The 139,823-nt window shown below is 41.3% G+C and overlaps 15 protein-coding genes and 1 pseudogene across 25 annotated transcripts in view; 8 read left to right on the top strand and 8 right to left on the bottom strand.

The window, feature by feature from the left end:
- Positions 1-10,770, top strand: part of rai1 (retinoic acid induced 1) — a 55,863-nt gene extending 45,093 nt beyond the window's left edge. The window contains exons 2-5 of one of the 2 annotated variants that reach the window (XM_078270332.1): positions 1-5,267; positions 5,471-5,564; positions 6,616-6,665; positions 9,130-10,770. The exon at positions 1-5,267 is cut by the window's left edge and continues 1,401 nt beyond it. In XM_078270332.1, the coding sequence (XP_078126458.1) occupies positions 1-5,267; positions 5,471-5,564; positions 6,616-6,665; positions 9,130-9,138 (5,420 nt within the window). In that variant the 3' untranslated portion in view covers positions 9,139-10,770. The remainder of the gene's footprint in view (positions 5,268-5,470; positions 5,565-6,615; positions 6,666-9,129) is intronic. The other variant, XM_078270333.1, reaches the window with a different exon arrangement.
- A 534-nt stretch (positions 10,771-11,304) lies between these two features.
- On the bottom strand, positions 11,305-25,300 carry srebf1 (sterol regulatory element binding transcription factor 1). 4 transcript variants are annotated; one of them, XM_078270335.1, is made up of 19 exons: positions 24,666-25,300; positions 22,239-22,853; positions 20,879-21,045; positions 20,625-20,756; positions 20,275-20,493; positions 20,038-20,152; positions 19,623-19,780; positions 19,258-19,474; positions 18,937-19,121; positions 18,463-18,724; positions 18,064-18,230; positions 17,612-17,780; positions 17,377-17,506; positions 17,068-17,177; positions 16,210-16,342; positions 15,908-16,073; positions 14,904-15,119; positions 13,700-13,811; positions 11,305-13,008 (listed from the first exon to the last, which is right to left on the bottom strand). In XM_078270335.1, exons 1-19 carry the CDS (start codon positions 24,769-24,771, stop codon positions 12,788-12,790), a joined length of 3,600 nt encoding a protein of 1,199 aa, XP_078126461.1. In that variant the 5' UTR covers positions 24,772-25,300; the 3' UTR covers positions 11,305-12,787. The 4 variants fall into 4 exon arrangements, with proteins under 4 accessions (XP_078126461.1, XP_078126460.1, XP_078126463.1 ...); XM_078270334.1 differs by having other exon boundaries at positions 19,258-19,477; positions 24,666-25,298; XM_078270337.1 differs by having other exon boundaries at positions 17,377-17,485; positions 24,666-25,292.
- A 1,072-nt stretch (positions 25,301-26,372) lies between these two features.
- tom1l2a (target of myb1 like 2 membrane trafficking protein a) lies at positions 26,373-51,352 on the bottom strand. Of its 6 annotated transcripts, XM_078269139.1 has the most exons (16): positions 51,269-51,352; positions 46,753-46,837; positions 45,228-45,306; positions 44,536-44,685; positions 43,393-43,527; positions 43,132-43,305; positions 42,662-42,778; positions 41,642-41,775; positions 41,024-41,066; positions 38,355-38,526; positions 37,087-37,201; positions 35,275-35,350; positions 32,637-32,711; positions 29,761-29,820; positions 29,148-29,184; positions 26,373-29,048 (listed from the first exon to the last, which is right to left on the bottom strand). In XM_078269139.1, exons 1-16 carry the CDS (start codon positions 51,318-51,320, stop codon positions 28,894-28,896), a joined length of 1,659 nt encoding a protein of 552 aa, XP_078125265.1. In that variant the 5' UTR covers positions 51,321-51,352; the 3' UTR covers positions 26,373-28,893. The 6 variants fall into 6 exon arrangements, with proteins under 6 accessions (XP_078125265.1, XP_078125259.1, XP_078125261.1 ...); XM_078269133.1 differs by lacking the exon at positions 32,637-32,711 and having other exon boundaries at positions 43,072-43,305; XM_078269135.1 differs by lacking the exon at positions 32,637-32,711.
- Positions 51,353-52,171: 819 nt separating this feature from the next.
- Positions 52,172-56,382, top strand: drc3 (dynein regulatory complex subunit 3). The gene is made up of 12 exons (XM_078269563.1): positions 52,172-52,374; positions 52,679-52,795; positions 52,944-53,110; positions 53,253-53,399; positions 53,586-53,705; positions 53,808-53,920; positions 54,256-54,430; positions 54,538-54,669; positions 55,003-55,075; positions 55,407-55,528; positions 55,898-56,029; positions 56,134-56,382. The coding sequence occupies exons 1-12, from the start codon at positions 52,209-52,211 to the stop codon at positions 56,239-56,241; spliced, it is 1,572 nt and encodes a 523-aa protein (XP_078125689.1). The 5' UTR covers positions 52,172-52,208; the 3' UTR covers positions 56,242-56,382.
- Positions 56,383-57,121: 739 nt separating this feature from the next.
- gid4 (GID complex subunit 4 homolog) lies at positions 57,122-61,915 on the top strand. The gene is made up of 6 exons (XM_078270094.1): positions 57,122-57,503; positions 57,978-58,037; positions 58,822-58,929; positions 59,352-59,453; positions 59,551-59,681; positions 59,783-61,915. The coding sequence occupies exons 1-6, from the start codon at positions 57,135-57,137 to the stop codon at positions 59,844-59,846; spliced, it is 834 nt and encodes a 277-aa protein (XP_078126220.1). The 5' UTR covers positions 57,122-57,134; the 3' UTR covers positions 59,847-61,915.
- A 1,875-nt stretch (positions 61,916-63,790) lies between these two features.
- On the top strand, positions 63,791-67,113 carry noxo1a (NADPH oxidase organizer 1a). The gene is made up of 8 exons (XM_078270093.1): positions 63,791-64,003; positions 64,087-64,167; positions 64,274-64,346; positions 64,445-64,628; positions 65,048-65,238; positions 65,333-65,446; positions 65,570-65,687; positions 65,830-67,113. Exons 1-8 carry the CDS (start codon positions 63,938-63,940, stop codon positions 66,596-66,598), a joined length of 1,596 nt encoding a protein of 531 aa, XP_078126219.1. The 5' UTR covers positions 63,791-63,937; the 3' UTR covers positions 66,599-67,113.
- tbl3 (transducin beta like 3) lies at positions 66,601-87,005 on the bottom strand. The gene is made up of 23 exons (XM_078270092.1): positions 86,832-87,005; positions 86,638-86,689; positions 86,317-86,412; positions 86,000-86,047; positions 85,707-85,848; positions 85,512-85,596; positions 84,570-84,740; positions 84,365-84,440; positions 84,118-84,214; positions 83,760-83,980; positions 83,458-83,599; positions 82,646-82,704; positions 82,332-82,438; positions 82,057-82,192; positions 79,706-79,945; positions 79,042-79,112; positions 77,730-77,886; positions 76,971-77,029; positions 75,402-75,505; positions 74,287-74,358; positions 73,941-74,099; positions 72,200-72,293; positions 66,601-68,345 (listed from the first exon to the last, which is right to left on the bottom strand). Exons 1-23 carry the CDS (start codon positions 86,861-86,863, stop codon positions 67,964-67,966), a joined length of 2,802 nt encoding a protein of 933 aa, XP_078126218.1. The 5' UTR covers positions 86,864-87,005; the 3' UTR covers positions 66,601-67,963.
- A 33-nt stretch (positions 87,006-87,038) lies between these two features.
- rnf151 (ring finger protein 151) lies at positions 87,039-89,922 on the top strand. The gene is made up of 4 exons (XM_078270095.1): positions 87,039-87,522; positions 88,054-88,223; positions 88,345-88,441; positions 89,259-89,922. The coding sequence occupies exons 1-4, from the start codon at positions 87,520-87,522 to the stop codon at positions 89,727-89,729; spliced, it is 741 nt and encodes a 246-aa protein (XP_078126221.1). The 5' UTR covers positions 87,039-87,519; the 3' UTR covers positions 89,730-89,922.
- Positions 89,923-90,444: 522 nt separating this feature from the next.
- On the top strand, positions 90,445-93,060 carry rps2 (ribosomal protein S2). The gene is made up of 6 exons (XM_078269202.1): positions 90,445-90,535; positions 90,847-90,984; positions 91,086-91,175; positions 92,035-92,142; positions 92,240-92,573; positions 92,844-93,060. The coding sequence occupies exons 2-6, from the start codon at positions 90,850-90,852 to the stop codon at positions 93,014-93,016; spliced, it is 840 nt and encodes a 279-aa protein (XP_078125328.1). The 5' UTR covers positions 90,445-90,535; positions 90,847-90,849; the 3' UTR covers positions 93,017-93,060.
- Positions 93,061-93,667: 607 nt separating this feature from the next.
- Positions 93,668-96,042, bottom strand: ndufb10 (NADH:ubiquinone oxidoreductase subunit B10). Of its 2 annotated transcripts, none has more exons than XM_078269203.1 (4): positions 95,813-96,042; positions 95,033-95,171; positions 94,348-94,487; positions 93,668-93,813 (listed from the first exon to the last, which is right to left on the bottom strand). In XM_078269203.1, the coding sequence occupies exons 1-4, from the start codon at positions 95,958-95,960 to the stop codon at positions 93,725-93,727; spliced, it is 516 nt and encodes a 171-aa protein (XP_078125329.1). In that variant the 5' UTR covers positions 95,961-96,042; the 3' UTR covers positions 93,668-93,724. The 2 variants fall into 2 exon arrangements, with proteins under 2 accessions (XP_078125329.1, XP_078125330.1); XM_078269204.1 differs by having other exon boundaries at positions 94,373-94,487.
- An 818-nt stretch (positions 96,043-96,860) lies between these two features.
- On the top strand, positions 96,861-101,842 carry LOC144530131 (large ribosomal subunit protein uL3-like). Its single transcript, XM_078269578.1, has 10 exons — positions 96,861-96,926; positions 97,538-97,730; positions 98,178-98,346; positions 98,426-98,561; positions 99,176-99,362; positions 99,454-99,614; positions 100,837-100,938; positions 101,273-101,368; positions 101,541-101,660; positions 101,783-101,842. The coding sequence occupies exons 1-10, from the start codon at positions 96,861-96,863 to the stop codon at positions 101,840-101,842; spliced, it is 1,290 nt and encodes a 429-aa protein (XP_078125704.1).
- A 161-nt stretch (positions 101,843-102,003) lies between these two features.
- On the bottom strand, positions 102,004-110,114 carry LOC144530178 (testis-expressed protein 2-like). The gene is made up of 11 exons (XM_078269652.1): positions 108,789-110,114; positions 107,840-108,040; positions 107,121-107,388; positions 106,745-106,932; positions 105,954-106,154; positions 105,208-105,307; positions 104,385-104,517; positions 104,107-104,244; positions 103,100-103,309; positions 102,882-103,002; positions 102,004-102,705 (listed from the first exon to the last, which is right to left on the bottom strand). Exons 1-11 carry the CDS (start codon positions 110,046-110,048, stop codon positions 102,565-102,567), a joined length of 2,961 nt encoding a protein of 986 aa, XP_078125778.1. The 5' UTR covers positions 110,049-110,114; the 3' UTR covers positions 102,004-102,564.
- An 11,719-nt stretch (positions 110,115-121,833) lies between these two features.
- Positions 121,834-122,882, bottom strand: LOC144530056 (uncharacterized; annotated as a pseudogene).
- Positions 122,883-125,649: 2,767 nt separating this feature from the next.
- LOC144529853 (uncharacterized) lies at positions 125,650-127,619 on the bottom strand. The gene is made up of 2 exons (XM_078269190.1): positions 127,327-127,619; positions 125,650-126,887 (listed from the first exon to the last, which is right to left on the bottom strand). Exons 1-2 carry the CDS (start codon positions 127,511-127,513, stop codon positions 125,707-125,709), a joined length of 1,368 nt encoding a protein of 455 aa, XP_078125316.1. The 5' UTR covers positions 127,514-127,619; the 3' UTR covers positions 125,650-125,706.
- A 799-nt stretch (positions 127,620-128,418) lies between these two features.
- On the bottom strand, positions 128,419-131,353 carry LOC144529979 (uncharacterized). Its single transcript, XM_078269370.1, has 3 exons — positions 130,909-131,353; positions 129,769-130,524; positions 128,419-129,596 (listed from the first exon to the last, which is right to left on the bottom strand). The coding sequence occupies exons 1-3, from the start codon at positions 131,093-131,095 to the stop codon at positions 129,235-129,237; spliced, it is 1,305 nt and encodes a 434-aa protein (XP_078125496.1). The 5' UTR covers positions 131,096-131,353; the 3' UTR covers positions 128,419-129,234.
- Positions 131,354-131,406: 53 nt separating this feature from the next.
- On the top strand, positions 131,407-135,568 carry msrb1a (methionine sulfoxide reductase B1a). Its single transcript, XM_078269371.1, has 4 exons — positions 131,407-131,555; positions 132,142-132,284; positions 132,541-132,655; positions 133,641-135,568. Exons 1-4 carry the CDS (start codon positions 131,501-131,503, stop codon positions 133,658-133,660), a joined length of 333 nt encoding a protein of 110 aa, XP_078125497.1. The 5' UTR covers positions 131,407-131,500; the 3' UTR covers positions 133,661-135,568.
- The last annotated feature ends 4,255 nt before the right edge of the window (positions 135,569-139,823 follow it).

Below are 139,823 nucleotides of genomic sequence, written 5' to 3'. Positions count from 1 at the left end.
AACGCTTCTCAGAGAAGCTGTTGTCAAACCCCAGCTTGTGGAGCCTGAATGCCCTTACTTCTCAGGTAGAGAACATCTCTAATAATGTCCAGCAGCTGCTGCTTTCAGAGGCCCTGGTGGCCAACAAGAAAGGCAGTAAGCGCAGCAGTGGAGGGAGCAACAGCAGTGCTGGAAGTGGAGCATCCACCAAAAAGGGTGAGGAGTACAAAGGTCCTCCATTTCCAGATGGTGGTGGTGGTAGTGTTGGTGGAGGCCCCATGCAGGACCCTTACTCTACTCCACAGCACCAGCCAATGCCCATGGAACTACATGAGGGAGGCTACTCCAGCAGTAGTGATGAACAACTAGAGAGGGGCTACTACTACTGTGGCCAGGGCAGAAGTCCAGCACAGGCCCCAAATAACACACAACTCAGCCTGGACACAGCCTCTTCATGCTCAATGACATCTCCAGATGATATGTCCACCAGGTCTGGAGACTCAGGTCTACACAACCTTACCCCTGACCCTACAAGATGTCAGTCAGGGCATGGAGGAGATGGCATGAGTACTCCAGTGAAGAGCATTGGTGACGAGAGGTCTCCTATCAGCATTACAATCCCAAGTCCAATGAAACAAGAAAGGGACTCCCCTTCAGACATACAGCATATCAATGAGCCTGTCAAAGAGAACTTTGAAGAATCAGCCTGGACAGAGAAATCAGCTGACAAAGAGGAGGTGTCAACAGATAACACTCCTGACCGTGAGAGAGATTCAGACACAACTAAATCTACAGAGAATCTGGAGAAATGGTCAGATGAAGAGAAATGCCCAGCTCTATACAATGAAGTTAACAAAGAGGTGACAGAAAAAAGCTATTGCTATAAAGAGACAGTGTACCAAGGGCTCCACAGTAAATATGACCCTGATGCAAGGGACTCAGTTGAACAGTCCCCAGCAGCTCTCTCTGACTCCAGCCACAAGGAACACTTTGGCCAAGAGATTAAATCAGAGGCGTTCAAATCTGAGTCTCCGACTGCATCTGAGAGCTCCGTGAAAACATTGCCTTTCATTTCTAGGGGTGACCTTGAACAGGATCAATATTCCATAGAGAAGGAGGACAGCTCAGAGAACACCTCTCCAACCCCTCAAGTTGAGGCATTGGACGAGAGCAACTCAGACAAGAGAGAGAGCAGAGATGAGGAGGATGAAGAGGAGGGGGAGGAGGACGGGGGTGGACAGGAGGAGGCAGACCAAGAAGAAGAAGAAGAAGAAGAAGAAGAAATAATAATACAGAAACAACAACAACTTTCTCTTTCCCCTGCTCTGTCTGCAGAGGTTAGGGAGGAACTGGGGGAGGGCGAGAAAGTGTCATTGACTGAGGAGCACATGAATAACAGAGATGGGCAAGAGAAGCTTCCTGGAGATCTCTGCAGCAGGACAGAGAGTCAGAGTACTGAGCTCCTTACTGACAACGAGCCTACAGGGGCACCTGCCCATCCAAATGCAGCAGCAGCAACAGCAGCAGCAGATGCTTCCACAAGGGAGTCTGCCATTGGTGACACTGCTCCTCAGCCTCAGTCTGCTATGCCAGTCTTCTCAGCTCTCAATGACAAGACAACACCTCCAGCACAGGCCAGGGATCATATTGATCACAGTGATGCTAAAGTGCTGGAGCCAGACTCTCCTCAGCTGCCAGGGAAGTCAATACCTCCCTCAGCCCCCTCCTGGGCAGACACTCCACCCTCCCCCAAAAAAGGTGATGAGGACATGGAGCCAGGCATCAGCTGTGCCAGTGCTGTGACCCCCTTGGCCAAGCCAGAACCTGTGGCCCCATCTGCTCAGCCGAGGGCATTTGGACGTAAGCATGCCAGGGGCAGAAGAAGAATCATACATTCAGGTGTGGGAATCAGGCGACAGCTGTGCTTGGAGATAGAGGGGGAAAAGGAACAGGAAGGGGCTCCCTCACCTACACAGAAACCCTGCATGCCTCCGAGCAAAACTGTGCTATTCTCAGATCAAATGGACCTAGCTCATCAGGAATCTATTGTGAGCCAGACTCCCAAAATGCTAACTGGCGGTTTTCGTTCGAGAATGTGCACTCGTTCATTCAACGCACCAGACTTGCCACCCAAAGTTGAGCCTCATGTGAAGAGAAAACCAGGCCCAAAACCAGGTTCAAAGCCTTGCCTCAAGCCAGGGCCAAAACCTGGACCAAAACCAGGACCCAAGCCAGGTCCAAAACCAGGGCATAAACCTGGCCTAAAGCCTGGACCAAAGCCTGGGCCAAAACCTGGGCCTAAACCAGGACCAAAACCAGGACCAAAACCTGTGTCAAATGAATCAGAGCAGCCACTGAAAACTGAAACTCCGGTAAAACGAAAACCAGGACCCAAACCAGGTTCAAAACCTGGGGCAAAGCCTGGGCCAAAACCTGGACCAAAGCCCGGTCCAAAACCAGCTCTAAAGCCAGGTCCAAAACCAGGACCTAAGCCTGGACCCAAGCCTGCAGATGTTTTGCCTCTGGACAACCCTGCACCCATCAAGGCCTCAGTGGGTCGCCCCAAAGGCTCAGTTTCTAAAGCAAAGCTGGTACAAGAAGAAACCAGTCAACCTTTGACAGGACTGCAAAGCAGGGTCAGGAAGAGTCCAAAAGCTACACTGTCACAAGTAAACCAGGATGTAAAACCAGTAAACCAGGAAGAAAAACAAGCAAACCATGAGGTTAAGGCACCAGAAAAGGTGGGTAAGAATATGGTCTTGAGATCCAGAAAGCCCTCGCAAGAAAAACTGTCAAAAGAAAAAGAAAAAATCATAGGGGAAGATATTCTGCCCCAGACACTAACAGAAATTAAAGCCAGTGTTGATTCTCTAAAAGTAGATGAGCCTGTTACTGTGGTACAAACTGCAGCTCCCATCCTTAATGGAGTCAAAAACACAGAAGTTCCAGCAGACCCACCTGCACCCCTTTCCCCACCGGTCCCAACTGAACAATCTGAAGAAAAGACATCACTTTCATTAAAACGGAAACTTAGCCCAGTGCTTTCTATAACACCAGTAAAGAAAAAGAGGGGTCCAAAGCCCAAACCAAAACCCTTTCCACCTCAGCCCCCTCTGCTGGAACAGGTTGTCTCTACACCTAAAGAGAAGAGTGTCCGGGGCCCCAAAAGAAAGCGTGGGCCACCCAAGAAAGCTTCTGTTGTCACTCCCCCACCAAAAGACACTCCTCACAACATCAGTGAAACTGACATCACTACTGATGTTCCTGTGGTGCCTCCACAATGCCCCACTAAAACAAAAGTTCTCCCGCCACGCAAAGGTAGAGGACAGAAATATGAGGCCATGGTGCAGAAAATAACATCTCCTAGCTCAAAGAAACACCTCCCAATTCTCCAGATAGACAGCAGTCTAACTGATGATGTGACAGCCAAGGCTTTGCCTCAACATATCTCAAAGGAAGGTGAGACATCTATGATCATAAATAGCACTGAGCTAATAGAGGGAGAAGTGAAAAGCATAGAGTCTAGACAAGAAGGAGTGAAACAACACGAAGGTGCAGCGAGAAAAAAGGAGATGACACAAGAAAGAGAAAAGCATGAGGTGAGTCAAGAGACATCAACATCAGAGGAGGGGAGACAAGGGGTGGAAGAAGAGGTTGTAAATAAGCAAGAGACGAGGCGAGAAACCATTAAACAAGGGACACAGCAGGTTGTCGGAACTGACAAGGTTTGGAGCTCAATAGAGGCCCCAGTAGATGTCAAGGCTCCAGGAGAGTGGACACAACAGCCCTCAGAAGGGGTATCTTCTGCTGCCACTAAGTCCGCCAGAACTAAAAGGAAGAGATGGGCCATGGTGGAAAGCACAGATGCCTCAGTAGTAGCATTGGAAGCAGGGAGCCTAATAGTTACAACACCAAGGCTAGCCAAGCAGAGGGCCATTAAAAACAACCATGAGATGCACCTAAAACAGAGGAGAAAGAAGAGGAAAGGCCAAGCCCCTCTAGAACAAACAGAGACAGTCACGGAGACAACTATTGAAACAGCAGAACAACAACAGGAGAGGGTAGAAGAGAAAGTAACCCCCACAGAGTCTACAGTACCTCTGCCAATCAGCCCAGATGAGATCACAGAAGCCCCCCATGTTACCAGCACAGAACTCATTCAAAAACCTAGGAGAGGCAGAAAACCATCCACAAATCCAACTAAGAGGAAACGAGGCAAAGCCTCATCAGAGCAGATTCCTGGCAAGCTGATGAAAATCCACAAAAAGCCTGGGCCAAAACCTGGGATGAAAGACGCCATGGAGGTTATTGAGGCAGTAATAAGGGCTGCAGGATGTGAACGGGCCAAAAAAGAGGAGAGAGAAAAAGAAGAACTGGAAAGAAGGGAAAGAGAAAAGAAGGAAAACCCAGAGACATGTATTGTTGGTCCTGTAGTAACGGTATCAGAAAAACAGACAGAGATCATTTCTGTGAAAAGAATTAGGCGCAAACCAGTCCATCAAAATTCTAAACTGTCTTTCTGTCCTTATGTACGGATTAACAACTCCAGAGACTTTTCCTCTTGGTGTGCCATAGTCAACAAGCCTGAGGATGCAGTAATATTTCAGAGACGTAGAAAAAAGGGCATACTCAGAATGAGGAATCCTTTCACAGTTGCAAAGGTAGTGCCACACACTGCTGCCATGTTACAGGGACCCTTGGTAAACAGAAATCTAATTGACAGGTGTCTAACATGTTGCCTGTGTGGAAAGCCAGCAAATTACAGAGATCTGGGTGATTTGTGCGGACCCTACTACACAGAGGATGGCGTTCCACGGAAAATGTTGACGATCGGGCACACAGAATCCCTCAGGGAAGAGTCACAGAAAACCAATGACAACAACAGTAGCAGCAGCGAAGAACCAAGCAACTCCTCAAAGAACGAGGGCGAGGGCAGCACAGAAAAGGAGAGCAATACAGAGGCATCCACTCAAGAGGGCAGTAGTAGCAGGCACCATCATTGGCGCTACCGGCGGGCAGAAAGAACAGAGAGAATGGGTCAGGACAGTGGTCCACGAAGATTAACTCTCCGAGAGAGGTTCAGGAGGATGAAGCAACTCCAGGCCATCAGCATAGGGGCCTCAAGTGACCAAGAGGGTGGTGACAGCATGTTCCAAAGGCTACAAGTGGAGGCAGAGGCTAAGGAGCACTGGGCCCATGAAAACTGTGCCATATGGACCAAAGGGGTAATTATGGTAGCTGGGAGACTATACGGACTGAGGGAGGCTGCCAGCAACTCAGCCCAAACGGTACGATAACAATTATCAACACTGAGTCGATTCTGCAATGTGTGCATTCTTATGGATGTTAAGAGAGATACTATTCAGTTGTGCGTTAACTTTTAACATGTTTTCCTTTTATTCCCCTTCTCTATCTCTATGTCCCTCTATCGGTCAATTGTTTGTTTCTTTATTGGTGTCGTCCATATGTCCGTCTGTCTGACTAACCCCAGAGCTGCTACAAGTGCCAGATTGTTGGGGCGTCCCTCAGTTGCTGTTGGAGAAGCTGCTCTCATAAATACCACTATGTCTGCGCCAAAGAGATAGGTAAGAGACCACAGTGAGAGAAGGAAAAGAGCAACAGGGGATGAAAACGGGGAAAAAAAGCTAGGGAGAGGCAGGAGAAATGAGAAGACAAATTGGGAATAGGAAATTGAACGTTGGTGTAGAGGGCAATGGGGAGGGAAACAAATAAGGCAGGTAGAAAATCGGAGAAAAAATGAAAGGAGAAGGGAGAAAGTGAGGGGAGGGAAAGTGGATGTGGGTAAATGAGAGAAGCAAAATGCATCAAAAAGTAACATTATTGAGTGCGAGAAGAGGTGTCTGAGAGTGCTAGGGGAGAGCAAAAGAGGAAAGGAGGGAGGGAAAAGAGGCAGGGAGCCTTGAATAAAGGGGATGATGAGAGGAAAGTGGGACCCTGGAGTGTGCAAGAGGGAGAGGGGGAAGAGATAGAGGGAGGAGGGTGTGTATGTGTGCATTATTGACCACAACCCCTGTGGCTCCGTCCATCCATTCTGCTGTCTGGGGACTGATTGCGTCTCTATGTGTGTCTAACCATGTTCCCTTCAGTGCGTGTGTGTGTGTGTGTGTGTGTGTGTGTGTGTGTGTGTGTGTGTGTGTGTGTGTGTGTGTGTGTGTGTGTGTGTGTGTGTGTGTGTGTGTCCCTGGTCATTGTTGTCAATATAAGTGCATGTCTGTGTGTTTGCACATGTGTTGTATGGCTTCCTCCCCCCTACCTTATGCCAACGAAGTGCACTGTGAGGATAAGAAGGCCTGCCACGTCTGCCTAGCCAGCACAGGGAGCAGAGCAAGGCCCTTTTTAATCCTGCTGAGTGCACCAGCCATATCTGACTGCTTGCCTGCCTGCATCGCAACTCATCCACTCATTCTTTATCTCTCTCTTTCTCTCTCTCTGCCTCTTTCTTGCTCATTTGTCATTTTAACCCTACCTCTTTGTCATTTATCTAGGTTTTCCAAAGAGGGGGGGGGGTTGTTGTGTGCATTTGCTTCATGCTATTTGTTTCTTTCATTGTTATCATCTATTTGCAATCCTGTAGCTTATTCTCCCCTTTTCTTTGCTTCCTCTCTCCCTGCCCAGGCTGCACATTCCACGAGGATGACTTCTCCATCAAATGTCCTAAACATGAGGTAAGAAAATAAGAGCTTCAAAACTTGTGTGTAAATGCATAGCAATCAGGTATTAGTGTTTCCACCATAGAAATAAAATGTATTCATTTCATTTCTATGGTTTCCACATATGTTCATGTACAGTAGGTGTGCATAGGTCGTGTTCCCATTAGAACACGTATAGCCTCTCTGCTCCAAGAACCGCTGTGCATTTAGATTTCTCCCCCCACCCCCCATCCCTCACCACAGTGCAGAAAAAAAATTAGTTCACACATTGCTACCACAAGGAGCAGCACCATGGCCGGATAAATGATACAGTGCAGAACAACAGTGCAATTGTCAGCTCTTGTAAAACAGAGAAAGAATCAAAGGGGGAAACATGAGGGTTCAGGTTGGTGTTCGTTGTACACTTGTATCAAGTACCTTACCTACTCTCATGCCAAGAGGGTCAGGATCTCATCTTGGACTTACCGTTACTTTGTGACCAAATCAATATGTACCCAATGACCTCAGCGAGCTAAACCCATGTCAGCCAACAACAGCTGTGTAAACACTTAGGTATGTGCCTTTGTGTATTACTTTCACTCAACATCCACGGTTATGACTGCAGACCACTGCAATTACAATGGGTCACCGTTTTGGTGTTAATATGAACAGTCGACTCCACAGTCGACTTTCCTGTTAGACAGACGCCATCTGGTGGTGGCGTATTTACACTGCAGCACAGAGAGGAAGGTCAAATGCAGAGGGAGGGGGGGAGGGAGGAGGGAAATAGAGAGGGAGAGATGCTGACATTCAGCAGGGAGCAGCGGTGCATTGAGGCAGCAGTGGCAGTAGCCTCCCTCCCCTCTCTGCATCTCTCTTTCCCTCCCTCCCTCTCTCCCGTTCTCCTCTGTGCAGACTGACAGGGATGAAAAGCTGGCTGCTGATCAAAACACCCCACCCAGCATCACTGCCTGCTATCCTCCCCACATGCTCTTTCTACCCTTTCTCTCTCTTACTCTCTCCTTCTTCCTCTTGTTATTTTTCGTCCCCAACCCCCCTCTCTTATTTTGCTTGTGCGCCTCCCTGCTGTTCTAGCTCCACTCTGTTCACCTATCATCTCTTGCGAGCTCCCTTTTTCCATTTTTCAGTCGTCCTCCCTTCATCCCTCCTCATCCCTTCCTCCCTGTTTCTCTCTCATCTCCTCTCTACTCCTCTCCTTACCTCAACTCCCACATCTAAGCAGCAGAAATAGAGCATGTGAAACAGAGAGAGAAAGGAGAGCGAGACAGAGAGAGATTGTTGTTAGCGGGCTGAGGCAGAGCTGTCATCAGCTGAGGGATCTGAAGGTCTGTGTGTGTGGGTCTGTGCTGCGCCAATTTACGCTGAGCAGCCTAATCAAAGGGAAGAGCAGACACATACGTACACACACATACACACACAACCACCCCATCCATTTGTCCCCCTCTGAAATTCTCTCTCTGCCTGTGTTCACTTGGTTTCAGGGCTGGAACACATATCAATGAAATCACACACACATGTTGCCTTCAGCTGTGGCTTCTCTAGAGCTAAGGGACACACACTGTGTGCGTCCATGCAGGTTCATTAACAGGTTATCTGTAAGCTCACACACGTATACACATAGCGAGCGAGAAAGAGACAATGGGGGGGAGAAAAAACTGTTTTGTGCTGCTGCTGAGTGGGAACAAAAGACGAATGGGGGCAGTTACATCAGAGAGTGTCAGAATGAAAGAGACAGGGATAGAAAGAGAAAAGAAGGGCAACTAGAGAGAGACAGGCAGCACTCTGTGATGGAGAAATTGCGAGAAGAAAAAAAAAAAGAGAGACTGAAGGTTTAAAAGAATGAGAATTACTCCAGGGAGGTAAACAGAAAGAGAGGAGAGAAAGAGGGAGAAAGAGCAAGAGATAAAAGACAGAGAGCGAAGCTGCTGGTCTGAGTCCAGGCCATAAGGATGGGCAACTGGCAGTTCAGAGAGAAAGACAGAGAGGGTGAATGAGAGATACTAGGGGGGCTGCAGAAGAGGATAAGGGGAAAGAAAGCGCTCCACCACCACAACACCAGCGCAATTAGTAGGCGTTCACATTGTATCTTTCACAGTGGAACTGGTTCACTGGCCAGCTGCATCCATCTCCCCACTCCTGCACACTGCAGCCAGCTTGCTTTCATGTCTGCAGATCTGCACAGAAACACTCTGGCATACTCAAAAAGATGCATGTGTACAGCACATACATGTGCTCATGTGCTCCCACCTGCAGTATACCTGTACGTACATGTATTGCAGCTTTTGTGTTCATAAAAACACAGTGCACAATTTTCTTATAATAGTTTGGACAGAACATAAAGGCTTATATTCTGCAGTGCTGTAAGGCCAATGTTGCAGAGGGAAGACCTCAAAACCTCTGGCACAGCTCATTTCTTTTCGAACCTCTTTGTGTGTTTGTGACTTGAATTCATGTCACTCTCTCTTCCCTTTTTGTACAGGACCTGTAAGATATTTCAGTTCACCACCTTCGCCACCAACACCACTTCTCAGCCAGGCAAGCATTGACTATCCAGCAAGGCAAACAAAGAAGCTGTCCTAACAGCCACCTATAACCTAAAAAACACGGTGATGACTGAAGACGGACAGACACATCAGCCAGTGGGGAAGGGTAAAAATGCTGCGCTGAGGTGGTGCTAGGAGCAATACAAGCCCTGGAGAATGGCTCCACAGAGAATAGCTGCTCCCTGAACCCAACCTGGAAATGTGTTTTTCCAATTGAGCCCCTTACTGGAAGGCAGAAGGCAGCGGCACTGTTTAACAAGAGGATAGACTTCGCTTTAGAGACTGTGTGCCTAGAGCCCAGTACACAGGGGGGCTGTTTGAAATGCAGAGCGAGGAATGTGTGTGTGTTCTGCCTTCGGATGGGTTGCTATCATAGTCAGACACCTGGTGGACACTGATTGGACAGGAGCATCCCTCTGGCCACCTTGTCTGTGGGCCAAGAGGTGTGTATGCGCGTGTGTGTGTGTGTGTGTGTGTGTGTGTTTGCGCATTATTTGTCTGTGTGAGTGAAGAAGTTTGTCTCCAATTCAAGATGTCATTGCATCATAAAAGCAGCATCCACCATCTGGATGTACTATCTCAATGTGTGCGTTTGTGTTTAAAACAAGAGACAAAAATTAAACAAAAAAGGAAACTGTACATGATGATCTGTTTTACAGGTTCTAGATATTCTGATATTGAAGAGTAAAGAAAAAAATGGACGCAGTATTTTAATATAATGCTCTTATCTTTGGAGATGTATTTTGATGTGCATTATGACTATACAACATCATTGCATCATCCTTGGTAAATGTCAGGCTTTGTTGTAATTCAGAAGTTAAAAAGAAAAAAAAGATACCTCTTTTTAAGAGTGTTACTTCAACTGTGTGCACATTCAATATGTACAGTAGACGCTGCCATCATCACTCGACAGGTTGCAGATCAGGGCTCCAAGGGTCCAACCGGGAGTCAGGTCATCTCACTTCATATCTGTGTACAGTTCAGAAGTATTACTGTTAAACATTGACATAATGTATGATTATTTCACCTACCACAGCAACGCAGAAAGATGTACATTTAATTCAGATTTTATAACACACCTGTCTGTTCGTGTACCTCAAATGTAGCCTCTTTCACTCTTCCATGCTATGTAACAATGCCCTGTACAGGGTGTCAGTTTAAGTACTGGTCATATCAAAAGGAGACATATTTAAGTATTAGAGCATAAAATAAAGTGCAAAAATGCCACACCAAACGTTCTCTTTTATGAAGCTCATTATTTAATGGTGTATATAAGTATTTGATGCTGTTTAAATGTAAGATGTGATGTACTAATATAATTGTGTATAGTATTTCCTAGAGATGTTTATTTTCTATAAAATGGAATATGTTATTGCTTATAAAATGTTATTAAAAGAATCCATTGATGAAAAAAATGACCTTTTTTGGGAATGTCACTTGTTATAAGTTGGAGCATGCCGTTTTATTGATTTTCATGTCTTTGTTTGGAATCGATGACACAGCATCACTTTGTTTGAAATGTTTTTTGTAACGCCAATGTTAAATATACCAGCACCTTCCAATGCTGCTATGACCAATGCCTGCTCTTTTTGTCTTTCCTGAACGTCCACTGACATTAACACACTGGAGACACAATTTGGATCAGCATATTTTCTGTGTTCACCAAGTAAAAGAGACTTTTGAAATAAATAAAAAAAATACTAATTTTCATTGCTATAGCCATATCAACACATCCCATCATCACCACAGTCATATCTGATATTAACAAACATGTTAAGCATTAAAATTAGAAAAATACAAACCTACTCTTAACAATCTGCATTTAAGAAAGCACATTACAGCCAACTACTGACATTAACGTTTGGCCTTTGCATGCAAAAACACTGAGAAAATAATTGGGTTTTGGAAAACACTAACAGATTAATTTATTCTTTTGTAACCACTTTTTGCAAAACTTTTATCCCATTTTACATACATAACCTATTTGCATAATTTTGAGTTTAGTGAAGGGAGACTTTTAATTGCTTAATTTATCATCATCATCATCATCATCATGTGGTATTAAAGTCCATTAGTTGCATTAAAATGTTAAGCACCACAGGAAACACTAGTCTTCTTTACAAAATGCTTTAATATTTACATCATAAAAAGGATGAAACCAAAGAACGAGAAAGAGATGTCAGTTAAAGGACACACGAATAATACCTTTAGACATGGCTGCATCTCACTCATCTCAATCCAACGTCTTTCACATTAGTGACACACTATAAAAAAAAAACAACATACTGATTCTGGGACAAAAACACATGCCAAAGTTTTTTTTTTTCACAGTCCTCTACAAATCAATAAACTGTGGTTCTCTATGAGCATGAAACTATAATAACTGAAAGAGAAAGTATTGCTCTTTATGTTGGAGCTTCAAAGGAAAAACCAGCAGATTCACTACAGGCCTTCTTTGGAAAACAAATTAATTATTTTGAAAGTGTCTGCATTATGTAACTTGTTGCAAAAGTGCCAAAGGTTCACGTTATAATTTGAGTTGTCTGTTGGCGATGCCAGAATTGGACGCTGCCAATTTCTTTTGTAATCATGGTTGCATACGTGTGCAACAGTGCAAAAGGTCAATTGAGTCAGACAATGTGACGCAAATACCTTGAAACTGTCTCCATTTTGACATTCATCGCCATGGCAACACAGTACAGTAACAACATTATTTGGGCCTGGTCAAAAGCTACCACATACAACTGGTTTTAGGGGAAGCAAATAAGCTCTGCTTATGCAAAATACTGCTTAATCAAAGTCCATACAGATTATAAATACATTTTAAAATATGTACACAGCAAAACAAAAAATGAACTCTATGAAAATAACTTCAAAAAGCCATATTATTACTTATCTCATTGAAATCAGCCTCGCGGGGCTAGTGCAGATAGACACACAGAGCTGTACAGTGGGTCACCTCTCCTCAGATTATCACCACTAAATCATGATTCAAATCAACTTTAACACTATCTGAACAACCTGCGGAGTGGCTTCCCACGAAGCCCACGGTCGGACCAATCCGACTTCGGTCCTTTTCCTCCTACGAACAAGAGAACGCCTCACTCTGCAGCCGATCAGGGCAGCCCACCACTCCAACCCACTGAGCACTCCTGCCTATAGTGCATCTATGTCACAAAAATCGGGCGTGGGGGACTATACTCAATAAGTGCGGGGCCACACACACACACACACACACACACACACACACACACACACACAGGACGTGGTGGCTCCTCTCTGTGGTCAAACTGTGTCACTGCAACACATTCTCACAAGGGGATTCAGCTCGTAAAGTGAGAAAAATGCTTCCTTTATTCTGGTTATAATCCATTGCAACAAGAGTGTGAGCTCTACAAGTGCTTCCTGATGTGGGGTTGGGGTGATGGGAAGGACAGTCCAGGAAGAAAATCCTGTCAGTTTGATGTGAATCAGGATAGTTTAATAAATCTGTTTAATAGCTTCTTTTCGGTCTGTGTGCATTTTTGTATTTCAGAGATGTTTCTATATACAGTATCCATGCATGTCTCTCAGCCCCCCCCACCCCAAATCTCTCTAGCTGTTGGTTACGGTGGTGCCGCTGCCAAGCTTGATGATCATTTGCTGGCAGTCGTGGAGGGTCCTCTTGTCTCCCAGCTTCTCCAGGGTGCGGGCGGCATCCGCCAGCATGCCTACCCTTTGGCCAGGAGCAGACAGAAAGGAGGGAGGAAGGTAGCGGCACGCCAGCATCACAGCCTCTGCCTGCTCCCGTTGGCCTGGCCGCGTCTCACACTCCTCTGCACACAAAAACACAAAGAACAACGTTACCGTGGGTGAGCTTTCGATGCCATCAGCCACCAATGCCCAATCAGACTGCAGCAACCTCTAACCAACCTTTAATTACTGATAGGATTTAGTGCCGTGAACAATTGGGCAAAATAGATGAGAAGCTGATAGGAGCTACTGATTATTGCCATTCAGTGTCTCTTAGATCAACTTTTATTTACAAAGTTGCAAGAAAACTTGTTGATGCTTGGAGAATAGCAGTATCCACAGTTGAAGTTTATCAGTACGATTAAAAATAAAAAAATAAAAAAATGCTTACTTTAATGCTAACTAAAGCTTGATACTGCAGTAATTTAACTCATAAACATAATTTACAATCATGATTATGTTATCAGAGCCTCTCATATTACCTACGATACCTCAGTATACTCAGTACACAGAAAAAACCTAACAGAAACTAAAAGCTTGAACTGATCTTATCTGTCAGAAATGATTTTGCAGCATTCATGACATAATAGGCAGTGCATGAACGACAAATACAGCAATTGCTAGAAAATATCGCACTTTAAGAAATTAAGCAATAAACAATTCAGCCTGCAGACAGAATGACTTGTGCAGAGTTGGTAACGATAAAAATCAACAAAAGTACACACACACACACACACACACACACACACACACTACACACACACACACACACACCTGTCTTGGCTCCGGGCGTTGCCCTGCGTCGCAGTGAGCGATCCAGGAGCTGATGTGTGCGGGTGGGACTGGCCCCTGCCATCAGCCTGGCAGTGGCTTCATGAAGAAACAACTGGAAAGAGATGGAGGGAAGAGTAATAAGGAGGAGGAGGAGGGACAATGACTCATACAGAATATCCATCTCTACCTCAGAAAAGCCTTTGAAGCCTTGTGAACAACGCTGCTAAACACTTGCCTCAGGGGTGTGTGTGTGTGTGTGTGTGTGTGTGTGTGTGTGTGTGTGTGTGTGTTGCAACACCTCCCAGCTAATTTCCAGAGAATTGTATTGTGGACTGCTTGCAAATATGTGAACAGGACGTATTTGGATTGTATGTATGCTATATATGCTATTTCAGGTATGTAGAGCACATAATCTGTTCTGAAGCCTGTGCTGATGAGTCATGGTTTTAAGTGCCTGACAACGCAAACACACCAATAAAGGAGCTGCATAGGTGAGTTCAATCATGCTATTTGGATGTCTGCTTGTGTATTAATTAGACAAAAAATAAGATTAGAAAACAGTCTAGAAGACACAAAAGTTTGACTGTAGGTCAGCAAGACAACAAATCCCCCAAACTGGTCTAACTACGTACTTGTATGAGCTAAATGACTAAAATGTAGTGACTAATAGACCTCAACAGTCCCGCCCACAGCCGACTCCGGAAGTAAAAATCCCACTGATTTTCTCCATAAGGATTTAGAATATCAGTCATAATGTCTAAACCATCCAAGGTAGACTGACCCCGAGCTACGTGGTTTTGAAACGAAGGTTTCTGCTCCTGAAGAAGTTAGAAGTCTGTATGAAATCCACCTTGTTTTATCTTTTTTTTTTTTTTATTTAAATGGAGAAAAACTACACTACCCACAATCCTAAGCGTAACAGCAATGTCTCCGATTGGTCCAACTCGCTGTTACCATAGAAACGTTTACCGTACCCGCAAAACGGCTAGAGCGAGCTTCTACCAGTCTATGATAGTTTCTGTACACGGTCTTGTACCTTTGCCTTTTTTGCGCCGAATCAAATGTGTTATGCTCACTATTCATCTCGTAGCTGGTTGGCTTGGTTCCAGACTTAAAACTATATATATATATATATATATATATATATGCGCAATAAAAAAAAAAAGTGTCTGGTCACTGTTGAGCTCTATACTGCTATACGTACTCTTCGCATTGCAGGCCTGAAGCTGTGTGCCAGCTTGCGTAGGGAGCTGAGATCCTGCTGAAAGCCTTGGAGCTCCGGCGGGGAGGCCTGGTGGACCCCTGGGGGGCCGCTGCTACTCACCAACCCTGACCCGGCAGGACCAGCCCCCTGCTGCTGCAGGCGCCACACGTTGGTCCTCATCACCAATAAGAGATCGCACAAGAGCAACTGGACAACCTAGAGGAGAGAAATGGACAAGACTAGGATTAGCATTTCACTGCCATAACAGCCATTGATGCAGTACAGTAACATCACTGACAGATGACCTGGATACTGAAATGTGAGCAATGTGTAGTTAAGTATTTAAGTATTTATATAAGTTATTTTCAGAAGTTTGGTCTCCGTTTTAGACTTAAAATTGAAGGCTATGCTTATGAAGAAATGTGTTTCTACGACAACTGTTTCTAGTTGATAATTGTAATATTAGACAGTTCGATGTTGATAAGTAGGTAAGTCAAACTTCAGATGCTATTCTCAAATATTTTTGGGTGACGTGACAGAGCTCTACCCAAAGTTGAAGGGCATTTCAGTATGTGCGTTTGTATTCTGCGGTTAGTGGCCCAGCTCTGTGTTGCACTGCAGGTGCATTGCACTCCGCTGAGACACACATGCAATGCAACTACAATGCACCACAGCTCTGGCCGTAGACGTGCACACACTCTGAGCTACCTATCCACCAGCATCACCATCTGCTGAACGCCAGAGGGTAGGTACAGGGGATCCGCAGTCTGTGCTTAGTATTGTGAAGTGTGTGTGTGTGTGTGTGTGTGTGTGTGTGTACTCAAGTGATTATGTGTAGCCAACTGTTTGTGTTTACAATTTTATACACGCACGTGTAGGCACATCTGTCACTGTGTGCATTCGTGTGTATGCGTTTTTTTTATACTTCTAATGTGGATGCAAAAAATGACTTTAATGAGCACAAATCTGCAAGTGCTTGAGTCTGTGTGCGTGAGTGTATGTACCTTGTCTAAACTGGAGCTGTGACAGTGCGGTCCTAGGTTGAGGCTGTCTCGAAGCAGGGCACTGGCTTTGTCGCTGTAGCTCAGACTCAGCTGGCAGTTTTCAGGCTTGGACAGCAGAGCCCGCACCGCCCTGAATGTGTTCAGACACGCCTTGGGCAGAAGACTCCTGACAGAGCAAGGTGAAAAAGAGACAGAGGGCACAGGTTAAATAAGTGGACGTGTGTGTGTGTGTGTGTGTGTGTGTTATGCAACACACTCTTAGGCTGGCTGCAGAAGTTCCAGTGTGTACATGTCCAACTTACTCTGCGTTCTGCAGACTGCGGGGTAGGTGCTCAACAGTCGGATACAGTCTTTCCGCCGCGGCGTCATCTCCTTGGAGCCAGTTGATGATCACCACGGTAACTGAGGACCACCACTTTGAGTGGGGGTCACAGCCTGGATGTTAAAACCAACAGAGTCAAAGGTGAAACCCCCGCAGGCAAACAAACATGCAAATATTTGAATCCCTCACTGTCCACTTGTACATTTAATGTGCAAAACACACACACACACACACACACACACACACACACACACACACACACACACCCCTCCCCTTCCTCCCTCTCCTTCCCTCCTCTCAAGGTGATCACCGATTTGACAGCGCTAAAGATAGATGAAGCAATCTAGTGGATGCCTCCCTTTCGCCTATCCCCTTTTCGCTCAGATCTGTGATCAGTGAGGATAAAGGAAAGGGGTGGGAGGGTGGAAGTCAACCCACACACCTCAATCCCAAAAGTATAAAAATGAACTTTATCTCACTGATTCTTATTTTGCATTCCCAGGGCAGGTGACTGAAAGATGCGAGAAAAAAGGTAAATGCGATTCTCTCAGAGACGATATGCAGCAATGAAGCAAATCTACACTTGAATGTGTTGATGTAATTAAGCAACATAAGTAGTCTCAGTTAGTGAGTGTTTGGTTGCCAAGGTTTTAGAAGCAGTTTTTTGGCTGGGATTCCAAAACTGCTGCCATTAATTGTCAATAGTGTTTTTTGATGTTATATAATTTAAAAAGCGCCTTACGTTTACCATTATTTTCAAGATACTGTCCTTCCTGTGGTTGGTTTCAATCTTTTCAGACAAATAAATGTGTCGTTGACAGAAATGACAGGGACTTACCAGTTACAGTGGCCATGTTGGAGCCAATAGCAAAGGACTGGGAGGTGGCACCAGCTGCATCTGACGCACTAATCAACAGCTGGAGGTACTCCAGGGCATCAGCATACTCCCTGAGAAGAGAAACATACGGAATGGTTATTTTGCCGCCACATGAACATACAATGACAATTTCAAATCTATTATTACAAGTTTATTGTTTTAAGCCCATTATTCTATCCTAAGTGTTTACTGTCAAATAGTCAATAAATGTTATACAATGGGGTGAATAGTTTAAAAAAAAATAAAAAAAAGTGTGTTTTCTTTTCTCACCCCTCTCCCTGACTGGGGCTTTTCTCTCCATGAGGCTGGGCTACACAGTAAAGAGCTTTCTCCAGGAGGTGTTCCCTGAATGCCTGAGTCACCTGGGCCAGAGGATCCACTGTAACAGTACCAACAGACCCTTAACATGAGTGTGCATGTAAAAAAACAGGAGTTTAGGCCTTATGTGACAAATTTGAAGAGGTGACAAATTAGCCATTATTGAACACATTTTGTCTGCACTGACCAGTATTGCCAGCCTGGCTGTAGATGCTTTCTTTGGGAGTGCTGCGAATAGCCCAATCCCCATCCACAAAGAAGCGGTGACCTAGTGGGTGACACAGCCACTGCATAGCTGGAGGCACACTGCCACTGGACGACAGGCACGCCTGACGGGCACTGCTCAGGAACACACGCTATCAGAATTAAAAAACAAAAAAAAGTTAAGTTCTGCACTCCCATTTCTTTTCTTTTAGTTGGATGTGGACAGAATTACACAGCTTATAGTTTACTAATGATGTTTCAGCAAGTCCCATGGTCATGTTAATTACACATGAAAGACGTCTACTAAGTGTATACCATTTGAACTCTAAACAGGATAATGTGCAATTACACTTATTCTGGCAGCATCCACGCAAAAACAATTGAATAAAATAGGACATTATAAATGACGTGCATGTGCAAACGAAGGGAACTTACAGAGGTAAAATGCAGGATCCTTGGCATGCTGGCTTTGACCCGTAGAGCTGCAGAGACGTAGACCTCAGCCAGACTGGCTACAGGCAGACAGGAGCCAGCACACTCTGCCAGGTTTACCGCACTTAGAGCCATGTGCACTGCTGACAGATGGCTACCATTCAGCTTACCTGTATGCACAGATATAAAACAAGAAAATAATGTTTATTTACTTATATATATTATTTTACAGAGAACAGTGATGCAATAATCATAAAAAGGTTTAGTCACATTGCAGCAAAAAAGGGGGGCCGAGTTCGCTCTTTAACCACCTGAGATACTGTAACTTCAATAAGCCACCCTACAGTGTTCAGTCTCCCACACTGATTTAATTTAGAAACAGGGTTTTTCCCACCAACCGACCTGTCATGTGAAGCTGGTGCAGGCGGTGGTAAACAAGGGAGGCGTCACGGCTGCTTTTGCAGGCGTCCTCCTTCAGGGGGCGGTCAGATCGCAGGCCCCCAGCCCTGGCAGCCAGCCAGCGGCCCACCCAAAGGCGCTGGAGGCAGAATCTTAGCAGGGACCAGAGCGCAGAACAGGCTAGGTCCAACTGAGAGATAGGTAAAGGACGACCTAGAGCCTTCAGACAGGTCCATAGGTTCTGACTGGCCTGGGCAAAATCTCCCTGGGGAAGGTGAAAGAGATCAGTGATGATGAGGAAGAACAGATAAAAGGTAACTCCTGATGAAGAACATGGGGATACAGATCTTTCTTTTGGAATGGGATATCGCTTTTAAAATCATCAAATGTCTCCATGAGCATCATTAAATTAGTTAAGTTTGTATTGTTTGTTTGTAGTGTGTGTGTGTGAGTGTGAGTGGGGGGGGAAAGACATACTCTAGCTAGGTCCAGGTCAGCCTGCTTGCGGTGCCTCCAGAACAAGACAGAGGATCCAGAGTGAGGTCTGGTAACAGGCTCTCCATACACCAACAGTCGGATCAGAACCCCTGACACCAGAATACCGTTCAGTAGCCACACCAGTATAGTTGGCAGCATCCAGTCCATCCAGCCCCATGAGTCCGCTACAGAAAACACATTTCATTTATCATTCTGGAGTAATAATTTAGAATACATCACATGAAATTAGATTCTTATAAAATTTCAAAACTGCTTTTTTTTTTTTTTTCTCCACTCTTACTGACAGTGGCTTCATTTTACCTGCGATATCCACACCCAGGACGCTTCTTCCTGCGTGATGGGTGGCAGTGGCTGAGGGGCTTCCAACTGAGCTGCTGCCGGATGAACAGAGCAGGGCGGCCAGAGGGTTGAGGGAGAGGAAGAGGAAGGTGAACGTGCACAAAGCCATGCGGGAACGGTCCAACATGCCGCCAGCACTGCCTCCTGCTGCCGATCTGTCTAACATGCCAACACTAGGCTGCTAAGTAGAAGAGAGATAAGATCAATGTGACAAAAGTTACATAGACAGTAACTACATATTTTATTTCGCTGATAAAGTACAGTGGTGATTGATTAAGGATTAAACCTGTTGACTGTCAAAACTCCGCCACAATACTACTGCATACCTTAGTGTCCTCCCCCATCGGACTGTCAGACTCTGAGTCACTGCTACAGTGTGAGAAAGAGCTGGGGGAGCCCACGTCAGAGGCTGGCGGGGTGGGCAGCTCGTTCTTCACATCAGCCGGTCCGTCCACTTCCATGGCAACCAGGTCCTTGAGAGACTCTGAAGAAAAGGGAAAGGAAAGACGAGGAGAGCAGTTAGAGCGTCTATCAGTGGTACCAAAGTAAAGACATCAATTCAATTTCACTTACTTAGAGGCCATAGTAGACTATTTTCACTTCTGTCATTTCAGGATAACAGTAGCTATCAATAGACCTCATCACAAAAGGTCAACTGAATGACTTACTTTCAAGGAATTGAAATAAATTGCAGAGAAGCTGTTATTAAATAAAGAAGTTAGACAGGTTTTAAGCGCGTACTGTTTTTCTGGGCTGCCATTTTAAAAGCCATGTTCTCCTGTTTGAGCTTCTGGTTGGTCTGCTGAAGGTAACGGATGTAGTCGATGGCTTTCTTCAGCACTGCAGACTTGTTGAGCTATGAGAAAGTAAAAATAAAATTATAAGATTGGCTTCTTCCTCTTCTCTTCTCAATGCAGTTGCCAGGTTTTTCTATGACATGAAGAGATTGCAATCAAGTTAAATGATATCCTTTCCTACCTTGGCCTCAGTACCAGCCACCAGATCTTTGAGCTCGAGGATTTTGTCATTAATTGAGGAGCGGTAGCGCTTCTCGATGGCGTTGTGGGCTGTGCGCTTCTCTCCCTTGTGTGGCAGGCCCACCGGCTTACCGCTGATGGCGATGCGGTTGATAGGCAGCTTATCAGTGTCCACCATGACAGGCACCGTGGTCAGGATGGTGCCACCACCCATAAAGGCCTGAAGAGGTAAATATGGTGGCACACAAGAGGGGGCAGAAAATAAGTGAGACAATTACCTAAAGACTGCATAGTAAAATCATATTTGATCACAGTATGATCTCAGTACTGAGTTGTACATGGTGTGCCTACCTGCAGTGAAGTGCTCTGTACTGGGGTGGTGGTGGCCAGGGATGAGGCCATAGTAGTGACCATGCAGGGGTCGTGCTTCAGAGTGGTCAGCAGCAGAGACTCAGCCTTGATGAACTGGGGTTGCAGCAACACCTGAGAAGAAACACACACTTACAGTAAAGGCAGTATACAGTTTGGCTTTTGGTTCCATAATACACAAACAAGGAGTGCACTGCATTTATTGTGTCATTCAGGTACCAGTCTAACACACTTACAGGTACTTGCTGTATGTGGGGTGCAATGGTTTGAACTGGCGGGCTCGCTGACGTGGCCAAGAGAGGAGAAGTGGTGGTCAGCCCTGGGAGCTGAGCCTGGATGGTCACTGGCTGAACATTTGGAGGTGATGATGACAAGATGGCTGTGGGTTGGCTCACACTGGCAGCTGGAAAATATTTGTGCAAAAGATTTTTTCAGACGTCATTCAAACATATACAGTATAATTGTGTGAAATACCCAGGACAACGGTATCAGCCAATATCAGCTTTAAAAAGCAATGTCAAATAGGTATTATTATATTCTTTTTACTGCCGTGATGTGGCCGTTGGTCAACACTTTTGTGATCTTTTAAATTTTGAAATGGCAGGTCACCTGTTACATCATGTTTTTTTTTACACTAAGACAATCTCTTATAATGTCTACGCCAGCATTTGTACTAAGCCTGAATTGGTATTAACACAAAAAAACACATACTGGTATTGGCCTATAAAAAGGTAAAAAAAAAAGTGATATTTGTATTGGTGATATTAGTTATCCATGCAACTCTACTACACTTGACACTGTGCAGGCCATTGTCTATTGGTTTAGGTTGTACTGGTTGTCTATTGTATGCCAATGGGTGAAATACAATCTCACTGGAAATAAGTGACAGCAACAGTGTGTCACCTTGTGTTTCTTATCAGCACTAACTTGCTAGCCATTGCAATCACCGGCCAGTACCAGGGTCAGGAAGTTTTAAAGAAGTAATACACATTTATTGCATCTATAATAATTCAAAAGCAACGTTTAATTTACTACTTCCCACTACGAAAAAAAATACCCGGTAACAATCAGGTGTTAACATTTTGAGTGGACATGGCTGCAGATATTCCGTATGTACAATAACAATGGGTATTTCCCAGACAAGGCATTTTCATTTAGCTCACAGACTCTCACGCCACTGAGCAAAGTCTATTAGATCAGGACTTGGCCCTCTGCTGAGGTTGAATAAACTAGTGTCCTAGCTTGGTAAATGCAATACATGTGTTGGTTTGTGTGAATTCTCATTCTGAATAGCCCAGGAGTCAACGACCTATATCTCAAGAGCTAATAAAATAGCAATGCATGCAGGAAAACACCCTTTACATGTATTATTGAGAAGGACTGTTACAGTATAATCACGGAAGAAATAACATTGATAACCGTACCAGTTTCAAAACCAAACATTATAGCTCCTGTTGGCTAAAATAATGTAGCACTAATGTCTTCTTTAAAAGTCATTTTAAGGACCTGTAGATATCTATCTTGTACTATCTAACTCAAAAAGGTAGCCACGATAGGCACTAGAATAAACCCTCATCACCATCAAAGAGTGTTTACTTGTGTAGCTGATATGGTTGCTGTAGTTGGTCTGCACCGGTTGTGACTGAGACTGGGGCTGAAGTTGTGTCTGCAGCTGTAGCTGGGGCTGAGGCTGAGGCTGGGGCTGAGGCAGAGTCTGAGGTGCAGGTGAGGTGAAGAGGGCCTGGGGCATGGAGCTAAAAACTGGGTTCGGTCCTGGTGAGCCATGAGGTGAAGCTGCCTGGGCGGGGGAGGACGGGCTGAGAATGGGTTGGGGCTGCTCAACCTGGGGCTGTTTGAGGCTCTGAGCCTGCTGCGGGGAGGCTGGCTGCTGCTGCTGCTGCTGCCTCTGTGTGGAGTTGGGCACCTGGGCTAGGGGGGACTGCTGGAAAGTCGGAGGCTGGAAGGCCTTGTCTGGCGTGGAGGAACTACGGGTGATGGGTGGGCCCAGGAGTGCATCCAGGTGGGGGCTACTGCTTAGAATGGAAGAGGAAGATGAAGGTGGAGGTGTGGTAGTGGTGGTTGGAGGGGCAGGTGAGGTGATGGACTGGGTCAAACCAGGAAGCTCTTGGGTGGGAGGAGACACTGTGTATGGAGGGTTATCAAACAGTCCTCCAAACTCCATGTCCTGGTTGCTGATGAGCTGTAGCATGTCTGAAGAGGGAAAGAAAGCAGAGCCAACAAGTAGAAAGATAAATAAGAATTTTCAAAGATAACTCTGGTGCACAGACAGTGGAGATCTGCAGTTCTGAATTGGAACCAGTTCTAATTTATGAGACCTGGGCATTTGTTGAGAAACATCGTTTTCAGTTTGGCTTATTAAATACTGAAAACAACTTCACAGTAGCATTTTCTTTTTTATATTTGTATTATTCTTTATTTAGGCTTTTTCCCCACAAATGGGAATCACCAAATAGTCTGATATATGACAAATTCATTTTGAGGCAGCTTGAAAAAGCTAACACATTTTGGTTGCTTTTCATACTTAGAAAATATGACTTGAATTAGAACCAGGATTCAATAACCTAAATTGGATCTGAATGGATAAATATTAAACCCTTGTCAAAAAACAACAACTTTATGCAGTGCCTCCAAAATTTTGTAAATGCTCCGACTTTTTAGACCGGACATTTTTTTTTAAATTTCCTAGAGTGGTAACTATTGACTAATGGGTTCCCATTTGAAAGATTTGAGCATAAAAGGTAGGCTATTTACCATACAAACGGCTGTGGTTTAATGGGTAATGCTTTTAAATCAATATAATGTTCAAAGCGTTTTTAAAATTATCAAAATATTTTATAATCTCTAATTTGGACATGATGAAGTTTAACAGGAATATATTGGGGTAAAAGCTAAGTGTATGTTGTGTCTGCAGTGAAACGCAGCACCCTGGATTTGTAGTCCAGTGTTTTGTATGAGGTGATCGCTCTTGACCAATCAGAGCGCGTCTCAGAGACTTGCCCAAGACAGGAAAGAGAGAGCGCTGTCTGTGGCTCCGCGCGAGGTTACCATAGAGCAGCATCACCAAGGGTTACTGTCGGTCAAATTTAGAAAGATGACGAGCACGTCTGCAGGATTTGCTTTTTACCATCTACAGTTTACGCAGTGGTGCTTTGTACAAATACACTTTGACTATTATCATACAAATACATATTAGCTATTACAGTAACTGATAATTAGAAATGTTTTCCATACTCTAACGTTACATCCCTACATTAGCTACATCAAACGTGTCATGAGAATGTGACCATAATATATACATAAACATTTGAATTGCTACGCCAGTATTAATGCACAGAAGATGCAGGGTTTTTTTTTAATAAAAAATAGTATATAACGTTACTGCAAACAACAAGCACGTGTTTACAAGAAACATAAGAAAAAAACAAACATGTTTTGACATTATAATCTTTTTTTTTTTTTTTTTTTGCCAAAAAGCGATACATAAGATTTGTGAAGGCGGTCAACTGAGGCAGTGAACCCAACGCGGAGGAATGAACGACAGTAACCCTTGTCTGTGGAGCAGACTGGGGGCGGGGCCCACTCACGACCACTTAGCAGCACATTAGCCTCGTCTATTAGCATAGCTAACCCGCTCTAAAAATCGGTTACTATTACGACATTATGGTAGATAACGTTAGTGTAATTCACAACACTGTAAACAAGGCCGTCTATTATCACCTCAGCTAACCTCTAACTGATACTAGTTAACGTTAGTTAAATGGTTAACGTTAGCTAGCTAGTCGTTAATGATGGCTGATGAAAGCTACGCTGTCAGCTGCAACATTTTAAATTGACTGGTAACGTTAGTGCATTACATGTAAAACACAGGAGGCAACAAAAACTAAACACACATGGCATGCATGAGGTAACGTTCACGTTAGTGTTATGTTAGAAGCAGTGTTGTTAGTTTAGCCACAAACGTTAAATGCGACTGGATTAGCTAGAAAACGCTTAATTTCTTACCATCAATGTCGTTTAAGAGGGCCGTGTCAATATCGCTGGGGTCATTAAGCGACAGTGTTGGATCCAGATTATCCAACGAAGGATCGTCAAAAGACAGGCCGTTCATCTTTACTCTTGTGTCTGGCTTCCCGATGTAGCTAACGTTAGACTTGACTTGCTGGAGAATGGCTCAAAATGGGAAAACATGGACAACTTCTCACGTCCCTACATTTGTCAAATCGTCAGACTCCGAGTTTACCTGAAATATGCGCAGTGTGCTGCAACCTTTGAGTGATGTACTAACTAACTACTCACTCATACCCCCATGATCGTCCAGGGAAACTTGTCAAACCAAGCCAAACACTGAAGCTCATTCAGCACTAACGTGCTTACGGCGGTAGCCGAAAGGGACCCACCTAGCCGATGGTGATCGACAGGCTCTACAGCCAATCACTACCTTTATACATGGATTCCCACGTCCCCTGTTTTTCAGTTTGTTTTGATTATTTGACTGAAGAGGTGACAGCATGTAGAGCATGTGCCATCATTTTATAATACGACAATACATAATGAGACATTAATGTACTCAACGATCTGATATAATGGCTCCACGAATACCTACATATATATAATTTAAAAGTAGTATACAAGATATTATCTACTGGGTATAAATGTCGCATTTATAACCCATGCTATCTATCTTAGTCCTGCACATCCAAATAAAACCAGGCATATATTTTATTAAACTGTATTTTGAGGGAAAGCGTGGATGTGTTTATTGTGGGCTTGCCCCCAACAGCCAATGAGAACCGAGCGGGCGTGAGCTACTGAAAGACAAGTTTGTTTGACTCGAAGCAGCGGCTCCTCCTGTAGAACCAGTGAAATCGACCAATGGGAAGCTCAGGAGCCGAGTGGGGTGATCTGACGTCCCATCTCTGTGACTAGTGATTACATCATATGTTTCTATCTTTGAACAGTGGTAGCGGCAGAAGGGAAATAACCTGGAGTAATACAGGTGGCCTAACAGAATAAATAACGATGCAACGATGTTATACAGTCTATGGATGCAAATTGTAATATTTGCCAAAGAAATATATTATTTTATACCAAATCCATTCTCTCAGTACAAGTATACTAGTTAACGTAGTAACATAATGTGTCTTCCAGTAAACAACGCACTTCAATTATTAGTAATGTAAACAACTGGGCAAGGTCAACTGTATTTACATATCAGCAACAGCTAAATTAAAACTATAATGTGAACGCACATTCACATTAACACAAAGGGGGAACCCCACAAAAGCATGGTTGGGAAATAGGTCAGTGACCCAGAGTAGCACTGCAGTTGTTGTCAATTCAAGGGGAATGGAGTATTACTAACATCCTGTCAGCAAGCCTGATATTGTTGGTGATGGGGTGCGTTTGTATAAAGGTGCATGTCTTGTTCACTCTTTATAATAGATTTTGAAAACCTGTCATTGATGCTCCACAAGCAACTGGAGTAAGCAAACGTCTATAAAAAACTGTTGAGATTTGTTTACATTTGTTGTGCTACAGTAATATATTAAAGCATAGTGGATGGGGATGGGGTGAGAGGCTCATGTGACAATGAACGGCCAGTACAGTGCAAGATTGAGGTCGAGTTGCATCAGAATGTTCATGAAGAAGCAGCAGAAGGAGATTGTCACACAACCCTTAATTGCAAATTAACCACAAACCGTTGTGAGGTAGAGGTCACACATTGCTAGTGTTTTATTGGGCAGTTACATACGTGCATTAGGTCAAACAAAAAAATCTGACCATTATTAATGGCAGCAGACAGCACAGCCAAACAGACATGGGACACCCACCAACAGAAATCAAGCCTCTCTTCCATGTCCACAAAACATCAGCTTAATGTCTGCTTCATCAGTATTAAAAGACATTCATTAACCATTTTGAGATAATCAGAGGAATACATGTTGCAATTAAGCTTCATAAAAGCAAGTAACACAATACACTCAGTTACAGATCCAGAGATACGTAACATACAAACAGAAAATTAGTTCCCTTTCAAAGGATCTCCTGTTACATTTTTAGTAATCCTCTTTGTTCAGCCTGCATGGTAAAAGTTTTTCAAAGCAAACAATGGTTGATTGTAAATTTAACGCTATTATCTCAGTTACCTGGCAACCATATTAAACCTATATAACCATACATCATTAAACATGAATTAATCATACATTTTCCTCAACTAAAATACATTTAAATGTGTAATCATACTGATTATGCGGTCACAAATAATTGCATTGCATTTATGTTAAAGTATAACAAATCGTGAATATTTCCCTCTAGTGAAAGGCCAATACTGACTGAGTAATGTTGATGCATGACTTAGGCTTTTACAAGTTGAGATGCCATGATTGACAAGGCTTTTGGTCTTAAATGGACTTAAAGACAAAAGAAAATTCAAGTGCAGAGCAACGAGCCTCGGCAAAAGAGCTGGAATGAAGAATGCTTTTTGCCTCAAAGTGTGATCCAATGTACACCAAAGACAAACTCCAGTCAGAGCTACTTTGCTGAGATCAGTTAATCAGAAATGCTTGGCTGCAGCTCCAACAGGAGCAGATGAATCATACCAGAATGAAAATACATAGATAATGAAAGTACGTCTTTGACTGCACAAATCAAAGAAAGTACAATTGCATGTGCTGCCTCAACCACAAAAAGATAAACGGAGAAGGGTTGGACGAACTTGTTTCTTTCTTTTTTACATTAACTATAAAAATACAATCAGGGGATCAAATTATACATAAACCTTTCTGCCTTTTGGATATTACTATTTAACCAGACACAGAAACTAAAATTCCTGTATTTTGAGGTATATAGATTACATAGATTAGAGTAAGTGAAGATCTACCTATAAGAATACATCCTTTACAACAGTGCAATATTGTTAGCTATATGTTTTGTCTGTTAGTTGATTAAGGAGCCTGCGCTAGGTCATTCTGACAATTTAAATGCCCCAATCTGTCATTTTTATAATTCCTAAAAGCAATTATAAATTCAACTGTCCATCAATCCACTTCTATGTGAACAAGCGCTAAAATTAAGCAGTTACAAAATGTATGTGCAAGATGAAGTCAATCTAAAGATCATTTCCCATCCCCTAGAAAAATAGTAACCATCTTGTAAACACAAAGGACAAAATAAAGATTTGTTTTTGCTTCAAAGTGCACAGTCATTAATATAGAAGGGGAAGGAAAATGTTCATGATCCCTTAATACTCATAACATGTGAACATGATTATTTTTCAACAAGTAAAGTTCAGGGCTATTGGCCATTAAAGCCTTAAGATTCTTTGGAATGGCTAAAAGTGTTTACAATTGTTCAAGGGTATCTAACTTGTCGTAGCTTTTCAGAGGAGTGAAAAGACTGATGGGTAATATTCCATGGGCACGATCCTTCCCCTTAGGCATTTAAAATACATAACAGAGAATCCTAACTAGTGCTTTTTAGATATTTAACTTTTTATTCCCTTTGGTTAAAGGAATGCTCGCATACACTCATAAATAGTAGCTATGATTTAACCATTATATTCCTAGTTAGCAAAATTTACCTACTAACATGAGTCTTTTGTCCACACTGCTTCTGGCAAATTGGGTAATAAAACATGTTCCATTCCACACATATCTCAGTATTAAAAGCATGACTAGAGCTCTAACTGGAGTATTTGTGGAGAAAAGGAAAATTGCATGGATCGACCATAACCACAACACTAGTACATAGTACAGAACAAACCGTTAAAACAATAAATGCACAAATTAGCAATTAGCTGAATGTAGTAAAGCAACACAATATAATCCTAATTGTATGCTTCCATACTGACTCAATGGATGGACCTGCAGTGAACGTTTTCTATTAATCTTGCAGTAATTTACCACATTTTTAAACCACATCAGACACATTAGGTTGTCTTCCTTTGGTGAAGCATTACAAATGAGATGCAGGGCTGCGAGAAGTAAATCCCACACTAACAGACTAATACATCCATACACAGTAAAACCCAACACAGTTGTGCGCAGTAAACATGTTGGACCTCTGCATGTTAGAGCAACACTGTGGCAAGAGAATGACAAGGAGGTGAATGTCACTTGCTACACCACTGGCAGTCAGCAATGAAATGGGACTGGAGGGATTTGGGAGGAATCATTTAGGGCGAGGACCTTTAGATGCCCCAAGAGAGAGGTCGAGGTTCTCTGAGAACAGTCTACAAGGCAAAGAGGGCATCCTCCGTCCGCTCAGCCTTCTTGTGGGAGCCACCAGGGGCACGAGCAGGGTGAGCAGGGTGAGCAAGGTTAGCTCCGGGGGGAGATGGCAGAGAGTCTGTTGCCTTTGCTCGCTCCTCCAGGAACTTATCGAATTCTGAAATAAACAAATCAACGAAAAGGGATGAAAATTAACAACACTTCACACACACGTTAGAGTTAGTGGAACATATGCAACTGTGATCAGAGTCCATACCTTCACTAGTCACCCCTTCCTCGGCACCATCCCCTTTCTATCGAGAGAAAAAAAAAAAGTCATGAAGATAAACATTTTGGCACCATCAATGGAGACGGTCAAAAGACAGAAATAAACCTTAGTGTACAGTCAGCAACACAATAAGCTGATGCACAAAAACATCATACAAGTCAAATGCCTGTAAAGTTCACACAAACTGAGACATATCCATACAAAGTGGCAAACAAAGAATCTGTCAATCATGCATCCTTCCACACTTTTCCCAGGTGAAGACCACAAGGAGCCCTCTTGGGCCCGACTCCACAACCTCCACATGCACATGTTAAAGGAGCTCATACCAGCCATTTCAACTTGACTATCATTAGCACTGTGTTAGCATTTGTAAGTCAAACCTCACGGTAAACTGTTATATGTCAGTCATTGGTGGAAATTCATTAGATTATAGTGAATGAAAGGATGTGACGTCAAAGGAAACTAAAATCAAATGAATCCAGTTATGTGAGATGGATGGATGAAATGTGCTATTAATGAGAAGAAGAAGAAAAAAATCAAGGGAAGAAGAGAGAGGGAGAAAGAAGAGAAAAATATATAAATCAAGGTAAAGAAGTCTCACCACGTCAGCACAGAGCCACTCCTCTATGTCATCCATGACAGAGGACTGCGATACGGGGATCTATGGAGCAAAGCCATGGACAAACCACGGGGCAGCACCAAAGCCACACAACAGAGACACCCAACCCAAACAACAAAAAGAAAAAAAATTGTAACACACACAAACACACTAAAAATATCAAGAATAGGAATCACCAAAGGTTTGGAGAGGAAGATGATTAAAATAAAAATTAAAACAATTAAAAATAAAAATGAGAACACAAAGAAAATTTGCTCAAACGACACACTCAACCCCTCTCAGGTCTGTGCTCTTATTGTTTTATCATGTGCAACAATCTGCTACTCAGCTGTCTTCAATGAGAACAGGAAGTTCCCAGGTTGTGTATCGTTTTCATTAGTTCTGCGGTGCTGACATGGCTTAACAGCTGCCGACTAATGTCACACAGCAGTGTTAATTGTTCCACATCATTAGTTAATTAACAAACCGCTTGAACGTGATTAAGAGATTGATTGGATGGGAAAAGCTGAAAGCACAGGGACTGTCGAGAGGCAGGTCAATCCCACGGCATACACATACGTGGAGCATGCGCGCACACACACATCACACATGAACGCTGCATGGCGTGCAGTGACTGTGATGAAGCCATGTCAGGGTGGATGGTGTGTGTTTGAGTTTGTGTGGGAACCAAACGATCACAGTCAATCAGGAATTCTGGGAATATGTGTTGCATTATATGGCTGTAAAATAAATCATTTTTCAGCGACATAATGCAACCCACTTTTTTGGCTCAAAAGCTGTAAGTCCATCCATTAGGAGTAACAATTAGGGATATTGGGAAAGTAACTTGCATGTTTTTCATTTACAAAAAAAAAAAAGAAAGAAAATGCATCGATGTCACACACACACACACACACAAAAGTCTTCCACATCCTTTCACTGCCTATGCGATGAAGTCAAAATCCACATGTAGCGTCGATCTGATATCAAAGTCGAATAGAGAAAACAAAAAGCTTGCCCTTAGACCCGGTTATAGACTACAAAAACACTAGTGGGGTTTCCTCGTGAGATCAGTTAACGCAGCGAAGGAGCATTTCAAAATAAAAGGCCAAGGCAGTGGGGCAGTGAACATTCACAGAGAAAAAAAAGCATGCAGCTGTGTGAACAGGGGAGAAAATGCTGTAGAAAAGTGTGCAATAAGAAGTCTGTTCTTATCATGACTCGCAGCAATTACACTGATACAAGTTCAAAGTGTTATCCTTTGTATTGAAATATTCACAGTCATAACATCGACTTAATTGTTAAAGTGTTAGAAATATTACAACTAGATCTATTTCTTGTTAGGGTGAGACGTGTGAGGTTGCCATTAGTAACATCTATTGTATTATCTAAGATCCAGAGACAGTTAGAAGACAACTGACAAATAAGTTCCACTACACAGCAAGTCATCATCCCTTTGCTTATTTTTTGTAATGCTTAGATGATATATTATCAGTATTCAACAATGTTGATTTAACCGTGCTGTGTAGCAGTAGTATCTGTACTTCCCTGCTGTTTCAGTGTGTGACTGTTAAGAGATGAATGGAGCTGATGTAAGTTCCTGGTGACCAGTCGGGCTCATTAACCCATCCATAAAAGGCGTGGCATTAAGGTGTGAAGCATTAGTAATGGGTATAGTGTTAAGAGCACCCATGTCAATAGAGTGCAATGGAGGTGGGCAATATGGATAACATCTTATATCACTATATAAGTAATTTTATATTACCGCAGTGATACATACGGTTTCCTGGAAATTAAACTGATAAACTGGTTGCATCAATAAAATACCTAGATAGATAGATATAAGACAAGTCTGTTTTTGGTTAATCCAGCGAATTAAATACTTAATACTAGGGCTGTCAGCATTAACACGATGCGATTAAGGGTCGAGCATAATGCGTTAATTTGTTTTAATCGTATTAATCGCATGCCGCCATTTATTAATTTATTTTCACTTCACTCGGCTTTGCGTCGTGCCTAACAGGCGACTATTTTGCCGTACTTCCTCATAACACATCCTGCTGCTGCAGGAATAGCAACGCGGATTTCGGTGCCTCATTCCGGTGCCACTGATATGTCTGCACTTCTCTCTGATGCTCTGAAACAGACGTTACAGGAAACATTGCTGCACATGACGCTAGTTAACACTACACTCGACAGCAGCTAACGTTAGCCTACCGCTAGCTAGTAGCTGGATTAAAGCCTTGTGGTGCATTCAAAGTTGTTGTTAAATTCAAATGTGTGACTAGATTAAATATATAATAAACAAATACAAATCTTAAAATCAAGTTCATAAAGTCACTTTCGTTGCATTCATTTGATTCCCAATCAAGATCCACTGGTAAGAATGGCTTTCTATTGTTAATATGTACTTAAAAACAGTTCTGAATGCAAAATAATAGAATTTTAATCATGTGATAAAACATGCGATTAACTCTAGAAATTCAACGATTAATCGCAATTAAGAACATTTTATCGTTTGACAGCCCTACTTAATACTTAACAAATCAAGTCCTGTTTATTGATTTGCAAGATTGCCTGCAATGGCCTAATACAACCAATAAAAAAAGATATTAAAGAGATGGCTACCTCAGCAAAATCAGCATGTCTTTAGGTATCGTCATATTGCCCAACATCTGTATGGAATGGAAGTGGATGTTCTTAGGGGGAATATGTTTGCTGGTATGGGCTTATTTCAAGCATTCCAGTAAAGAGCAGTGAGATGAGGCTGAAAATGAGAGCAGCACATGAGTGTTATAGATGATGCAGGAAGTTGAGAGCAGGGATGACGGTGGACACAAGGGAGGGGTGGGAGGACACATTGAGGATAGAGTCCTCACCATTCCTTGGGTAATAAGCCAGCTGTCTATGGGCAGCTCCTGATCTGCTGGGTTATCATCCCCTTTTAACCTCAGCTGAATCAACAACAGAACAACACCTTACACAAGAGAAGAAAGGTAGCAGGCCCCACCACAGCATAGCACACAGTGCAGAGAGAGAGACAGAGGAGAAGTCAAATATGCAAGAGATGGCTATCATTTAAAGAGAGAGAAACAGAGGGGAGAATGTAAGAAAACCGTGAAAGGTTCATTCCATAAAGATGAAAATGAGGAAAACAAAAGGGGAAAAAAAGACTTTGAACTCCTTAAAGTAAAAGTACAGTCGAGGCATAGGGCACCTGAGGTAACTTAAAAAAAAAAAAAAGAGAGATGGTATGCACAATCGCTGCTGTGTGTGTGTGTGTGTGTGTGTGTGTGTGTGTGTGTGTGTGTGTGTGTGTGTGTGTGTGTGTGTGTGTGTCTGCATGGGTGTATTACAGTTCAGGTTTCAGAAATGTCTGTGTGCTCGGACAGGAAGAATGACTACAAAAATCTTAGCTTGATTTTCTCTACAAACTGATGTTGGAATTTTATTTAAATACACAGAAACCTTAATTAACTACGACGGAGCATTAGGGCCACATCAAGGGGAAGAACATTAAGGAGGAAGATTTTTTTAATTTATTTTGCATTTCAAGAATAAAATCGAAAGGTCGAGAATAAAGTCGACATGACGAGAAAAAACTTGATATTTCAAGAATCAAGTCGGACTTTTGAGAATAAACCAAACTACTAACTTTACCTATAGTCTTCTACAAAATGCCTTGTGAAGGCCTATATGAACTCGTGAAATTATACTTCAGAATCGGTTTTAATAACAAGGAACTTCTTTCTCTTTTAGCGCATGAACACAGTATGGTGATAAGGATTAGGACTTCGAAGAGATTGTGCCGAAAATTGCGTCAAACTTGGAAGAGGTGGCCGTATTCCTGCAAACTGAAATAGCTTGTAATGGACAGATGCAAGGGTATCCATGGTTACACCTACGCGCAATACAGAGAGGATATGTTGTATCACAAGACACAATAAGACAATTGATCTAATTGTTTGATCCTAAGGAGTGAAGCTCAGGCGAGCGCGGCACTCCAAGGATGTAACCCATATCTGTGATGCTGCCTACATGGCAGCTGGCATGGCGGACAGTCGCTCTAATGTGATTAAGGGATAAAGGAGGTGAATTTATTCTCGTCATTTCAACTTTAATCTCGACATTATTCTCGAAATGGTAGTTCAACTTTATTCTCGTCATGTTGACTTTATTCTTGACATTTTTACTTTATTCTTGAAATAGTATTTTGACTTCATTCTCGCCATTTCGACTTTATTCTTGACATTTTGAATTTCCGACCCCTTGATGTGGTCCTAATGCTCCGTTGTAATTAACCCTTGTGCCTCACTAGGGATATTTTTAGCTTTTTAAGTTTAAATTTTTTTCGATCATGTTGGCTGTGTTAGTGCATATGGCATACATTGTGGCAATGGTAAGAGTTATTTTTTTTTCTAAATTTAGAAGTTCCATCTCAGCTCCTATAATACGTCTGTAATAAGCCGTGTAGCCAAAATACACACTCAGACCCTTAAGGACAAACATGTCTCCATTGCAACCCATTAAAACCATAACTTTTGATCCCCCGGCCATTACAGCATAACATCATGCATTCTATTATATAAAGGCTTTCAATTTAAAGCCCTGGCTTTTTATTATTTTCCATCAGATTGAGTCATTTTCGCATGTTTGCTATATGGGGCAAATACATGTTAGTTTCCATTAGGGTTATTGCTGCTGTTTTATGGAGAACTGCAGTGTTTGAAGCAATTCGTCAAAATCAATGTTGTTGCTAATCATTGACATATCCCAGACTGTGAAAAAAACAAACAAAAAAAAACTAGCATTTAGTATACAGAAAATAATTCAAATTCTGTGTTTTTGAGTTTTTTTTCATAAAAACAACAGTGGCATTATGTAATGTAAACAAACTGGCATTTAAAGGGTAAACATTCTGAAAATGAAAGAATATTTGGTATTGATGACCAGAAGTTGGTTAAAAGATTTAACTCAGTGAAAGGGGAAAATAAAATGAATAGATCATTTTATAGCAGTTTTTTGATGCAGACATTTTTGTCATCTAAAGCAACTGTTTTAAAATGAGGCACAAAGGTTAAGAAAGTACTGATATCTGGTTTAAAGAATGAAAAATCCATGAATCCATGTTTTGTAAGAAAAACACAACTGCTAGAACTAATACTTAAATATTATAATATAATTATAATATATAATATTTTGTGTACTTAGGCATGCTTAACACTTGCACAGTTACCACATTGCAAGACATTTATGTTTTAGCTATTCAGTAATAGCAATAGTCAATACACAAACCTATGCCCTTTTCTTGTGATCAAAGTTCAAGTCACTGCACACAGAACAAATGTCACTGTAGAACATACAGTGGGAAAGACAGACTGGTAAAGGAAAAACTCGTCTGCCAGTAAATAACACAGTACCCACCTCTATCTATCTATATATATCTATATCTATAAATAAATATATATATATAAATAAATAAAAGCTGTATCAAACTACATGCATCAGTGTACTCACCCCTCCTGTGTTCTGTTGTCTCACATCCAAAGCTGAGGCCAGGCCGCCCAGAGTCTGAGGGTCCTCGTACTTTACACTGCGCACAAAAACATAAACAACATATTTAAGATGGATACGTTTTTTAACAGTGTCACAAAACAGTAACAATACCAAGCAATGCTCACCCATTTTGATTATACTACAATATATTTTATTCCCATGAATATCTGGTCGAATGTCAACATTATGAAAGATGTTTGAAGAGAGTTTTCATATTATTTCTGGCCATATTGCCTTTATAACACAGCACAGAGGAGAAAGACAGAAAGAGGGAGAGAGTCTCTGGCCATCAGGGATATTGCTGTTATATGATCCAGACCCCTGAGCCATCAAACAACCCAATCAGGGCATGGAATTAACACCCTGCCAAATGCGGGTGAATTTTGCAATTGGCGGGTAACACTGTCAATCTACCTGCCACATTGCAGCAGTCCCACGTGCAGCCGCTGACCAAGCGGGAGTGAGAACGGGTAAAATTAATTTCCTCATTTCTGTTATGAAGACGAGACGTGTGTGTGACTCGAACATCTCACATTTACCAACAAAACGTACAGCGAAAGACCATGGAACACATTTCAGACCGTCCTGTCAACCTGTATACATTTTAACATCAATGTACGCTGCAACAATTTTTCACTCTAAAGTCAGCGGCTGCTGTTTCAATACTGTCGGCTCTCTGCAGCGGGCGGGGCTGTTGCTCCGTTTCCCCGCGACTGACGCGCACACACACAAACACACAATCGCACACGGTGGATGCAGGAAAAAACACAGATGAGATGTACAGGATGACCTAAATTGAGGACAGCTACGCTCGTTATTGTAAGTGCAATGATAAGTTAAAGTCCAATAAGTACTTTATTAAACCGTATGAATGTGTGTCCCAGCCCAGGATAGGAAATTAACTAACAATGTAAACATCAACAAGCCACTGACAATGACAGATATGTTCATATTTGATACGGGCCCCTATGCAGGATTATCAAGGAGGGCCCCCCTACTACAGCACGTGATGACGGCGCAATGTCCACGAGGCTACCAAGAATAGGACAGGATAGGATCATAGAGACACAGCAATTCCTGTTTTTCACCTTTATGGAGGCAACGGCTGGTAAAAAGTCACTGTGGCAGGTGGATTTAAAAATCACAAAAGTCAAAAAAAAGTCAAAAAAGTTTACTTCATGCCCAATGAAAACACCCTTTTGCAATTTTACAACATTCATCAAGAACAGTAACAAATCCATAGTACTTGCGAAGCAATTTCTACAGGAAAGAAAGCGGCCTAAATAGACAATAATGCAGACGCAGTAAGGAAGAGAAAAGCTCACTTTACACATTCTTCTCTCCAGGTAAATTGCCTTTACTTTATCACTTTTGTTCACTCCACCTAAAAACCTCAATTTACAGCTGAAGGCAACAGGTTCTTAGAAAAGAAAATACCAGATTAATTAAGATAGATTAATTAATCCATTCCCTGGAGGTATTCTAAAGCCATTATAGTAAATGCATGAGGGAATAATTCACATAGGAAGATGTAGTGAGAGCAGAGACATTGGGCACATCAAAAAGTTAAACGTTATCACGGGGGAAAAAAAAAACAACCTTGTACACAGTGAACATCGGGGAACAAACAGTGTAAAAGTGCCCATGGGTGGATTTTACTTAAATATTAAAAAGGTGGTTATGAATAGCCATTTAATTAAAACAAATGACACCCTGAATAATAGCATGAGAGGCTCTGGGCTGCCCCAGAAGTAAAATGAAATCTAGACCTACTTTTTGCGCTGATCAGCCAGAGAGCTGGTCCTGGTCTGGGCAAACATGTCAAAGTCATCCTGGTTGCGGACTGGTAGAGAGGACAGAGTACCGCTCACGCTGTCTGAAGCTACATCTGGAGAGAGAGGACAGCAGATAGGGGGAGAGCAAGGAGGACGGAGAAAGTAGAGATGGCGGATTATTCATTCAACCTTTACTTATACTCGAGAGATCATGGAGGGGCGACCATCATTTACAATGTCATCGAGTCAAATTACAAAAGACAAAACAACACTGAAAAGAAGCGAAACCATCATAAGAAAAATAGAAAGACGATAAAACTTGAAAAATTGAAAAAATGATCTGATAAATAAATTAGGATAATAAGGATGCAAAAGGAAGTACAATTATGTAAAGCAAGTACAAGTAAAAGTTTGCAGGTTTAAAACCAGATTTTAAAATCTGGTTGTGTGTCCAAAAGGCACAAGTGAGTTGATTTTAAGCAAGTGATGTAATTTATTCCAGGAGTCAGGTACACTAAAGTTAAAAGCAGTTTTTCCAAGTTCAGACCGAGCTGGTGGAACATGTAGCAAAGGCCAGTCAGCAGAGCGAGTCTGATAATGTCCCCCCGAGGAACAGAGAAGTTCTGTAAGGTAGTATGGTAGTATTTAAATAAGAGCCTTGTGGATAAAGAGATACCAGTGAGTGTCACATCTTTGTTGGAGAGAAGACCACACAACACTTTCATATAAAATACAATGATGTGTACCATAGACATGACCGGTTATGAATCTCAAGGCAGAGTGATAGACTGAGTTTAGAGATTTAAGAGTTGAAGATGATGCGTGTCTATAAATCACATCATCGTAGTCCAAGACCGACATGAAAACTGCCTCATCAACCCTTTTCCTACAAAACATGGGAATGATGCTTTTTTCCCCCCCTCTCTGTAGAAATGTAGCCAACTATGAAAAAATATTCAGAACAGCAATATATCTAAGCTTTAACCAGAGTATTATAGCATGCACCGACCTTTTTAGAGAGCAACAGGGGAGCTAGCACTGGTAGGGAAGAGTGTTGAGCAATGAGTTATGTTGCTGGGCTCATTTCCTATAAGCAGCTAGATTATGAGCCTGTCTTACACTCTGCTGCTTCTCCAAGGTCTGCAGAGACTGGGGAGGAGGGATGTTAAAACTTTGATGAGAGAGAGAGAGTGTATGTGTATGATAGTTGGAGCACCACCTTTTCCTCCACACTGGAAAATACACTTGACACCCTTTTGTTCTTACCAATAACAGCTAGTGCAGATGATAGCGAGGCTGTAGTGGGGTTATGGGCTGGGGAGGCAGTGGCCCCCACGGTGAAGTGGGCTGGAGGGCTGGAGCTGATCCTGGGCGAGACCACAGCAGGGGAGCCCGGGCCCAGGTCTATCAGGTTGTCCTCTGTGGCCTCATTCAACATCTGAAAGCGGACAGGGAGAGGAAAAGAGAGATGGCCGTCAACAATTATGAATGCATGTAAACGTAAATATGCAGCGCTTTTGAGGTTTTGCCAGCAAATGAAGGAAGCATATACGTTTGTTGAAGAAATTAGATTACAAACTTTGTATACAGAGAGGATACTTTGTACCTACTGAAAGTCTACAGTATTTACTATTTATGTTATTTGAGACAACATTGAGGGTCAGTAGTTGTGGATTGGAGACTATGCACAGGAACAATACTGAGGTTTAAATAAACAGGTGGACAAGATTTCAGATGTGTGAGACAGAAGACAAGAAGGAGGGGAGGGAAGGACATACTATACTGCCCTACAAAGCCAAAAGACCTTAACTCGCCAGAGTGTAGAAATGAGAAAAATGACTTTAAACTTATTTTGTTGTCCAGCCAAATGAGTGGTAGGCAGGATATTGGAAATTTGGCAATACTTTGTTTTTTTAATTAAGTTATTTATCTACATAAACAGCTTAAACTCAAACTTAACCTTTGACCCTTATTCGGAAGTTACTGTACTTTGCCTTTGCATTATCTACAAGATTATAAGGGGTTATGCTAAGGCAAAAGGCATTAACTTCCATTTTATCACTCACTTGGTTGCTGATCACTAAATCAAATCAGGTCATGATGTTAATGATGACATCTACATAAAATCTAGTCATCATGGCACAATTATGCTTAGTATAATATAAACATAAATATAAAATAATGTAAATGAGAAGTAATTCATTTGAATTTGAAGGTCACAAAGTGGCTTTTCAACTCACATAGCATTAGCACCTACTGTATTTTATTACCCTATTCAATATTGTTGTATAGAATTGTAATAAAACAATACTATTTCTCATCCTATTTTATGGTACAACTGGTATTCCTAATATTGTGGTCAGTGAGTGTATACCATCATATTTTCATCAATGCCATATCCTAACAAATTGGGCCTAGGCCTAATACCATATCATTGTGCAAATGTACTTAATTAATACCCAGTCCTAGGTCAGGGGTCATCCATTACATTTTCCCTAGGGCCAGAATACAACCAGCATCATCATCATCAAGAATGAAGACTTGAACATAAAGATGGCGTCATTCACGTGCATATTAAGTAGCCACGTTGGTTTGTTTTGGTCTTATAATACATCCATAGATGCTCCAGCAGAGAGGATGGTTAGTTTAGCCAGCAGTTAAGTTTACAAGAATTTGTCTATATTTCAAGATTTGTGGCAAATGAAGATAAACAGTTAGACTACAAACCGACAGCTTTTGTTTTAGCTCGTTTGTCAAAATTTGCCATTTACAGTAGAGTAGAGCTTCTGTTTGTGTAAACAGTGCGGTGGACGAGAGTGGACTGCCCAGACAGATCAGATAGAAATATATCGCTTCCTAGATTTGTAAGCCTGGGAACAGGCGAGTGGGTATTGATACGCATTTACTTTTAGGTTTTTATTGTAGCCTACTTACAGTAATGGGCGTAGTGGTATCTTTCCCAGTCAGGTACATGTGCTGCGTGTCAGCGTCGTCCTCTGCTGTGTGTGTGTGTGTGTGTGTGTGTGTGTGTGTGTGTGGAGCGCGGGCATCACATTTACAGAGTACCTTAACTCAATTTGAGCATTCTGAAGTGCCATGAAACAAAGACAAAGAACCGTAACTGATGTTATGGTATTCTGCCTTGGCTTCTGTACGGCTTTTGAAGTTACGGCAAAGACAACACACGATTCCCAAAACAATAAAATTGACTCAAGATATTTGTCCAATAACGACCAAAATTGAGTTACGGCCTTTTCGCTTTGCACGACAGCATCTAGCTTCATACAGTGGTACTGATGAGACTAAGCATGAGCTCCATATAGCAGACGTGTTAACATTCATCCCTCCCTTTCAATCCCAGCACACTGGCTAGGATTGAACCTGGTACTGGCATTATACTTGCCTCCATCAGCTGGCCACAACACAAACAGACAGAGCACACAGAAAGATCAACAGAATGCAAACACAAACAGCTATGTGGGATGTAGAGAGAGATGCCCCAACCCTCTGGCGAATCACTGATACTGGCAAATGTACACTCTAAATAGAAGATTGGGACTAGTTATGTTTTTGCTCTTCCAGTTTTGATAAAGCTAAAAAAAAAAATGCAATCCACTTGTATTAAATATTAATGCAGCAGTGGATTGTGTATGCTATTATAAATAGTAATGATTAATTCAGATACTAAAACGGTAAAACAAGCACAACATTGGCAATGTGAACAGATTTGTTAGAAACATCCCTAATAGTATCCTTCATTTTAGACAAACTGCCACAGGCGATGTAAATGCAGATGTAATAAAATGTAAAAAAAAAAAGAATTGAAAGATTCTGAAAACATGCAAAAAGCAAATACAAAACAAGCAATCCCAAGAGAGAATTGGGGTGTTTGATTTCTGCTCTTTGAACGCTGACTTTCTGTTGATGGTACTCACCCCGTTGTTCTGTGCGGCTCTACCCGACCGGTACCTCTCGTACCTGCGAGCAGCACAAAAACCTATGAATGTTTTATCACAAGCTTTATGAGGTTTAGATGCTTACACATCTTTTCATCTTCAGAAACCTCACGAAAGAGACATTTTACCAGTTTGAAGCCGCAGAATGTTTAAAAGGAATGAGTCTTCGTACGAGCTCTGTAACTTTGTGGTGTTTGAACTTGCAAAAAGTGTGTTCAATCTGTGTTAAGCACGTTTTCTCAAAAATGTGATTCTTCATTGGAAAGCTTGGGTATAAACACAGCTGGAGCCTCGGCTTTAAAATCATAAATTGAAATACAGTTTGGCAAAACAACAAAGTTCTAACGAGAACCAATTATTTATCCATGAAAATATGTTGGACCAAGTCTTGATCTTACACATTGGGCTGGCAAAAACATCTAGTTACTGTATGTTACACTGTTACGGACAGGTAAAAAGTCGTATTAACGTCAAAGATAATTTAAAGATTACTAAACAAAGTTCTGTTAACGGCGCCCTAACAAAAACAAGCATTTTCGTGTCAGTCCTTGTTGTGCCATAAAAATCAAGCCTGACTTATGGTTTAATTGACCGTACCTCTCATATCGAAGGAAAATGTTGTTTAGGTCGTCATTGACATGTAGCAGTTCCTCGGTCACTTCTTCATTAGAGACGCGTGAAATCAGCTCAACCACTCTCTGCTGCATAGCCCTGCATGTTCTGTTCAGCTCCTTAATAGATTGGCACATCACCAGATTAATCACATGTATTGATATATGAATAGATAGAAAAAGAAGCACAGGGAGAGGGAGAAAGAGTGAGCTATAGAAAGCCAAATCATTTTGTCAGACATATACAATATTATACGGCATTGTCTAAAATATACTGGATGTATATATATATATATATATTTACAAGGAATCAAATGTTGAGCAAGTCAGAAATATTTGCTCAACTGTGTAAATACTCTGTCAATGCTTTTTCTTTAGCAGCTGGAAAAAGAAAGAAAAAAAAAGTCAGAAAAGTTACCACATAACCATTTCAACTGGCACAGGCATCTTTAGCACGGGGCCAGATCCTTGCAGCTGACACAAATACCTGAGTGGATTTGGCCTGTGGAGATTAAACTCTGCATGAGTTTCTATACCACTGGCTAATTGTTAATTTCAGGAATTTCCCCCCAGCCAACTGGTTCTTGATAAGTAGTGGGCGAGTTGAGCGTTTCCTCTGAAAACTAAAGACACTACTCCCCCTGGTGGCTGTAAACGATTCCAACACTTTACCACTGATGTGCCACAATGGAAAGCTTTTTGCTTTCTGAGTTAACATCTTTTACAGTGCGTGGGAATTCATATAGTAAAACAGTTGAGCTGATATTAATTTATAGCTCAACTGAGTAGGGATGCTAATATGATCTTTAGACAGACCCATTCATAAAAAGATCAGATTTGCTTTCTCAAAATAGTCTTCAAAACCACATTAACTTAAAATCTACAATACACCTTAAAAACACACACAAAGTCAGATTTATTTCCATAAGTATGATGAAAAATATAAAGTCATGTCAGGCACATCATTGATGAAATAGACCTCTTAATATATTCATGTGCCTCTAACCTGAAGCAGTTCCAGGTCAGAGGCATCTTCCTGCCCAGGGACCATCTCCGTTAGCATCTCTGACATCACTTTGGTGTTTCCTCTAACTACGTCCAGCTCACTGCGCAGCCGGGCGATCTGAAAGCACAGAAGGTCAAAAGTCATTTCGACAAACTCAGGGCTTATTCAGTATCAGCACAGTGCTGCAGATGTTCTCGAAGGCAGTCGGTTGAGTTAGTCATGATATCCAGCTAAAATCTTGTAATCTGCTTTAATCTATGCACTTCACAATTTAACTGCTAAACTCTGGATCAACCTGCTTTATTCTGGTGAAATGGGCTGTATAAAAGAATGAAGTTTCACTTTTACGAGCAATTAGTGCAGCAGAAAGTTAATTTCATTGGTCGAAGGTTGCTGTCGATGCCCCTCACCTGTTCAGGGGTTGCTGTGATGGGGCTCACCTGTTCAGGGGTTGCTGTGATGGGGCTCACCTGTTCAGGGGTTGCTGTGATGGGGCTGGGCATGTGGGAGACCGGTGTGGCAGAGGCAGGGGTCAGGGTTGGGGTCAGGGTTGGGGTCGGGGTTGGGGTAGGTTTAGGACTCCCAGCGGCAGGTGAGGCAGGGGCTAGGTACTTGATCATGGCTGGGTCCACCTCTGGTGTAACCTGGAAGAAAAAAAATATACCCCCAAGGACGTTGCTGTGTGAATATACATACGTGTTAGTGCTGTACGTGTATTTCTTTCCTCTCACCCTCTGTGGTGTGTGGATGGGAGACAATGCATCCAGGTCTGCCATTGGGAACTCAATGCCTTTCCTCTTCAGTTCCTCATAAATATGGACCACACCAGTTAGATCGGGGCTACTCCTGAAGGCATCAGCCCAGGCCTGACACACAATCACACACACACACACACACACACAGACGTACAATAAAAAAATAAAATAAATAATAATAATTAGTGATATTACATCACAATATCAGTACAAAGCGGTTTATAATCCTGTCATGTGTGCAAATCCTTAAAAAAGAAAATTAATAAATGTGTTGCTTTGGTGTAGATATACAACAATAACAAGTATGTAAATAATACTAAAACAAATGTACAATAGAACCATTTTAGAAAGAAGGAGGGCTGTATGGTTTGTGCAGGGTGTGCAAAAATATTCATCAGGGAATGTGCAAAAGTTATTGCACAGTATATATGTGCAATAGCCAGGGATAATAGTCCAGGATGTGTGTTAATGTAACGTGCAGTGACTGTGGTTGAGTTTGTCAGAGTCTGTCAGTGGGGGTCCCAGGCCTTGTTGACGAAGGCCAGTGCAGTCAGGAAGAAACTGTTCTTGTGGTGTGAAGTTTTGGTCCAGATGGACTGCAGCCTTCTGTCAGGAGGGGAGTGTTTCAAAAATGTGTGTCATGGGTGACAGGGATCCTCCCAGACACAAACTGATGCGGTTAACAGACCGAGCAAAGGACAGAAAAAAGGCGTATAAAAGAGGAGTAACCTTCAACAAATCCCTATAAATAATCAGAGCACAGAGGAACGAGAGACAGAGAACACCACCTGTTGGCCGAGGTGACCTCAGGTAACACAATAGCACCGGAGGCTGCAGTCTGTGGTGCAACACCTGGGAAGTGGAACATGCGGTGCCCACCTGGCTTCCCAGAGACTACCACTGACCTACTTGATGCCATTGACAAAGCTGACTGTTACCATCACACTGAGGAGGACCAATGATCAAATCATTTAACAACCTGATTTCATTAAGTTTATATATACACATTATATCACACAATTTTGCAGTGGAAATGTGGCTTATTTGAGAATTAAGCCCTCTGGAGTAGTCAGTAAAAACAGAAACTAAATACAGCACTAACACAAAAAGCCCCAATACCTGTATGAGCGACAGCACTTTGTCTTGTACGATGGTTGGAGGATTGTTTTTGGGGGAGATGATTTTGACCAAGACACCATCGATGAAATCTCTGTTGGCCACCTGGATATGAAACCTGTGACCGCAGTTCTTTACACATGTCTCCAATACCTGCAGAGAAGGAGACGATTAAAAGAGAGACACAAGCCTGCCTGGCAAATAAATAAAAAACTGGAAAGCAGGAAAGTTTGTGAGAGGCAGCTGAGAAAAGAAAGACTTCTCAGTCAGGATGCTTTCATTACACAGAGGGGCTTTTAACTAGCAGAGCTATAAACGATGTGGGTGGATATGAACACAGCTCAATCAGCAAGGCTGCTATGAACAAAATGAAAGATAAGCAAAATCAGACAGAAAAACAAACATCCCTGACAGTAGGCATGAGGAGAGACATAGTGGAATAAAATGACACGGTCTGGAGAGGTTAAGTTTTTGCATGGTGCAATCCTTTAATGTGGCCTACACACTGAGAAACAGCAACAAATCGGACAGGGCTTACTGAAAATCAAACCATCACAAAATGTTGCAAGGGTAAAAGCCATTTTGTCATTCAATTCCTACTGATGTGTCTAGGGAAATTGATGCTAGTTTTACAATTAAAAAAAAATTAAAAAAAAAAAATTAAAAAAAAGAAGCTAAAAGTAGCAGGTTCTCACCGTTAGTGCCAGCATCACTTCTCTGTAGTTCTTGTTGCCACCAAGTCTCTTCTTCAGTGCCCGCATGGCATCTTTTGGCCTAGAGGGAAAACGCAGAGAAGACACAGCTGGATAAAGCACCCCAGCTGAGAGTAGGCATAACATCTTTGCCTTTGTTGGAATCAATTATTTTCTGTGCCACAATAACAGATGCCAGTCAGTCTGTCAGCATAACTGTTTGACTAAGACAGAGAAGCGCCGTCACACCATCTGTTTCTCTGTTCTTTCTGAGTGACTGTTTTCTCCCAAGGCAAGATCAAAGCTGTCTATGCGTAAAGACTTCAGGTTGGCTGCCCGTCTCTTCACTGCAGATGAGACGTAATAAGCTTTTATGAACTCCTTCATGAGCTACGGTACATTTATTGAGCGAGGGAACTGAAATAGATAGAAATGGATGGAGATGCCGCATAAAGTCTGATATATAGCTTCCTCGAACAGCACCTTGCATGTGTGCGATGCTGATTCAGTGTTACAGTTGCCTTCCGTTTCGTTTTTGGATGGTGCATCCGTTTTGCTATACTGCATCTTGTTTCAGCACCCAGTAGCATGTGTTAACAAAAACAAAACTTCAGTTGCAGAATTTCCTGAACCTCCAGAGTTAACCAGACATCGTCTAACTCGCTGAAACATCTTGAAGACAAGACATTCTGTGAAACTGAACTCCCTCTCTGTGTGTGGTTGTGTGTGTGGTTGTGTGTGGTTGTGTGTGGTTGTGACAGAGAGGGGCACCATGTTGCATGCCAAGACAATGAGTGTGTGTGTAGGCATGAAGAATGTGAAAAGCAGGGGACAAAAGAGAAAAGGGAAAGTGCTGAGGGAAAAATGGAAAAATTCAATATTCTTCCTGAAAGAAAAAAAAAAAAAACTAACTTTGACTATTACATTTATTTAGGCTACAAAACGGTACTGCCCTACTGTAGATGAACTAAAACATGTTTTCTAGGATATATAACCACAACCGAACTCAATAGTGTTTTGGAAGAAAGGTATAAAAGTGCAGAACTATATGTTTTATTGTACATTCATGTTTTAGCTCACCATTAAATGCTGAAATGCAAAACCTGATCTGGATCTGTTATGGTGTGATAAAAAGAAACAACATTTTTGAATTCTGGAGAAGACAGAATTTATGTTTTTTGTTGTGACTTGTGCTCTCACATAAGATGCAGAATCTACACGGTGTCTTATGAATGCTAAGACATGTTTTAATGCAGGAGACTGACATAAGCATTTCATTCATTTAGTCAGTGATACCTCCAGAAAACAAAAGGCTTTCTGTGGGTTGGTGTATGTTGGTGAAGCACACAGTGGTAGTCAGTGTATTATTTGCTTGAGTCACGCAGTCAGCTAGTGTGACAAACAATGAAAGATCCATTAAGTTGTGGAACTGACCAATTCAGGGACCACACATCTTTTCCCTACAGAACTTTGATTAAGTAAATTATAACCCATCAATGATTAACTTCTAGAACGTGTAGCAGCTCACCCCTCGTCCGTCTCGTTTACTATATCACAGATCTCCATGTTGAGGGTCCAGTCCTCATTCTGTAGGCCTCCATCTGTGGCCCTCTCTGGAGAAAAACACAAGTTTAAAAGAATATTTATTTTTATATAAGGTTATAGCTTTAAAAGAAAAAAAACTGTGTCCCTTAATTTTTGCCTCTACATTTTGTTTCATTTAGGGGTACCACCAGTGACCCTAAAAATAAATATAAAAAATATATATATATATATATATATATACATATATATATATATATATATATATATATATATATATATATATATATATATATATATTTATTTTATTTTATTTTTATTGTATGTCTACTGAAATCATATGGGAAAAGTTACTACATTTACATACTGTGAATGTTTTTTTTTAATCCAGAATCATTTTTGAATCGAATCTTGAGCCTAGAAATCGATATCAAAATCGTGACATTTTCTGAATCGTGCAACCCTAGTGAAAACACTTTTTTTTTTTTTTTAACAGAGCCCCCACCCATTTCAAACCAGTGAGCTAAGCAGAGAGATGAAAAAAAAAAAAAGACAGAAAATCTCTTGTGAAATAACCAACACTTCTCTAACTTTGGTAGAAAAATACTGTGTTCATGTTGGATCCCATCATTAATGGTATAAAGGTGACTGAGAGAACATGTTTTCAGGGTCTTGCTTATGGAGCTGGGTGATATGGCCAAAATCTTCTATCCCAATATAAGCAATTTCATATCTTCATAACGATATGAACTATATCCTGATATAGCATGTTTTCTTTCTGGTAATTCAATAAATAAATAATCTATATGAAATAACCACATGGTAAAGCATATTGTATATACTCCTGTGTGAATTAAATACTTGACAAATGAAAAGTAACTACTGGTTTCTCATTTGATTAGGAACTTTAGTGCAAAATGAACAGAACGTGCAAGGATCAGAACTTAAAGCATCACCCGAATGTTATAGTTTTCTCAACATCGTTATCTCCAAGTCTCGCAAGAAACGCTCATGTGCTATAAAATATCATCCACCACCTGCTGCTCCGATGCCCCCAACTCTCATTTATTACCTACATGAACCAAACAGTCAACTGGAAAGAAGAAAGCGAACATCTTGGAGGAAAGTGAAGCTGGTTGTGGGTGTGATGCAGCTGTGCACTCAGTCATAACTGGTAAAACAGCTAAAAAACAGAAGCCAAACAGGTTTTCAAACTCCACCCTACCATTTTATAGCATTCCGGCTACAGCCAGAACATAGTGTCATCCAGACTGTGAGAAGCTAGAGTGATGAAGTGGAATTGCAGTCATCACTGCGTTCATCGCTCTGTCTCCCCCTTCCTCTCCCGTCCCCAGAATCCATCCATCATGTCAGTGAAAGCTGATATCTATCAGGATCGCAGTCGTCTGGGGTGAATTTCACATTGAAACAGAAAAATGTTTTCTAACGAAGTGAGCCGAGACCGAGTTCCTGTGACTGACACTCAATAGATTGTCATTAGACGATTCTTGAGCTTGGACAGGAGGAGCTTGTCTACCAGAAACCCAGAGGCCCCGAGCAGGTGTCATGCCCAGGCCAAGAGCCTCTCACTGGGCCGTGTTGCCTTCCTTTTGGGAGGCTCAACATTGGACAAGCCTGACAGCCATGATTTATTAATGCTCTACCATCTCTCTCTCTAATCAACTTGTAACAGACTGAGCAAGCACAGAGAGACTGGCATCTTATTTAGCTAATTAGCTCATTTTTCCTTTTCTGAGTCACACCTACAAACACTTATCTACAAAAATAGAGAGTATAAAAGTGAATTACAACATGAGCAGCATTTAAAAACACATTGCACATAAAAATATGCACATAAAGCATAGGTTTGGAGGAATTAACCAGCTACTGCCACTGGGATATTCCATGTAATCTCCTCAAGTGGATTGCCAGGTCAAGAAGAAGACAGGACAGAGCATGGGTGGCAGAAGAGAAGAAAAAAGAAAATCTGATCTCTCCATAAGCTGGAATGCCACTGAACAATCAGAGCTTTGCTAATGAAGTGAAACGCCTGCTGGCTTGGAGTGCATCATTCATGGTGGTGTGTCAATTCCCCCAGTCCTGGAAATCGACACCCCACCAGTGAAGCCAGTCGATCACATGGCTTTAACGGTGGCAGGCTGTGCCATGCTCTGCCAACAAAGCCACACATCTCTGTCACTCTCTGGCCCACTCTTTGTCCTTTTTTAAAGACTCTTCTTTTCTCTACAAATGTTCCACTTGTCCTTGTATTTGCTCACTTGTTCCTCCTCTATGTAGCTCAGCAATAGCAGAAGTTTGACAACAGCTGCTAGGCAAAGCTGGTCGCCTAAATATTGAAAATGGCTCCCAATTCTGGTTATATGTACAGAGCTTTTTAACATAGAATTAACTAGGGGTGGGGGAATCGATACAGCATGGTATCGCGATATTTTCCGTGGCAATACTGTAGCGATACACAGACACCAAGTATCGATCTTTTATTATATATGCGTTGGTCAGTTTGTCTGCTTGACAATCCCATTTTGCAGCAATAAAATTGAAGTGAGATGACAACATCTGTTTTTAGATAAAACAGATGTTGACAAAGTTTCCTTTTGGGGACATTAATTGAAATTGGGAAAAATTTGAAGTTGGGGAAAAAAAAGGTAATAAATTGCAGTATATCACAGAATATTGCAATATGTTTAAAATCACAATAGTATTGTATCATGTTGTTGTCAGTATCGTGATGATATCGTATCGTGAGGCCTCTGGGGATTCCCACCCCTAGAATTAACCAGCATTCAGAGGCACTTTTTCTCGTCAAATGATTCACCGCTAGATGGGAGAAATTCCTACACAGTGTACCTTTAAGTTTAGACTTTTCATTTTTGTAGGATATTCTGCAAATGAAAATAGTCAGTTGTATAAAAAGATGACATGGCAAACTGACCTATGCTACCTACAAAGCTTGACAGATTCCCATACAAAAAGTGCTTCATTATAAACAGGGTAGGCTCCTTTTTCTTTTATTTATTTTCTCCATCCATTTATTACTGGTGCATTAAAATGTATTTTGTTTCAATCGGTCGAAATCTGTGAATGAAGTACTGCATTACCAAAACGACTCACTGAGTGACTGCATTGCTTCATAGCCTGAGCCTCTGACCAATATGTTTCCCTTCAGGAAAAAGAGGTGGAGAAACCGGTGGAGAAAAGCGGGCAAAGTGCCTTGAACATGAAGCTGCAGCATGAAAAAAAAAAAAAAAAAGTCATTCATTCACCACCTCTAACCCCTCCACCACCTTCTCAGTCACTCAGGAAATAAAAAAGGTCTATAAAGTTCCACACAATGCATCCCTCAGCATCTGTTCTGTTGATTTCTCTCTCTCATTGTTTCAGGTAAGCTGATCCTTTGCCCTTCTGCTGTGGTGTACAGCAGCTAAACAAACAGACAGCTGGCTGTACAACTCAACACAGTGCAGCAACTCAATCGGAGAGATCAGGCTGGAGATTCAGCCATCTTTGTGAAATGGGGAAATCCAAGACGTGCTGCATACAGCCCACGGAATGACCTAGAAGGACCTCCGTAGAGCAAAATGTTTGAGACGATGCTCACAGTTGGTAGCTGAGGGCCGTCTTGGATGACATGGCAGGCACAAAGCAGCTGACCAGTGGGTGGGCAACACTCACACAGGCTAGAGGACAATTCAAAGGCCCTCTAACTCCTATAGATGTCCTTTCTCTAAACTGTTTCTATCCAGTGCACTAAGGAGCTGGCATTCAAAATCAATTGAAAACTCTTTAGGGTAAATGCAATTAGAGCCAAGTCAAGGTAGAAAAGACTTAGGATCTAGAACCAAAGATGGTGTTCTCTATATAAAAAGGAACAGAACAGTAATGATGTTTGTTCTGGGTCAGAAGTTGTTTATCTCTGAGCAGTGTTGCAAACAACCAGAAAGATGCAAAGAGAGAATGCAACCAAAAGGATGTGGTAGGCCTCACGCCCTAGATCTTCTCCTCTGCAAGACGAATAAGCACCACAACACAGAGCCTTGAGATTTAAAACTAAAACCAACCAGGCGGACCAAGCAGTGTGGTCAACTATTGTTCAGGAACTAAGGAAATATTGAAATTTACCTTGGCTCTGCAAGCCACTTTTAAGCCATGTCACTACACTGTCCATGCCATTCACTGTCATTCATAATCTTGAAAACTGCATTGCATTGTCTAAAGTTATACACATGCAGAATGATTTTCCGTTTAATGTAACGGTACTTGGATTACAACTGACTATGTTAGGTAGGTGAGTTGGATAACATTAGCTGAAAGCTCATTCCAAGTAACGTAAAATGACGTTTGCTGCGATGATGATGCTTGCTAGCTCGCTATTTTCGTACCGTAAACCCCAGTAGTAAAACACAAAATCTTTGTCCACGCTCACATTGTGTATGGTAGATTAAATATTACATTTGTAATGAATAATTGCAGCGCTAACGTACCTATGCATTGGCCAACGGGAGTGCTGTACGGATTTCCAAGTAAGAACTCCATTTTGACAACAAACAATCCGCTCGGGAATAATGAGGCTGAGGCCCAGAGGCGGTACTACAGAGCCCCGCCCACAGAGTAATGCTATTGGTCAAATGGCCCGATAGTTAAATACGTATGGATGGAATCAATGTCAGTCATATTAAGCAACGGAAGCTATGTTATGTTATGTTAAACATTTGTAATACATATAAACATAAATGTTACTTCATAACGCTCCATAATTATATATAAATGCACGGAAATACACAAACAACGATAAAAAAAAATGAATTCAAGCATTCATCCTCTGAAATATAGCTAGAATACAAAGATACATAGACTAACTATTGACTGGTTAGACTAGAGCCTACACTGCGCTTTAAAAAAAAGTTTAACCAAAAGAAAACAACACACAATCTTGTGTCATGATAGCTAATCATTATTTTTGATTTGTGTTGTTATTACATACATGAATAACTCAAGCAAGTATATTTTGAAGTTAAATGTTTATTTTAGCAGAAACATTTTTAACGTACTTGAACGCAGCTTAATATTAACCGGTTGCTATGTAACGGTGTGTAAACAACAGAGGTAAGAGGTTAGCTAGCTAGGTAACGTTACTGGCTTTGCAAACTTGTAACTAGCTAATGTTTGTTGGTTTTGCGGTTGTCGTTGGTAGTTAAAATTGGCTAATGTTTTTCTTGGAAGGGCATTAATTGATTCATTTTAGCGAGCTAATAATGGTGTGAGTTAATATCATCCTACGCCATCAAAAATAATTTTCTTCTTTGTTTAGCATAGCTAATCTTTAACCGAACAAGCCAAGCTCCAAATTCACAAAATATGATCTACTTTCTTCTTTGAGCAGAGGATAAAGTGAAGTCAAGCGGGCCTCCAACTAGCAGCAGGATGACGAGGCGTTGTGGTAAATCTACCATGTTGATGGATGAGGAGATTCTGCAGAAGGCAATAGTGGAGCAAGCAGAGCAAGATCCTCAAGATCAGGCTGGGCTTATTGTCAAGGCGGAGGAAATCCACTTCAGTGAAATCCTTAAACTACGTCTGGAATACAGAAGTAAGAAAAAAATAAATCTGTGTATGAATGTGTATTGGGTTTAGGTATGTGAGAGGCTTTCAGGGGCAGCTGTGGCTCAGGTTGTGGAGTGATCTATTCGGAAGGTCTGTAGCCTGGCCCTGCAGTCCCATGCCAAAGTGTCCTTGGGCAAGACAATGTTTATCTGATGAGCAGGTCGCACCTTGTATTGCAGCCTCGGCCACCATGGTTCCTGCGCTATGTCAAAGCACTTTGAGTAGATGTTGAGACTAGAAAAGCACTATATAAATGCAGTCCAGTTACATTTACATGTGTTTGTTCACAGACATCCTGATTATTGACCACTTATGGGAATTCACATCCTTGGCAAAACTGGATTTGAACCACAACCTCATAGAGAAGATTGAAGGCTTGGACCGATTGATTAATCTGACATGGCTTAGTAAGATGACGCTTGGTAGTTTTATATTCTGCTAATGCTTACTTGTAATAATTCTACATGTATTGGCAAAGATGTAGACAACATCTTAAAAAATATGAGCCCAATAACTACCAGTAGTAATGACAGTTATTCTGAATGTGTCTTTTAGATCTGTCATTCAACAGCATCGAGAAAATTGAAGGTCTGGAGTCTCTGCGGAAGCTTGAAGTTCTGAATTTGTCCAATAACAGAATCTCTGTTATTGAAAACATGGACACACTTGAGAAAATCACTCATTTCTTCATCGCCAACAACCTCATTGAAAAGCTGGACAGAGTAACATTTTCTTGCATAAATGTGTCACATATGATGTGTAACATGCTACATTTGTATTATGTAACATTTGTGTTTTGCAGTTTCAGAATATAACATTACAGAATGTTTGCATAACCTATTGCAAATTTAACACATTTCAAAGGTGCTCTATCTCAGGAAGTTCAAGAACCTGTTCACTGTCAACCTATTTGGAAATCCTGTCTCAAAGGAAGACGATTACAAACTTTTCATCGCAGCCTACTTTCCAAACTTGGTGTGTCTTGACTACAGATTACTTGACGAGAAGACAGTAAGTATAAACAGTGGTGTGTTTTGACTCAAATCCAAGTTGCAATCTAGCGTCTTCTCCTTTTTCTTTTAAGTTATTTTTATTTTTATCTTAAAACATGACTATGCCCAAGTTTCTTTGGAAATTCCACATGGCCATTTGCCATGTTGATACTGTATAACTAAAATATCATGTGTCTATGTACAGAAAAATGAAGCATCTATCAAATACCACTATGTTCTTGAGGAGATGAAACGCGAGGAGCTGCTGATGCAACAAGCTGATGAGGCTGAGCAAAGCCAGGAATCTGAAGTCAAATTACACACGGTAATATAAAGCTCACATTTGGTGATCATCAACATTATTTTCCACTGATCTCTCATAATTTGTATATGGACTGTGTGTAAATTCAGTTCTTCTTCCCTACAGGATGCCTTTGTGGAGTTCCTGAATGGCTCTTACCTGTTTAAAAGCATGTTTGAAGACGATCCAGAGGCAGAGACACTGCACTGTGTGCCTGAAGTGGCTAACCTGCTTCAAACATATCCTTTGCTGTCTATGTTTCTAATCAATGCAGGTGTATTGGTAATGTAAGAAAGCTTTTTTGCACACCTCTTTTGTCGGACAGGTGCGTAGGATATGATCAAAAGAAGCAGATCAAAAGCTTAGAGAAGAGTCTCGTACACTGACCATTACGCAAGCAATCATTGATTTAGAAAAATACAACGTTTCGGTCTCAGAGACCGAAACGTTGTATTTTTCTAAATCAATGATTGCTTGCGTAATGGTCAGTGTACGGGACTCTTCTCTAAAGTGTATTGGTAATAAAATATAATCTGTGGAAATTAGCACTTGAATTCCTTAACCCTATACTTACATTTGAGCACCAAATGGTGGCGCTGTGTATGCAGTTATTTGAAATAGGTTTGGCTGAACATAAGCGAAGAGTGACGGAGGTGAACTCCTTCTTCGGTGGTCAGAATAAGGCTGTGATGGACTACCAGCAGAAAGCATCGGAAATATTGGCAAATTTTGAGCAGGAACAGAAAAAGGTGAGCTGTGAGGACCAATTAAGACCTGTACTACTGTATTTAGACACATTAGTAACCTGATATGATTGATTAGTATAAGGATTTCTCTTGTGTTCTCACCTTTCTAGAGGATAGTGGAGTTGAAGCAGATATCAGACCCAGACCTGATCAAGATCAAGATCAACCACTACAACGATGAAATCAACCAACTCTGTAACAGCCTCACGGCACTGGAGTTTCAGCTGGTCAACCAGCTGGAGGTAAATTCTAAATTAGATAATCACTCATTTTGCACCCAAACTGTGTGTGTGTGTGTGTGTGTGTGTGTGTGTGTGTGTGTACGTGTTTGTGCCAGTGTGTATACCTTCTATACTTTGTAAAGCATATGATCTTCAATCTGCTTAAAGTGTATGTCATTTGAGCCACTTCTTAATTCTCTCTTTAGCCTTAGTAACATAAGTTATGTTACATAGTTTATTATTGATTCTATAGATACAGATTCAAAAAATTTAACATTTAATTTAAAAAACTGTCTCCTGTCTTTTTCTTCTTTTTTTTTTTTAACTCATAATGAAGCCTCTTGTTCATTTCAGGATATCATCAAAAAGTTGGACATCAACATCTCAGACATGGTTGGCAACTTCAGTGAAACTGTTCAAGGGATATATCCTTTCTCGGTGTTCATCATCTTAAGAGATTTGAATCATTTCTAATAACACTGGTTCATTACTGTTCTCAGGTTCAAGCTATTGAAATACTGTACATCCTCATTTGGGGTAGCAACTTCCTCCCCATTCAATCTTAATGTACTCAAATCTGGGTTCCAGGGCAGTTGCCCGCTTTCTGTGGCCAGTAATCCAGACATGTTAAAATGTTAGTGTTTAAATCATACACAGTGACACACACACACACACACACACACACACACACACACACACAGTTTGGGTGCAAAATGAGTGATTGTCTAATTTAGAATTTCCATGACACAGTCATACATTTGCGCAATGTCGAGATCTGGAGGATAATTATAATGAGAAGGTGCGAAAGATTGCTGTAGCAACTCTGGAGAACATGGCAAAGGACAAACTGGACAAGGACATGCCAGACGATGTTAAAATGGTAAGGGGGTTATTCCTTATAGACCAAACTTGCTATCCAAAATATGGGATGCAATATATATTTATTGGGACTATTATAAAAATGTCAGACTTCTCTCTCAGTTCTGCTCTGTTTAATCTCAGAGACCAAATAAAGAAAATAAACCTGTACACACTGCCATGTCGACACTACAGTGTAACATTATGGCCACCATTTTTAAAGGCCTGAAGGCTAAATTTAGCATATATATGTAAAGAAGTATATATATATATATTGCAGATAAAGTCTAATGTGAAGAGATTAACCTGGATGAGTCCGACAAGGTGGGGACATGGTTTATTACCAGTGTCAGTGCCTTCAGCCGTTCACAATTGTGTTTTCTCTTTGTAGCTGTTTACAGACAAAGACACAGTGATGGATGCACTGACAACTGGCCACGATAACCACCTGCAGAAGATCAATGGCCGAGAGACTCAGTTGGTTACACGTGTCAATGCCTGGAAAGTGGCCCTCATTAAAGGGGTAGAGAGCTGAAATTACATTAAAACAAACACCCCAGTTCCCATTTTCATATGGATGACATCCCGTATCTCACAGTCTTGCTATTGTTTGCTTGGTTATTACAGATTCAAGACAAAGAACTTAAGCGGAACCGCATGCGCATCTCAGACATCCACAGATATGTGGACCACTTGTGGGAGCAGCTGGAGGAGTTGCAGTATCATCATCTGTAAAAAAATTTCGCCAAAAACATTTGTTTATGTTTTTTTCGCAACCTGACTTGACAACTGTAACAAATGTTAGTGTGCATGTAAAAATGTCTTCTTTCATTTCTATATTTGTTCCATAGACAATTAAATATATATAATAAGGAATCCCACCTGTTTTCTTGCTGTCTATTTATGTACCCCGGCCAACCACATACATGAGACCTGTGTGAATAACACTTCATCTTTATTAAAACAACTTTATTACAGATAGAATAGCATTATAACAAATGCAACAGTACAGGTAGTGTAGACCAACAACAGAAGAATTTATATATACACACATATGTATATATATGTATATATATATATATAAACAAATGCATACACATGTAAAAATATTTTTTAGATTGAAGCAATGAAATAAGCAAATTAATTTAAGAAAATCAAAAACAAACAAACAAATAAATACAAACCATCTAACAATCGTGTCCACGATATATCTCTAAATAAGTGATGTCTTTAAAGTTTTTAGAAACATTTCCAACAATTACAGGAACATCTGTTCAACACAAAACAGAGGTATATATTCAAGGACTCAAAGTCTTAACATTCACAATTTTCACTGTGCTAATAAAACAGCATCAAACTAAATATAATAAAATAGTTAATGGATACAAATAAAATGTTTTGGTATATATTTCATCATATGTAAATATAGTATTTTTTATTATATATGATATTGTAGAGACTGAAGAAATATCTTTGTTTCTAGACTCGGTGATCAAAACATTGTAAGTTTCTCCACATGTCTAGTGTAGTAGAAAATTGAATACAAATCCCAGAATGCATTTGGGTAAACTTGCTCAAGCCGAGCACCAGTTTCCAGCCAATGAAATTCAGGGAAGCTGGATTCTCAAATGAAACGTTGCAGTATTCCAGTCATCGATGGACAGCTAGCAAAATTGAGCAAAGTTTTGGGACCTCGGAAATTTTTTTTGCAGCAGGTAGACCCTCTGCCAGGACCGATTCTCTGTCCAGCTGTGGTGTACTCAGTCGTAAAGTTCATGACGGTTGCTAACGGCACTTTAGGACTCATCATGCCTGTCCGAGCAGAGTGCTGCAGTAGCACCGGCTCGGCCTGCCCATCCTCGGCCTCTCTTGTTCCCCCTTCCCCGATCAACACCTACCAGCCGGGGGTGGCCACTTCGCTACTGTACAGCGGCTCACAGTTTCGGGGTTATCAGAAGAGCAAAGGCAACTCGTACGACGTTGAGGTTGTTTTGCAGGTAATGTCTTATTGACATGAACTTGTTTGGTTGTTTAACATTTGTTTGTTTATTGTTATATGCAAAGTCATCCAAATTTGCTAAGTTAGCTGGCGTTAGCGTAAGCTTTTTTTATGGTTGTTATACAATACTAACGCGCAGACCTAGTTTTGCTAGGTGACATCTGTTACATTGTGAGTTGAGACCTAATTTCATTAATTAACCTTTTCGTCACCTATTTTTGCAGTAACGTTATACATACTACCCAGACACGTTAGCATTTTGTACATGTATCTACCTAAATGAGTGGAATTAATCTATTAGCATTAATTTTGACAGCAATGTCAGCAGCCCACATTGTACGGTTTGTCTCTGTTCACGCCAGCCCTCCTGCAATTTGTTTTACGTCATTAAGAAGGAGGAGTACCATTTTTGCACCTGTGATTTCAGGCTACTTGAGATACATAATTATGTGTTCCCTAAATCTGTTCGCAGCATGTGACTGTGGAGGACTCATATTTGTGTGGATACCTGAAGATCAAAGGCCTGACTGAGGTGAGCTTCCAGATGTCGTAAGACTGACCTTTATTCTGCACATACTGGTTTCTAAAGTTAGATTAATGGTAGACAAATGTAAGACCACTAGGTTTAACCTAATCTTTCAGGTCTACACACTCTAGCCTGTAGTCTGGATCAACGGAAGTACATTTCCAGGATAAAGCCTGACATATACACGCCAGAAGTCCCTCACCTTCTGCTCTCTGTGTGTTGCCGTTCTCAAAATCCCTTCGCTTTGGGAAACATCAACAAGCTTCAAACTAGCAAGCTACACTCTGAAAAGCTTTTGAAGAGAATTTGGATCGTGCAATAAGGCAGGCCTGCTTGTTCTTTTGGTGAATGATTGTAAAGATTTACAAAGAAGATGTTTATGGCATTTACTCTCTAACTGAGATGTTTTGGGAACTAAAAGTTCCTTCTCAAGACCATTTTGCAGAGCCACCATTGCTGTGTCCGGAACTTAGTGTCACCCAAGACGATTGTGATTGGGTTAAAGCAATGTAAACAACCCAGAGCATTTTTTTTTCTCCTATCCCACAATGCATCTGTGGTGTACCCCGACCTTACTCTGCAGCGATGTGGAGATAGGTCTGCCAATGCGAGACTATCCAGTACATAATAGCGTGTCAGTTGCTCTATCTACTGCAAAAAAAACACATGCAAGGCAGTAAGTCTACATGCAAAATGTTGATAATTATCTTTTTAAGCATTTTTTCAGGCATACACAAAGTTGAACCACTATTAATGTATCCGCTTTTTCATTCCTTTCTCTGTGTGACAGGAGTATCCCACTCTCACAACATTCTTTGCTGGTGAAATTATCAGTCAAAAAAGGCCTTTTTTAACTAGGAAGTGGGACGCAGATGAGGACGTGGACAGAAAGCACTGGGTATGTCCCGTTTGACTTTTATTTTAGTGCGGTATTATTTGTGCATTCGTTTAATGTTCAAATATCATACACCAACAGCAGGATGTATACATTGAGCAATCACAATGTGAGTAGTCTTCCATATGATGGGAGGGGAACAAGAAAAAGAAAAAAAAATGATGTGCAAAATGATGTTTTGTCTTTTTCATTTTGTTTGGCTACCTCTTGATCAACAATAGATGGAGCCAGGCAGAAGCAGCGCTTATCACTGTGTTGTGAGAAAAGCCCATGGCAACTGTTAAAGTGAAGTTAATATCAAGGAACAACGGGCATCTCTGTATTTTATAAGCATGAAATGATTAATGATAATTTACATGGCAGGAAATTAGACCATTTTTCCATAGTTTCTGTTCTCTTACCTGTATTTAATGAACTCTTACCAGGGCAAGTTCCAGCCATTTTACAAATACGCCAAAAGCTTCAACTCGGATGACTTTGACTATGAAGTGTTGAACAACAGTGACTATGTCTTCATGAGGTGGAAGGTTAGTACATACATTTACTGTCACCTCTCATTTCTCCCTCTGTCTTTGTGGTAGCTTTGACCTCTAACCTCCACCCCCCCCCCCCCCCTCCTCTCAGGAGCAGTTTCTAGTTCCAGACCACACTATCAAAGACATCAGCGGTGCCTCCTTCGCTGGCTTCTATTACATCTGTTTCCAGAAGTCCACAGCCACTATCGAGGGGTATTATTACCATAGGAGCTCAGAATGGTAACTACCAAACATCACAAACCAGAGTCAATGTTTTTCGCCACATTAGTACATGATTCTTATGCCGATATTTCTCTCCGTTTTCTTTCTTGCCTCTGCAGGTACCAGTCTCTAAACCTAAACCATGTTCGAGAGAACAGTATGCCTATTTATGAGTTTCGGTGACAAACGCACACACGAGTATCGAGTCAAGGAGCGTGCAGTTCATACTGCCCTGTGGTTAAATGGGATGGGAACAACAGAGAGCCCTTTAGTGCCAAGATCGGAGCTGACCCGTTTTTCTCGCTGCAGGGAAATTTAACATGTGGTCCGACACTCCTATGCTGAAAGAGAGAAGGCACAGAGAGAGAGGAGTTTAAAGGAAGACAAAGATCAGTGATAGATGGAAGGTTCTTACAGTCACTGTAGTGCTCATGTTACCGTTTTCTTAATTTAATTTTGTCCTTTTTTGGTCTTTTTAATTTAATGTTGTGCTACCGGATTTCGTTTCATAGGATCTGTCTCCCTTTTGCTGGACATTGAAATATGTTCCTGTTTTCCTTCAGTGGAGAAACCTAATTGCCTTTTAGCTAAGATTTGTAAAATAAAATAGTATAAAGGGTATACATTTGTGAGAAGAGTTTTGTTCAGTAAAGCTTAATTTAAAATAAAATCTTATTTTAAATATACAACATCAGCTTTAACACCCCATAGTGTTTCATGCAGAGTATGATGGCAGGGGTTATTGCCAAAAGGTTGCAAAAGTAGCAATGATGAGCAGTGGTCTACTTTTTATGCAAGGTCTGTCAGACTAAGTTGTGGTCTGTGGCTCAGGGATGGTGTGTTTGGGCAATACGTATTTAATAACTGAAAAAGCTGAATGTGGGAGTTGGCTGAGTTAGGATTACAGTGATGTTGATTTCCAACAGGGCGTTAATAATCAATCATTTCAAAGCTTCTGCTTTTTCATACACAGTTGTCTCAACATCTTGACAAAAAGTCTTCAAATCGCATCAGAATGTCTCTATGCAAGCCAAAGGTGACTGACTAATGGGTAGGATTTCTAACAGCACCTAACTTATTTTATTTTCAGATGATTTACGGCAGAGTGATTTATTTATTTTTTTAAATTAAGAACGACCATGAGTGAAAATGCATAAGGAATTAAGACTTAGAGGAAGAAAAAAAAAAAAAAAGTATATTTAGTTACCAGCATTTGAAGCTCAGACATGTGACAGAACATTCCAACTCCATTAGTTTCAATAATGTAAGATTTTCAGTCACATAAATAGGTGTCGGTAAACGGTTGACAAGAAGATTAGAGATTTTGTGGCACATGGAGTTTGACTGACTGGAAAAGTTAAGATGCAACACGGCAAAAACAATGCAGTGATTTGAATGTTAATCTTCAACACAGTCTGTGGATAAAATCTTACTTGTCTTTGGTTTCAGTCACATTTGTCCATATTATTTTAATCTTTAGAAGCTGTTAAATGTGGCTCAATGACTTTATTTTACTGCATTTCCTCTTAACCTTTACATATCGGGCACAACAGTTGGAGGTAACAAAAAGCTTCACATAACATGCTCATCTACAATATGTTACTGTTCTGTCCTCAGTGGAAAATGTATGTAAAAGAGTACCTTTTGTGGCTCATGGGAAAAAAAGTCTAAAGTAGGAAAGGGGGATGGAGATAGAATAAAACATTTGATGCTAAGGGAAAAACCTGTTGCCTTACGATTTTAAAGGTTTGTAAAGCTTTTTTTTAAAAGACAAATTATTATGTTAGTGATGTTTTTATTTGAACGAAATCATAAAGGTATATTTCAGTGTTGGAGAGGGTTTGTGCAAAAAATAACTGAAAATGTCATGAGCAACCTGAGGATGCCGACAGTTTGTCAGGAAAGGGTTGCTATAAAAGTTACGTGCTAGAGAGTGCATGTACTCCGCCTGCCACTGTGTTGCTTCTAGACTTTCAGCTGGCTCGGTCGCCTGTAGCATGACGAGGGGATTAGATTTTTTTTTTTTTTAACCAACTATGTGGATTGAAGATGTTACAATCCAAATTTGCTTTTTTGTTTTTAATTGTATAACAGAGAACACAACAAAATGTGCAATGTCACAAACGGATGTTTATTTGGGAGGGAGTCATTCAAAGTCGTGACTGAATACACCTGATTTAAAGAAGATGATGCATGATAAATCAGCTATGAGTGCATTGTGTGAGGAGAAATAAAGATTGAACTATTTCATACACAGCTCTTATTCTTTCTTTTATTTTTTGGATAAACCCAGGACTGCCTTTATTCGATGTTGCAGTTATGTATGTAGTACTATGCGTGTTAACTGTTTTCGGGACACCCCAGCACTAACAAAGTTTAGTCAATGACCTAACAGAGATCATAGCAGCCAGGACTAGTTGTCAGTAGTGGACAACGAAAAGATCCAAGTCCTTTTCTCTTTCAAGCACACGGTTACAAACCTCTAAACCTTATGCAGCAATTAAGGTCTAGTGCAGGAGCCTTCAACGTTGTTTAAGCCAAGGACCCCTTAACTGAGTGAGATGGAGCAGGGACCCCCTACTACATATATTGTATACAATTAAATTGCATATAAAATAACGTGTAGGGCAGCCTAAAGCCTTTATGCATACTTTCTTTGTATAGAATATAAGGTTTTAAAATAGCCTTATAATTGTTGGCATGATTTTATAAACCATGTTTTAAATTACAGATGTAGCACAGTATATCCTCGGCATAAACTATCTGTGGATGGCTACCTTTGTGACTACCTATAGGCCAGTAAGCCTATCCTCAGTGGGGGGGATTCATGTTAAGACTTTGCTTTTTGAAAAAACTTTCAAAAATTAACTAATTTGGAGGCCCCTCTGCATTGACTCTGAGGACCCCCTCAGGGCCCCAGACCCCCTGTTGAAGATCCCTGGTCTAGTGTGTGGCCAACTTTGTAGGTGCTGATAAATAAATCAACTAACAAGTGGTGTGAGAAATCAAGGACAAATGGCCCCCTCTCCCTGACCTTGCACACACACATCACATAAATGGACATCCAAATGTCATTAAAAGAAGAATATATTTCCAAAAATGCTGGTCACCTCCATTCCTTTATTATCTTCATACTTAATACTTTTTGTTAAGGCCCCTACAGCAGGGTTTGGTTTTCTTTAGGTGCTTGGAGACCGATTTTAAAATAACATTTCCTCGTGGGAGTTCCTTTTGCATTGTTACCAACTGATGATTAACCAGTGAAGTGTCTTCAAGAAGAAAAAAATCAACAAATGAGTACATGTTCAACAAATGTGGCTGATGTTTGGTGTACGTGCGGCAGCTAAGAAAGAGAAAAGGAAACATAATTCCTACATACCAAGGACTCAAACAATGACAGCTGATGTTTTCCTTTATAGAAAATGTATTCATTTACCACCTTTTTCTTTTGACGACTTCATTTCATTCTACTTTTCTTTATTTTCCTCTTCATTGTGTATTTAATGTTTTACATCTTATGTGAAGCAATTTTAACTGACATTGTGTTATGAAGGTAGGAATATCCTTCCACCATGATACAAAATAAACAGAAACATGTTTTTATGTATTGTCGTCAAAATTGTTTAGCTATAGGCGGGAAATGTTTTCTACACAGAATGAAGCACCAATTAAGTAAGAACTGACTTTTGTGATGTGATTGGCCTGAATAAAATGACTGGATGGGAGCTAAAATAGAAGGGGAAAAAAATAATGAATTGCCTCACTCTGGTGCTTATGAGAGGGGATTTTGTGAAGACACATTCTGAAAGAACCTGTACCACATTCACATTCACATCTCTACATCAGAATGTAATAACCAGCTGAGTCAATTTTACCATGACTAAAGAGAACCGCTGTATGACAACGGCAACACAGCCACTGTCTGTTTTCTATGGAAAGGAATGTGACCATAACGTGCTGCCTCTCACACCCATCCCAAACTAGGCTACAATACAGGCTTAACCACTTTGGGAAATAATTAGCCTACGTGTAGGCTAGTTGCTTATATAATTGGTTGCAAGTAGTTTAGAAACGCTGGACTTCCCTGTAAGTGACGAGGATGTATTGTGCTATTGTCTACGTGACGCCACACCTGCGCCGGAAAAAAATATAAATAGCACCTGCCGAGCATCTCTGCTTCAGTCCACAAACCAGAGCGAGGTTGAGAGAATTCTGTCGCAGCGCAATATCACAACTATAGCCTATTCAACACACTCGGTCTCTGTCGGTTCATCATGGAGGCGCAGCGGTATCCCATCAGTGTCCGTATAACTGGAGTAATGCACAAGGAGAAGAGCAAAGTAAGCGCACATGGAGAGAGGTGCTTTATTAAAAATCTGCGCTTCTCAACAGTGTGATTAAAATCTCCATTTTCCTTTTCCAGACCTACATGACATCCGTGCTTTGGTCAGACCAGAATGATATTGTGGTTTACAGGACTTTTCAGGATTTCAAGAAATTTCACGTGAGTTTAAATTGCTGTAGCTCATTTATATGTTGCACATATATTGCAGATGTGGTTGTTGGTTATAAACAAGTCCTTTTTTTTTTTCTTCTTTTCTGTATGACAGAAACAAATGAAGAAGGCGTTCCCACCCGCAAGTAAAAGGAACAAATCCGACAAAACCATCCCCAGATTTCGAGGTATAGTGTTCGTAGTTTACAGCTGCAGTTAATGAGTCACAAAGTGCTGTTACACAGGCTGTTTGGATTCTGACTTCAATCGCCCTGTGTGCTTTCAGACAAAAAGGTGATCCGTGGCGGCCAGAGGAATGGTCCTACAAAGTCACTAGTGCGCCTAAAGTTCTTGCAGAAATATTGTGATGAACTTATGAGCTGCGAGCCGCGGGTCTCCCAGTCTGCAGAGCTCATCCAGTTCTTCCATCCCAAAGACCAGGACCTGCATCCGGAGTTCGCCAAGAACAGGTGGGCTAAACATATTTATAGCGATTTAAATACCATCATTTTGTGTAGGGATGTCTTTAGTCTTTTGGGGCCCTGGAGCTCAAATAAATGTAAAAGTAGTTGGCATTAGAGACGTCAAGCTGCATAAAGCTAGTCTACAGCGAAGTGGCCAGTGGCAGTTCAGATTGTCATGGTGACAAAAACTGTGAAAATAATGCCCAGGAAGAAGAAGAGAAAAAATCCCTTAATTATCCTTTTAAAGCAGACTCTAATAAATATGCATGAAAATAAAGAAATTATTTAGTAGAAACATTATCAAGATTTGTTTTAAACAGAATAACAACTGTACACTACCCTGTTCTACATCTATATCTGCTGTTTTTCTTTTTCTGGAGCCTACATATTTTATCTCTCAATTAACCTGAGTGTGTCCTCCTCAGCATCATGATCATGCCAACAGACGATGAGGTCAGAGCCAATGCTGGACAGGGCAGCGGTGGTAACGTGACCCAGCCGTTCATCACAGAGACATACAGATGTGTGGCCACTTACGAGACCAAAGACATCAAGAACAAACCTTTCAAAGTGGCCATGGATGAAAAAGTAGACGTACTCATCAAAGACAAAGCAGGTGAGCGAGCTTCAGTGTTCTGTTAATGGTTCAAATAGACCTCATTGACCCAAATATACTGAGACCTGTTAAATGTGTGCTTGTGTTGCTTCAGGGTGGTGGCTTGTGGAGAATGAAGACAAGCGGATGGCCTGGTTTCCTGCCCCCTACCTGGAGAAGCTAGATGATGATGGGGATGAAGAGGAAATTGATGGGACTTCTGAAAGAGGTACATGCATAGTTTCAGTTGTACCCAATCTCAAGACATTACACTATCCACATGTAACACATTTGCGTACATAGTGCAGTTTTTAATGACCTTAGTAGTTAAAGTCATTTCTTTCACTCTCAGGAATGCTGTACACTGCAGTCAAGGGCTACAAAGCCACCAAAGATGACGAGATAACCGTGGCCATCGGTACAGTGGTGGAAGTCCTGCAGAAGTCTGACAACGGCTGGTGGCTCATCAGGTATTTAACCCTTTCGTTTTTTCAAACAATATACAAGTGTCATTATAGATTAATTTACCAGGACAAGCTTGTCATAAAAACATTCTCAATGCTTTAAACTCAGATGTCAGCCCTACATTGTCCACTTTGTTGTTTTTAACAGATATAATGGTAAAGGAGGTTACATCCCCACTATGTACCTGCAGCCCTATGTCTACCCTCACATCCGCATGACAGCCCACCACCAAGATCGCCGCTGCTCCTCCTCCTCCTCCCAATTCCTCTCCCCGAGCCTGGAACAGCAGTCCAACCAGCTCAGCCACTCACAAGGAAACCTGCTGCAAATTCCACCCGCCAAGTCTTCCTTACCCCACCCGGCCAAACCATACAGCCAGCAAAGATCACACACTCTAGAGATCCATGCTGAAAATCCTCCTGCTCAGCCTGCAGGAAAAAACGCTGCCCCTGCTACAAACGTTGCCACCTCACCAACGACTGCAAAGTGCACCGCTCCGCCCACAATCATGGTGGCGATGGACGGAGAAGAGGAGAAACGTGGCATTATCCTAAGAGCACATAGCGAGGGAAGCGAGGGAAGCGACAGCAGCGACAGCAGCGATGACCTCAATTCTTCCTGGGCAAAATCCTCGTCCTTCAACCTGAGCCAGAGTTACAACGAGGAACAGCTGCGTTACAGCCGCACGCCTCCGCCCCCCACCATGGCGAACAACCGTCTTAATCCGACAAGCGGCCCACATGGGAAAATAATGATCCCCAGCGTCTCTGATCCCAACCTCTACAAGGGCCCGACAACACCCAAGGTGCCACCCAGACCGCGGGTCCAGGAGATCCTCACCCGGTGTACCACTGTCACACGCAAGAATGCAAACAAAGGCGCCCTGTCACACACACAAACAGAGATAAGTCAATGAAGTTTCTCTTGATGTTAGCTTTATTTTGTAGTTGCAGCATAGTTTAGTTATAATGAAATAATTAAGAGGTATTGCACCAGATGCAATAAGGTTGTTGTGCCAGGACTTTTTTGGTCCCGTTAATGTTGTTTGCATAATCTTTGAAGAGAGATTGCCAACAAGTATGCAGAAAATGTACAATGGCATTCAGTATGAGTGTATATATAACTCATGTCTATACAATCTGTTTTGAATGATCACTTATTTTCCATACTGGAAACCTTGTGTTGTGCCTTATATGCGTTTTGACTGTGCTGAGTGCACAGAGAGAGATGGATTTGTTATTGTGACTGTAGTAAAAGTAAATGTTTGTCTGAAAAACCAGTCTATTTCCTGCTAGCATGTTTAAAGCAAATTCAAGTTGAAGAGTGGAATGTCTGTATAACACTGAACACCAGAGTCTGACCATGTACATGTTGGGTGTATTCACGTTACTGAAGAGCTGGGAACAAATAAAACAATTTTAGGGAACTTGATGTCATCTTCAAATGTCTTGTTTTAAGATTTCTTTTTTTGTTTTAAGTCATGTACTTTGGGACAAGAACGGCAGCACATTCTTACAAGTGAGAAGCTGGGACCTGGAAATGTTTGGCATTTCAATGCACCATTTGTGCAACGGTTTATTCCAAAATCATAACTTTCTGTGTTTGATGACATGCCCCACCCAAGCTTTACTAAGCTAAAAGCCAAAACCTTAACACACCCAACAGTTTCCACTAGACAATTAAGTCTAAAGGCAGTCATGGAGCATGTGAATGACTACTTGGGCAATTTCTTAACAATATGGTACATCACTAATTTTAAATCACAAAGATCTGATTTTTATTTTATAAACATTTGTAGTCATGACATAAAAAACAATCTGGTTATGAAAAGAATCTTTTGTGTTGTGGTTGAGCCAGTAGATCAGGACTACACAACATTGAAAAACTAGACAATGGGTGCTGGTTTCTGCAGTGGGGGAGGATAACCCTGGCTCAATGCCTGGTTGTTAATGCAGGTCTGTCTTCCTTCAGTTTCTCCTCCTTTCTTCCCTAACGTCCACTTTGAGGAAATTAGGATGGTTAAGTTTCTTCAAATTTCTTCTTAAACTCTGAATAGATGAACCGATGCACTTAGTAACTGTCACAAGACACGGGAATGCAAAGAGAGGCCTATTATCTTTATCATCATCCTCATCATCACTCCACACCTGTCTCTCCGTCTCTTCCTGCACTGCCAATCATTCAGTGCGTCACTCCAGCTAAGGGTCCAAGATAAGATAACCCCTCCTGGGTTTTTCATTTTCAGGGAGTGAGTCATCGGTTATCAGCTTGGAGATCCCTGTCAGCTGGCAAAGGTCTGGCATTGTGGGGTGGAAGAAACAGGGAGACATTTCACCTTTACCGTTGTTTGATCCTCTTCTTCCAGCGCTTCCTCTGCTGAGCTTTCCTCACTTTCAGAGTGGTGGTTGCCATTTGTTTTGGTGCTCTCACCGTTTTCTACTCGCCTGCCGTTAGCGGAGGCTTTCTTGGTGGAACTGACCTCATCATCGTCGTCATCCTCCTCTGCTTCTTTAACTGGGCAATTTGGATCTTCATCTTGTCCCCCATCGCTGTCATCTCCATCTCGCTTCTCATCATCGCTGCTGCCCATTCCTTTCTCCTTGTCAATCATAAAGAAAGGCTGTGCAAGAGGAGTGGTATCCATTTCTTCGTCTTGGCCCATGCTAAACAGGACATAACAACAGGGATTAGGGTCATAAGCTTCAAATCAACATGCTAACCTTCGAAACATTACTGTATGTCCAGTTCTGCACTAACATGCATCATCCATGATATACAGTTGTGTTCAAAATAATAGCAGTGTGATTTAAAAAAGTGAATAATGCTCAAAATCCTTAGAATAGCTTTTAATTCCATAATATCAATGCATTGGGACCACTGCACATTAAATTCCAAATCAAAACATGACCAAAATTGATCAAGTTTGTGTTATACCTTTACAGAAAGTGAAGAAAAAGGAATATTAGGCTGTTAAAAAAAATAGCAGTATATGCATTTTTCTTTACAAACTCAAGCATTTACTGTATAAACTGAAAAATGTCTCAAGGGTTTGCTTTACTTTGAATCACTGCACTAATATTTAGTTGTATAACCATTATTTGTGACAACTGCTTCACATCTGTGTTACATGGAGTCAACCAACTTCTGGCACCTGTGAACAGGTATTCCAGCCCAGGACGATTGAACTACATTCCACAATTCCTCTGCATTACTGGGTTTTGCCTCAGAAACGGCATTTCTGATGTCACCCCACAAGTTTTCTATGGGATTGAGGTCTGGGGATTGGGCTGGCCACTCCATAACATCAATCTTGTTCATCTGGAACCTTTCCTTCTGGAAAGACTTTGCTCGCTTACTGGTGTGTTTTGGGTCATTGTCTTGTTGAAAGACCCATTTCAAAGGCATTTCCTCTTCAGCATAAGGCAACATGACCTCTTCAAGTATTCTGATGTATTGAAACTGATCCATGATCCCTGGTATGCGATAAATAGGCCCAACACCACAGTATGAGAAACATCCCCATAACATGATTTTTGCACCACCATGCTTTACTGTCTTCACAGTGTACTGTGGCTTGAATTCAGTGCATGGGGGTCGTCGGACAAACTGTCTGCGGCCTACGGTGGCCCTGAAGTGCAAATCACAACAGCAAATAGAAAAATGCAACAGCAAATCATAAAACACAACGGCAAATATGAAAACACGACAGCAAATCATAAAACACAACGGCAAATAGGAAAACACGACAGCAAATCATAAAACACAACGGCAAATAGGAAAACACTTCAATAAATCATAAAACACGACAGCAAACATGAAAACACGACAGCAAACAGGAAAACACGACAGTAAATATGAAAACACAACGGCAAATATGAAAACACGACAGCAAATATGAAAACACGACAGCAAATAGGAAAACACGACAGCAAATCATAAAACACGACGGCAAATATGAAAACACGACAGCAAATAGGAAAACACGACAGCAAATCATAAAACACAACGGCATTAACTTCTACCGGAAAAGGTAGGGCCTATCTAGCAGAGGAGGGACCCTCCTGACTGGACAGACGGACTGTCTCTCTGTTAAAAGTAGGCACGTTTCTGTGTTTTTCACCTCTCCTTCCTGTTAAAAGACAGACAGTCCATCTGTCCAATCAGGAGGGTCCGTCCTCTGCTAGATAGGCCCTACCTTTTCCGGTAGAAGTTAATGCCGTTGTGTTTTAAAATTTCTTGAAGTGTTGCCATGTAGAAATATCACTTCTACCAAAAAAATTTATTTATGAGGTTAGTGATGTTGGACTGCTATTATTTTTGAACACAACTGTACATCTCTTATCCCTCTTTCACACCAATGACCAGGGTCAGACCAGGGTTATCTGACCCGTGTCATACCCTTCTTTTGTCAATTCAAACCAAGCCAGTCAACACGGGTTGATCCCTGAGGCCTGTACTACGAAGCAAGATTTGGCGTTAACGGGGTAACTTCAGGTTCAACCCGGGGTTTTCTGTATCACGACGGTGGATCACTTGTTACCGGGTTCAATCGCCGTGGTAACTCATGCTGAACACCTAACTTGCTCGGGAGCAGGTTATGTTGGAGATTAGAGATCCACCGGTGTTAAAGCACCGCCTACTGACCAATCAATACTCGATTGATAACAGCGTCACCGTTCTTAGAAGATCCGGTGGAGCTTGGTGCACAGAGAGAGAGGTGCGCTAATAAAAGTTTTATAGTTATAAACATTTAGAGACCGACCGTTAACATTCCCCGATGGATATTTTTATGAAAGATAGATTTTCAGCGGAGGGAATTACGTATAGGCTATTTGTCGGCTTCTTGAGCTGTGTGTTGCCAATGCGCACATCAGTTTGAATTATGTTTTTATATTTTTTATTTGCTCTCACGATCGCTTACCACTGCCAGGGTTGCAACTGAAATACTAGGCTAAAGCAACGACAGTTTATGGAAAGCACAAGTGTAATTATGGTCAGACCTTGTGCCTGACTGATGGGGAAGTGATATTGATAAGCATTGTGATTTACGCATTTATTTTTTTGCCAGCTTTCCTTCCTGTTTTAGGAAGCAATGACTGTATTGCGTTTTGCCTGTAAAACCGTGTCTGCGTTCTTCATATTTATGTAGAAATATAGTTTGCTCTTCTTATGTAAAATATGCAGCTCTGGTAGATGTTTGCAATTGGTCGTGCTGTGCAAACACCGCCTCTTTTATGTGAACGCTGGATTGGGAAACCCTGGGTTGACTGAACTAGTTGTTAACCACCGTCGTGACACAGCTTAGTTAGGTGAAGTCGGGTAACTGAAAGAAATCCAGGACATGTTGATCTTGATTCGTAGTACAGGCCTCTGGTCATGATAATTCAGATACGACCCGGGAGCAATGCATACCAATTAACTCACGTGCTGGAAATGCGGGGGGGTTTACACGTCATATTCAGTGAACAGCTAACATTGTCACATACACCAGTCCAGCTGTACACTACCAGAAAGTGTACGACAAATCCATCGATCAACGGGGGCAAAACGAAAGATTCCGGCATCACTTACTCCCACAACATGAGAGAGCAGCTGTGTAAGAGTAATACAAATGTATTTTCATACGTTTACGTTCTAAAGTACAGTTAGACAAAATCAATGTTTTTTTTTTTTTTTTTTTTTTTTCAAAGTGTGCGGTGACCTGTGACGTCTGTTCGCCCCCATTTCCAACCAATGACATCATTTGTCCTGCCCCGGTTGTTGGTTGTGTGTAATTCATATTGAAATCGAACCATGTCCGACCTGCTTCGAACCCACCTCTCGACCTGGGTCGCAAAGTTGAGTGGGTCAACATGGGTTAACCCTTTCAAACACAAAGTCAACTCTGGTTCAACCCTGGTGGAGCCCTCGGTCTGAAAGTGATATTACATTTAAGGCTTATGATGCAACGGTTCAGTACGGTATCAGTTTCACCTTCCACTGCACTCGGATGGCCCGACAGTAAAAATAGTTTTTGTAAACAGTGAAGGCTTCATTCAGAAAAGGAAAAATGTAGCAGCATGCCAGGTTCAATGCTAAGAATGCTGCTCCGCCACTTTTTTCTCTTCTGGATTCATGCATGATAGAAACAAGTCTGTTTTTGTTTGAGGCTTTGACTGAAACGGTTAGACATCTATCTTATGACATGTTATCCCCACATAATATCTTGTTACTAAGGAGAAGGACCAAAATGGTGCTGAACTCAACACTGATTGCAAGGTGCTGTGGTGGGCAATCGCATACATGGAAGCACACATTCCTTGTAGATCAATTTGTAATGTGAAGTTTGTTTTTCTACTATTACCTGTCTCATCGTATTGTAAACCGCTGCACAGGGTTTTGGTGTATGATAAGCCTTTAAAAGTATTCATCTTTTACTCCAACTGGACTTCCTAGATCATATTTCCTTGTCTCTCTGGTACCATAAACATCACCCACCCACCCACGTAGCCCCATGCGCTGTTTTAACGGCTCTCACCTGGATGGTGCTCCGGCCACTCTCATCTTCTGCCACATGTAGTTCAAAAACATGGACGCCTGCAGCAGATTGCCAATCCTCTGCATGTGTCTCTCTGTGGGAGAGAAAGAACAGTTAACATTATTTCAGCCCAAATTTTAACTAGGAACCGCTTCAGCTAGAGGGATCCAGCAATGGTGAGATGGGTAATAGGAAACCTAAGCTTGCTTCCATATATAATAATGTCATGTTTACACCCACTTTGCCTATATAAACAAGAGTTTACTCTTTGTATCTTGTACATTGTGTTTATACTTAGACTGTCCCAAAGATAAGAAAGGAGTCACTCTTGAACAAATACCTCCTCTTTCTGTTTCTCCAGTTTACCACATGCTACAGTCAAAACCCTACTGCCAGAGTCTTGCATTGGCTCTAAATGTATGTCACTGTGAGCCTCCCAATCATGACACTAGAGATGTTCAGATACCATTTTTCCCCTCCTGATACAGATTCCAATACCTGAACTTATGTTCCAGCTGATACAGATCCGATACCAGTGTGTAAAAATAGAAGTAAATAAATAAATAAATATATATTAGTGCTGTCAAACGATTAAAATATTTAATTGCGATTGTCATAGTTAACTCGCAATTAATCGCACATTTTTATCTATTCTAAATGTCCCTTGATTTCTTTTTGTCCCATTAGTTTTTCTCATTTTAATGCTCTTAACATGGAAAAGTGGATCGGCCTGGCTTTGACGAGGGGGCGCAGAATTCGCATAAGCTGTCTGCTTGGCCTTCAAGTGGTATTTCAGACTGGACGTGGCGCGATGATAGCTCAGTTCAGGAGAGTCAAAACACACAGATCACTTTGGTCTTGTCAATGGAACCATTTGGCAACTTTTTAAAAGTAAACTTTCCATTTAGAATCTTATTGGCATCCATTTTGGCGTCTCGCGCTCGCCATCCACTCAAAACGTAACGTTAGCCTACTACTCTTTGGCCGGCTCGCAAGCCCAAACAAGTGTGTGCGGCGTGCCTGTTGTTTTGTTTCCGGTCTAGCTAGATCCGGTGTGGTGTTGTAGTTTTTCTAACGTTACTAGTTGTTGCAACAGCATGTGAAAAAAACGACAAAGTTTGCTAGGCCAAAAAGAATGTTAATCTCGCGATAAAACAACTGACGCCATTAAAATGGGTTTGCGTTAACGCCGTTAATAACGCGTTTAACTGACAGCACTAATATATATTATTGGTGGGGTTTTCAAGTGTAAAAATACTGGTATTGGTATCTGAACAACTCTACACGACACATCCATCTAACAACGGAGGCAAAACCAAAGCTTTGTCATTTTCTTTGTGGGAGAGTCCGTGCAGTGACTGCAACATGACAGCGGTCTTTAAACACATTCTTTAAACCCTTTTGTGTACATCCAATAACAGTCAACAAACCAGCTTTATAGTTTGTGTGTACATTTCTTTGACACTTGTTATTGCTTTTGCCAACTAAGATGATGCTCTTTGTGTCCTCGATTCCAATCTCAATTTCATTATTATTTATCATCAGTGTATTTTATATTTTATCAACTGCATGCCAGCACAATTATTTAGTCCCATTTAGTTTCGTTTCTTAAATTATCTACTTTTAATTGTCTTAAGGTGTGGGGAGAGGCATTGTGTTCATAATACACAGTCATAATAGGTGTATCTTACAATACACACACACACACACACACACACACACACACACACACACAGCTGACCTGTGTATGGAATGAGTCCCTCGAGGTGGGTTCGGGCACCCTGATACTGCAGGATCTCCTCAGGCGGCAGGTGTGTGAGGAGCACCTGGAGGACGGCCTGGGCATCCTGACAGTTTCTGGCGTTGGTGTTCCACACAGCACAGTAGCGCAGGAGCGACTCTGGGTGGGGTTTAAGTCATAACAGGGTCGCGTGTGGAGTTTTGAAGGTGGACAAGGGAAGGAAGTTAAGAAACAGACTTTATTACTCTTTCTTAATTTCTTCTTCTTTACTTTTAGAAGATTTTGTTTGCTTGTCGAATCTGTATTCCATCATAAGACTGATTGACAGACACTACAGATCTTTTACCTTTCTGATCCACTCGGAGTTTCAGTACCGTCTTCTCCAACAGCTCGCCGCTATTCTCCACCTGACGGATTGCTAGAAGCAACAGAGAACAACATGTCATGGAGGTACATTTAATTATGTTATGTTTGTAATAGTGACTGTGGTTTGATGTCCTCGCATCATTTTTGGTTGAAACATTATGAATTGTGTCCGTGTAGAATAAAAGAAGAATTTCTTGAAGGGGCAGAAGTGTGCAGCTATTTGTTGGTTCTTTAGTTTGTGATGTCGCACTGTGTTATTTCACAGAAAAGGAAACATGAAGAATATGCCTTCGGAGTAGTAATGGCACAGTCTCATCTGGTGCCACTGAAACAGCTTCCTTTTAAAAAGGTAATAATTCTTATATTATTAATCCAATTATTAATTACATAATCACTTATAATACCATTTATATAATTAACACTGGTGTGTGGAAACTGTATTATAAACAATTTTAGGATTACAACCCTGGAAACTTCATATTCTTGCATGACTAGGTGTGATACCATCTTGTATCACAACAAGACTGATAACGTACCAGCTGGATAGACACTCGCCTCAGTCTGGCATGAATGTTGTTGGCATGCGTGTGTGACACTGACGTGATGTTTGCTGTCGAGACGACTAGTTAGAGTAACATTATGAACGACCTGCGACCCAGAAACTTGGGACGGGACAAAAGAGCACGAACATTGTGGAATCCAGGTGGCTTTTTGTTTTTATGTTCACAGGCTTATTTGAAATAGCGTAATAGTGTGCTGTGTATGCATGCTCGGGTGACTCAACTCTTAAACATGAGCAGCCATCCACGATGAGAGATGACAGATTGATGAACAACCACTGGTCAAACAATGAAGGTGAAGGTGTACAGAGGAGATATAATGCAGGACAAACACTACAGAATAACTTGAAAACCGTGTGTAAACCATGTGTACACTTTGTACATGCAAGAAATCAGTAAATGTTGGAATAGCCAAAGTGGAATAGGAGCATCCAGGTAGCCTCGCGGTTTAAGGCGGTGATGCTTCCTATCTCTCTTTCCCGTCAGGTCTTAAGTGTCCACTGGTCAACCCAAAAGAGTTTTTAGCACAAAGTACCTTTGATCACAGTGAGCACGGTGTGAGGCTGGTCCAGTGATATGGCGAGACCCAGGGCCTTCAGGTACTTCTTCTCATGGAGCAGGTTGGACAACTCCTGCTGCCTTCAGACACAACAAACACACATGTTCATACAGAGACACATGCAAAAATATTTGTGTAAAGATCCTCAATATTCCTTGACTATGGATAGAAACTGGATACCAACACATAAGGATTGACAGATGAATACATAAAGCCCATTAACTGTAGGTAAAAGTGGGATGTGCCTCAATTTGGTTTCAGCTCTGGTAAAACTTTCCCCATAAAAAAACACTAAGTGAAATATACACAAACGTCTGCTTTTCACATCAAAATGTCTTGACTATATCAACTATTTCACTACAATAATAAGGTGTAGCATCTTTTATTCTAAGACATCTTGTATGACAATAAATTATTTGTTACCCAGGCTGGCGTAAAACATGAACACATACTGTATGTCTGAGTGCATGGCACATCAGTGAGCAAACATATGCAGTAGATTCATTAAACACTTAATCACGTAATTAAATAATCAAATTGTGGGAGACCTGAAATTCCCTCCTCCTTATAAGAAAACACACACATGCGGCCCTGACCTTTGCCCGGCTTGACCTGTGACCCAGCAAAGACCTACCCTAACACAGTCTCTGTTTATTCATTGGGCGACAGTGACTGGGAGTGATTCTTCCAGGATCTCTGACAAAAAGACAACAAGACTTTGTTGGTCCACCACTTCAGTCGGAGGATGGAGGGCAGAATGACACATCTGATCAATTGTTCATATCTAAAAGACTCTGGGCACTATTTTAATGATCTAACGATCAGGTGCATTTAGGGCGTATACGAATCCACTTTTGCTTGTTTAAAAGGCGGAAAAAAGGGTCTGTGCGCCAGGCGCATTGTTCAAAAGGGTTGTACTTAGTGTCTTAATTAATCATAGGTGTGTTTTGGCCGTAACATGCAATAAACCAATCAGAGTGTCATCTCCCATTCCCTTTATAAGCCAAGCGTGTTTGTACCTTGGCGCATTGCTATTATGATGGCGGATTTTCTAAGCAGGAAGGAGAGATGTTCAGGAGAAGAAACTGATCTGCTCGTGCGTGAAGTGAAAGCACGCGAGCAGATCACATCATAATACCATTTCACATTTTTTATCTTTTGCATGTTTGTGTGCTGCTGAGCGTCCCTGTGTGTGTAACAAGCATAGTGTGCGCGCGCTGTGCACGAGCCTAGGCAGATTTTACTAATGCGCTGTTAAAATAACAATGAAATGCTGTGTTATTGACTTCAGACCAGGTTTTTGTTGGTCAATGGCGCAATCACTTCCCGCTGCCTCAAGATAGCAATATGCCAAGAATGCACCTCCCTGTAAGACCAGCACGCCCATTGGCACACAGATGGGCGCAGGTGCATTTGCTATTTAAACGACGTGGACGCTGGACGGGAAATTGACAACTGCGTCGGTCTTAAACTAGCAAAGACACTTGTGTCGGGCTCTGTGCTGCGCCGAGTGCAAGATAGGGCCCAATGTTGTGTGTAGCTTACTTGAGTATCAGATCCTCCTGCTTGGCCTGCTCCTCTGCCAGCTCTACTTCAGTCACATCCTAGCAGCGGACAAAAGAAAATTGTGGTCATATGTTGATCCCTGCAGGGAAAATTCCTATTTTCCCCGAGAGAACAGAGGGGTCAGTTATGGCGCTTATCCACGGCTAGTACCAGCTCTGCTCGGCTTGGAGAAGAACGTCAAAGGTGTGTTGTTTTTGATTCCCGGCATGTAGCTGTTGCCACAGCCAAAAGACTATTTCAAAATGGCGGGTTTGTTCAGGACACCCCAGTCTGACGCTAGCAACGATGACCCAGTGATTAGTGACGATTCTCTCCGACCAATCAGTAGTCTGCAGAGATTTCACGTCACCTTTTGGTATCGCCTCAGCCCGCTTGGAACCTCGACGGAGGTGATACTAAAAAAAGTACCTGTTAGCAGGTACCAGGGACTTTTTTTCATAATGGAAAACCAAAAAAGGCGAGTGGAGTCGAGGCAAGTCAAGCAGATACCATGTAATGGAAAAACGCCATTAGAGAGCAAGGTCAACTAAAAACAACCAACTAGATAAGATACTATACTATATTTACTATATTTTATATTTATATAACACTAATAGCAAGACAGGAAAAACTCTTTGCTTTTCTTAATCTGGCAATCAATACTTTTCAATTCTATCTGAAGTTTATAGAAGTTTGATTGCTAACCGATCCAGCTCTACTCTCTGTTTAACAGGTGACTATGAGTCAAATCACACTTACCACCCACACGGTGATGTTAGAGTCTGCTGAACCAGTCACCACCTTGTCGTCTTTGCGGCTGACATGGAGACCCCACACTTTGTCCTGGTGGGCGTCCAGCGTCTTTACACACTCGTTGGTCTTTATGGTCCACAGCTTTACTAAGCCATCTGAGCCACTAAGGACAGAGCATCAGTTGGAAGAGTTGAGTCACAACTGTGTCAACAGTAAGCATTTTATTTAAACATGCTACATGGCCCGACATGCAGAGAGACAGAAGCAGGTGGATCCACAATAACGCAGATACATTTGGAAACACAAACTGTCCCGAATCTAAACTACATGCTTATTCTAATGAGTGTGTTGTGTGTTCACACTGGAAAAGTAGCAAAATAAAGTATTCTCAAAAAGGGACAGAGACAATTAATTGATTAGCTGTTCGACAGAAAAATGGTCTGCAAATATTTTGATATTATATCAAATCATCGTTAGTTGTTTAATGAAGCAAAAATGGCAAATATTCTGTGATTCAAGCCTCTCAAATGTGAACATTGCTGCTTTTCTGTGTTTTATGTCATTTTAAACCGAATATTGTTTGCTTTTAGACTGTAAGTTTGACAAAACAAGGCATTTGAAAAAGTTATCTTGGGCTCAGAACTTCTGACAGGCATCTTTCACTATTTTCCGACAATTTACAGACTGTACGAATTATCAATTAATCGAAAATATAATTGGCGTATTAATCAATACTGAAACTAAGCATTGGTTGCAGCCCTTTACGCAAAACAGTCAGCATGCAGACTAACAAATCATTGTGAATGCCTGGTACTGAAACAGCTCCAGAAACTATTTTACTGTCTCTTCGTTCAGAAGAGTTTAATTGGCAGTGGCGTCATAATAATAATAATAATAATAATAATAATCACAGTTTGACTGTCTTTTCTAATTTCCTGTTTGTATAAAACAGTAAGGTATGTTGATTTCTTGTATACCAACTTTAATAACAGTATACTATAAAAAATGTTATATAAAGATAAGTATGAAAATGCGACACAGCCATTGTTTGTATGTGTCAAGGGTTTTCCTACCACACTGGTGATTTATTATCATTTTCTAAAAGTTTGTTGTCGACATTCAACATCATCAACACCAAAACAGAAAATTGCTTTGATTTCTTCCATTGGTTATAAATAGGCCACTTCAGCCTACAGCTAGTTTTCGATTCAATTGCCTCTGCATATTGTTATGCAATCAAAAATGAAGGAAAAAGAGATAACATTAAAAAATTTACTTTTATGGAGAAAAGCTTTGCATGAGTGGTAGGTGGGGTTACCTGGTGAGCAGCTGAGTGCCTCGGCTCACAAAGATGACCTTCAAAACCGATGCATCGTGACCCTCGAATGTCTTGAAAAAATAAGAACAAAACAAACAATCATATAATTTTTGCTTTCCAGCCACAACTTTTTTCCCACAATTCTGGAAAAAAAAAAAAAATATAATAATTCTCACTCACTCATATTAAACTTTGACAAACAAGTCTGTGTTATCATAATTACTCAGGTCTAACATAGGGCTGGGCGATATGGAGAAAATCAAATATCACGATATCTTTCACCAAATATCTCGATACCGCAACGATATTGTAGTATTGCCTATTGGTCCTTCACAAAATATTCACACAATGAGATTTTTGATAAATAATCATCAGTAATGTGGATATAATGACTAAGTGGGTAAAGGCAAATAATAAAACAGTTACAACAGTCTGGTAAGTTCAGAAAATGACATAACTTTACTGTAATGCAGCCTTTAAAACCAGGAAAAGACAACACTTATGCCATATATAGCTCTAGTCTCACACCACAGTGAGAGATATGATGTCATAACCTGTCAGTGTGAAAATGGACACTGATAAGGTAGGGAACTTACTGTACATACACAATTTATGTCTGCATTCACTTTATATGACACATGCACACTTATCCATCGGGGCCCACCTTCAGACAGCTGAAGTCTTGCAGGCTCCACAGTTTGGTGGCGCCGTCTGCGGAGGACGTGGCCAGCACCTGGTCGACAGGAGAGAAACAGACGGCCCAGACGCCGCGACGGTGGCCCCTAAACACCCCCAGCAGGCCCACGTTCCCCTCCCCCGCCAGCGACCACAACTTGGCCGTGCGGTCCTGGGAGCCTGAAGCCAGCAGTTTGTCATTGGGTGACACTGCCACACTGTTGACATCCTGGAGGGAGGGAGATAAGGAAGTGAGGGATCACTTTTCAAGTTTATGAGATTTTAGTAAATGTAAGTTTGAAGAAGGAATTTTATTTTATTTGACAAAGAAACGGTGCTGAGAAACGAGATGGAAAAGAAAAAAAAAAAAAAAAAGAGGGTGTTGGACAGAAAAAAATGTGAATGCATAAAATTGCATTTCTTTCAAGAGATTCTCTGAATTCCTCTCACTAGACTGCCTCCAGTGGCACCTCACTTTTGGGATTTACATCTTACAGTATAGCCCCTTCTCCATACACATGGGCAGGCTTGACTTGGTTTGACATGTCAGCCCAGTACAGTAGGGCTTAGCATCTCCGTTACAACAGGGCCACCCGCTTGAAGGGGTCTCTTTAACTGTAACACGCTTGTCTTGAGTCGATGACGTTTAAAAGCAGAATGCTGTCAAAGGAGCGGCTGTAAAAACGGTGGATAAAAACATTTAATTTCCTATGAATTCTACACAGTAAAGTCACCCAATATTCGTCGTCACATCCAAGGCAAGACGTCATATGTGTTTCCTGGACGTTTTCCATGACAACAAAGGATAGGACAGATGCTGCCGATTGACAGATTGTCGATTGGTGTGTCTTACATCCTGAGTCAGGAATGTGTACGTCGAACAGGAATTTATGGTGTTGAAATTTGACTTCCCTTTATGACGGTATATACCATTATATAGTATATGCTTAGTTTATTATTATTGTTTAAGCAGAAGTGTTCTCTTACAGATGGATTAGGGGGAACTCATTTCTAACTTTCTAACTGCATTTTTTCTTGCAATCCATTTATTGTTTGTTTTATAAAACGCATGAAAATAGTGAGAAATTTCCCATCACACTTACCCAGAGCTCAAAGTGACACCTTTAAATGTCTTTTGTCTGACTAACCACAAACCACAAATCCACAAACCTCAAAATGATTCAGTTTACTGTAATTTAAGGCAAGGAAAAGCAACAAATCCTCACTGGGTTTTAACCACGTGGGCATTTGCATTACAGGTTTCAGACAAGTAAAGTATGTTGTATGTTGTGCAGCAGTGCAGTGGGAGGAAAGCATAGAACTACAGACTATAACTGAAACTACAATACTGGATAACAGTTTCTAGAAGTGGTCAGTCTACCGAGACATTTGAACTGTGAGTGCTGTGCATCCTCATTCCAGAGTCCTTTATCTCCCTGCATCAGTCCAAATGCTCAGACAACTATTCCCCGGACAGAGCTTAGCTGAGCTATCAGAACGCAGAGCAGGCAGTAAGACTTTATGACATTGGCGTGACGTGTCAATAACCTTTCTTCAAAATACAGAGAAGCTGTCAATGATGCAAGGATGGACCATCCAATTCTTTGTAGGGATCAACCGATACTGGTTTTTCAAGGCCTATACCGATTATTAGTAGTTAATGAAATCGATAACCGATATTTGGAAGTGATATGTATTTACAGTGAAAATGAAAATCTTTAACTTAAAATTAAGATCTTCAGACTCAGTGGTGAGTGAAACCGAAGCAAAGGGAAAGACACAGAGATGTAGCGCAGCCAAAATACCACACCTTTTAATTAATTAACTTAATCGGTTATCAGGCAAATAAAATGCTGATACAGATAATAGGCAAACTGCCAAAACACGGCCCGATAATCGGTCAGGGCCGATAATCGGTCACTTCTGAGCTTTTGTTCTTAAACGGCTACAAGAATGCACAAACCTTAACCACTTAACAGCAATCTCATTTCAAAAGTTTTTCCTGTCCTTCAAATTTGTAGACACACCCTCACACATCTTGTTAGTGCACTTACTTACTATCTCAGGAATTGGTTTTCATTTGCAGCTGACTAAAAGTGTGGCTGTTTTTTTAATGTGATCATGTAAAAGCCCACTGGATGGTTTTGGGGAACATATCATGCAACCCACTCTTAATTGTTTTATCACATGGTATCTAATGAAGGATTAAATGCATTAGAAATAATATTTTGCAGGAAGTTTAGCTCTAAACTGTTCTGTAACTTGTCTTCTACACTATGCAAGCTATCATACTAATTGTTGCAGGATTTTTCTTCTTCCAGAAATGTGGAGTGCCAGTACCTTATCGTGTGCCTTCTCTGTGGCGCGGGGGGTCAGCTGATGTACGTCCGCCCCTGTCGTAGATAAGTCTGCTGGTAGATCCCACACCTTCACAGTACAGTCCTGACTGCCAGACACTACAAAAGATGCTTTCATTCTGGACACAAAGATGGAGAATCATTACCACCACACAGACTCATTGATTTCTTTTTATTTACAACCATTTTTACCATCTAACTCTTTGCCTGTGTTGGTACATGTGACAAGAAACACACGTTTGACTGCAGGAATGTTACCTGGAGCAGGTGATGGAGCCCACAGCGTTAGCGTGGTTGGAGCCTTGAGCCACACAGTGCACCTGTCCACTGTCACTATCCATCTGCCACACACGCACTGACCTGTCCTAAAGACAAAGACACAAGACGCAAATGTTATTGTTGGCTTAAAAAGCGTCTCTATTTGTAGAATAGCCCATGTGCATTGAGGTTTGTGGGTTTGTGAAAGCATGCATTTGCAGGATGCCTTAACAGAGTTTGTGCACAATTACTGTTTCCTTAGTTTCTATTCAATGTGTGCAGTGTTGATGGAAGTTGCACAGATGTGTGCTCACCTTCGCACAGCTCGCAAAGAGAAAACCCTTTTTGAACACGTCCAATGAGAGGACAGTATCTGTGGACAATAAACACATAAAAAATAGCTGTGAATGTCAGAGTAGATAATCATCTCTCTAACCGGTTACTTTTTAACACCGGCCCCACCCACTGAATTCCTAGGGTTCTGGTTCCTCTAATGATGGCTTTAATCCTGCCATGATTTATAGAGCTTCTACTCTCAAGTTTTGCTGTGCTGTGTTATTAAAGATTTATATGAGTTTAATAAAAAAAATTGTCTTTTCTTAAATTATTTTGAGTGTCTTTTGAGTTGAATTTGCTATTTTGAGTAAAGAACTTAGCAAGTTTGTTACAGTTACGTTCTCTACCAATAAAAGGTTATTATTATTATTATTATTATTATTATTATTTATTTGATATTATCAATCAGTCAGCCTTGTTATACAAACACACATTTACTTTTCTTAAGACTGGTCATTATGGCCAGTGTGGCAATATATCTATAATTGTAGTGAGATTTTCAGTCCCAGTCACCCAGGTTTCTCCAAGTCATGTAAGAGCTACTGCAGCTTTTAGAAACTACAGAAGTATTGCAAAAATAGACTGAAGAATGCCTGTTTTACCTATATTAATAGTTATTACAGTGTCTGACACAGAACCATTGACACAGATAAATGAATCAAATTAAGAAAAAAATATTGATTACACATCTTTTGCTTTTTTAGCAATTTGTAAACAAATATAAAAACTGCAATGCATTTCACGTCTAGGTATAGGCTTACACACACGCTGCCCTCTGCTGGTGACTGACCTGTGTGTCCATAGAGGATCTGGCAGCTGTTGGTGAGCAGCTCAAACACCTTCAGTTGGCAGCTGTTGGTGGCCACCACGATGTGGCTGTCCCCTTTACCCAGAAACTTCACGTCCAGCACTTCGTCATTGTATCCCACAAACTGTGAGAGGGCGCACAGTTAGAGCAACGGAGGAAAAGTGTCCTTTATGTATAAATAATAACAATAACAGAAGCTCTGGATGACTGGAGGCTATTTTGACGTTCAAAATTAACAAAAAATAAAAATAAAAATAAAAATCAACCTCAACATCAGTACCCACCTGCTGCTGTGTGGTGAGACCAGGCAGCTGGTAGAGCACAATGTTGTGCTCTGCTGTGACTGTGGCCAGTCTGGAGGAGGCGGGGAGATGAAGGAGAAACGTAAGACTGCGGGGGTCGTCATCCCTCTCCTCCTCCACCTCAGAGACAGCGGTGAGGGGGGAGGGGAGGGTCTGGGTGTAGACACAACGCGCTGTGCTGGCCTCCCATACTCGCAATACACCTACAGGTAAGGAAGGGAGAAGAGGTGAGAGACAGAGACGTTTAAAGAAAAGCTCTGAGGAATTGCTGTCACACAAAAGCTGACAGCTCAGGCGCGGCAACACAGATTATCGATTTGGGACGATTCAAGATGTGAACCTTTGCTTCCAGCAGTGATGAAATGCAAGTCTTTGCTCTTCACTCCAATCTCAGACAAGTCCTTATCCTCAGGCAGCAGCACAACACCCTCCACAGCCTACACACACACACACACACACACACACACACACACACACACACAGTAATTTTCCAAGATGAAGAGTATAAAAAGTTTTTGTATTCTTTGTTAATCAAATGAAACATTGGTATATGCAAAGAATGAATATCCTCCAGTTTACAGTCTTACCTCGTAGACTGGCACAGTTCTCTTGGCTTTCCGAGTCTCCAGGTCCCACACTGTACAGATCTTGTCCCTGCCAGAACTACAAATGCAGGTTGGCACACAAATATAGCAAGAAGAAGAAATGTGTAAAAAACTCAGCATTAGAAGCTCAAACACCTAAAATGTTGTCAATAACAGCCCATCCATTGAGTGGCTGAGTATACGGTACCTGACCATGGTGCCACCATCGGGGCTGAAGCTGAGCGAGGTGACAGCGCTGTAGTGGCTCTGCAGCACACACACACACCGGCTGGAGCGCAGGTCCCACAGCCGAATGCCACAGTCTAGAGAGGAGGAGAAGAGCTGCAGCCTGCTGATGTCTGGATGGAACTGGACCAGGCTGCCAAGATACACAGAGTTTGGTTACTGATCTTAGTTATTTAGGTATACAATCAGCATCTTTCACTTAACCTAAAATCTATAACTTTCTATGACTTTTCCGTTTATAGATACTCCGCTACAAAAATGTATACTTTTACTATATATTATTAAAGAAACATCAAAAGACACTAACTTTAAAAACACCCAGTATTGGAATATATGAAAATGTGATTTTACTGGCCTTCAACACCAGCAAACAAAGTACATCGCTCAAATTCTATTAGTTAATGATTCAGAGTTATGGCAGATAAAAATCAACAGTTCTTTGATGATGCTTAAAGCAATTCTGAGCAATTTAATGCTCTGGTATTTCCTTACTTCACTAAGGCTGACTACAGAAAACGGAATGGGTACTGAACCTCCATATGTTTTTAGTACCGCCTGAAATGTATTCGTAGGACACTGTATCAACAAATGTCAGGTCCAGAGATTTGACGTCTGATGTCTAGTCATGTAATCTTGTGTACCCTATTCATTTATCAAAAAGCTTTTGATTTAAATCACACTTTTGCCAATTTTAGACTATTTCATCAGGGCAAAGTTAGCAGTATTGCCATTTTAACTCTGGAACTTTGGCTTCTTTTTTTTTAAATGAGAAAAAAAGATTTGTATAAAAACATGTATGCATGCATCTCAAAGTAATGTGTGTGTGTGTGTGTGTGTGTGTGTGTGTGTGTGTGGGGGGGGGTATTATTCAAAGCATTTCTTGTTCATTAATATCTGAACTTACTGCACAACTCCAGATGAGCCTTTAAGGTTGTGGGTGCAGTACTGCTTCACCACATCCCAAAGCTTTATAGTGCCATCACAGCCACCTGCAAGACAACAAGAAGAACACTCTGAAAACTGTACAATGCGTATGTAGCAGAGATCAGGCAGAAACATGTGACACCAAAGACAAAACTTGTTGTCATTAACTGCTGACCTGTTGCCAGGAGTGTAGAAGTAGAGTCAAAGGTCATACTGGCTACAGGAACAGTATGAATAGCCCTCCAGGAGCGAGTACACTGAGCTTGCCTCCAGTCCCACTGCTTTAGCAGCAGAGCTCTACTAGCTGTAACCAGCATCTGTGGTGGGAAACAGAGCAGAGACACACACACACACACACACACACACACTGAATACTCTTTTTACAGGCTTATAGAAGAACATACAGTGAAAAACATCCAAATTCACAGCATGACTAAAGTAATGACAGGCGCTTGAGATGTGCTTTACCTCATCATCACAGCTGAGTGTGAAAGATGTAATGTCCTCTTGATCATCCTGCAATTACATAATTATGAAAAAACAAAATAGATTATCAGGATTTTCCAATTAACAGTCCAAAACACCAAGATATTCAAGTTACAGTGAAACAATTTGCAGCAAATCTTCACATTTGGGAAGCTGTAACCAGAAAATGTTTAACATACTTAGTTTACTAAATCCCTTAAATTGTTATCAATAAAATGGAATTCAATTAAATGTTGCTTAACTTTCAGTTGATCAACTTATCAATTTGTTTTAGCTCTGATAACTCATTCTGTACTCACATGCTCCACACTGTGGACGATCTTCCCTGTGCTTATCTCCAAAACGTTGACACGAGATCCACAAGTGCAAAATATGTACTTTTCATCTTTGCTGATCTGGAAAACAGACAGACAGAGAGGTTCAAGGGCCAGGTAGTTCCATCCTAGGAATTAAAGGTCATCATGTCACTTGTAGGTCCCCACCTTTATGGAAGTGCAATATTAAGTCACTAAAGTCCTTTAAGATAATTTAAGGCTGGTAACGTTACAACATGTAACGTCAATGTACACTGATTTCAGCAACAGACACTTCAGACACAAAACACAAGGCAGGAAACTCACCTGGACTTTTCCTCCTTTGTAAAAAGGTTCAATCTTGCTTTCGACAACATAACTGTAAGGGCATAACATAAATATAACTGTTAGCTGGCCCAACTTTAACTGACACTTTAGCCAAAAAAGGTTACCCTAGCTACCCAACCTAGTGTTAGCCAGCTAGGGTAGCAGCCTGCACGTGCAATATGTCAAAAACTTACTTTGTTTTGAATTGAAGGTTGGTATTTGCCATCTTGCTCACGTAAAATACCCAAACTTAAATATTTAGGTAGCTTTGGTGATGTAAATTACTTATTTCTCACTTCACACGTTGCCTGAAGTCAACACATCCATCCCGCATGTTGATACCCGAGTCGCACTCCTTGTACGTCATCTGAGCGCACTGAGCTGTGATTGGTTAGACGGTTTGTGCTCAGTTTACAACATGTAAACAGACAGAAATCCTATTAAAAAAGCATGAAAAGTAGTCGTTTCTGGAAAATGTAAGTTTAGAAGTAACATAGGTGGATGTTATGTGATCATTAGAGTCTCTAAATTAACTTTGACTTTTACATTTGGTCCCTGAGGCTCACAACAATAGACTCAGCTGGAGCTATTCATGTTCAAAAGTTCCTGTTTGACTCGTGGAGGCTGAGCTTTGATGCTAGAACAGAAGGGAAAGGACGCGCTCCATAATGAGCGCCATTATCTCCGTCCGTTTCCATAATTTACTGTTTTCATTTGTCCGCGCGCGCACACACACGGTCCCTTCTTCATGTTTTGTCAGGAATGTTCATGTGTGTGTTGTATTGATAACGCGGGTATGTTTCGCGTGTGACATGTGAGTGGACCGATATGGAGTAAAACATCGCCCCGGGAATGGAAACACGGTGAAGAAAGAAGATTGTCATGGTGAGTACACAACAGCTTCTGTTTATTTATATATCTGTCTATCTGTTTTATTACGGATGCTCGTGGTCAATTTTGAAACTATCACACATGTATCCTAATGAGAACAGCTAGTTTTTTGGTTAACTCTGAAATGTGCTTTTCCTTAAAAATGCATATTGTCATGGTATTTGTTTTATTAGATATTAAAAATAAACTTAAACATGTGTGTATAAGCATGTTTTGTAATGATGTGATGTTTAAAAACAGTTTTGAAGGATTACTTGCTTTTTGTTATTATGTAATCGACTTTCCAGAACAATTCTGTTTAGTCATCTCTTGCCTTTATGTTGAAAACACTGTGGATGGGTTGTAAGCAGCTGTGGAGCCATGTTTTACAGCTGTAGAGAAAAAACTGACCTGGGTACACAAGGGATCACAGTTTGTCCATCTACTCAGCTGCCACAACTCTACCCTGTCTCCTTGACATTCATGATAATAATAATACATTATGGTAACCCAGAATAAAGTATTATTTGTTTTGGCCACATCCAGGCAGACCCAGAGGTGTCAACACAGAGTGGGGGCTATGATGTGGAGCTGTTTGTGGACACTCCAGACTACGATCTGGTCTGCACCATATGCCAGGGGGTCCTCAGGTGTCCAGTAAGAGCTGCATGCCACCACATCTTCTGTAAGAAATGCATCTTACAGTGGCTGAAGAGGTAGTGAACATGGATCAATACCACGGGGGGAAAAAACTGTGTATAGTTGTACTGTATTGGACTGTTATTAATGTCTGTTCCACACAGAAGAACAGGACTAACTGCTGTTTATCCTTTACAGGCAAGAAACCTGCCCCTGCTGCAGGAAGCCTGTTAACCCGAGCTTGATCTTTGTCATGTTCAAGCTGAGCAAATCTATTGGACGCATGAAGATCAAGGTAGGAAATGGAAAATATGTTGGAGATTTGTACATAAGAGTCAAAGGTATGTGCTGTAATTATGACACCTCATTTTAGTTATTGAAAAAGGAACACATCTAAATAACTGATAACATGGCCTAAAAAGGACCGTCTAATCTTGAAGCTCTGCGAGGGGGGGTCGGTAAACGGGTCCCCTGATTTTTGCTCTGGGTGTTTATCTGGCCTTGTGAATTGGTTCACAGGACGTATTCATGTAGTATTGGTTACAGTAAGGATGAGACTATGGTCCTTTTAATGAACAATACTTATAACTATAGGGGTGCACCTAACATTATTTTCATGATCAATTAATATAAACATATTTTTTTTCAATTAATTAATTAATCAACAAGTCTATAAAATGTCAGAAAACTTCTACTCCACTACAGTTCAGAGGGAAATAGTGTACTTTTACTTGACTACATTTATTTGACAGCTTTATTACTTTACAGATTCATATTTCACATACAAAATAAATGATGTGCTTATGGCATATATATATATATATATATATATTTGATTTGGCTAAATTTTGCTAATAATACTTGTGTTTACATAAGTGATATTTTTAATGTAGGACTTGTATGGATTATTTTTTTACTGCAGTATTGCTGATTTTACTTCGGTAAAGTATCTGAGTACTTCCTCCACCACTTGTAATCTCACCTCTGCTTGAATAATAAAGTCAACTAACTAACTAAGTTGAGAAGTACTTCATGCTGCAGGCATACTGTATGTGAACCATGTCTTCTATAGCTATTGATTTCTTTGTATTTCGCTGTCTGGCCTCTTACAGTGTAAGAATGAGATCCGTGGTTGTGCAGAGACCTTCTCCCTTTCGGAGCAGTACTGCCACAGCATGAGCTGTCTGTACGAGCTCATCCCCTGTCCATACCAGGGCTGCCGGGCACAGCTCCTCCGCCGGGACCTGGACACCCACGCACGTCACTGCGAACACTGGCGTCAGCCCTGCCACATGGGCTGCGGGACAATTCTCTCCCACCGCACCCAGGCTCAGCACAACTGCTACAAGCAACTGAGGCAGGAGTATGAAGTCAGACAGAGGAACCACAGGGCCATCGCCACCGCCCTGCAGAGGAAGATGAGGAGAATGCAGAGCACCATGGCCCACATGAAGAGGCAAATAGGGCTGATCTGTGAGAGCCTGGAGGTAATGGACGATCTGCATGAGGTAGAGGAGGAGGACCTTGGGGAGAGCAGTGGCAGCTCTAGTGGGACTCCAAGTACCAACAACGGCAACTGCTAAGGGACGAGTCAGTTACTGCTGCTGGTTGGCTGCTGCTGTGTATAATTTCTGCATGTGTTCATTTCTTCAAAGGTGTGTGCTTTTAGAATATGTAGGTAGGTATATGATTAAAAAAGAGTGACTTTGTAACAATTTTGTGCTGTTGTTTCATCTATTTTTTAAATAAATCATTAAACTGTCATCCTAAACTTCATTCAAGAGAAGAGTCTTAATCTATTTTGTGTGTGTGAGTGATAAATATAATATATATATATATATATATATAATATATATATATAATATAACAAAAGAAGGTTATGTCAGGTAAAATCAGTGCATATCAGGGAACTATCAGTGTGCGCGCTGAATAAATACATACAAGCTAAATAATTATAAAATGTAGTAAGATAATATAATATAATGTCCTCCGACAGACACTGTAAGGGAGCTTATGTTCATGTTCATGACTAGTTTTGTTTGCTTTTAAAATGCTAAAATATTACAATTTTCATTGAGAAGATATAAAATCAAATCAGTATCAACCTCTTAAAATTAAATTTCCCCAATAAGGGATTCATAAAGTTCTTCTTCTTCATCAAATCAAATCAAATCAAATCAAAGCATAGGACAGACAAGAGTCTATGGATGTATAATAACAAAAGATTCAGGTCCTATTTTATACAGTCTATGGTCAAGTTCTGAAAAAGCCGCCGCTAGGGGCAATATTCAGCACATTCAGTTTTCTTTTAAAGGAAATATCGCGATAAGACTTCTACATAAAACCCGGCGGGACTTCTCTTCGGTCTTCTTCCTGTTATTACGATCACGTAAGTTGAATGTGAAGTAATTCTTTCCGATCAAAATCCTGCTTTATCTCGCACATCCTTCTGCCAAACACATTTATTATACCTGCAAGTCACACAAGACTATGTTATTTCAAAAACCCTGGTCGTATTTATGAGGACAATTAGGCTGAATTTGAGATATTTGTAAATATTGCCGTGAAGTCTTTAAACGTTGACTATGGCGGCGATGCTCGTTTAACGTAAGATAAAGGAAATGGCTAGACCGACGCTTGCTAACTTATACTCTCTGTTGCTTTACAAATATTAATTTTGATCTGTATTTTGTTTTGCAGCAAATGGCGGACGACGCCGGTGGTAGAGGAGGTTTTCGCGGAGGTTTTGGGGCAGGTGGCCGCGGCAGGGGCCGTGGACGCGGCAGAGGCCGTGGCAGGGGCCGCGGTGCACGGGGCGGCAAGGCCGAGGACAAGGAAGTAAGTTTAAGACTCACTAGTATTTTAAATGAACATTTGGTAAAATAGCCTCTAATTATTTATACTGCAATCTTACATTGAGATGCTCTGTCTTTTGTTAGTGGGTGCCAGTCACCAAGCTGGGCCGCCTGGTTAAGGATATGAAGATCAAGTCCCTGGAGGAGATCTACCTGTACTCTCTGCCCATCAAGGTAAGCAGTGTGTAAGAATGACCACAGTGACAAACTTCCAGCTATTAACGTTAAATAAAGACGTTCTGATGGGAACAGGGGACCCCAGGATGACTCTGTTAAGTTAAAGCCTAATACACTGTTTATTGTTGGCCCCAACTTGTGCCATCATCCTACTCAAGTCAAAGAGCTAAACAGTTTTCTCTGGAAAATACATCCCGACAGCTTTTGAAACTTTCCTAATGAAATGGCTGAAAATTAGAGAGGGCTGCACGATATGAGGAAAATATGTAATGGTGATTATTTTGACTGGTAATTGCGATATGATTTACTATACTGAGGGAATGATTATTTTTGTATCATTATTCTCATTGAAATATTAAAATGATTGTGATTTTTTTTGTTTTTTTTTGCAAGGATCTGTACCAAAGATTTTTTTTCTTTAGGATACGATTTGTAGGTTTAATGTCTCTGCAGCACCACGATACTTAATTCAGAATGTTTTGACACATATTTTGCCTTTTAACAAATGTATTGTGCGCCCCTTCCCACTGCGATTTGGATATTGCACTAGTCCATATTTTGATATTTCGATTAATTGTGCAACCCTAAATTAGATGTCTGGTCTTTTCTCATTTTATAAAACACTAAAAAATAACGTGTGTGTGAACATACTTGGAACATGGGAGTGGACATATGGAACAAAAATGACTTTGGATTTTCATAGATAAGAAAAGATGCTTTGCTCTGTGATTTGGATGTTATCTTAATGCATACAAGTATATTATAAGAACTGCATGGATATGCATGCAACACCCCATGTTGGCTTTGGGTTTGTTACTACATCAAATCTTTATATATTTTTTTTTCCTTCCTGCAGGAGTCTGAGATCATCGACTTCTTCCTGGGTTCTGGTCTGAAGGACGAGGTGCTCAAGATCATGCCCGTCCAGAAGCAGACCAGGGCTGGTCAGCGCACCAGGTTCAAGGTGAGTTGTCATTAACTCTTCAACTCTGTAATAAACAATCAGTGTTAACATCCCATGTTGTTGGTCCAGATGTGACATTGTTGGCTTTTGTTTACAGGCCTTTGTTGCCATTGGCGACTACAATGGCCATGTGGGTCTGGGGGTGAAGTGCTCCAAAGAGGTGGCCACAGCCATCCGTGGTGCCATCATCCTGGCCAAGCTGTCCATTGTCCCCGTCAGGAGAGGTTATTGGGGTAACAAGATCGGCAAGCCCCATACCGTACCCTGCAAGGTGACCGGCCGCTGTGGCTCTGTCCTGGTGCGTCTCATCCCTGCCCCCCGCGGTACTGGCATCGTGTCCGCCCCTGTGCCCAAGAAGCTGCTCATGATGGCCGGTATCGATGACTGCTACACCTCTGCAAGGGGCTGCACCGCCACCCTCGGCAACTTCGGTAAGATTCTTCTGATGGTTGCTTGTCTGTCTGGTCAGTGTCTGGTTTTCTCCTTGCTCTGCTCAGCTTCACCTCTGCAGTGGTGTAGTTGTCGTTATCAGGAGAGAAAGAAACGAGTATTGTAATGCACGGCAGAGAGACCGTTTTAGTGGTCTCCTCTGTTCCCCTTTCAGTACTCTACAGTTTAAAAAAGGAAAAGACTGCAGCTCTATCATGTTTGGAGCTCCATCTTAAGCATCTACTCATTGTTTCTTTTAATTTCCTCATCAGCCAAGGCCACCTTTGATGCCATCTCCAAGACCTACAGCTACCTGACCCCTGACCTGTGGAAGGAGACCGTCTTCACGAAGTCTCCCTACCAGGAGTTCACTGACCATCTGGCCAAGACTCACTCCAGGGTGTCTGTGCAGAGGGGACAGCCTGTCCAGGCCCCTCCCTCCTAAACTTTTTGTACAGAGAATCGTTGAATAAACGTTCTGAAACAACATGTAATGTGTACGTTTGTTACTTGTGCTGAACTCATGACCGAACAATGGTTTTGATTTACATTAAGAAGCACCTCCAAGGCCCAGTAACAAGTAACTTGGGATATGAATGCAGTAAAATGACAACTAGTGACAATTGAACAAATTGAGTTTAGTTTAAGGGTTTACGATGAGCTCTAACACTCAGGTGAGGGTGATGTAAGAATTTGATTGCTGTATGTGAATTAGCCACTTTTGATGGAAAAATAAAATTTACATTAATGGTAAAGTAACTAGACAAATGTTTTTGGCTAATCCAGCAAATGAAATTCCTGACAAGTCAGAACAGAATCTGTAGTTTAGGGAGAGATCTATAGCATGTGGCCAAGATCTGAGAAATCTCACCATCTGTCATTTCCTATTACCGAGGTCATGTTGATTAAGGTGATGTGTTAAGGGGGAAAACTTAATCTTTCCTACTATGATTGTTTGCAAGACCCAATAAAAGCTCATTGTGCAGGAAGGTCACTTGAGAATATAAATTGATGCACCAACTTTTTTTTTTAACACGGAGATCCATGCATGGTTGAGGGCTGGGTGTAAGTCACTTTAAGGACAGACTAACAGACGTGATTTATCACATAAGTTTTATTTTACAATTATTCCATAGGACAGATAGTAGGTAACTTAAGCACTTGAGGCCTGAGCAGCCATCATCCGTTCTTTCTGCTTCATTAGACATTTCCTGCCACTGGCGTAGGCTCCCAGATCTCCATCTGGAAAGAGGCAGGTCATGAATTTAACACATGTAGTGAAGCCAAGCAAAAGTTAAAAGTGACAATCAACAAGACAGGCCAATGTTCACACGACAATATATCATTTTGATTACAAAGTCTATAAAATGTCAATCATGATATTCCAAAACAAAAAAGGTGATGTCTTCAAATTCCTTCTATTCAATGTATATAAAAACTGAGAAAAAGCAAAGAAAATTCTCACATTTCAGAAGCTGGAACCAATGTTTTTTTTTTTAATTGATTATCAAAACAGTTGCCAAATACATTTCTGTTAATTGTTTCAGCTCTACAACAAACAATACGTGTTGCATGATCTACTGCTTTTGTACAATAACGCACATTTAGTGACACACTGTAGAGTAAATCCTCCCTTAGCCTATGAAAGCAGTTGCTACACTGTTGTATTTAGTCAGCAGTGGGACAGAACGTGTGATGTGTAGGATTAATGAATGCTTCAACATTTTCTTTCTATTTCCCCACACATGTCCAAGCTCCAAACAGCACATTACTTACAGCGTGACTGAAAGTTTTTGGTCACCTCGTTGAACTGCTCAATTTCCTTGGCACAGTTCTGCTGGTAGCTGGCTCCTTCTCTCTGATGGCAGGCCCTCATACGCTCCTGGACAATCTTCACAATCTCCTGGTCCACTTTGCTGAGGAAGGATGATAAAAACACAGGGTTACACTCTTCAACAGTATCTCCAGTGCTGATAGTGGCACCCTGACCACTACAGCAACCTTACAGGTGTATTAATTCACTATTGAGTCCTTATAATGAGCATACATTTTTACTCACACTTTTGTTTTATATTGAAAGTCTTACTATTAAAAAAGGGCCCTCTACATCATCATTTTCCTAGCAAATTCACTGCCTTCTGCCCCGTTAAACCACTGCCACGTTCCAGTTTTAGAACACTAATATTGCCCCTCCTGCCATTAATATGAAACAATTGCAGTACTTGCCAGGATTGATAACAGGCATTTCATGCATTACTCACAAGACAAATACAGTTATGTTTTACAATCATATGCCTATCAGAAAATAGACACTATTGATGGGCTATACATGGATTACGTCGAAATTGATTTATTTTTTTAATTGATGTCATTAATGATTATACCCAAAACCTTACTGGCGCAAAATACAGTATATCACAGATGTTTTACACGTTTAACGGCATCTCTGCGTGTTACTCACTAGTCTCTCCTCCACTGCATCTCAGCCTCATAGTAGCAGAGGTAATCTCCGTGCTGGCACTCTGTCAGGTCAGGAACACGACGGAACTTCTGGTGGTAGTATACGGACGTGTTTTTAGCCCGGATGCTATCAACAACATCTAGATGAGAAGGAAAAACAGTAAAGGGAAGGAGCATTGTTAAATAAACCTTTTTTTTTTTTTTTTTTTTTAACATTTTTTATTGATTCTTAAAGACACAAATACACAAAACATCATACACTGTCATGGTATGACAATACAGTTTTACATACAAAAAACAAGACATACAAAAAAAACATATCACATACAAAACAAAGAGGAAAACTGTTCATTTTTTTGGTTATTTTTAATTATATGAAGTGATTTAAGGAGCAAATATATTTATAACTTAAATACCTGGAAGGAATGCTGTTCCTTTTGCCATTTCTGTTCATGAATTTAAAAAAAAACTTAGCTTGCATTGTTAGATAAACCTAGCCAAGGCCATGTGGGTTGTATTACGATTTGATATGTATGTATATGACGCTAGCTAGCATAACACCTAGCTAAAAGTGCATTGCTAACTAACTGTCCATTATTGCCACAAACCAGAGCCTTATAACTTATTTTTCGTAATATGTTGCAAGACGGCAACAATGATAGCAACGTTTTAAAGTTTAAAAATACTTACGATATGTAACGTTATACTACTAATAATATGTCTCCTGATAGCTGTGTTGTTGTGCTAACGTTATCCTGTTAGCATAGTTAGCTTTCGTTACCTCTAAATGTGGTGACAGGCAGGTCCACGGAGTAATAGAAGAGTTTAGACAGAATCACGGCTGGGTTTGGCAGAGCTGTCTGTTTGTCCACAGCCGGAGTCTGCCGGGGAGGCTCCGGATATGCTCCTTTATCAAAGTCTGTAGGCATTTTTGCCTAGGAGTAAAGAAATCCTACAATTCGACCTCGGAAAGCTCGCCTTTCCAAGTGGCGCATGCGCAGACGACATACATAATGGCGAAATAGAGGTCAACAAATGTAAAAATATATTGAATACGTTTAATTCTGATTATGATAAAAAAAGTATTACTCGTTACACATATAATCCCAAACGAGGAATTTAGCACAAGACCAATAACTTTAGCCCAATTTTTTTAAAACATGGAGGTCGAAGGGTAAAGGTCACAGGTGGAGCTGTTGTACCATGGAAATGCAGCAGGTGGTGGTGCAGGGCTGACAACCTTCAATCACTAGTGCAAAGTGTGCCAGTGAGAATTTCTGGCACTTAAAATGTTATGATATTTAATATAATAATGGATGATAACTAGCTCTTATTACTACTGGTATTAGGCCTATTTATTGTAAGTCACTTTGGACAAAACAATTAATTACAAAATATGGCTAATAAAACCAGTGCGAGAGAAAAAAAAAGATAGACACATACAGCCTCAACCCGCATCAAACAAACACACACACACACACACACACACACACACACACACACACACACACACACACACACACACTGCTGAATGCTGCTCTTTAAAGAAAGATAAAAGACTGTATCTGTCCAAAAGCAGGTAAATGTTGGCCTCGTTACCACCTTTACAATGAATGAAAACTTTCTTCTTCCTTTCTCTCTCCTTTCTTGGCGATGTGGTTCCTGTCCACTGAGCCTCCCCACCACCTCAGACCTCTGAGTTTACCCTCTTCCCTCCGCCTATCTTCTCACGTCAGGACTTGGCAGAGATTGCCTTGTTTGAAAGCCAATACGTCTCCTCAACTGGGCCAAACACCAAATTAGAGCCCTTACACTCTGTATCATCTTATATGACCCTTACATCAGCACTGGTCCCTCTCTCTTTCTATCGACTTGACGGTGAGCAGACATGGTCAGTGCTTCTCTCATTTTTGGGTTCTTTTCTACTATAAAGGAAACATTGATTTGCAGTATTGTCTTCTACATGCATGTTTGTGTGGTTTACTTTGGTTGGCCTGTGTTTATAAAGGAAGTTGAAGCAAATTGAAAAGTTATCTTGTAATGGCTACCTTTGAGGAGACCATGTGGAATACTGAAATGGTGACTTCTTTTTATGTAACATCCCATCGTCTGAGTTTTGTTTATTATTTCATCCGGTGCTGGATTTCTGAATCATATTGAATGGGACAAATAAACCACTGCAGAAAGTAAACACATGGCCTGAACAGAAAGGCAACACACCTGAAGATTAGGGTACTTGATTCTATTACAGTATGTTTGTCTGATGTCGCATTTCATTTTATTACAACTTCTAAAGAATCTTTGGAAATTAGGCCAAAAGCAGTTGTTCAAAAACAGGACAGAGGATTACATTTGCTATGCTAAGTACAGGCATGGATTATTGTGTGTCTTCTTAATATACTACTGTAAAAATAATTGTAATACATCTTGGTTACATTTCCATGGGATTATCTGGGTTTCACGTAAATAAAAAGTGACTGTGACTGTGTGGTTTATGCCTTTCCAGTCTCATCGTAAATTCCACGCACCCCGCCATGGACACATGGGGTTCCTGCCCCACAAGCGTTGCAAGAAGCATAGGGGCAAGGTGCGCACATGGCCTAAAGATGACCCCAGCCATCCTGTCCACCTCACTGCCTTCCTGGGATATAAGGCTGGCATGACCCACACACTGAGGGAAATGCACCGCACTGGCCTCAGTATGTACGACTGGACTAACTGTAACATGGATGCATGGGAGGAGTAAGCAAAGTGATGAGTGATGTTCGCTGTTTGTTTGAGAGGAAAATGGACCCTTAAGTTAAATGGTACCCTACTGTGTTATGTAGCTTACTTGGTTCTATCCAGAACCTACAGCAGTTTAGCTTCTGGAAGCACCAGCATGAAACATTACCATATTATTACATTGTTACAGGATGTTAATGGCTTATATACTGTTGCTATGTGGTGGGGTCAAACAGCCTAAAATATATCCTTCAATGGCTATCTCTTTTCTATTGCATATTTTTGCCTTTCTTTGCTGTATATTGTTCAATAATCATGAAATACCACACATATCTGTTAAAATGCTATGCTTGATTGAGTTTTTCTGAATACTGACAGTTAAAATATCTCAGCAGACAATTTTTTTAATGTTTCTTCCACAGAGCAAGCAAAGAGAGAGGAAGTAGAGGCGGTTACCATCATTGACACTCCTCCAGTCATTGTGGTGGGGATAGTGGGATACATTGAGACTGTCCGTGGCTTGCGTTCCTTCAAAACCATCTTTGCTGAGCATCTCAGTGACGATTGCAAGCGCAGATTTTATAAAAACTGGTGTGTACATTTTGTTCCCTTGTATGTGCAGCAAATTGACAGCACAGTTGTTGCCTTACTGGGTATTTCTGTGTTTAAGGTACAAGAGCAAGAAGAAGGCCTTCACCAAGTACAGTAAGAAGTGGCAGGATGATACAGGAAAGAAACAGCTGGACAAGGATTTCGCTCAGATGAAGAAATACTGTTCAGTAATCAGGGTTATTGTTCACTCTCAGGTAGGCCAGCCAGTTAACAACTACATTCAAAGCACAATCCAATTGCTGTGTCATCCCACGTCAGTCAGAATCCCCTGTTCTAATGACTGGCAACTAGTCATGTGACTGAATGCACCCCTGTAAAAGGGCAGAAGTGTCAGAGTTATCTAGATGACCACGTGCAATGGAAAGAAAAGCTGCCACATCTCAAATCCCTATGCTGCCAAGAGCCAAACAACTCTGACTATTACACTCTGTCCAAGGGGGAGCACTGGAGGGGGGTGCCGTTTCAAATAGCAGTTTAAAAATAATTCTCAGGGCAGGACCTGGCTGCTCACCCAGGCTTTGCCAAGGGAAAACCTTTATGTTGGCAGCAAACAAAATGAAGATTGTCAAGATCTCAACTCTTAACAGTGTTGCTGGGATCTTTTTCTGTGCAGGTTTCAGCTTCAGAAGTGGGAATAGGATCAAAATGTGCTCTTAAATATCAGGGCTGTGGTAATTGGACTTTGAAGATTTCAAACATGATCGTGTGCTAATTAATACATCTAAGTATAGCAAGATATCATTAGAAAAACTTTTCTAGATTTTTTGGACTCCTTTCAGTTACGGTTTACAGGCTTCTCCATTTCCAGATGCGATTGCTGCCCATAGCGCAGAAAAAGGCCCACATCGCAGAGGTGCAGCTAAACGGGGGAAGCATCTCTGACAAGGTGGACTGGGCTAAGGAGCGCCTGGAGCAAGCTGTGCCTGTCTCTGCCGTCTTCTACCAGGATGAGATGATTGACATCATTGGAGTCACCAGGGGTCGTGGCTTCAAAGGTTAGAAGTGTACTAGGACTATTTGTGCAGGTCCAAGGACTTATAAAATGTACTTGGATATATACTTATTTCTGTCTCTTTGTGATGATAGGTGTAACAAGCCGTTGGCACACAAAGAAGCTTCCCAGGAAGACTCACAAGGGTCTGAGGAAGGTGGCCTGTATTGGAGCCTGGCATCCAGCCCGTGTGGCGTACACCGAAGCTCGTGCTGGTCAAAAGGGCTATCATCACCGCACTGAGCTCAACAAGAAGGTTAGCTGGGAGTTAGGGGTCCAATTTCACCCCCTCAAGACTTCATCTTCATCCGTTCTTAGGGAAAAATCTTGGTTACACTTTACTTTGAAGGTATCTACATAAGAGTGACATGACACTGTCATGAACGTGTCATAAACATTATAAACAAGTCATAAACGTTTATGACATAACGCTTCTGTTATTAAGTGTCATTCGGTTTTTGTCATGACAAGTTAGGGTTAGGGTTCATGTGTCATGACAGTGTCATGTCACTCTTATGTAGATACCTTCAAGTAAAGTGTTACCAAAAGCTTTTGTTATAGGAAATATCATTATATGTATACATAGGGTGAGAGGATTAGTGTCCAAGATTTATGCTAAGCTGTTGCAACTATCCATAGGAGAACTCCCAATAGTAAAGAAATGGAAACGAGAGCTGAGCCCTGAGGGGAACACAATTAAAAGGGAGGCAGTTTGGGACAACATTTTCACTGTTCCAAGAACCCAAATCACCAGTATATCCATTTCAACATATGCCATAGGACATATTGGACTCCTCAGAAGAGATACGTCTTGAAAGCCACTCCCACTCCCTATTGTACGTTCTGTCAACCTGAACAAACTGGAACTAACACACCTGCACATGGTCTGGGAGTGTGAACAGGTGCATGAGTTTTGGAATAAAACAACATCAATAATCATCAATAATCAATAATCAACTTCAACCAAGAAAATTATAGCTCAATGCCGCCCCCCCCCCCCACACACACACACACACACACACTTTGTATAAAACAGTGGTTAGCGTATTTTCTTATAACTATGTCATAACTAGACATAGTTATGCTTGAGCTCTCTACAGCAAGGATTAACAAAGCCAAATCATCAGCTATCAACCTATGGAAAAGCACAGCAGCACAAATATCAGACCTAATGAACTCAACACCACAAGAACTAGAGGAAAGTGATTAGGCAAGGTGTGATTTCTGTTTATTGTTTGTTTTGTTTTCCTCGAGACCGCAGAGGGTGGGGGGTGGGAGAGGGTTTTTGTTCTTGTTCAATTTATGTTTCTCTGTTCTGTGCACCATCTTTTATTACCTGGCACATATTGTGGAATTTGTTCTGTAAATGGTGCTAATAACAATAAAAAATTGATCTAAAAAAATAAAATAAAATAAGTATACATAGGTAGGTTTGCTATGATGCTGTGTATCCATGCTTGAGTTCCTTGTGTCCCCAGATCTACCGTATTGGTAGGGCTGTGCATGTCCAGGATGGAAAGGTGATCTGCAACAATGCCTCCACTAGCTACGACACCAGCCAGAAGTCCATCACACCCATGGTACTACTTTTAAAGATCATAATATGCACTAAAGAAAGGCTTTCTAAGAAACCCATATCTATAATGTAATACTGCAACACTGCACATGGCATTTTACTGCATCATGATGCATCATGTTTCTCTGCTGGTATTATGAGTGTAGTACTATTTTATAAGTTCTACCACTTTTGCATGACAGGTTATAAGGTGGTGATGATGGTGCTCACTTATAGGGCATATCTTATTATGCACTATATATACGAGATTTATAGAAGTGATAGCATATTTCTTCTTGAACACTCATTTTCCCTTCATTCCCTTTTTTATCCCTACTTCCCTGTTGTCCACCCTATAGGGAAGCTTTCCCCACTATGGTGACGTGAATAATGACTTTGTCATGGTGAAGGGCTGCGTGGTCGGGACGAAGAAACGTGTCCTCACCCTCAGAAAGGTATGTGATTTTGAATTTAATTTAAAATTAGATCTTACAGGCAGCTTGCAGTATAAGTACACAGTTGTATCTAATTTATTCTCAAAGTAAAATGTACGGCTCCTAGTACATCATTGCAGGACATGTACAGTAAGTGTACATCTTTGTGTCTTTCCTTCCCCCGCCCCCCTAGTCTTTGCTCGTGCACACATCTCGCAAGTCCAAGGAGACCATCGAGCTCAAGTTCATTGACACCACTTCCAAATTTGGTCACGGCCGCTTCCAAACTGCCCAGGAGAAGAGGGCATTTATGGTGAGCAGGAAAACAGTTTGATGCACACACAAATCCGATTACCAGGAAATTCTCCAGTGTTAACATAATCACTGCTGAATCCTTATGTGCTATTTTAACAATGGCTTTTGGTTTACTTGTAGGGGCCTATGAAGAAAGATGCCCTGAAAACACTGCCGGAGCCTCTGACTGAGGAGGCCTGAAAAAAATTCTCATATCTCAATTCCCATACAATGGGTTTCAAATACACTGTATTTTGTACCATTTGTAAAGAGACACTGGTGATACATAAATGCTGTGTGTTTGTGTTTTAACTGCATTGACTACAACCTCTATTTATTTGTACGCAGTTTAATTCCACAGTTAACATAGATTCAGTTTTTATTCACTGACTAATCCATGAGCATATCAACACTGTTCAGAAATAACATGCACCATGGTAGCTTGATTGAACATCAGGATTACCATTATCATCTCATGTTCACAACCCGTAACAGTATCACTGGATTAGAAAATGGATGTTAGGACAGTTTGTTCAATCAGCATTATTTTAAAACTGGTTATCATTGACAACCTTGTTTTGATGTGCAGTAAAGACATCCAGTTTTTGCATCTTTTTTTCAGTGTTGGCATCAAATTTAAAAAAAAGTTACCTTTTGGTGTATAATGTGCTGTAACTGGTGTACAGTTCAATCATCTTCACAGTAGGGGGCACTTTAACACCATTTTCACAGTTGCAAGGTCGCTGCCGTGCTCAGCGTGCCTTCAGGAGGCATCTATCCTGCACTGGTTACAACCAACACACTCAGGATGAAGCCGGTACCCAGCTGCAGCAGCCTCCGAATCCATTAGAGATTCATGGCAATTGCTGCACACAATGGCTATTTTACATTGACACAATCCTATCTGTGACCTCAAAGGGGCACTACTCTGACAGATACTCCTCCATGGAGGACTGGTGGGATGAGGAATGGATTGAGGATTGGTGGGATGCAGGTGGGTTGTCCAGGCCAGATGTCATCAGGGGCAGATATAGATCGTCCATATTGGGCATCACAAGCACTTTCTGTTGAGGGGAAAAGGACAACAAAACCATGTTTAACAATTAGGGCAATGAGCTCACCGTTTTGAGTGATATGGGAAATGCTACTTCTCATACTCCTCTTATACCTTCACAGAATATGTTTGAATCATTCATTTGATCTTTTTCTGCAATATCGACAGATTCCCTGATTGACTGACCTGGAACTCACACTGGAGTTTTTTCTCGATCCACTCAGTGACATGAGTGAAGGTGACCTCCCTCTCCCCGAGCGTGGGTCGCACATGCAGGTCTAACCTGGGAGGCACCCGGAAACTATACCTGGGAGGACAGAACGAGGGAAAAAGACTGCATGAGAAAGAAAGAAACCTAAGAATTGTTTTAATATGAACTGACAGAGAACAAGTAAAGTCAGTACCATATCCTGTCAGTAGGGGGAGGTGGAATGTTGATGGCCAGAGTACCAGAGAGCTCTAGGACCTCGACGCTGAGCATCAGAGGCATGTTGGACACCTCAGCTATCTTCTTCCTGATGTACTCGTTCTCGGTGGCTTTCTGGAAGTACTTGGACTTCGCTATCTTGTCCACAAATCTCAAAATCTTCCTACTTGTGCTGCCACCAGTGTGCCTGGGGGAAGGATTAGGACATGATCACAGATGCAGAGTAGGACTGTGAATCTGAAAAACACTGGGTTTGGGACATTCAAACTTTTAGCATTTTTCACTTCTGGACACAACCAAATCAGGTGTTTTCTGTCATAGGTTAGAAACACTTCACATCATGTGGTAATTACCTTATTTACACAAAAATCTTGGCATGTAAATAACTATTAATTTCAACACTCAAGTTGTAATTACGGCTGAAATCTACAATATATCAGAATATATATTGCAGTATGTAAGTCAGTGGTTTCAAAACTTTTTCTGTCATTCCTGTCTTTGAAGGCCTGAAAAATGCTCCTGCATTTTTCCTCACCGGTAACAATACTGGAATAACTTAAAAGGAGGCGTGTTGGATTTTATTGAAATAACATCAAGAACATTAACTGCATTTTACTTTTAACATATTTCTCAGTAGTTTCTGTTGTGTACATAAAAAATGACAGTTCAATTTGGCCCAAACGACGCTAAGGTGCTCTGACAGTAAGTTGTCATAGCAGGAGAAGCACATGTGGACTTATTTGGCCATAACGATGCTGCACTGCATTGCTATAACTGGAGTGCAGCATCATTAAGGTCATTAAGTCCATTATGTCTGCAATTAGCAACATTATTTGTTACACCCGTGTTTGACAAGTCAGACTATCTGCTGAGCAAAATTGGCCTAGGATGCAAACACAAGTGTGACATGCTTACAATGCAGCGCAGTTTTGTGACCTATAATGCATGATATATTTGATCTGTGTTATAAAGTTGTTAATTTACCCTTCAGCTGCTAACACTGCATTCTTATCTCCCAGAGACCCCTGTGGCTCAGACGAGGGGACTTCCTCTTCATCAGATGAGCCTGCGCTGGATGACTCTTCATCACTATCAGCCAATATACACAGCCTGGGCTTAGAGCTGAAACACACACCAGTGGTACATCTTAATGCAAAGTACTGATCTTTGAAGACTCATTCATTCCTCCTCAAGTGTGCTCACATCCACCTCCACACTCTCTCTTTATCTGTTGAGGGATATGAAACAGGGAAATGCCTCACCCCAGTTGCTGTGTCTCTAGAACGCTGTGAGCCTCGTCCTCTCCATCTTTACCCAGTTTACACAGGTTCATCTTAGTCTCCAGGGTCATCTGAAGGCAGCCTGTGTACACCACCTCCAGCTCCAGCCACAGGCCTTGGGGATAAAGAGAGAAAAAAACAAACAGGTAGCAGGTAAGATCAGATCAGATCAGATCAGACTTGTTAACAAGCCAACAGCTCTTCTTGATCTAGCCTGGCACAGTGTTGTTGCAGAAGGGACATTAGACCAATAGAGGATAGCTTTGGCATGTTATTGTAAATTAAGATTAGTCAAGGCCAAGAGGATTGCTAATCTCTTAGGCATGAGACAACAAAAAGCATTTAGGGTGGGTGCGACATACTTTGTAATGCAACAAATGAGATCAGGGCCTAAGCTGATTGCAGGTTTGTGTCTGAGATAAGATAGTTGGGAAAACCTTATTTGGTGACTCTTTCACATACAGAGTGGTATAGAAAAGAAAAAACATGACTAAGAGTTTGCAGCCAAGCTAGTGGCTCTGTGGGGCTTTACTTAGGCATAGCGATGCTAAGAGTGAAATGTCACCAGCATGCAACTTTAGGCGCTATATGAAAAGTTATTCAATTAATCATGTACCAAATTTAAGGGCAATCCATCCAATAGCACTCAAAACCACAGCTGTCAACCTCATGAGGAAAGGTCTCTGCACAATGAATATCTGTACTACATTTCATAGCAATCTGTCCAATAGTTGTATAAGCAAGAGCGTGTATAGATGAGTATTTATCCAATGCAACATGTACGAGTGTGAAAACACAACTGTACCTCTGCGATCCAGTATAGGTGTGGAGGTGCTGAGGACTTGAGGTAGACAAGTGCCCATATCTAGATCAGCCAGAGTCAGCTCATTCATAAAGTATGGCAACTATAATAAGACAAACAATGCCTTTTAATTAGTAGAAATGATGCGTTCATGTCAGATATAATCAGTTCCACATGGAATCTGTGCAAAACAAATAGAAAGAGGCTCCACAGAGGAAGCTAATTACTTCAAACAGATGAGCAAGCAGGGGAAACCTGCAGTGTGTACGAGTGTCTATGTGTGTGTGAAGGACAGAGGAGCAACATAGTAAAAAAAGGATGGTGTGTGTCAAAGTGGAGAGCAGGAAATGAGTAATGAGATGCTGCAGTGCCATCAGCAGTGCTCCACTACTCACTCCCACCTCCTGCCTTTGGAACCAGAGGGAGTCGAGTTGCACCAGAGGGAGTGCATTATCCACACACACACACACACACACACACACACACACACACACACACACACACACACACACACACACACACACACACACACACACACACACGAAAGAGAGCTACAGCATTGATGTGCCTAATGTCACATCTTTTGACCTTATGCACAAACCAGCGTTGATGTTCAGGTCATATTATCGAGCAACACATGTATAGTGAGAATACTCAATGCTGCCTAGCCATGCCATTAGTCAGTATGACATTAATGATGTTTCCGACTAACCTTTAAAAAATAAATCACATTACTCATCCACCCTCACCTTAATCTTGCTGAGTTTCTTCTGGATCTTGTGCGCCACCTGATCGGTCCAGTACTTCTCCTGCAGAAAGTCCCAGAAGATTCGTCCCACCAGGGAGTTCACCCAGGTGGGCTGGCCTTCTGCGGAGCGTCCATCTGCCACTGAACCTGCACTGGGCTCAGCTCCAGCTTGACCTCCCGATCTGTGCTCTTCATTGTTAATCTGCAGGGAATAACACAGAAATGAAACCATGAAAGGCATATATACTGTACGTTTGCAGAATTTTTTTTTCAGAGGTTATATGACCTAGATGCAAGATATAAATGTTTGCCATTCCTATGCTTATCTATCCTCAAGCTCCATTTATGCTGACTCTCTTCCTCCTCTAAACACCAGGACAGACTGTCTCTATGTGGCGTGCTGATCCCAAACCACACAAACCAGGATAAGCAGCTCAGTCAGGTATGCTGCAGTCAGTTCCTCATAAGTCCAGTCAGGTGATACCTGCTATTTCTGCACTGACATTTGGTCTAGTCAGCAGGAATGTGTTTGGCTGAGCCAGCATCCTAGAACAAGGTTGGTCTGAGCACAGAGCAGAACAGTAGCTGACATTGTAGTAGCTCTGATCAATGTGGGTTATGTAGAGTATTAGCATAACATGCAGAGGGTAAGTAGAGCAGAGACAAAGTCCATATATCTGCTCATGCTGTAAATGAAACCTGTGGAGAGTACATCCCTCTACAACCTCCCGCGCTGTGATATTTGACTTGATTCTAGTCTCTAAAAGCTAAATAAAAGTGTTGCTCATTGACCTTCTTGTGGGTTGTGGGGCTTCCCTTGTCACTATTGCAGGGGCTGAGGGTGGGATTGCAGCTCTGCGAGCCAATCAGCTGAATCATGTAGGTGCTGTACTCCAATAGTGTTCTTGTTTTTATTGCTCCCAGAAAGTCATGCAGCTCGTCTGTGCTTTCTTTAGCACCGTCTCCATCACATGGTGTTTCTGAGTGACAAAGAGAAAAGACAGACATGAAGTAAGTGGGCCGAAGGAGCTGGTAAACACAAAGACTCACAGAAACAGTACAATTCTGAGCATCAATCTTTCCTGCACTCAATTCAACTCAACGACTGTATGCATGTTTAAAAAAACTAAATTTCTCCCAACCACCATAACTCCAAACATTGTCTTACCTGCATTCTCCTCCCTGCTTACACTTCTCTTGGCTGCAGACATGAAGTGCTGGAACCACTCCTCCTTCTCTCTTCCTGTGCGGCCAAACAGGTACAGGGTGACAGGAAGATGGTGGTCCTGAATGACGTGTCTCTCTGCCCTTTCTTCCTCCTCCTGCCCTTCAAACATACTCTCCTCCCCTACCTCTCCTTCAGCCAAAGTGATGCAGATGGGGTACTTCCTGTTCCAGATCCTCTTGCGGGCCAAACCAGGCGGCAACAGAGACACCTGAAATTAAAAGTAACGGAAAGGAATGATAAAGGAAAAGTGTCCTTTTTTTTTTTAAATCTATATTTTTTTTCTACAAGAGATGCTGGCAGGCAGACATTTGGTTGACAGTTCGCCATTGCCAAAGTGCTTGGCACATTGATTAGATTGTGTGTTGTGCTTTATTTTATCACCCTATTGGAAGCTAGTGCAGCAGCTGCCATAATATGCTACTGGGACAGTAGCCGGGTCAAGTTTATTCAGAGCATCATCACTTTAGTTGTAATCCTTCGGTCTTTCACCTCCGTGTTAGATGACAATGTGGGTGCAGAGAGATAAGAGTTCAGGCGAGAGATCAGCTTCTCTTTCACTCCCCTGAGGAGGGACATGCCTGCTCCCCTGGGACCTAGAAACTAATATATATATATATATATATATATATATATATATACATACACACACACGCACTGACCTTACAGTTAGCCAGCTTGTAAGTGCGTAAACGCAAAAACACAGCCTCATGGGACGTCTCATCAAACGCTGCCCACCGGGGGATGTTGGCACGTGGGTACGCCAGGCGCAGCTGGCTGTTCTCCAGGGTGACATAGACAGAGTGTGTGATGGAGGGGTGGAAGGTCTCAGGGTCGTAGCTGAGTGTCTCATTCATCCAGCCCTGGCAGAAAATTATGAATCAGTCACAAATCACCTCACATTTCCCTTTCAGAATTGATATTTAAAACTGTGTTGAGCCTATATTTAGGTGCATTTGACTGAGCTTATATCAACAAAAATATGTAAACTTGGTAAAAATCTACTCAGGCAAATTAAATTCGCAGTGTGTGGTGCAAACTGCGACAATACAGCTCAGCAGGAGAGGAAACATGAGGCATGGCAGAATACGTCTCATTTAACACTGCGGACCAGTCTTTGAAGCAGCCCACAGCCTTCTGTTAGTAACTCCTCTATCCTCATAAAAATTATAATGCTTACTCTGCATTTATTGAGGCAGCCACTCTCTCAGCAGAGCTGTCAAGAAGTGCTTTGAGAAAGCTATTATCAAAATGCTCTTTAGATGCTGAACCTGCTGTGCCTCAGGGCAGTTTTCTGTGCTGTAATGACCTCAAAACTAATCCATTAGGTACCACTGACAACACTATCGTTAGAGCTATCCATTGCCTCACATGGCTGCTGTTGTTTGTTGTTTTGATCTCTCAAACATTAGAACGTGAACCTCATTTCCATGTAGCCAAATCTCTAACAGGAAAACAGAAAGTGGCTTCTTGCTCTCTGCTGCAATCACGTGTATTACATTCGAAAGGAACAAAGAAGCGAAGTGTGGTTAAAAGTAGAAAGAGACAAAACGTAGATGATATGTCCCCTTAATGTTTGCCTCTCTTTGTTGTATTTTACTCATCTATTACCTCTAGGATTTCTGGATCTGTGAGCTCTCCATCCAGTGGATCCATGATCAGGGGTCTGGATTTACTGAAACGAGAGCCCCTGTTGTTTCTGGCAGATGAGCGTCGCGGGGCAAACATGAACACTACCACCAGACCCAACATAAAACCACAAGCAACCCCCACGGACAGACCAGTCACATAGGAGGGCAGGGGCAACACAAAGAAACCATAAGCAAGAAGACCCACAGGAAAGAGCCAGTGAAGAGGCAGCGATGAGCCTGGCACTGTGATTCGAGACTGGGTGTAAGTTCTATGATGTGTCCCTCTGGACCCATTCTGGAGCTCCAACACCTGAATCTTATCTCCATAAGTACGCATTTCTAAATGGCTGTCACTGCTGTGGCGTTCTAGGGAGACAGAGGATTTCATTAAGGAGCCCTTTTGCAGTCGTCTCAGAGGCGTGTCACACACACCTCTGTGCTCCCCTTCAGCTCTCCTCCGGCACTTAAGGTCTGCATCTTCACTACCCCCATCTCTTCCACAGCTGCCTTGGGAGGACGTGGAGTCTCCGGCACAAGAAGCCCTCCCCTGCTTGGGGCTGCCGGGGCTTTCGTCCCCCATAATCTTACTCAGCATGCTCAGCGGATCCTGCATGGCCTCGGAGAACTTCCTCCGTGTGTCCTCCAGCTCAGCAATCAGCGAGCTTCCCCGAGGTTCAGAGGGGGGTATGCCGCCTGTGGAAGGAGGTGATACCCAGTCATCATTCTCATTCAGCTCTCCTGCTTCAGACCTGATTTTTGGACAGGGAAGCTGCTTCCAGGGATGCAAATGCAGCTTGGAGTCCGACTTGGAGAGGTTGACCTCTGGCTCAACCCGGCGAGAAATCTCGGTGCTCAGGGACTTGACCAGGCTGAGTAGAGGTTTGCCTCGCAGGGAGCTGCTCTCCCTCGGCTTCAGGTCTGTGGAGGAGGATTTGACCAGGTTGGTGGTCACAAGCAGATCTGCTGATGATGCTGACAGATCAGCTAAAGAGCCCGGGGATGAGGGGGAGTGAGACAGGAAGGGGAACTGGGAGTGGTGACCTAGGCTCAGGTCCAGATCCATCCCCAGGCTGATGTTAGGCTGGCTCGCCCGGTCCTGTGGTTTGTCTTTGGAAAAGGCCACGATGGGGCCGTCATCGTGGCCGTCCAGGCTAAAGATGAGCTTGCTGTCTTCCATGCCGGCAGTCAACCAGGAGCTACTGTGAGAATGTGGTGGACCAAACGGTGTCCCTGAAGACATGGAGCATGGTGCTAGTACTGGGAGTCTTTGACTGCATGTACACTTGTAACAACCTCCCCGGGTATCTTATTGTCCATCATTTTGGATGCTGGAAATATGGTGACAAACAAGAAAAAATATATTAAACATGGTTATATAAACAGCTTTAACAAACTCATAGCAACATTATTACCTTTAATGATAGCATAACAGTTAACATTAAGCTGTTAACTGTTAACTAGCAGAGAGCTACTTGTTCATCTGCTGCTCTAACCTTCTTCCTATTCCTGTCCTCTCCATTGATTTTTCTAATTTTCACTCCCCTTTTACCTTTCAGCCTTTCACTCTAATCTCCTCTGTACTTACTCCTTTGTCCTTTTTACTCCTCCTCTGCAGGGACACAGGAAACTTTGAGTGTTTGGCTCTGTGTGTGCTGTCAATTCACATAAAGTCTGAGATAATTTAGGGGTGGATTAGTGCTTTATTATTGGAATCAATCATCCTTAAGAAACCATGTTTGTGCCTAATCGACACATTTGTCTTATCCATGGAGTACTGAAAGATACTCAGTGCAATACTGGACTTCTTCTCGTGTCATTTCAAATATTTGTGCAAGTTTTCTTCTCCCGTGTTACCTTGCCTGCAGACGTTGAAGACTGTCACTCATTACATCCTCTGATAAGATTCTTCTAGATGGCTCAGGAATTCAAAGCGGCGGCTACCTGAGGTCTGATTGAAGTAAAACAGAGAGAAAACATCTTCATCTGTGACATCATCTGCTTGTGTTGATGATGAAAGCCAACACATTTAATGCAGCGATAAATATGCATGCACACTCCCTTCATCATTCCATCTATTGTGCATAACTTCCTACGAAATCATACGGAACCGTTCATGAGAAATGCGATGGTTTTTGTAACTGAGATTTACAATCTGGAACATCACACAATCCAGTTGTCATCACTCAGACAAGAAATGATCAGTTACGACTCAGAGTAAGAGCTAAGTTACAGTTATTAGTAAGACTTACGCTTCTCCATACCATGAGCTTAACTGGGAAAACAAGCTCCTTTTTTCCAACCACACCCTAACTGCCGTTCATCGTGCCTTCAAAAGCACAACAATTAGACACTCCCTCAGGAAATCAGGGCTCATGGATGTAGAACAAGCCCTTCACAGCGGATTAACTGTAATCCTACATATTAAAGAGGCTTTTACGACAGGAAATTAAGACACTTAGGACATGAATTCACTCTGATGAATGGGCAATCAGTGTGTCTTTTTTTTGGACAGCTGTAGACAGGAAAGGGGGAGGGGAGGGGGGTGACGACATGCAGCAAAGGGCCGCGGGTTGGAGTCGAACCCCCGGCCCTGCTATAGGGACTGAACCTTGGTACGTGGGGTGCACCATCAACCACGTGTGCAACAAGGGCGCCCCAGTCAGTGTCTTTTAATTCCAGATACATTTGCAGATACATATTCATGTACTTGTGCAAGCTGTTAGCCACACGCACACATGATGTGGTATCACACATAGTCACAAACTGGCTTTGTGATCAATACAACGTGTCTGTACTTACAGAGAAGTGCAGGATAAGAAAATGTACAAATATCAGTAAAAGCCAAGCTTATTAGACATAATCAACACAAAAATACTAATTCTACTTTTGTGGAATGTGAAAGTAAATGCAGGCACTTATCAGCCCCAAAGATGCTAGTAAAGGGAGCCTTAAGATAATTTTGTCATTCTACTTTTGTGTCTTTGTTTTAGTTAGGTCATGTTTGTTTATTTAAATCTTCTTGTTTGTGCAAAGACTGCAGCCAGATTCCTCACACAACAGAAGATGATAGTGTGATCATAAAGTAATATTCCTGCTATTCAGAGGCCACATTTTTACAGAAAAGCAGCAAGAGAAAATGTAACAGTAGTGGTACCTGATGAAAGGCTACAGATAGTTTGTTACCATGTTGCTCGCCTGATTTAACTTTCTCATTGGCTCCCCTGTTATTTCTACACTTCTCTACACACTGTTTATAAGTAAAGATTTTAACTTTCAGCATCAACCTGCTGCACTTTGTTTGTAAAATCTAATTAACCAGAAGTGCTGCTCCACCAGTGCTTAAGCAGCTCCTGACAGCCCTGCATTACCAAAATCAATTTCTACTTTGAAGTCAATTTGGATCACTTCGTGCTGACAGGAGGAGGAAAACCTTGCTGCTCTGTGGAATACGGAGTCAGCTGGGATTTGGCAGCTTTCCAGTCAGGATTGTGGATGAACTTCTGCAGTAAGGAAGGAAAACCATCAGAGGACTGAAGTGTGGAACCCAAGTTTTTGGTTTGTCCCCTGAGAGTCAAAAATGGAGTAGATTTTGCTGTTTTATAAAAGTAAAGGACATTTTCTTAAATGTAGTTAAATGTCAATGACCGAATGGCATCTGAAACCTGTTTGATGCTCCTAATTGAAGTGGGGAAGATGAGAGAAAACAGAGAAATTTGGTCCAATTGCAATGTACTTATTGACATTTTCCAAAAGAAATGTCACATTAGAGCTGCAACGAATGATTATTTTCATTACTTCTCAGCTTGCTGATCTTTAACAATTGATTAATCGTCACTGAAATGTCAAAACATTGTGAGATAATATAATGCCCGTCAATATTTCTCTGGGCCACGAGAAATTTCTTTAAATATCTTGTTTTGCAAATTCTGACATTTGAAAAGCAGGAATCAAAGAATATTTGGCATTTTTGCTCAATTGGTGAGTTGATTGGCAGAAAATGATTCTGCAACTATTTTTTAAAAGCCATTAATCGTTTCAGTTTTTAAGCAAAAATGCCAAATATTCTTTGATTCCTGCTTTTCAAATGTCAGAATTTGCAAAACAAGATATTAAGCAAGCGTGGACAAGGTATTGCTGACTAACAGACATTTTTAATAACTGGAGGTATTGAAAGCATAATGAAAGGTTAGTAAGCCTCATGACAAAACTGCAAACTACTTTGTTTTTAGTTGGTGATCAAAATGGCACATGGCAAAATGATATCAAACCCTGTGCATTTGCTGACAATAATGAGACAGGTACATTAAAGAGTCTATCAATGAGTAGACAGTAGTGGATCACTTAAAATGGATTAAAAGGGAGAGGAAGAAATGACGTTACCATCAGAAAATCCCATTGTAGCCCTGACATTGGCATGGGATTGAATCCTGCCCTCCCCAAAAAAAACAACTATCACATGTCTTTCCCACACTGTCCTCTTTTTTGCCTTTCTATCCTGGTTAAACTAGGACAACAGGATACAAAAGGACACAGAATGTGTTACCTCTCAAAGAGAAACTTAATAAAACCCCAGTTGGAGTGCTGTATAAATGAGTAAATGTGACTGTATATGCGTCCCACTTTGTGCACACAGAGAGGCAGGAGGTTTATTTCAAAGGCTTAATCCTGTCCTTAAACTACCATTTGACCCTGGTGACTGACACATATAAGGTACGGGACTCTGTGTTTGTCTGGGTATCCCATGGTCAGTGTTAGTAAAGCTGCACTTTATCTCATTAGTGCAAATCATTAAGACAATATCTCCAGGGTTAAAAGAGGCTAACTGGACAATGTGAGCCAAACCATCGTTTAGGCATTCAAATGAGTCCCCTTAGCCCCTTTAACTTTGTGCAATTTCAAGAGAGCCTCACTACATAAATCTGTTCCCTTTCTGTCCTCACCTGTAGACAATTTCGCAAGTCTTATATTTAAAAAGGCACTGATTGGGGCACTTTACAAAATAACAGGCGTCTAGCTGCGATCAGTAAAACCAGAGCACTTACCTGAATCTGGCATGTTGAAATGTGGTTCAAGTGCACGCTGCAGTGATCAGTGTGGATGCTGCAGAGCGCGGTGTGCTGCACACGCAGATGCGCACCATCCACCGACCGCAGGCAACAAATATTCACTCAATTTCACTCAGATTGTAGTCACTCTTCGTTGCAAAATCGTCCAAACTCGCTCAAAAAGATTGTATCCGAATAAACAGTTCAGCTTTAAGAGACACAAAACACGTCGCCACCGTTCGACGTCGCTTCTTGCTCCAGTTTGCTTCAGGAGGCGTCAACCCAATACAGAATAATGGGATTACTGGGAGCGCTGACCGGACGAAACTCTAAATCCAGATTAGACTCGAGAGGCCAACAGTTGACGGAGCGACTCCTCCTCTCTGCTGCTGCGCTCAGCGTCAAAACACAGACTCGACTCACCCCTCTCTGACACCGCAGTCCTGTACGCAGACTTATGTAATTGTGCGACCTGAAAAAAACTCTTATTTTAAAGACAGAATTCTTGCAATTGATTGGATTCAGAGACCTGCATATGTGCAGCTATGATACTTTCCCCAGAATGTCTTCTAATTCAGTTATAGAGGGTTTTCACCGACGTCACGTTCTGGGTGGTAACCTGGATGCGCGGCCATATTGGAGGCACTCGGTGTAAACAACTGAATGGAGTAATGGAGTATTGTGCACTTTGGATGCTTTATGTCTAAACATTAGAAAAGCTCATCAAAACGCGTCCAAGATGCAAAGGCACGGAAGGACTTGGACCACAAAAAAAGGCGTGATATTTTGAGAAATTACAGTTTACTGGCGGTGCAGATCCCTACAAGTTGGCTCCCTCTTCTTGGATCCATGGCGACCCGGTGATTCCTTCAGTTGCATATCCCGATATAGTCAACTACATGGTTTTCTCGCCGAGCCCATACACAGCGGAAGACCTTAAATCCTACAAAAGTTTGGAGGATTATAACCAGCTGGTGTGTGAATGGGTGAGGGAGACGCAGTACCAAGTCATTAACGACCGTTGTGTTGTGAAGGCCAAAGTAAGTAATGCAATAACGTCTTTAATCAACCTAACCTTAACTGTATGATATCACTGTGATACTCAAGGTGTAGCCAAGTGACTCTCAATCGTTTTTTTTCATTTCAAAGACCGAACAAGAAAGAGTTTTCCCTCGTAGATCCTGGTTGAGCTTTGCCTCCTTTCCTCTGATAACTTCTGGCATTCCTCTCCCTGGTTTTTAATAACTTTTGGAAGTCGATAATATTCCAAATGTTTTTCTCGGTCTGACCTATTGGTACAACCTAAAACACGGCAATAATGAACCATTTTCCTTGACGCCGTTCGGAATCTACTTCAGTGCCTGTGCTTTGTTGTGATGCGGAGTACCTCCAACATGGCGACTTTGAGTCTGATGACGCGTCGTGAAAACCCTCTATTGAACTCCTTAATGTATCTTCATTATGTGTCTCACTCACTATTGATGTGGAAAATAGATTTATGATCTTGATCATTAAGTTTGGGATCGAAAGCAATAAATGCAGAGTGGGAATATAGAGGACAGAGTTTTTAGGATGTGCATGGGTTATTGTTACATTGTTACTTACTTCTCATTTCAACCAGGACCAGCACATCTTCAGGGCAGGAGCCCAGACACTGTCAGGTGGTGATAACCTGAACTTGTATGATCTGACATTTAACAGCTGGCTGCACAACATTTTATAGGCAGGTTTATACACTTATTGTTGTGGCCAATTTGGATGTGTGTGCATGTTAGTGTGGGTGGGTGGTAGGTTTGTGTGAATGGTTTGTTCGTTAGGTTACGTCACCTAAGGGAATCACAGGTGAGCCAGTAATGGAATCGAGTCTAGGAAGCCACACAGTTTTTCAACCTCAGCTCTGTGATAGTGATGGTTTTTAGATCTCGTCTGTTCATTTTCAATCTTTCAATTCAGTCTTTTGTATGCGTTTTTAAATACATTTATACAATAAAGAATTAATTATACGACAATGGAGGACCTCATTTTTTGCAACAGCAAGAGTTGGAAATGGCTTCAAAATCCCTGTAGTGGCATTTTTTGTGGACAGATTGCCACTACATTTTGTTGAAAAACTGAGCTTCAAAGGATGGAACGATTGGATTTGCCACAGGAAGGACAGCACCGCGCTTCATACATTCAGTGCCAGCTGAATTCACTCAATTGGACGCAGATACAGCCTGCACAAAAGCTTCGCAGAAGAATCACGGTAGGACGAAACAAGAATTGTTACAAGCTGTGTGGAAGAGATTGGCCTTCCCACAAAAGGGATACAGGTACATCCTGCTACAATTCTTAATAAAGTCTTCAGCAGTTCTGCTAAATCAATATCAAAATGAGTGATGTGTCTGCAGCTGTCAATCAAAGTGAAACGGAAAATGAACGTGGTAAAAGATCGGTCAAACTAACGGCCAAAGCATTGGAATTAAAAATAATATCAAATCAAAAGGAAAGGAATTTCAGGATAAAGAAACTATACAAACTAACAAAGGAAGTTAAGCAACTGATGCTTTCAAAGGGAAATGTGTCTGAGGTAGCCCTACAAACAAAGTATGAAATGTGTTTGAAACTTTGTGTGGAAATTGAACATTTCACGTTTCATGAATCATTGAAACAAAAACTACCTGAGGATGAAATGTCAAAACAAAATGAATGGTCTGAAACCCAAATGCACAACAATAAAGCACTGTGGTCACTGATGACATTGGTCCAGGGGACAGCGTTTCTAATGTTGGTGGTAAAACAGGCTCATCAACTGGCCGTTACAGTCACAGGTCTTCAAGGTCTTCAGTTTCCTCTGCATGCCTAAAAGCAGAGGCGGAAAGGGCTGCTCTCATTGCTAAGGCAGCTGCCCTTAAAGAAAGACATGAGCTGGACGCTCAGGAGGAGCAAATCCGACAGAAAAAGGATTTGCTGGAATTGCAAAGTCAAATTGCTGTTCAAACTGCAAATGTTAATATGTACAGAGGATCTGATGTGCAGAGCTCAAGAGCTCATTCAGATGGAATGAATTCGTATCTGCGAAGTTCTAAACACAAATCTTCTCTCAGACTCTCTGCTATGGAATTTGTTCCACAAAGTTCAAAGCCTCAATTCAATCATCCACCAACAGGAGGCAGCAATGCGGCAGTGCTAATGGAGGCACAGCCAATCATCAGTTCAATCTTCCACCAATAGGAGGCGACAAAACTGCCATATCAATGGGAGCACGACACAAGGAAACATTTTCACAGCATGTTGGACCAAAAGCTCATGCTCTGAATCCCCAACCAAGCATGCCTCAAAGATTTCAGGAAACATATCATGCAACACATCACACAAAGGAACCCATTCAACGTGTTGACCTGATGCAAACTAATGTGGACCAAGGCAATCTTCTTTCCATCATGCAACAACAAAATGAAATAACGGCTCTATTAGTGCAACAACATTCTTCATTATCATTACCTCCAAGGGATATACCATGCTTTGATGGAGATCCTCTTGAGTACAGCACATTTATCAGAGCATTTGAGCATGGAGTGGAAGGAAAGGCTGCTAGCAGCATAGACTGTTTATACGTTTTGGAGCAGTACACCAAAGGACAACCAAGGGAGCTGGTTAAGAGCTGTCAACACATGCCACAGTCTACACCCAGTGTAAGATGCCTGTGACTAGTGACAACATTCCACGACAGGAAGAGTTAAGTGCTTGGCCACACTTAAGCTCTGTGGAAATTCCTGTTATTGATGCTGATGTGGAGCTGTTAATTGGGACCAATGTTCCAAAGGTAATGGAACCATGGCAAGTGGTACACAGCAACAACGAAGGCCCTTATGCTGTCAGAACCATACTCGGCTGGGTTATCAATGGACCAGTGAGAGGAGGCAATGAGACTGAGATTAGCTGTCCCACTATCACAGCCAACAGAATAACCATTGCTCACATAGAGGAACTACTGGTGAAGCAATATAACCATGACTTCAATGAGAAATCATCAGATGACAAGCTAGAAATGTCCAGAAAAGATCTCAATTTTATGGCAATCATGAACAGTTCAGCTGAACTCAACAGTGGACATTACTGCTTGAGATTACCTTTCAGAGAGGATAATGTTGTCATGCCCAATGTTGTTGAGCAAAGAATCCTCTGCCTAAAAAGGAAATTTGAGAAAAATGCAACATTTAAGGAGGAATATGTTCATTTCCTTGGTGACGTCATAGACAAGGAAAGGTCTGGTACATCTTTGCTTGGAGTTCTCATAAGGTTTCGTCAAGAACCTATAGCAGTGATGGCGGATATACAGGCAATGTATCACCAAGTCAAAGTTGCAAAGCAGGATGCAGATTTTCTTCGTTTCCTCTGGTGGCCAAATGGTGAACTGACACAACATCTCACTGAATACAGAATGACTGTTCATTTGTTTGGTGCAATATCATCGACCAGTTGTGACAGTTTTGCCCTAAGAAAGACTGCTGACGACAACAGCGAAGAATTCCCAGCACATGTGATCAACACCATCAAGCAGAACTTTTATGTAGATGACTGCTTGAAGTCCATGCCTTCAGAGGCAGAAGCCATGGCCTTGGTGGGAGACCTGACAGCTGTATGCCAGTTGGGAGGGTTTCAGTTATTGAAATGAGTCAGCAACAGCAGATCAGTGTTGGAGTCCATTGATGTAGAGAAAAGAGCCAAAGAAATCAAAGGACTGGATTTCGACAGAGACAATCTCTCTGTGGAGAGAATTTGGGACTGCAATGGTGTGCAGAAACTGACACCTTCAGATTCAAGATGGCAGTCCAGGAAAGACCATTTACAAGAAGAGGCATCTTGTCTGTTGTGAGCTCAGTATACGACCCCATTGGATTTCTGGCACCTTTTACCTTACCTGCCAAGTTGATGCTGCAAAACCTCTGTAGGTTGAGCTAGTTGGGATGACCTTATTCCTCAACACTACCAGCTGCAGTGGGTCAGGTGGCTAGAAGACCTGCTCTACCACCAGGACTTTTTGACACAAGTACACCAGACGGCGATGGAGGCAAGTTCAGTTTCTTGCTGATCTTTTCTGGCACAGATGGGTTCGGGAGTACATACCACTCCTACAGGAACGGCAACGGTGGTCAAAGGACAAGAGGAGCTTTGTTGCAGGGGACATTGTTCTTGTGGCGGACTCTACTGTCCCTCGTGGTTCCTGGCTGTTAGGAAAGGTGTTGCAGACCTTTCCAGACACACAGGGACTGGTCCAGTCTGTCAAAGTCCTGACTAAATGTAACATACTTGAGAGACCGATCACAAAGATCTGTCTTCTGCTGGAGGCTGATTAAGACTTTTGTAATGCTGAAATCTCAACCTTGAGGTTACCTACTCCATGGACATTTACTCGACATGAACATTATTGACCGAAAATGCACACTTGCACTATGAACATTATGAATTATTATCAAACATTATTTGAATGATTTGTCATTGGCTCCATTATTAATTTGGTGAATTGTTGTGTTATTATACAGTAACAATTAGGGGCCGGTGTGTTGTGGCCAATTTGGATGTGTGTGCATGTTAGTGTGTGTGGGTGGTAGGTTTGTGTGAATGGTTTGTTCGTTAGGTTACGTCACCTTCGCACCTGTGTGTATGTGCTAATCAGCCAGGGTAGTAAGGGAATCACAGGTGAGCCAGTAATGGAATCGAGTCTAGGAAGCTACACAGTTTTTCAACCTCAGCTCTGTGATAGTGATGGTTTTTAGATCTCGTCTGTTCGTTTTTAATCTTTTGTCTTTTGTCTTTTGTATGTGTTTTTAAAGACATTTATACAATAAAGAATTAATTATACAACGATGGAGGACCTCATTTTTTGAGGTCCTCCATCGTTGTATAATTTTTTTTTTGTGGACAGATTGCCACTACACTTATATTTCCAGTATAGCATAGCAAAACATTGCTGTAATATTCACAGAGACAGAGACATAAAAGACAGAGATTGATTGTGCTGCTGACTGACCGTTGCTAATTTTTGTGCCATGGGAGCAAAGTATAAGTGTTACAATAACCCAAAATACAATCTCATGGAGTAATTTCGGTGTGTCAGCTGCCACCTGTTGGCCAAACTACAGAAGAAGAAATCTTTCTTTTGGCCGCAGGGTGATGTGGTGCCCTGCCATTCTCCTGGAGGAGCAGCAACTAACTCCTAATATGGATAAGCATCCACGGATTGCAAAAGGGATTTTGACTGTCCCATTATTAAGCACAGTTTGCTTATACTTGTTGATGAAATGTAAAATGGAGAAAATTACTTATTATATATCTGTTATATCTTGGTAGGTTTTTCTGTTTCTGCAAATCCTTATATGCTTCATTAAGATAGGGAACACAATGGAAATAAGTCTTTGGGCTTTATTGTGTCATCCCTGACTATTTATGTATTTTAATGTATGACACAGAGTACTGTTTCATATTTTATATTTGGTCAAATAAAATCAATCAATCAAGAGGCTAAATAAATAAATTAACTGGAAAATATATAATAATCATGGAAGCAAACTTGTATCATCATTGTATCATGATTCAGACATTTCAGCAAACTGTGGCAAATGCAATTAAATGTAAAGCCGTATTCAGGGCAGCATTAAGTCCATTTATCCATAGATTGTATTTGAATGAAATGTGAGCATACTCTAGTATGCTTGGATAGGGTGAACAGAACCGGCTCTTAACCCTTGTGTTGACTTTGGGTCACATTGACCCATTTTAAATGTTTGTTTTATATCAGAAAATATGGGACGTAGAAATAAGCGCTGAAAAAGTGTAGAAGAAAAATTTAAAAATTTAAAACGTTGGAAAAAGCAAAAACAAACTGTGAAAAAAGGCGTCAAAAACGTCAAAAAAAAGTGTTTTTCCGAGCCACAGAAGACAATATACAATACTGTTCAAAGGCTGTGACAAATAAACAAAACTTGTTGTGTTCAGTGGAATGCTTTAAGCCCTTTATGCCCAAAGTCAGCTTAATGTGTCTTAAATGAAAGACCTCACTGTATTAGATAAACCAACGTGTAGTTACTTTGATGACGCTAGCTACATGCACAGACATCTGTTCTTGAATTTGTCTAGGGACTGTGAACATCTTTTTTTCACCAGCTGCTAAAATCAGACTCAAGCAGGCCTACTGGTACATTTTGAAATCAACAAAGAACATGACTGTGATCAATATGTAAAGTAACTACTGCTAATGAGACATGTATCTCTCATGTATATCCATTACAATACAGAGAGGATATACTTTTTACAGTTTAAGTGATGAATTATGGCCAGTAATATTCTCTTGCTCGTGGAAAATGGCACAATCAAGTGGTGCATTTAAGTCAAGTTTATTAATAAAGCACATTTCATACATAATGACACATTAAACACAATGTGCTTTACATCAAAATGTCATATCATAACTAGAAGGGCACTCAGAGAGTACAGACCTCCGCCAAGGGATGCCCGATTTCACAATGTTAATGCAGTGTGAATTTTCCCAGTATGGAACTATTTTTTTATTTTGGGGCATTTCTGCCTTTATTAGAGAGGAAAGGGGGAAGACATGCAGGAAAACTGTCACAGGTCGGATTCGAACCCTGGACCTTCTGCGTCGAGGAACAAACCTCTGCACATGGCCGCCCGCTCTACCAATTGTGCTAACCGGCCACAGTAGGGAACACATTTTTCTGATTGTTCCGTCACCACATGAATGCAGCACAAATGCCCTATCTCGCAATGTTAACACAAATGTAAATAATTTGTGTATTTGCCCTGTGATTAGAGTCTGCTCCAAATTTGAATGGGTTCTTCCTTGGCCCATACTACACCCTTGTTTCATGAAAATTGGGAGGGCATAAGAAGAGGGCATAATACAGAAGGCAGGCTTTCTTGCTTTAGAGTTAGTACATTTTACAAAAGAGAAATGTTATCATATATGTAGAGGTTACTTTACGTTCCCTGCTGTGTGCAAACATTCTTATGTCGAATCAACTGTCCCCTTTGGCAAAACTTTTTACCCCAAATGTCACAAGAGGAGGTTTTTTTTCTCCTGAAAAACGCTTCATGTGCGCTTTGAGATGACCGCAGGTGTAAAATAGTTTCCCACATGATCCACAACGATACGGTCTCTCTCCTGTATGTGTCCTTCTATGAACTGTGAGGTTCTGGCTCTGAATGAATGCTTTTCCACAAATATCACAGTGATACGGCCTCTCCCCCGAGTGGGTCTTTGTGTGCACATTCAGGTGCTGTTTTTGGACAAATCTTTTTTCACAGTCTTGACATTTAAAGTCTTTGATCCCCGTGTGTATTTTTTTATGTACTTGTAGACACCCGGGGTTGGTAAAGTTCTTGTCACACACATAACAAAAAAGGCGTTTGCTGTAAGCACTTTGCAAATGTCTTAGAAGCTCCTTTGTAGACTCACTTGTCCTCCTATGTGTTTTCATGTGCTTCATGAAAGGACGGATGGACTGGAAACCCTTTCCACATATAGGACAAACCCTGCGCTCCTTTTGACTTTTAGCAGAAGAATCTCCATCAGGCCACGCCGCTGGACCTTTCTTCTTCGCGCTGCCATTTTGTTTTTGCAAAACCTTCACTTTTCGTCTTTTCATCTTTGTCCATTCTCCTATGCTCTGCACCCTATCCTCATCACTACCACTGCTCTCACTCTGAGATGCGGAGCAGTCTGAAGAAACTGGCTGCAATTCATAAGACACTTGTGTCTCCGGCTCACTTTTCACACCTTTAGGACAAGGAAAAATAACATCCTGTGTTTCACAGTCATTTCCAACTTCCTCCTCCTCTTTTATCTTGGACATATTGAAGTTTGTCTGAACCAAGCAGTAGTTCCCATCATTGTTATCTGTATCTGCACTGGTTTGAGAGGGGAAGGGGACCTCAGCCACACTCAGGTTAGACTCTTCTTGTATGGAGGGTTGTGTTGAGGTCTCCTGCAGCACTTCCTTTCCAGTTAGTGGAGATGGAAGCAACATTTACTTAACAGGGAACTTTGGATTGATTTGAAATCATTATTTCAATATTATGTCAATTAATAGATTAGTTTGTTGATTGACAGAGAATTAATCCACACCTTTTTAGATCATCGTTTAAAAAGGTATATTCCAGGGGTGTGTAAAAAAAAAATCGATTCACATTCGAATTGCGATTCAAGCTCTACCAATTCAAAATTGATTCATAGAATTCCAAAAATCGATTCATATTTTTTAATTAAAAAAACAGAAAAAGTAACTACATTTACTGTAATTTTATTCAAGATAACGGTCTGTTACATTTGGTCGCCTGTCAATGGCGTCATATCCTCTTTGCTCAAGCATTGGGTCGTCCGATATTCAAAGCTTTGGGGCTTCGAACACAGAAAACACAGTGACACCTGGTGGCTTGCAAAAATAGCAGCCCTTTAAGACGGCCGAACACTTCTTTGGTAGTTTTAGTCTTTTATGTGCAATAAGAGTTCAACAAGCCTGCGTGTTATTATTAAATCTGTAATACAATTGATTAGAATTGCTGCATTAAATGTAGATGGTATTGTTTAATATGTTACAGTAAATTAGAGAATTAACTATCCAAAAAGCCTACACATTTTTGCTCACGTACAGTAAAACCTAAACGTACCTTATTGGTGTAGTTTAGGCTTAGTCTTTTTTCATATGTAGACCAGATCCAAAACCCCTACACCTAGACTTCTAGGTCTACATATAAAAAAGAACAGGGAAATCCCCCTTAATTGCGGCTTTCACAAATTTGAAAATGTGTTTTTAAGAATCTTTATCCTCTCTGGGATAATTTAGTCCAGATTTGACAAGTGTAGGTATGGTGGCTTTGGATCTGGACCTGGTCTTATGTGGTCTACATATGAAAAAGAACAGGGAAATCCCACTTTATTGCTTTTTCACAAAAAGAATAAAGATTTCACAAATCTGAAACTGTGTTTTTAAGAATATTTAGCCTCTCTGGGATAATTTAGTCCAGATTTGACAAGTCTAGGTGTAGTGGTTTTGGATCTGGACTTGGTCTAATGTGGTCTACATTTGAAAAAAACAACAACTGTGAAATCTCCCTTTATTGTGTTCTCATAAAGACAATAATGCGTCCGGTATACCCGCCGCAGCCGACCTGTTGTGCGCCAATGTGACGTCATGGGAGCGCCCTAACTGTTTATACTCGCGCGTGGTGGTTGCGACACTAGTTGCAGTCTTCTCCTGAACAGAGGTGGCGCTAATGAGGAAATGCTACCGACTTTGCTTCTACGGACTAGAAGAAGAAGAAGAAAAAGGTAAACAATGGCAGAACTGGCAGCAGCATTGACGTCAATGTTCTCGGTTGTTGTAGGCTACTTGCCTCAAAGTGACGCATGCGCAACTCACATCTGCACTCGACTGACATCGGGCAGTGACAATGCACTCAAAATCCTGGGCGCCAGCGAGATCTACGTCATTTTGACATCACATTGGCGCGCAGCAGGTCGGCTGAGGCGACTGTAAAAAGGCCTTAAAGCTTTCACAAATCTAAAAGTATGTTTTAGAAATAATTAATAATTTACCTTAATGACACGCTTTCAATACAGTAAGAGGTTCAGACAACAAAGGATCAGTCACTCAGCAACGTAAGTTATGTTTCCCTGCTGAATCGGAAGCTGCGAATCGGAAGCCAACTTCAGCGTCGTGCTCCAACACATGTACTAAACAGGGCGCTTCACTGGAACGAAACAAGCTTCAGAATCATTCGTACATCTCTAATAAAAGTAGAACTACCAAGACCCAAACCTGATATCTGGTGCAGAATGTCCCGATTTTTACGCTGACTGCGGGGCTCTTCTTTTGGTCAGTGAACGTCGTACAAATCTAACGTTATCATTTTTTTCCACCTCTCTGAGGATCTCCTCTGCTGCTGTGTTCAGCCGCTGGTGAACAAACGACCTCAGCTGAATCATTGTGGTGTCCTCGGTGCAAAGATGTGTCAGGAAACAATGCTGCAAGCACGATAACCATGGATTTACGTCACGTGACGAGCGTTTGAAAGATCGTGTATTAAAGATGATTCACTGTTTTTATTTTCATCGTTTCTGAAAACCTGAACGTGGGTTTTCTGTCCATATACTAAGATAAATGTGTAGAATATTAACCAATATTAACAGTCCAGTTATTTTTGTTGGATTCAATAACATATCCCATGAATCTTAAATAACTGCTGTCAAGAGTCCTCATGGGAATTGTAGTTGCTGAATGCCAAGAAAATGTGATTTTTCTTTATTTTAATTTGCAAATTTCTCTGAAAATTTTATTTGTATTTCACTTATTTGAAGTTCACATTTTTTAAATTCTGTTTCATTTAAAAACAAAGACCATGACATTCTAGTAATCCCCGTCACCATTTTGAAAAGTAGTAGTTTTCAGCACAATAAACTTTATTGTCCCCCCCATGTGGAAATTTGGTTTTACCATTAAAACAAATGACACAAAACAGTATACACAAACCACACATGGACTGTGAAAAAGCGCAGCTCCAGAGATGCTGCTCTGCAGTCTGATGGTCAAAGTGAAAGTTGTTTTTATTACCTGTGCGGATCAGATAACCATCTTGATTAAGTCCCAAACATACTGTATTGCAGCAGTCTAAATTATATCCAGAATCAGAAACCTAAAGAGATTTATGAACATATTTAGGTTGTTTTTTTTCTGTTTTTTCTGTAAAGTAGCTCTTTCAATTACTCTTCAAAACAAATCTAACTTACCGATATATATATATATATGATTTGTAATTGAGCCCTGAGATGGCCGTCTGGTTATGTAACCTTTTTCACTCGGAGGCTGCCTTTTCATGAATTTGCAGGTGCACCTTCAGATTAGGTGCAAACCTGTATCTCATACCACACACATGGCAGCCATATGGCCTTTCTCCTGTATGTGTGGTCCTATGTCTAGTCATCTGTCCGCTTTGGCGAAAATGTTTACCACAAATATCACACGAATACGGCTTTTCTCCTGAATGGTATCTCATGTGTGTTTTGAGATGACTGCTAGTATTAAAAAGTTTGCCACACAGGCCACACTGATACGGTCTCTCCCCTGAATGACTTCTTTTATGAATTGTAAGGTTCTGGCTCTGACTGAATGATTTTCCACAAATATCACAGTGATAAGGTTTCTCCCCAGAATGGGTTCTCACGTGCACAATCAGATGTTCTCTTCGGTAAAATGTCTTACCACATTCTTGACAGACAAACTCTTTTATGCCTGTGTGTATTTTTTCATGCAGCCGGAGACTACGGATATTGGCAAAAGTCTTGCCACAAGCGTCACAAAAATGCGTTTTGTTATGACTTTTCACATGAGTTATCAGCTGCTCTGTTGACTGGCATGTCATCCCACAAACCGTGCAATCAAAGTTGTTCTCATGTGTTTTTATGTGCTTCATCAAAGAGCCGACGTACTGAAATCCCTTGCCACAAAAATGGCAAAAACTGCGTTCCTTTTCACTTTTAGCAGAACTTTTGTCATGAGGCAATGCTGCCTTCTCATTAACGTTGCCACTTTGTCCATGCAACATCTTTCCTTTCCTTTTCATTGTTATGGTCTGTTCTTCTTTGCTGGGAACCAAATCCTCATCACTGCCATTGTTCTCACTCTGAGGTGCAGAGCAGTCTGAAGAAACTGGCTGCATTTCATATGATAGTTGTGTCTCTGGCTCGCTTTTCACAATTTCCGGAGAAGGAAAAACCATCTCTTGTGTTTGACTGTCATCCCCAAGTTCCTCCTGTTCTTCTTTTATCTCCAAAATCCTAAAGTCTGTCTGAACCAAGCAGTAGTTCCAGTTGTTATTGTCCGGATCTGCACTGGTTTGAGAGGGTCCCGGCACATCAGCACCAAGACTAAAGTTGGACTCTTCTGGTGTCGAGGGACCTGTGTTCTCCTGCAGCAGTGGGGCATCACATTCATCTCCACGTCCCACTGGGCTGATGGTCAGTGAAGGCTCTGCAGCTGCCAAAGAGACAGGAGCAAAAGGTACCAACAGCCTGTAATGTTTCCATTTCAAAATAGTAATTTTCTAAAAGATGCACACAATATGAAAACTCTGATATAAAGCTGTGCAGTTTTAAAATAATTCTACTACTGCAGCAGCAGAGCTCAAGAGGAGTGGGATTGGTTTGGGTAAAAATGTCAGGGTAAGCCAATCAGAGGTAAACCCTACTCTGCTGCAACAGTAGTAGAAATATCATAGACAGTATATATGCCTTCGCCATCCTGGAAAAATAAAATCGGGTACAGTAACGTTACCCATTCTCCTAATACATCCATGACAGTACAGCAACATCCTTAGCTATATAACGTAACCACTGCACTACTAATTAAATATAGAGGTTGGTCTGGCAATGCGAGACCAAAACGCTACTTATCAACACATGTACCGAGGACAAACCTGATTTCTTTTGAAGGTCTATCGTTAGCTGATGTCGCAGACTTCCAACCTCCTGTTTAGTTTGACTAACTTCGGCTTCGTACAAAGCTAACGTTATAGTTTTCTCCACCTCTCCCAGGATCTCCTCTGCCGCTGTATACAGCCGCTGATGAACAAACGACCTCAGCTGAAACATTGTGGTATCCATGTCTCCGGAGAGTCACAAAAACATGAACGTTAGTAAATTAGCTGGATAAAAAGAAGATAAACTCAACTGCTAATCTAGCTAAACGAGACCTATTCGCTAGCTGCCACAATATGACTTCCGGTTTGAATCGTCCAAAATAAAAGCGCAAATTCTAAAGTGAGATGCAAAAAGTTCTCCAACAGAAGGACACTTAACTTATCTACACGTTTAATACTTTTGGTCCAAAATAATTAAATATTCAAGTTAGGTGTTTTTTTCCCCCTTAAAACTGGGCTGGCAAAAACTGCGTAAATTGTGAAGTTTCATGTTGTGCCTGCTATCTGTTGAGCAAAAGCAGATCTGTGAACTGCCATCTTCAGGTCTCTCCACGGTTGTTCTATGGGGTTTAAGTCTGGGCGTTGGTTGGGAATTGTAGTACCTTATTTACACTAGTGGGTACCTTTCTGAACTATGTCCAATCAATTCAGTTTGCCACAGACTGACTCCAGTCCGGTTCTAGACACATCATAAGGATAAATAAAACTGGATGCATCTGTCTGACCACAAATTGGATTGCCACAGCAAAAGGGTCTGAATACTTATCTACATTTCAGTTTTTGATTTTTAATACATTTGCAAAGATTTCTGAAAAAATGTTTTCAACGTCTTTATCGGTCATGAAGTTCAGATTGATGGAGCAAAAGTGGCAATTTTAACAATTTAAAATTAAATCTTCAAAACAAAGTTTGCAAAAGTAAAGGGGTCTGAATACTTTCTGAAGCCACTGTAATAGTATAAATGTATATAACTGTAGGGATAACATGTACGGTTCTATAAAGCAATTTAAAAAAAAACGGAACTCAAATTTAATATTGTTAATTTCAAACAGTTCCATGTTAGGTCTGGCAGACATGAGGAGGCACAGGTGGGTTTTCAAAAGATAGGGTTTATTTGACCAAAAATGAAACACAACTTACAGAATTAACAATTAATTAATTAATTAATTAACAATTAAGTTCTGGGCCCCTAAAACAGGTCAACTGAACAGAATTTAACTCAGACTATATGCTAACTTAACAAATAGACAGAACAGGCTAAACTGACCTGAAAAAGACAAAATCTGCCTGAATAAACTCATGTCAAAGGGGAACATTTATTGGTTGATCAGACCACTTTTGAAATGAACGGGTAGCAAAGACAACCACTATTGTAACTACACTACAACTACTAAACCTGCTTCAAATAAAGACCTGCAGTTGAAGTAAATAAAGGGCCCAGCTACTACTTGAGAATTTACGGTGAGCTCAGACATGGTTTAATAGACATGCCTGTTTAATAGAACTGTTTTCAGTCAGAGGCTGCCTTTTCATGAGTTTGCAGGTGCAACTTTAAATCAACTGGAAATCTGTATCTCATAACACAAACATGGCAGGCATATGGCATTCTCCTGTATGTGAAGTCCTATGTCTAGTCATCTTTGCCCTTCTGCAAAACGTTTACCGCAAATATCACATAGGAACAGTTTTTCTCCTGGATGGTATCTCATGTGTACTTTGAGGTTACCGCTAGTAATAAAACGTTTGCCACAAAAGCCACATTGATACGGTTTCTGACATGCACAGCCAGACTCTCTTGTTGGGAAAACGTCTTGCCACATCAATTGAAGGCCTTTGTGCCATATTTCATGCAGGTGGAAACAGCGCATACAGTGCAATGTTTCTCATGTGTTTTCATGTGGTTCATTAGAAAGCTGATGTACTGGAATCCCTTGCCCCAAAATGGCAAAAAATGCATTCCTTTTCAATTTTAGCAGAACTTTTTTCAAGAGGCAATGCTGCTTGGTCCTTTTCATTAACGTTCCCATGTTGTTCTTGTCCCTCCTGCTCTTCTTTTATCTCCAACATCTTGAAGTCTGTTTGAACCAAACAGTAGTTACAGTTACTATCGTCCAGATCGGCACTGGTTTGAGAGGTTCCCGGCACCTCAGCACCTAAACTGAAGTTGGACTCTTCTGGTGTTGAGGGACCTGTGTTCTCCTGCAGCAGTGGGGCATCACATTCATCTCCACGTCCCACTGGGCTGATGGTCAGTGAAGGCTCTGCAGCTGCCAAAGAGACAGGAGCAAAAATGTTACCAACAGCCTGTAATATTTTCATTTCAAGATAGTCATTTTCTAAAAGATACACACAACATGAAACATGATGACAGATGTCATCTACCCCCTTTCATTAAATTGACGCCCTAAAGGGAAGAAGTTGTACAGTTCACAGACTTGCCTTTGTGTTTCATTCTTCTTTGATGCGCCCGGAGGAAACCAATTTTGGAAAAATGCTTGCAACAAACATCACAAACCCATTTTTTATTGTGACAAATTTTCAAATGAGTTATCAGCGGCTCTGTTGACTGGCATGTCATCCCACAAACTGTGCAATCAAAATTTTTCTCATGTGTTTTTATGTGCTTCATCAAAGAGCCGATGTACTGAAATCCCTTGCCACAAAAATGGCAAAAACTGTGTTCCTTTTCACTTTTAGCAGAACTTTTGTCATGAGGCAATGCTGCCTTCTCATTCATGTTGCCACTTCGCTTTTGCAACATCTTTCCTTTCCTTTTTACTGTTTTCTTCTGTTCTCCTTTGCTGGTAACCAACTCCTCATCACTGTCATTGTTCTCACTCTGAGGTGCAGAGCAGTCTGAAGAAACTGGCTGCATTTCATATGATAGTTGTGTCTCTGGCTCGCTTTTCACAATTTCCGGAGAAGGAAAAAACATCTCTTGTGTTTGACTGTCATCCCCAAGTTCCTCTCGCTCTTCTTTTATCTCCAACACCTTGAAGTCTGTCTGAACCAAGCAGTAGTTCCAGTTATTATTGTCCAGATCTGCACTGGTTTGAGAGGGTCCCACCGGCACCTCAGCACCAAGACTAAAGTTGGACTCTTCTGGTGTTGAGGGACCTGTGTTCTCCTGCAGCAGTGGGGCATCACATTCATCTCCACGTCCCACTGGGCTGATGGTCAGTGAAGGCGCAGTAGCTGCAGAGAGAACATGCCAGAAATAATAAGCTGTTTTAGTTTGCTCCAAAGTTGTTGGCTCTAAATCTCTGTTATGGATAAGTCAGACTGGCTAGGTTGGCTAGACTAACAAAAGCCATGTTAGCTAAGATTAGCTATACTATTATCTTTGGGTACATCGACAATGACATGTGAAATGACTTGACTGTCATTTCAAAAGGATTACACATATCCTAGCAAAAGAACCGAAGATTCTTTTTATTTCTGTTATTGATTTGTCAGACTGGCTACTGTGGCTAGGCTAACAATAATAGCAATGTTTAAAGCTAACTCTGATATTAACGTGATACTAACTGCCATTTTATACAGTCTATGCTAACAACACATTCAACCGGAGTCCCAAACCTGATTTTTTTCGCAAGAGGTCTAACGTTAGCGGATGTCGCAGACTTCTGAGCTCTTCAGATTGACTAACTTCGGCTTCGTGCAAAGCTAACGTTATAGTTTTCTCCACCTCTCCGAGGATCTCTTCTGCCGCTGTGTACAACCTTTGATGGACAAACAACCTCAGCTGAATCATTGTGGTGTCCATGTCTCCGGAGAGTTAGGGACCGGTGCAACACCTGTTACACACAAATGTCGACGGTAGCTTGCTGGATAGCAAGAAGACACAACTCAGCTAACCTAACGTTAGCTCAAAAATGGCTCAATCATATCCTATAGCTGTCACAATATGACTTCTGGTTTGACGCGTTCAGAATAATTACATTAATATAGATTGTTGATTTAGACTAATCTAGATTGATAAATAGCACTACAGGTACGAGGAAAATTATGCTTTTCAATTAGGGGCTGAACTGTCCTTTTAAAGTTATCTGGTTTTATTTTGAAGGCCGGGACTCTCGTTGCCAGCGGAACGTTTTTCTTCTGGTCCAGATAACTTTTAACTCGAGCAGAGAAGCCGCTGTCATATAGCTACTACCCGGAGAGCAGAGGGATGTCGTTTTGTAGCTTCTTCGGTGGAGAGGTCTATAAAGACCATTTTCAACCAGGTATCTTCATTAACATTACTTTTAACCTATTGCCCTTTTATTTTAAATGTATGGTTAACTTGTACTGATTAGCAAAAGTAGAGTCCAAGATAACTAGCTAGCTAACGTTAACAGTAACGCTGACGTTAAATAACTTTAAGCCGTGTGGATTGGACTACATTTGTTCACTTTTATCTAGCTATGTGTAACGTTAGGCTGTAGCTAGGAATAATATTTTCCAGAAGGGGTAGCCTACGCAAAAAACCTTGATGGCTTAACTTTATAACACATATAAAACATTCAGGTTACTTAACTGTTGCTGAACTGGTTTTTATTTACAACAAGAAGTCCGACTTCCTCTTAAAAAATACGCCCTCAAACAAATCCAAACGCAACATATTCTATAAAAATCATATCCAACAAAAGCATAAAAAATGTTGAATGTGAATATTGTGAACATGAAGAAAGGATTACCAACACATTACCAGTAGCTGGTACTAACACAACGCTGAAGTTTGGTACGGACTTGATCCTGAATCAAATTTGTATTAAAATAGTTCTCTCCTCATATTGCACACTAACCATCATCTCATCCTTCACTCCTCAGGGATTTACGTATGCTCCAAGTGTGATCATCAGCTGTTCAACAGCCGCTCCAAGTACGAACACTCCTCTCCCTGGCCAGCCTTCACACAGACAATCCATGAGGACAGTGTGTCTAAACATGAGGAGAGACCTGGGGCATATAAGGTACAATCAGTAGAAAGGAGATTTACTTTGTATAATGAACCTGTCAGAGGATGCTCCGTGTAAGTGTACTATATTCATTTATAGACCAGCCAACACACATTTTCACACTTGTTCCCTCAGTATAAGCAACTACAGTAAGTTACCAGCGGTAGGTAAACAGAGTATACCCCTTGAAGATTAGTGATTGTCTAATGCATCAACTGCTGAGCCTATAGAAATGCACACCATCCTCATTCAGATGTCTGATGTGTTCCAGGTGCGGTGTGGGAAATGTGGAAATGGACTAGGCCATGAGTTTGTGAATGACGGGCCAGCCAAAGGGGTTTCTCGCTTCTGAATATTCAGCAGCTCACTGAAGTTTGTCCCTAAAGGTACGATTGTCAGATTATATCACAACACCGGGTGTGCAGCAAGTGTTTCAGCCCTGTTACATTGGCTTTGTTATGTTGGCACTAGGAATGCATATAGATAATCTTTTAGAGCAGATACCATGTAGAGCTAGACTAAGAAATCAGCTGGGCCAGTATATCAGCCAATATTAGATTATTGCAGATATACGTAGCAGTATTGGCATATTGGTCGGCTGATGAAATTGTAGTATAAAAATTGAAAACAAAAATGTCCCCATTAAATCGTTTTTTAACAGTAAAATGTCAAGCTCAGTACGTACCTTGGTCACAATTCTTTAAAAAAATTAAATGATTCTTATTAAAAATGTTAATATTATGTGTTTATCTAAAAAGCCACTATTGGCCCACATATCGGTAACATTTTTTTAAACTTTCAAATGTTGGTATTGGCGTGAAAAAATCCTCAAACCTTGAACATTCCCTTAATACTACTCCCATTCAATTTTTTTAATTCCTCTTCAGAACACAAGACAAAATAAGATTTAACTTGCAAAATGTAATGTGCAAAATAATTGTTACGTTGTTGTTGTGATCGTTAGGAAAATTTGATTAATTGCACAGCCCTACAGGATATAATTTATTTCCATTAAGCATACAGATTTTTAGTGCACTAATTGTTGATTTATTTAAAAAAAAATAGGACCACTCTAAACTTACTCAAAACCACTTACATTTTTATGTGCCCCTAACAATACGCAAGTGTCCCCCACAGTCCTGACAGACAGAACAGTTACAAATCAGCTTTTATTATTGCAAAATCATTGGCTTTTAAATCATTCCCTCTAACTTCACCAATGTAGGGGACATGTGATTACAATTGCTGAAAACTCGCTTCGTATGTAATTATTTAGCAGAACGTGTCTGTCTACAAGACAGAGTTGAGCTAAGATGCATTGGCTGTGATGAACAACCTGTGAAATGGTTCTTTTCTCTCCCCTCTCCACAGATAAGGTTGATGGACAGTAAGGTGAGCTGTTAGAGGGACGTTTTGGTGGACTTGTAGAAGTTTCTCTGTGCTGCTGAATGTGTGGACAGTGGATGAAGTGTTCTGGGATAAAGCCCAATCTGGGAGTGCCAGGGCTCTGATGAAAGATGGCCACACTGGACAGCAAGAACAAAGGACTGGTCTCAACTCCTTTTTATTTTGCAATCATCACCATCTCAGGATAGCCTCACTGATTACACAATCACCGTCTTATCAGTTTTACATTTATATACAGGGTTCAACGTTAAAGCATAACTCTCGCCAAAATGCAACCTAGGGTCTTTTTGTGAATGTACCAGAGTCAAACTTTTGTTTAAAAACATAATTATTAGTACGGAAACGCCACTTTTAAGATACACCGTATTCTCGTTTTTGGTCAAATGGCCTTTTGAATGGGAGTGCTAGCAGTGCTAGTGCACTACTATGATCGCATCAAAATATCTATTTTTAAAACACTAAGAAGGCTTGACACAACATGAAACTTTGCTCGAAGTATCACCAGGGGCTCTACACATGAACTCGAGCATTGAGAACATTGTTTGTGTACACAGTTTACTAAAAAAGGTTTTGAACAACTCACTTTAGCTGTTGTTGTTTACGCTCTCCGATCTCCGAATGCGAACGAACGGACTCCATAGGAGGAAATGTCATTCATATATGAGGCTCCTTTTTCAACTAAAAGGTCAATATTGTTTTTCACTAATGACAAAACAACAAATTATCCGTGCATTTATATGGAACTAAGCTTTAGGAGCTTTCAATCTTTACTCTCCTCCCTGTTACTTTGCATTTGGCGATCGACACTTGAGCGTAAACATTCAGAAGGCCATTTGACCAAAAAACGAAAATACGGTAAATCTTAAAAGTGGCGTTTCCGTCCTAAATATGCTTTTAAATGAAAGTTTGACTCGGGTATATTCACAATAAGACCCTAGGTTGGATTTTGGCGAGATTGTCCGGTCGGGCAAGTAAAGAAAAATTCTACTTGCCCCAAGTCAATGTTAACTGGCCCCTATAAAACTTAGAAGAAAAAAAAACATTTAAAAAACGTCAAAGTGCCAAAATGTAAACAAAAACGTCGAAAAAAACCAGCATTTAAATCAAATGATTATAATATGGTGCGGCTTGAACGGGCAAGTGGGTTGATATATTTACTTGCCCAACGTGGTGTTTTACTTGCCATCGGGCAGCCCTTATTGTTGAACCCTGATATATAATGATTGAGATTGGGGAGAATAGACTTTTCATGATTCTATAAAGCTGCCTACACGTGATCGGCGGGGAGGGCAGTGGCGCCAAACTAGTCGCTGCGCTACCACTGGCGTTGCGCACCGCTCGGATTTGCCGCTTTGCACTGCGCTCAAAGTTCAAATTATTTCAACTTTTGACCTTTCGAAAGCACAACCAAAGAGATAACAGCATGTCGTTACCTAGCAACGGGCAATAGCTTCCTTGCCACCTTGATGACGAATATGTGCGCTGCGCTTTGCTCTCTGTGCTTTGCTCTGCGCCCTACATAGCGGTGTGCAGAGAGCAAATCGCGTATCATGTGTAGGCGGCTTAAGCTACTTCGTACTGAGAGACGAAACATGTTTATTTACCTCCACAGTTTTGCCTGTAGTTCTTCTGCTTCCCGCAAACTGTCAAAGTAAACAAAATACCAAATACGTTACCAAATTGTTAATTTAAGACTAGATGAAGATTCCTCATTAGATTGTTTTAATGTATTCATCCATAACCGCCTCTACCTGCTGCATTTAGTGTGCTAGATGCAGAAAATGAGTAATAGTACATAACCTTTTTCACTTTTGATAAGATTTATGTAAATGTATTACACAAGACTAATGTACAAACTAAAATCTATTTTAATTAAAATGACACAATGCTGAGTGATGTCTGTATTCTTGTTTGACATCTGTATTCTTGTTTCCAAATATTAGAGAGAGAGAGAGAGAGAGAGATTTGCTGCGTGTCATCCGCCATCTCTCTCCCCCTTTCATGTCTATCCACTGTCACTATAAAAAAGGGAAACCCCCCCCCCCCAAAAAAAAAATAATCTTTAAAAAGAAAATATATATTCTGAAGTTCTATTCATATATTTACCCATACACAACAATAATTATACACATACCACAAATTGTTCAATGAATTTGTCCCATGAAGTTGTGCTGCTGTGCAACTGTACATAAATACTATGACATTGAATGTACCTCCCTGGCATGCCTCACCAGTGCACCACTCTGGATCTATGAACTTCATATCCTTCTTCAAAAGTGTAATTGCATGCTCCCATCAGTTGATGGTGCTATGTGCCCTTACATGAACTCCATTTATAACTGGTGTAAGTGTTACTGTGGACATAGTTTGTTCTCTCTAGAAATATTAGAGATGAGTATCGTCCTGTATTCAGAGCAAAAAAGTGCTAATTCTTTATGGCAGCAACAAAGCAATAACTACAGTACTTCTTAGTTCCTTTTTACTGACGCTAAAGGATTCCGAAAAGGTGCCTGCAAAAATGATTTTACTGTATCACAGCTGCTCCATAGACAATTAATGGGAGACTGATTTTATGGACCCACAAAATGTTTTTCTTCTATACTCAAATAAGATTTATTCTATTGTAGTGTTCTCAGTTCTGAAACTGAAAAGGTACCCATACATTCAGAACATTTCTCTGGGTGCTCTCAGTGTCGTATAACATCTTTCCCAGTTCATTGTCAATGGAGCAGTTCCACAATGAATACTTGATGACATCCATTGAATTCTATCAGTCTAGGTTTTGGAGAGAGTTGTTCATGTTTACTTATATTTTTGGACAATTTTAGACCATAGGAATAACATGTATACATTTTTTTTTAAAAATGGGTGCAGTTCCCCTTTAATACAGTAAATATCTGAACAGCATTTCTTCACTGTGCTGTTGTGCCCACTTGCCATCTTCCCCGTCACAGCAGGGGCCTTTTTAGTAAGTCGATCCTGAAGTTATCTGGAAAACTTTGCTGAGTAAAATTCAGACCTCAGCCCGTGTTCCAGACCTGAGAGTGTTCTGTGTTTTTCTACTCGGCAAAGTTTTCCGGATAACTCAGTAAACCTGCTTCTTGGCTCGTGGAGTGGTGGAATTTTAAACAAAGTGAGGCTGTGGGGGTGCGTTCAACAGCTCTTGAGCTGTTTAAATGTCTGGGACAGAGCAGGTGTGGAGCTGCTCATTTCAAAGGCTGGAAGATCAGAGGGGGAGATGAAAGCTGCGGTGTCAATCAGAGGATTAAGAAAGGAAGTGCAAACATTCATAGATTGTAATGATGTGAAGTAGTACAGTATTTAAAGCAAAGACTGTTTTGTGCATTTGATGATGATGATTTTGTCTGTATGATCAAAACTCTTGAATTCACTTTGGAGGGAGCAGCTGTTGCAAAACTATTGTTTTAAATGTCAGTATTTTGCTTAAAGTGATGATGAAGACCTTCCTTGTGACTGATGTCTTTGTCGTGGATTCTCTGTTGTATCGCCACACACAGCTGGCACACTGACTGAACTGTCCTTGGGGCTGACGTCTGGCAGAGGGAGGGAGAGTTAGTGAGGGGAAGAGCGACAAACTCAACAGACAGAGACCAAAATACAAAGATAAACCAGATGTGAGAATGAGAGATGGAGAGAGGAAAAGGAAATTGCCCAAAACACAGGACTGTAATTAGAATTTGCTATCTGCAAGAACACTCTTTCTGGCTGGCATCTGAGCACAGCTGTATGGCCAAGAGGAAGCAAACAGGAAGAAGGAAGTGGTAATCCTAATCCTAATAGAATCACGATGAGACAGACTTAAATCGTAACCACACTTTTCCTTCCACTGACCTCTAGGCTCATCCTGCTCGTAAGCAAATCCTTAATTACATTAAACCGATACTCCTCTAAAGCCTTCCCCAGTCCCAAAGGCCGAGCCTCGGGGTACAACTCAAACATATGTGTTTGCCAATGACTCATTCACAGGGCCATCTTGTTCTAATTGTAACATATATGAGGCCTGTTGCTTGGATGTGGATGTTTACAGGAACTGCACCTGCTTCTGTTTTGAGCCACAGAGAAAAGTGTCTCATTCTGCGTCCACTCTCCACAACCTTATATCCGGTTTCATCAAGGTAGTGTTCCCTTAAAACATCTGCCATCCAGTGGCTCTGCTTCACACACTGCAGAAGCTGTGATCACTTTGTGGGAGGAATAAAGCTCCTGAATGCGTGACTGTAACAGAAATCGAGAAAGCTTCTTTCATCAGGGAGTAATGTGAGTTACCCTGCTGTATATAATGTCTCCATCCATACATAGGGCTGCCCTCCACATGTTATAGGCCACATATGTTGGCCAAACATCTGCCTCCCCCTGTAATGATTAAAATGATAAATAAAGCTTTTATACATGACACTGGAATGTAATTTCCACTCTGGATCAAAGGAAATTCTGGAAACTCATGGCACTCCAGGTTGGACATTGTTGTTATTCTGTCAGAACAACATGCGTTTGAAAGTGACTTATGAAAACTAAAATGAGAATATTTTTGCTCATCCTCTCTGAGAGGCCCAGCAGTGAACCACAAAGTGAAACGTGTAGTTTACTGAGCGTATAAACAGATTTTATGCAGTGTGGTTAAATGAAATGCATATCTTGACAGGATGTGTTGGTTATAAACACTGTAAATGTGCAATAAGGAATAATAAAAACACAATAACATCAAGGAAGAAACTATGAAAAACCTACATTTTCTGTTCATTCCAACAAAATGTCAACAGTTTAAACATGGGAGGGATTGCACAGCAAAGCCAAAAAGCACCCCGTAAAATCCCAAGTATGAGGGCTTGCAGTAAAGAAATAAACAATGAGAAATTTCAAAGATTATCTTCAATGGCTTCAGCCGCTTTATTGTCACCTTTATCACATGATCACATTCCTGGTTCTGAACACCACCAGCTTCAATAACACACAGGGGTTTTTGAACATATATGTATTTTGCAAACATCACTCGCTATCTGCACTCTGATCTACTTCAGGGAGACAGGACCCAGAGACAGCAGCACAGGTTGGTCTGCAGGCTTCAAAGCAATACTTGAGGTGTGTGGCACTGGTATTGTTCACAAAGATCAGGGAGAGAGGTCCTTATGTTTTAGGGATGCTGGATCAACTGTGGGATAAGAGAAAGGGTTTACAGCAGGAGAAGAAGTCTGGCTGATTGTGTGCCCACATGTCAACTATATCCTACCTTGATCAGTGACTATGGGTTTGAGAGGCCTCATAGGTGAACACAGTAATCCAGAAGGAAACTGTGGACCCGCTGTGTGCATACATTCTCAAAGAACTATTTCTACTTTGTGTTTGCTGTGTAAATTTGTGTCAAGTCGGAGGTTGGTTAAAAAAAAAAGAAAAAAAAAAGTAAAATGAAGCCTCAGATAAAAGTGTTCCAGAGGCAAGGAAACATTTATCAAACGCGTTGTCTTCAGGGTATGGAAATATCAGTACGGTTTTGGATTTCAGCTGAATAATTTAAAGGAGGCTCGGCTGATGGACTGTGGAAAATGCTGTTTTTGTGTGTCCAGAAATGTCAGAGGCCTTTGACGTCGAGAGAGGTTAATGGCACCTTAAAAACGTCTTTACGCAGACAGAATACTACTGAGGAAAGAAAGTAATTACCTCAGTCCTTCCCTGGATACGGTGCCACAGACTGTCTTCCCCCCGCCCACCCACCCACCCAGCTAACCCCAGCTCCTGCAATTTGTGGCTGCTCATCCTGTCATCTTGGTTAGTAATCCCAGTGTGCTCCATAGGAGACAACTGCAAGCATATTTGTGCATGCTCTTTTCCTGCTATGTGTGTTTGCAACGCATAAATACGTACAAGTCTATATAACATTTTGTGAACCCCCCACAGGCCCCAGATGGGTGGTCTTATTAGTCAAAATTGCTCCTTTGGTCATGCTGATTGTTAACTTCTGTGCAGAAAATGTTCAGAGGTGCCTGAGCTCTTTATTCTCCTCAGTGATTATAACCAAATCAGGAACCTATAATTACATTATGAGACAGTTACAGAGGTGTTCGACTTTAGTTTTTCTCAGTAGATATTGTGAAAGATCAACAGAACGTCACATTTGTATCTTTAACCAAA

Source organism: Sander vitreus, chromosome 15 (assembly GCF_031162955.1).
Source record: "Sander vitreus isolate 19-12246 chromosome 15, sanVit1, whole genome shotgun sequence".
Lineage (NCBI taxonomy): Eukaryota > Metazoa > Chordata > Actinopteri > Perciformes > Percidae > Sander > Sander vitreus.
This window is presented reverse-complemented; position numbering and strand designations above follow the sequence as displayed.

Bases quoted from the DNA above. Each gene is read 5' to 3' on its own strand.
- LOC144530178 (XM_078269652.1), bottom strand. From the start codon at position 110,048: ATGTCTTCAGGGACACCGTTTGGTCCACCACATTCTCACAGTAGCTCC. The intron at 108,041-108,788 runs GTAATAGATGAG...ATTTTCTGCCAG, and splicing joins CAGATCCAGAAATCCTAGAG to GGCTGGATGAATGAGACACT. The intron at 106,933-107,120 runs GTAAGACAATGT...TTTGTCACTCAG, and splicing joins AAGCAGGGAGGAGAATGCAG to AAACACCATGTGATGGAGAC.
- LOC144530131 (XM_078269578.1), top strand. From the start codon at position 96,861: ATGACCCTTACATCAGCACTGGTCCCTCTCTCTTTCTATCGACTTGAC. The intron at 99,363-99,453 runs GTTAGAAGTGTA...TTGTGATGATAG, and splicing joins CAGGGGTCGTGGCTTCAAAG to GTGTAACAAGCCGTTGGCAC. The intron at 101,661-101,782 runs GTGAGCAGGAAA...GTTTACTTGTAG, and splicing joins AGGAGAAGAGGGCATTTATG to GGGCCTATGAAGAAAGATGC.
- LOC144529979 (XM_078269370.1), bottom strand. From the start codon at position 131,095: ATGGACACCACAATGATTCAGCTGAGGTTGTTTGTCCATCAAAGGTTG. The intron at 130,525-130,908 runs GTTTGGGACTCC...TTCTCTCTGCAG, and splicing joins CCTCTTGCGAAAAAAATCAG to CTACTGCGCCTTCACTGACC. The intron at 129,597-129,768 runs GCAAGTCTGTGA...TCTCTTTGGCAG, and splicing joins AAGAAGAATGAAACACAAAG to CTGCAGAGCCTTCACTGACC.
- srebf1 (XM_078270334.1), bottom strand. From the start codon at position 24,771: ATGAACGGCCTGTCTTTTGACGATCCTTCGTTGGATAATCTGGATCCA. The intron at 19,781-20,037 runs GTACGCGCTTAA...CCTTTTCTTCAG, and splicing joins AATGGCAGCCCAGAAAAACA to AGTCTCTCAAGGACCTGGTT. The intron at 19,478-19,622 runs GTATGCAGTAGT...TCTTCTACTTAG, and splicing joins CGATGGGGGAGGACACTAAG to CAGCCTAGTGTTGGCATGTT.
- tbl3 (XM_078270092.1), bottom strand. From the start codon at position 86,863: ATGGCAAATACCAACCTTCAATTCAAAACAAA. The intron at 86,048-86,316 runs GTGAGTACAGAA...ATGTAATTGCAG, and splicing joins TCGTCCACAGTGTGGAGCAT to GATGATCAAGAGGACATTAC. The intron at 77,887-79,041 runs GTAACCCCACCT...CTCTGTCCTTAG, and splicing joins GGCACTCAGCTGCTCACCAG to TGGCTCAGATGGCTTAGTAA.
- tom1l2a (XM_078269139.1), bottom strand. From the start codon at position 51,320: ATGGAGTTCTTACTTGGAAATCCGTACAGCACTCCCGTTGGCCAATGC. The intron at 29,821-32,636 runs GTGAGGACTCTA...TTTGCTCCATAG, and splicing joins GGCTTATTACCCAAGGAATG to ATCCCCGTATCGCAGTCCTC. The intron at 29,185-29,760 runs GTGAGACTTCTT...TTCTCTCGATAG, and splicing joins AGTGGCTCTGTGCTGACGTG to AAAGGGGATGGTGCCGAGGA.
- gid4 (XM_078270094.1), top strand. From the start codon at position 57,135: ATGAAACGTTGCAGTATTCCAGTCATCGATGGACAGCTAGCAAAATTG. The intron at 58,930-59,351 runs GTATGTCCCGTT...AACTCTTACCAG, and splicing joins ACGTGGACAGAAAGCACTGG to GGCAAGTTCCAGCCATTTTA. The intron at 59,682-59,782 runs GTAACTACCAAA...TTGCCTCTGCAG, and splicing joins TACCATAGGAGCTCAGAATG to GTACCAGTCTCTAAACCTAA.
- noxo1a (XM_078270093.1), top strand. From the start codon at position 63,938: ATGGAGGCGCAGCGGTATCCCATCAGTGTCCGTATAACTGGAGTAATG. The intron at 64,004-64,086 runs GTAAGCGCACAT...TTCCTTTTCCAG, and splicing joins TGCACAAGGAGAAGAGCAAA to ACCTACATGACATCCGTGCT. The intron at 65,447-65,569 runs GTACATGCATAG...TTTCACTCTCAG, and splicing joins TGATGGGACTTCTGAAAGAG to GAATGCTGTACACTGCAGTC.
- LOC144529853 (XM_078269190.1), bottom strand. From the start codon at position 127,513: ATGGATACCACAATGTTTCAGCTGAGGTCGTTTGTTCATCAGCGGCTG. The intron at 126,888-127,326 runs GTTTGTCCTCGG...TCTCTTTGGCAG, and splicing joins AGACCTTCAAAAGAAATCAG to CTGCAGAGCCTTCACTGACC.
- ndufb10 (XM_078269203.1), bottom strand. From the start codon at position 95,960: ATGCCTACAGACTTTGATAAAGGAGCATATCCGGAGCCTCCCCGGCAG. The intron at 94,488-95,032 runs GTGAGTAACACG...ATCCTTCCTCAG, and splicing joins ATGCAGTGGAGGAGAGACTA to CAAAGTGGACCAGGAGATTG. The intron at 93,814-94,347 runs GTAAGTAATGTG...GCCTCTTTCCAG, and splicing joins CAAAAACTTTCAGTCACGCT to ATGGAGATCTGGGAGCCTAC.
- rps2 (XM_078269202.1), top strand. From the start codon at position 90,850: ATGGCGGACGACGCCGGTGGTAGAGGAGGTTTTCGCGGAGGTTTTGGG. The intron at 91,176-92,034 runs GTAAGCAGTGTG...TCCTTCCTGCAG, and splicing joins TGTACTCTCTGCCCATCAAG to GAGTCTGAGATCATCGACTT. The intron at 92,574-92,843 runs GTAAGATTCTTC...TTTCCTCATCAG, and splicing joins CGCCACCCTCGGCAACTTCG to CCAAGGCCACCTTTGATGCC.
- rnf151 (XM_078270095.1), top strand. The intron at 88,224-88,344 runs GTAGTGAACATG...TATCCTTTACAG, and splicing joins ATCTTACAGTGGCTGAAGAG to GCAAGAAACCTGCCCCTGCT. The intron at 88,442-89,258 runs GTAGGAAATGGA...GGCCTCTTACAG, and splicing joins TTGGACGCATGAAGATCAAG to TGTAAGAATGAGATCCGTGG.
- drc3 (XM_078269563.1), top strand. From the start codon at position 52,209: ATGACGAGGCGTTGTGGTAAATCTACCATGTTGATGGATGAGGAGATT. The intron at 55,076-55,406 runs ATCCTTTCTCGG...ACAGTCATACAT, and splicing joins TGAAACTGTTCAAGGGATAT to TTGCGCAATGTCGAGATCTG. The intron at 56,030-56,133 runs GTAGAGAGCTGA...TGGTTATTACAG, and splicing joins AAGTGGCCCTCATTAAAGGG to ATTCAAGACAAAGAACTTAA.